The sequence below is a fragment of the Mobula hypostoma genome, chromosome 20, assembly GCF_963921235.1.
Source record: "Mobula hypostoma chromosome 20, sMobHyp1.1, whole genome shotgun sequence".
Taxonomy (NCBI): Eukaryota; Metazoa; Chordata; class Chondrichthyes; order Myliobatiformes; family Myliobatidae; genus Mobula; species Mobula hypostoma.
Window position 1 is genome coordinate 53,068,099 of NC_086116.1, and position 113,236 is coordinate 53,181,334.

Below are 113,236 nucleotides of genomic sequence, written 5' to 3' on the forward strand. Positions count from 1 at the left end.
TTTAAAAAAAAACTTGTCTGCTTTGTGAACCCACTTTAGCTTATCAGAAAACTGGGAAATATGGTAATTGATCCCAATGGACAAAGGATTGGTAACAGAAAACCAATTTAAAAAACAAATGATATTCCCACACTTCCTCCAGATAATCAGATCTCATTCCCTGTCAGAATATTAAACCTAACTCAGAGAAATGTTCTCAGGGAAACATACGGAAGAAATATGGCAAATGTTTAGGGGATATTTGTGTGGGATTCTGCGTAGATACATTCCAATGAGACGGAAAGGATGGTAGGGTACAGGAATCATGGTGTACAAAGGCTGTTGTAAATCTAGTCAAGAAGAAAAGAAGAGCTTACGAAAGGTTCAAAAAACTAGGTAATGATAGAGATCTAGAAGATTATGAGGCTAACAGGAAGGAGCTTAAGAATGAAATTAAGATAGACAGAAGGGGCCATGAGAAGGCCTTGGCAGACAGGATTAAGGGAAACCCCAAGGCATCCTACAAGTACATGAAGAGCAAGAGGATAGGACGTGAGAGAACAGGACCAATCAAGTGTGACAGTGGAAAAGTGTGTATGGAACCGGAGAAGATAACAGAGGTACTTAATGAGAACTATGCTTCAGTATTCACTACAGAAAAGGATCCTGGCGATTGTAGTGCTGACTTGCAGCAGACTGAAAAGCTTGAGCATGTAGATATTAAGGAAGAGGATGTGCTGGAGCTTTTGGAAAGCATCAAGTTGGATAAGTCACCATGACTGGATGGGATGTACCCCAGGCTACCGTGGGAAGCGAGAGAGGAGATTGCTGAGCCTCTGGTGATGATCTTTGCATCACCAATGGGGACAGGAGAAGTTCCGGAGGATTGGAGGGTTGTGGATGTTGTTCCCTTATTCAAGAAAGGGAGTAGGGATAGCCCAGGAAATTATGGACCAGTGAGTCTTACTTCAGCGATTGGTAAGTTGATGGAGAAGATCCTGAGAGGCAGGATTTATGAACATTTGGAGAGGTATAATATGATTAGGAATAGTTAGCATGGTTTTGTCAAAGGCAGGTCGTGCCTTACGAGCCTGATTGAATTTTTTGAGAATGTGGCTGAACACATTGATGAAGGTAAAGCCGTAGATGTAGTGTATATGGATTTTAGCAAGGCATTTGGTAAGGTACCCCACGTAAGGCTTACTGAGAAAGTAAGGAGGCATGGGATCCAAGGGGAAATTGCTTTATGGATCCAGAACTGGCTTGCCTCTTGGAGCAACGGAGGATGAGAGGTGACCTGATAGAGGTGTACAAGATAATTGAAAGCATTGATCGTGTGGATAGTCGGAGGCTTTTTCCCAGGGCTGAAATGGCTAGCATGAGAGGGCATAGTTTTAAGGTGCTTGGAACAGGAACAGAGGAGATGACAGGGGTAAGTTTTTTTTATGCAGATTGTGGTGAGTGCGTGGAATGGGCTGCCAGCAGCAGCAGTGGTGGAGGCGGAAACAATAGGGTCTTTTAAGAGACTCCTGGATGGATACATGGAGCTTAGAAAAATAGAGGGCTATGGGTAAGACTAGGTAGTTCAAAGGTAAGGGCATGTTTGGCATAGGTTTGTGGGCCGAAGGGCCTGTATTGTTCCGTAGGTTTTCTATGTTTCTAAATAGTATGCACAAAATCCCAAGGAAGCAAATACTGAATCGGTGATCAATTGCCAAAATTACTGAAAGTAATGGCACTAAATAGCAATTTCCTGGGATGTTGATGCTTTCATTTTAATACATCAGTGGGAAATGTTTCTTAGCCTAAAAAAACACATGGCACCCTGAGATTTCTGGAAGGTAAGAGATGGAAAGTAGGTGTTTATAGGCATTTGTCAAGAAATCTCAATCATCTTTACATGAAGATAGAGTCAAAGCACTGAACATTTTCACTGGATCAATAAGCCACCAAACATCTGTGAAGGTTAGGCCAATCTGACCGAAGCTTTTGAAATGAAATATTTAAATGACTTGGCATTTGACATGAGTAGAGACATTTTGTAAAAAATAGCACCTATACAATTAAAGGCAGATCACTGACGAGAAGAAAAAGTTAGCCGGGTTTGAGGAGGCTGTCAGAAGGTAGGATTGGAATCAAAGCAGCAAAATACGACTGTGTCACAGATACCTCATGACAGTAAAAAAAAAGAAATTGAGATACTGAGCAAGGCACCAACCTGAAAGTTTAACTATTTCCATCTTCACAGATGTTGTCTGATGAGTATCTGAAGCATTTTCTGTTTCTTCTCAAATTTCAAGCATCTGCAGAATTTTGATATTGGATGGCTTCTGAGTAGCAGCGTAGTTATTCACTGTATTTAGAAATGATTTAGCCACTGCATGGAAAGTCATCTATATATTTACCGATCGTTTTCAACATTTTCCTTTCTAGCAAGTATTGTGATCTACATCTCTAAGTTCCAACATTGTCCCCGTCTCTTTACTACAATCATTTCTCCTATATTTATATACTAGGCAGTTCATCTATGATTAATAAGCATTCTTAAATGGCATTCAAATCAATTACATTGAGTGGCATCAAGGTGGCTAAAGAGGAATTCAGGAGAGGGCTGGAGAACAGGCTTGGGCAGGATAGCACACAGGAGGTGTGGAGAGGGATCACAGGTTTCAGCCAGCCAAGCTGTAGAAACTCGGAATACAGCCATGAATGGGCTAATGAATCAAACCAATTCTTCGATAGGTTTGACAATTGCACTCCTGTTCACAACCCCCCACCCCGCCATCTCAGCAGTCCAGGTGCTGAGGCACCAATGCCTCCCCTCTCCCTCCTCTCCCCATCAACCCCCCCCCCCGCCTGTTCAACACAGGCTCCCACTGGCTACGTCCCCTCCTTACCCTGCACCTACCATCCATATACCAACCGCTTTCATCCCAATTTTCACCTCCCCCAGGCCCCACATTCCACCAACTCCCCAGTCATCATGGACTCATCTTCACTACTGTGCAGGTTGAGAAGGGCCCGGGGGAAACTCAGACATGGCAAAGCATTGGGACCGGAGGATGTGAAGTCCAAGGTCCTGAAGGGGTGTCCTGAGCAGTTGTGTGGAGTTCTCCAGTGCATTTTCAATCTGAGTCTCAGCCTGGAAAGGGTCCCGACTGTGGAAAACATCATGTATAGTCCCAGTTACCCAAAAAAGGGCCAAGCAAAAGTCTTAAATGACTACCGTCCAATGGACCTGACCTCTCACAACCTGAAAACTCTAGAGCAGCGGACCGGTACCGGGCTGCGAGGAAACGATATGAGTTAGCTGCACCTTTCCTCATTCCCTGTCACGCCCGCTGTTGAACTTGAACATAGGGTTGCCAGCCGTCCCGTATTTGCCGGGACATCCCGTATATTGGGCTGAATTGGTTTGTCCCATACGAGACCGCCCTTGTCCCGTATTTCCCCCACCAAGGCAGAGCGTTCCTATGAAACCTTTCGTGCCGAAATGGCGTGAAGCAAAGAAGCAATTACCATTAAGTTATATGGGAAAAATTTTTGAGTGTTCCCAGACCCAAAAAATAACCTAACAAATCATGCCAAATAACACATAAAACAGAAAATAAATAACACTAACATATAGTAAAAGCAGGAATGATATGATAAATACACAGCCTATATAAAGTAGAAATAATGTACGTACAGTATAGTCGGGAAGATGAAGGCAAAACCGATTTGTTGGGGGAGGGTCAGCACGTACGCGCATGCGCACAGGTGCCCACGCAAGGCCTCATGGTCATGGTAGTCTTTCCAGGGGTAAAGTGTCCCGGGATTTGACTGCTGTTTTTGTCCCTTATTTGGGAGTGAGAAAGTTGGCAACACTGACTGTAAAAGACATATTGAGGTGAGTTTAACCCTACTTGAACACCTCCCCCCACCGGTCCACAAGAATATTGTCAATATTAAACCGGTCCGCGGTGCAAAACAGGTTGGGGACCCCTGCTCTAGAGAGACTGCTCCTAGCTCAACTCCGACCTCCGGTCAGATCAGCCCTCGATCCCCTGCAATTTGCCTACCAGAGCACACTGGAGTCGATGGTGCTGTCACCTATCTGCTGAATAGAGCCTACTCCCATTTGGATAAGCAGGGCACCACTATGAGGATCATGTTTGCTGATTTCTCAAGTACGTTCAATACCATACAGCCATCTTTGCTGGAGGAAAAGCTTCATTCAATGCAGGTTGGCACTTCCATTGTACCTTGGATAATGGAATACCTGACCTGCAGACCACAGTTTGTGTGGTTTCAGAGCCGAGAGGCAGACATCAAAATAAGCAGCATTGGGGCCCCACGGGGGACTGCATTGGCCCCCTTCCTGTCTACCCTATATAGCTTGGACTTTAGATACAACACTAAGCCATGTCATCTGCAGAAATTCTCTGTTGCCTCAGCAATAGTTGGGTATATAAAGGGAAGACGAAAGGACGAATACAGGGCCATAGTGGAGAACTTTGTCAAATGGTGCAAGCTGAATCATCTGCAGCTCAACATCAGTGAGACAAAGGAGATGGTGATGGACTTCAAGAAGACTAAGCCTGCACTGCTCCCTGTTATGTGACGGGGTCCTGAATTACTCCTATGAACTGTGCTTTTGAAAGAGAGAGAGAGGTATTTGACACCAACATCTTGTTTTGAAAAGAGAGAGAGAAAGAAAGAGAGGGAGAGAGAGAGAGACGAAGACTAACTTTTGGACTGTCACTTTAAGGCATGAGAAGGAACTGAGACTAACTTTTCTGCTGAGTTGGAGAGAGAGAGCACCAAGCAGCTCATAAGTCACTATGGTGACTGAGGGCGGTGTTATTTGATGGACAATCGAGGTTATGGTTTCTCTGGAGGGTGTTTATACTTCCCAAGGACATTTATTACACAGACAAAGGAAGGAGGAGTTATTTGAGAGACAGTTGGTACTCAGTACGGTGAGATAAATAGGAGGTCAGATGACAGACCTGTGACACATGTTTTTGGACACTGCATGAGCTTTGTTGTGCCCACAGAAAAAGTGGCTCTTGGAGGATCGATCAGTGGCTCTTGCAGTGAGAAAAGGGATTGACCCGTGGAAAGTTGTCCATGTGCCAACCCTTGCCTGGGTTGATAGCTCCACCACAGAAAAACGGTCCCCTTTGTTGAAGTCACATTCGGTGACTTTTTAAAGGATTTCGGAGGACAACGAGAAGATCGGTGTCTGCTCACCTGAAGACTCAAATCTCTCCCTCTCTCCATCACTACTCAACTCAATACCACGAACTAAACTGAACTTTACTCATTGTCGTAAGACTATCTATTTACCCCTAGACTTGAAGAAGCTTGGTTTTCATATATACTTCCACACTTACTGATATTCTTACTTATCTATAACCATTGCTAACCTGTTTTATATATCTGGTTTTATATTACTGTATTGCGTAATTACTAATAAACATTATTAGTTAATAGCAATGTCAGACTCCAAAGTGTTTTCCATCTCTGCTGGTTCGTTAACCCATCATGGGGTACTTGACAGTTACTATCGATGGTGAGGACGTGGATGTGGTGAGGACCTACAAGTACATGGGGGTGCACCTGGATGACAGACTTAAGGAGCACCAACACAGAGGCTGTGTGCAAGAAGGGCCAGTGTCGTCTCAACTTCCTGAGGAGACTGAGATCCTTTGGAGTACACAGACTGTCCTTCACATATTCTACCAGTCTGTTGTCACCAGTACAATATTCTATGTGGTGGTGTGCTGGGGCAATGGCATCAACAAGTGTGATGCCAACAGGCTCAATAAACTGATTAGAAAAGCTGGCTCTATTATAGCTGTCAAATTGGACATACTGGAGGCTGTGGTAGAACAAAGGACCCTACGGAAAATCCTGGCAATTCTAGACAATGTTTCTCACCCACTGCATGCCACCCTTGCTGAACAGAGGAGCATTTTAGTAATAGACTGGGATAACTGTGCTGGGTGTCCAAAGAGCTCTATATAAGGTCACTCTTACCCTCAGCTATTAAGCTCTATAATGAGTCAACCTGTAGGGAAGTGAAGACCTCCTACCCTGCCCCCCCCGCCATTAGACTGTTTGAGGTAACTTATTTTTTTTATTCTTTCTTACTTCTCTTCTAATATTCGCATATCTGTGCACCTGTAATGCTACTGTGACACTGTAATTTCCTTTGGGATCAATAAAGTATCTATCTATTTATTACAACAGTGATGTGCAGAAGAGCATCTCTGAATACCCAATACATCGGACCCTGAAATTGATGGGCTACGGCAGCAGAAGACCATGAACCTACACTCAGTGGCCATTTTATTAAGTATAGGAGGTACCTAATAAAGTAGCGACTGAGTGTATGTCAACTGGACAATCTTTCTATCTAGCCTATCATGGACATTCCTCTAGTCCTCTCTGCTGCTCCCTTTCTTGGCAACTTAAAACTTGCTTGTTTTCTCGTCAAGTTTGATGAAGTGTTATTGGTATGAAGTATAAAACCCCAATTCTCTCTTCACAGATGCTGCCTGGCCTGCTAAATGCATACAGTGTTTTCTTATTTCTTCTTCCACTATTAGCGTTTTTTTGGGTTGATTTGCAAACCATATTTCCTTGTTTACCAATCACAACGATAGGTGATGTAATACACTATGGGTGGAAACATTAAATTACTAAGAATAAAAAAATGAAGAAAGCAAAATTGTATTTTTGATTTTAAAAGGATAAAATAATAGTTTCTGAATGGTCTTAAAGCTAGAAACAGTGGAGGTACAAAGAGGATTTAGGGTCCATAAAAATATATATAAATATCATTGACAGGCATAAGAGGTATCAAGGCTACCAGAATACTGGCCTGAATATTAGGAGAAGCAGAATACAAGGGTGAAGGAATTATTGCTACCAATAGAAACGGATTTCCTGGAATTCAACAAGCTAAGGTGTATTTGGATGCAGGACTTTATGGGTAATTAATGAGAAGTTAAGTAAAGAAAATAGTATGACGTAAAACTTAAGAATTGGTTTTTCAGAAGTAAAGTTTGAAAATGCTTCTGTACTCAAAGTGTAGTAGGAGTTTGTACTTGTCATTTATAAAATTACTGCTCAATTTAAGATAACAGACTGATATTTTTATTAACAAAAGTAACATGAAGAAAAGTTATACACAGTTAGATCAGAGATGAGTTATGATCTCAGGGTACAGCAGAACAGATTTTGTTTTCACTTCCATGTTTCTGGTGTAAAATTCTCTTTTGTATTGTGATGGTTGTATTTGAACTTGTCCACCACCCCATCCACCGCTGACATTAACATCCCACCACAACTCAGCCAGAATCATTCCAACATGTTCAACTTTGCCAGCTCCATCCCGGAACACAGTGCTCTGGTCCCCTTGACCAAGCGTGTAGTAATGGATCCCCATCCGCAGTTCATTGAAGGAACAAGACAGAAACACAGCACTGGGTCCAGCAAGTCCCTGCTGATGTTATTGGTGAAATGCATCATTAAGCAGATCCTGTTTTTTGTGACTGTCACTGCACTCTGCAGATTGTGGCAGAGATAGTATTTGTAACAGCCCATCTGTGTAAATAGCCTGCCTTTAATGTACATGTTTGAGCAGTAGTGTGAATGAATTTCCTGGTAGAATTATGCAGCCTGTCTTTGCTTGTCTCATGGAAAACTTTTGCTCTGTGTATTTGAAAGGGGTGAGATTATTGATTTATAAAGTAACACTCTGTAAATATGACCTTGTGCAATTGCAGGAATTTTTCAAAGTACACATATACCATGTACAACTCTGAGATTTGTTTTCTTGCATGCATACACTTTAAATCCAAGAAACGCAATAGCGTCAATGAAAGATCACATCCAACAGAAGAGACGAACAATCAATATGCAAAAGATAACAAACTGCAAATACAAAAGAGAAAAAAAGTCAGTAAGTATCAAAAGCATGATATTTCAAGTTCACACCCATTCAAGAGCTGTTGATTCCATGACTCTAAGTGCAGCCATTGAGAGCTGCAGGACTCCGAGCCATTTGATTTGCATTGACTTTAGTTTTACATGGGAATCTTAATGCCACACTCAACAATGGCTAGAAGTTAAATTAGGAACTGGACTTTGAATGTCATAATCTCTGGAGGGATTAACAAATCAAGAGGATGATCACATGGATCAAAGACCACAGACAGCTAAACCCAAACTGAAAAATCCAAAATTGAGAGTTGGCTAGAAATAATGGATCAGGAGGAAAAAAATAAACATTTGAAATTTTGCTTCTTGTAGTAAATGGAAATAGCTGGAAATTAGTAGGCTTTAAGTAAGTACTGAGGCAAGGTTCAGCCTGTATAGGGTGAAATGTGGTTGCAAATAAAGGTCAGAATACTGGAGACAGGAATATATGCAAAAGAAATAGATAATCAGCCAATGAAGGTGGAGGTAATTACAATACCTACTCTTGAGAACAATGAGAACAGTTGATATATATTAAGATGTTGAAACCAATATTAAGACTGCAAGGCTAAACCATGGAAGATGGTTGGTACAGTTGCTTAAGATTGTGTTGAACTTTAATGGAGCAATGTTGGGAGCAGAGAATATTGTGGTCAGAATAGGAATAGATTGATTAATTAGATTAGATTAGATTATAAGGTCACGCAGTCCTCTTTTATTGTTATTGAGTAATGCATGCATTAAGAAATGATACAATATTCCTCCGGTGTGATATCACAGAAACACAGGACAGACCAAGACTGAAAAACTAACAAAAACCACATAATTATAGCATATAGTAACAACAGTGCAAACAATACCATAACTTGATGAAGAACAGGCCATGACTTAGTAAAAAAGTTCAAAGTCTCTCGAAAGTCCCACATCTCACGCAGATGGGAGAAGGAAGAAAACTCTCCCTGCCATGCCCGACCACAGTCCAACTATAAGTCGTCCGAAAACTTCGAGCTCCAATCAGCCCTCCGACACCCAGTACCGAGCACCATCTTTGCCGAACGCTTCGACCTCAGCCTCAGTCGTCAGCAGCAGGCAAAGCCGGGGATTTTGGGACCTTCCCTCCGGAGATTCTCGATCGCACAGTAGCAGCGGCAGCGAACCGGGCATTTCAGAAATTTCTCCAGATATTCCTCTGCTTCTCACATCTGTCTCCATCAAATCAGAATTGTGCATAGCATCCTACTTACAAATACGATATCATTTCACTGGAGAGCTGCGCACACTGCATCGCGCCGCCATCTTCTCCTCCCGCCAAATAAAAGTGACATATAACCAGAGTGCTGGATGAAGGCATCACTAATCCGCATTTGCTTTCCCCATACTGGAGATCAGATTCTGATGAAAAACATATTGTATTTAATATTGAAAGAGACATGTGGATTAGTTTCAACAAGGAGGAGAGTTTTGGGTCATCATTGGCAAAAGGAAGAAAATGTAGGATTGGTATGTCTCCCACCCCTCTTTGGGATGGTGCTGCAGCATAGGTTACTGCTACTGTCAGGTAGGACATCCAGGAGCCTTAGATCCCACACCACCAAGTTCAGCATTAATTATTACCCTTCAGCCATCAACCTCCTGGACCAGCGTGGATAAGTTCACTCCCCTATCACTGAACTGATGCCACAACCTATATTTTCGCTTTCAAGGGCCCTACAGCTCATGTTCTCCATATTATTTGTTTATATTATTAGCACAATTTGTCTTCTATCGCACATTGGTTCCTTGTCAGACTTTGTTAATGATTAGTTTTTAAATAAATTCAATTGCTTTTCTTTATTTTCTTGTAAAATAACAACAGACGATGCAATCCGATCGACAGATGACGCAATAGCCACTGCTCTACATACCGTCCTTACGCATCTGGAGAAGAAGGATGCTTATGTGAGAATGCTGTTCTTGGACTACAGTTCAGCATTCAACACCATGATTCCATCCAGGCTCGACAGGAAGCTCAGAGACCTTGGCCTTGACCCTGCCTTGTGCAGCTGGATCCTGGACTTCCTGTCAAATCATCGGCAGGTGGTAAGAGTGGGCTCCCTCACCTCCACCCCTCTGACTCTCAACACAGGAGTCCCTCAGGGCTGTGTCCTAAGCCCCCTCCTTTACTCCCTGTAAACCGATGACTATGTTGCCACCCTCACCTCTAATCTGCTAATTAAATTTGCCAACAAGTTAATGGACCATAACGCTGTCTCATGGCAATAACTCGGGGAACGATCAATGTGGAATACTTTTGCAGATTTTAGTCAGGAAATTTCTGTCATGCCTGTGCAAGTAAATTTCAGAAAATGGATATGATCACTTTGCTCTTTTGCTAGTTGTTCACCTTCAACCTACAGGTTCAATATTATAAATGCTGACTGTTGCTAACACTTCAGAAACAAATAATTCTTATTTATTTTATAAAAAAGCATAAGAGCAATTCTGCTAAGCAACAGTAAAACTCTGATAATTTACTGTCAGGTTATTCAGTAATTTGTTTAGGACCTAGCATATTCCCACCAGCGCCTTTATTTCCTGAGAAAACTAAAGAAATTTGGCCTGTCCCTTAAAACCCTTACAAATTTTTATAGATGCACCATAGAAAGCATTCTTCCAGGGTGCATCACAACCTGGTATGGAAGTTGTCCTGTCCAAGACTGAAAGAAGCTGCAGAAGATCGTGAACACAGTGCAGCACATCACACAAACCAATCTTCCGTCCGTGGACTCACTTTACACCGCACGCTGTCAGAGCAGTGCTGCCAGGATAATCAAGGACACGACCCACCCAGCCAACACACTTTTCATCCCTCTTCCCACCGGGAGAAGGTTTAGGAGCTTGAAGATTCATACGGCCTGATTTGGGAACAGCTTCTTTCCAACTGTGATAAGACTGCTGAACGGATCCTGACCTGGATACGGGCCGTACCCTCCAAATATCTGGACCTGCCTCTCGGTTTTTTTGCACTACCTTACTTTCCATTTTTCTATTTTCTATTTATGATTTATAATTTAAATTTTTAATATTTACTAATTTTTACTATTTCTAATATTTTTAATATTTAATATTTGTAATCCAGGGAGTGTGAAGCGCAGAATCAAATATCACTGTGATGATTGTACGTTCCAGTATCAATTGTTTGGCAACAATAAAGTATACAGCATTCAATCATATTATGATCACTGCCTCTTAAGGGTTTTTACCTTAAGCTCTTTCATAATATCTGGACTATTATACAACACCCAATCTAAGATAGCTTTTCCCCGACTAGGCTCAAGCACAAGCTGCTCTAAAAAGCCATCTCGAAGGCATTCAACAAATTCCCTCTCTTGCAATCTGACACCAACCTGATTTCCCCAATCCTCTTGCATTTTGAAGTCCCCCATTACAATCGTGGTGCGGGACATCCTTCTCAAAGTTCACAGAATATTAAGGTAATGTTTGATAGGGAGAAGCTGAAAGCTTTGGGGAATGCGGGCACCGAGTATGCCAACCTGGCAAATCTAGTAATGGGTAAAACTACATTGGTGGCACAGCTGCATGGTCTAACAATTCGAGCTGGGCCTTTCAAGAGAGACGTTGGGAGGTACCGGGGGAGATATCTTCCGCGTATGTTCCCGTTATGGATAGCAAGATTGATTGTGAACTTCAAGCTGACTAGATGTGGTTGTACCTCGGGAATTGCGTCTTGTCCAGCTGCCCTTCGAAATACAGTCTTGTTTTGGACTGTGATCCACACCTTTTCCAAATTCCAATTCCGATCAAGGATCCCGCCCAGTTTCCTGATTCTCATTCGGGTTGAATCAGTTGAACTCTCAGCCGCGATATATATATAAAATCCTGGACTCGCCTGCTGTCTTGTCTTGTCCCCACTACACCAACCGTCGCCGCTGGGCTATGATCATGCCGTGCGTGAGCTCTGGTAAACTTCAGGGAACTGTTGCCTGCAAGAGGTTCTCGCCCCTTCCTGTTTAAAGTCAAATCGCGATTTCTAAGCCCAGCCTCTGTGAGAACAGGTAGCGAGCTTGCCTACGGACTTACAGCCTGTCTCAACCCCGTATCACCGGTAAGAAAGTTTCCTGAAGTTCTCTAAGTGTACAGCATCGTCCTAATCTGGGAATACTTTCTCGCCCTGAGTCTCGTGGTAGACAGTAGAGAAACATCGGGCACTGCTAGCAATGCTTACACCCTCAGCGTCCGGGAGAAATTAACCTCCTCTTCGCCTCTGCTCGCCTCAAAGGCGACGGAGAACCTTTGGCTAGATTTGTGACTGTCCCAGTAGTATTTGTATTAAACTACCGAAATTAGTGAAGTGAGAAAGGAGATGTGAGTGAGAAATGTGTCGGAATCTGATTGAGGTGTTCCAGGAAGTAGGAGAGAGGTTGATTGTTCGGGGGTTCATGTTCAGAATACTGCGGCTGTTACTGAAGGAATTGGGAGGGGCTACGTATTTACAGAATAGCCTACCCCGGAGTGAACAATCTAGGCTGGACTGGAATCCGTGTGACGTGCAGAAACAAAAGTGCAAAGTTCTCAGAATATTAAGGTAATGTTTGATAGTGAGAAGTGCTGAAAGCTTTGGGAACATACTAGAGGCACAGCTGCATGGTCTAACAATTCGAGCTAGGCCTTTCAAGACAGAGGTTGGGAGGCATTGGGGGAAATATCTTCTGCGTATGTTCCCGTTATAGATAGCGAGAGTGATTGTGAACTTCAAGCTGACCAGAAGTGGTTGTATCTCGGGGAGGGTGGGTGATCTAGATACAGTCATCTGCGAAATATCGGCTGTTTGTTTATTGCCATAGATGCTGCCTGGCCTGCTGAGTTCCTCTAGCATTTTGTGTGTATTTGTCTGGATGTCCAGCATCTGCAAAATCTCAGACAAGAGCAAATCTGCGGATGCTGGAAATCCAAGCAACACACACAAAATGCTGGAGGAACTCAACAGGCCAGGCAGCATCTATGGAAAAGAGTACAATCTACGTTTTGGGCCAAAACCCTTTAGCAGAACTGGAGAACAAAAATGAGGGGTTGGAGTTAGAAGGTGGAGGGAGAGGAGGATTGAAGAGCTGGACGGCAGTGGAGATCAGAGGGAAGGAGTAGTGAGAGAGGGTTTCACTGAGCTTCTGTCGAAAGGAAGATTTAACTTCTTCAGGTTAGGCATCCCTGGACCAGACTTGGCAGTGCAGTAATCGAATAACAAACAACAGAAAGTCTGCAGATACTGGAAATCCAAGCAACACGCACAAAATGCTGGAGGAACTCAGCAGGCCGGGCAGTGTCTATGGAAAAGAGTATAGTCAATGTTTTGAGTAGTGAGAGAGGGTTTCACTGAACTCCCGTCAAAGAGAGAATTCCAGAACGATTCGGATCAAGGGGATTTGGATTTTGTATATGAATTAGTAGATATTTAACAGTGATTTACTGTCAGTAATCTCCCTTATGAATTTGGAAACCTAGAAATAAAATCACAGGGAACTGATCAAGAGCTACATAATGTTTATGTGTAGAATATTGATTACATAGACAGCTAAACACAAGGTGCAAAATCTGGAATTGAGAGAAGGCTAGAAATAATGGACCAGGAGAAAAAAAAAACAGAATAAACATTTCAAATGGAAAAGAGTACAGTCGACATTTTGGGCTGAGACGCTGCTGAAGGGTCTCGGCTGGAAATGTCAATACTACTCTTCTCCATAGATGTTGCCTGGCCTGCTGAGTTCCTCCAGCATTTTGTATGTGTCGCTTGCATTTCCAGCATCTGCAAATTTTCTCTTGTTTGTGATTGGATAAACATTTCAAATTTTGCTTCTTGAATTAAATGGAAATAGCTGGAAATTAGTAGGCTTTAAGCAAGTACTGAGGTGAGGTTCAGCCTGTATAGGGTGATGTGTGGTTGCAGTTAATGGTCAGGTTACTGGAGACAAGAATTTATGCAAAAGATATAGATAAGCAGCCAAAGGAGGTAGGGTGGGTGGTCCTTGCAAGATCATTACAATAGCTGCTCTCTAGAACAATAAGAACAGTTGCTACGCTATATATGAAGTTGTTGAAAGCAATATTAAGATTGCAAGACTAAACCATGCCAAATTGGAAGATGGTACTGTTCCTTGAGATTGTGTTGAGCTTCAATAGAGCAATGTTGGGAACAGAGAATATTGAGGTCAGAACGGGAATAAATTGATCAATTAGAGTAACAGATAGTTAGAGTGCTGGATGAAGACCTCACTAATCTGCATTTGGCTTCCCCATTCTAGAGATCAGACCCTGATTGTTTTTAAATTGAAAAAGACATATGGAGAGTTTTGGGTCATCAGTGGCAAAAGGAAGAAAATGTAGGATCGGTATGTTTCCTGCCATTCTTTGGGATGGTTCTGTGGCAAAAGTTACTGCTACCATCAGGCAGGAGATACGGGAGCCTTAGATCCCACACCACCAGGTTCAGAAATAGTTGTTACTCTTCAGTCATCAGACTCCTGGACCAGCGTGGATAGTTTCATGCACCTCAACACTAAACTGATGCCACAACCTACGGATTTGCTTTCAAGGGGGTTGGTGATGGGGGGGGGGGTGGGTGGCAGATTGGTGGCTGAGGGTGGGGATTGGTGAGTGAATTGTAAATGAGGGTGGTGGATTGGTATGTGAGGGTGGGGATGGGTTGTTCTGCTAGGCTGTGGATTGGTGGCGAGGATGAGGGGATTGGTGTGTGAGGGTGGAGGATTGGTAGGTGAGTGTGGGGGTTGGAGGTGGAGAATAGAATTGAAGAAATGGGCAGAAATCAAACAGGTGAAAGTGGGAAATCACAAAGGAGGGTGAGTTCTAAAGAGCTAAATAGTGAGGGCGAGGCTGGCAGGGAAAGAGGACACAAGGTGGGCACAGTCACCTCTGCTTTAGATAGCTGGACACTGAATTCCTTCTCTATAGGGATAAGCAGTCACCAACAGAGCCCAACGCTTCACACTAACACTACTGTGAGGGGTGGCCCCCTGCAGAGGAAACATTGACCTGTCAGTTTCCTCAGGAAAATGCACCAATTCAGACACTGTAGTGCTGAAAAAATGTGATAGAAGGTATTGGCTGTGCTGAAACAAAGAATACTCCATGTTGCTCAAAATGTTGGTGAAATTCAAACTAGTTGCAGTTTCCATAGCAACATCTTTCACTGGAGGAAGTGAGTGAAGTCAAAGGAGAAGTTACTTAATATCAGAACAAGTTCAATCAGATGGGGAGGGTAGGTCCAAACGGAGCCTCTTTTAAAGGGAGAAATGGAGTGTGTGAGGGTGGTACTGATGAACAGCCTAGTAAGTCTGGATATCCACGATGTAAAATATACCAGGACTGAGATATAGGCTGGAATCTAACTGAGGTGTTTGGTGGAAGTTTGCATAACATAATAGATGTCAGGAATAAATTACAGGCTGGAATCTCATTGAGGCATTGGGAGGTTTAAATATAGAATACTAGATTCTTGGGAGGCTAAAATTCAGTGGAGGATTGGTGGGTTTACAAATTCCCAGGATTGCAAGATGGGTTGGAATCTAACTGAGGAGTTTAAGTGGTTGGTAGATAAATTAATAGATAATCATGGCTGACATTATGGGAAGGATACAAAATCGTCACACTGTTTGTGTTGCCAGCATTAAGGATTAACATTAGATTATGAAGACACGTAGTCCTCTTTTATTGTCATTTAGTAATGCATGCATTAAGAAATGATACAATATTTCCTCCGGTGTGATATCACTAAAACACAGGACAGACCAAGACTTAAAAAACTAACAAAACCACATAATTATAACATACAGTTACAACAGTGCAACAATACCATAACTTGATGAAGAAGTCCATGAGCACAGTAAAAGTTCAAAGTCTCTCAAATGTCCCACATCTCACGCAGACAGGAGAAGGAAGAAAAACTCTCCCTGTCATGCTGACCACGGTCTGACTCTGAGTCATCCGAAAACTTCGAGCTCTGATCAGCTCTCCAACACCGAGTACTGAGCGCCATCTCTATCCGAATGATTCGACCTCCATCTTGGTTGCCAACGGCAGGCAAAGCCGGGGATTTTGAGGTCTACCCTCGGAAAGATTCCCGACCACGCAGTAACGACGGCAGCGAACGAGTGTTTCAGAAATTTTTCCAGATGTTCCACTATGCTTTCATGTCTGTCTCCATCGAATCAGAATTGTCCACAGCCCCTATTTAACGGATACGATATCATTTTTCACCGGAGGGCTGTGCACGTGTGGCACGCTGCTATCGCTTCCTCCCACAGAAGAGTGCTATGAAGAGTGGCTTAATCTGTTAACACTTTTATCTACAGTGGAATGAACTGATAAAGGATATGAACTGGTCATTTGGAGAAGATCTGCCAGATTGTTTTTGACTTAAACATATTGATCCTGGACTGCCATTTTATCTTAAGATTCTGACCACAACAGAATTCTTCTGGCACTATCTCCAGCAACCAAAGTACGTTTGTTTTTAACAAATTTTCTGCTTACCAGAGCACCCGTAGTGATCCATTCCACTCAGTCTGAAACAGGGCTGAACCAGTTGTCAACTAGGGAAGACAAGATTGGTTCAATCCTGGCCACACTGAGAGCCAGAGTTGATTGTTTTAGACAGGAAAAAAATGTCGCTATTAGCCATATGCTTATTGGTAACTTTCCTTTGAGTGGCCTTCAAAACATCAACATTATACCAAACTACTATCATTAAAGTTAAAGACCATTTGTGGAATCACCTTGAAGCGTAGGAGGATAAGAGGAGATTTAAGACAATAAGACCATAAGATATAGGAGCAGAAGTAGGCCATTTGGCCTATCGAGTCTGCTTCACCATTCAATCATAGGCTGATCCAATTCTTCCGGTCATCCCCACTCCCCTGCCTTCTCCCCATACCATTTGATGCCCTGGCTAATTAAGAACCTATCTATCCTTACCTTAAATACACCCAATGACTTGGCCTCCAAGCCGTTTGTGGCAACACATTCCACAGATTTACCACCCCGTGACTAAAGTAATTTCTCTACATCTCTGTTCTAAATGGACGTCCTTCAATCTTGAAGTCATGCCCTTTTGTCCTAGACTCCCCTACACTGGAAATAACTTTGCCATATCTAATCTGTTTAGGCCTTTTAGCATTCAGAATGTTCCTATGAGATTCCCCCTTCATTCTCCTGAACTCCAGGGAATACAGCCCAAGGGCTGCCAGATGTTCCTCACACGGTAACCCTTTCATTCCCGGAAACATTCTCGTGAATCTTCTCTGAACCCTCTCCAATGTCACTATATCCTTTCTAAAATAAGGAGCCCAAAACTGCACACAATACTCCAAGTGCATTTTTATAAAATGCAAGCAGGCTTTTTTCCACTAAAGTTGGGTGAAACAAGAACTAGAGGTCATAGATTAAGACCATAAGGGTGAAAGGTGAAATATTTAAGGGAACATGAGGGAGGAACTTCCTCACTTAGAAAATGGTGAGAGTGTGGAATGGGCTGCCAATGGAAGTGGTAGATGCAGATTCTGTTGCAACCTTCAAGAGAAATTTGGATAACTACATGGATGGGACAACTGTGGAGGGCTATGTTTCAGATGCAGGCCAATGGGACTAGGCAGAATAATAGTTCAGCATGAAGTAAGTGGGCCAAAGAACTGGTTTCTGTGCTGCAGTGCTCTACGACTCTATCTTGAGCATGTTAATTCTGGTGCTCAGAGAGAAAGGCTAGATCACTTTCTCAAAGGCAAAAAGAAATGGGCATTAAGTGCCAACTTTATCAGCAAAAACCCACATCTGGAAGACAGTATTAATGTTTGGTTTGCAAAATTATTTTGTTACTGAACTGACTGTTTCTCTGCAAGAACCAGCTCATAAAACATGCAGTGTAAAGACTCCATTTTCTGAGTAACAAAAATATCACAGTTGGAATGAAAAATGTACAAGAGTAGTGGCTTAATACTAACAGGACTATTTGTCAGTGAAACTATGAGATATGGAAGTAAGAGGCCCCCTGGTGCCCCCACCCCAAACCCCAACTTTGCTAGCTTAGCAGACCGAGGTAGTCAGGGGAACCTGAATCTTATTCTTTGCTTTGAATGGTTTTCAGTTTTAAAAGTTGATCACTTTCTGTTGCAAGAGAAGCTCGGGGCTGTGTCAGGCTTACTGATTCTGGAAGGGTCAGAATTTCACAATCAACCAGCAACAAACACTTCTGCAATTTGTTGTGCTTTGCATGATAGTTAAGCTGAAAAGAAATTTGAGTGGGCCGGGAGCTGGTGCTGAGAGCAATGGAAATCCATCAAATAAATCGCACGTTTTCTTGAATCAAGAAATACCGGCCCACGCCGCAGAACTGGAGAGAGGAGCCTGTGGCTGAGATAGAGCAGGAAGTGGGAGTGGGCTCAGCCTGGAACAGCTGTGTCTTGTGTGAGGAGGGAGCTCTGAGGCTGCCATGCAGTGCGTTGCAGCAGTGATTGAGGATTAACAGATTTCCATGGAGGGTTGAGAGCTACATGGGCAAAATGGCTTCCTTTGCTGGAGACCCTCAGGAAAAGTGAGGAGGAGTTCGATTTGCAGTGGCAAAACTTGATTCCAGTATGATCACGCAGCATTTCTGTTGGGAGCAGGGATTACCATCTTGCTTAAACAAAAGGGGGAAGGCTGGGAGAAATAGTGACCATCTGAGTATCAAACTAGAGGAAGGTAGGGAGGCTTTGGGCTGAGGCTGGAGGTCAAAAGGAACAACCCACCAGCAAGATAGGGCTGTTCATAGTAACCATCCAGAGTTGTGGCTTACTCAAGATCGCAATCGATCACTGTACTGTAATTGCAAGTTTCAATATTGTTTAATGTCGTTTCCAGTACACAAGTATAATGGCGAAATAAAATGATTGTTACTCCAGATCTGAACCAACACAAGTAAAAACAAAATAATAATAAATATGTAAGATAGCTTATATGTATAGTTTGGTTGAATGTCCATAATATGATGCGAGGTACGTGGAATAACCATTACCATTAGGAGTGAGAAGAGTCAAAGCACCAGCCAAATAAAACTGATAGGAATGAAAACCAAATACTGGCAAGCAACTTTTTGTGGAAATTGAAGCCATGACCCGCACCACCAAAAGGTGATAGCAAATGTTATGAATAGACTTTAATTGTGGTATGAGAAAAGTGGGTGTGGAGAGTCCATTGTAGGATACAGTGTAAGTGGGAAAATGTGAGGGGATTACATGCATAGGGCTCATTAAACGTTGGCGTGTCTAAAGAATATAGGAAAACTAGGTGTTCTAAATTGATGATTTGTTGGTTCAAGCATCTTTTTGTCTCACAGAGATGTGGAAAGCAGCAGTGGGCCATAATGTTAAAGTGGATCAGGAGAAGGATGGAGATGATTGGGAAACAGATCCTGACTTTGTCGTAAGTAATCATTTTTTTTTGCCTGTTCAGATTGGCCAAGAATTTACTCTGAAGAAATCTAATTACAAGCAAAAGAAAATCTGCAGATGCTGGAAATCTGAGCAACACACACAAAATGCTGGAGGAACCCAGCAGACCAGGCAGCTTCTATGGAAAAAAGTACAGACAACGTTTTGAGCCGAAACCCTTCGGCAGGACAAAGAGTTTCGGCCCGAAACATCAACTGTACTATTTTCCATAGATGCTGCCTGGCCTGCTGAGTTCCTCCAACAGTTTGTGTTTGTTTCTCTGAAGAAAGATTCACACACTGGAGGGCACTGAGTGACCGTGCCCTGTACTCTGCATGTCTCTCAACTTCAAGATTAAACATCAAACCCTTACTTCCCATTCTAGTTAGAAAATCTAGACTGAAGTGACCCAGACAATTTTCATTTTGTACTTGAATGATGTTTATCAAGAATATTTAATCCCATTCTGTATTTTTATAAGCCAACTGTATCAATTTCTTTACAGTGAATCTTATTCAATTTGTTCAGTTGTTTTATGCAAACAGAAACTGAGACCTTAGAGACTAGAGGGAACCTGAATTGAATGTGAGTTCGATTTTTACAGCCAGGGTGATGCCTGTGGTCTTTCCACATTGCTATCTCTGCTGGGACTACACTGATGTAAACCAGAACAAGATTGGGATTGGACATTGCAATATGTGAAAGATGATATCTCTGTGGAGTTGGCCTTGGCTAACTCCAGGCCAAGGCACTGAATGGTGGTAAAGATCTATACACACTTAATCTGTCTGCACACAATTTCCAGCATTTAATACAAGCTCACCTGTTAGGCTAATTAATTACAGTCAGATAGGAAACATAATTGCCATTTCTATTGATCCTGATTTTTTTGACCTTTTATGTACATTTTAAACAAAAACAAGTGCAATATTTCTAATCTGTTACTGTTGCACTGGCATCTGAAGTCAAATTACATTACAACTTGGTTCTTTAATAAATTTAGTTGAATATTTGTATTAAATGCAGATTCTAAAAAAGAAGTTTTAAAGTATGTGGCTCAAACATCAGTGAACCCGTCAGACGCAGCGATGCTGAATTTAAAATATGAAGTGTAGGACTGAGCAACAGGAAGTGGTCAACTCATACTTCCCTTTCTACCCAGTGAAGCTGAGATACATTAGTACTGTAACCATCCTCCACTTGAACAAATGGAGGCTGGGATCAGTGACGGCACCTTATAACCCAGGCTTAAACCAGTACCCTCCCTGTGTCCCATCCCTTCCCTCTTGACCTTTTCCTCTCTCTCCCATCTCTCTTTTTTCCCCAGCTTCTATCCACCTGCCTTTTGTTTCCCTTTCCCTCTTCCCACTTCATCCTTCTTCCCTGTCTGTCTCCAACTCACTCCACCCTCTCACACCAGCCATTTCCTTTTAGTCCCCTCAATCATTATACCAATTTTATTTTCCCCTTTGATCTTGCCTGATTTCCTACATCGCCTGAATTTCACTCAGATCCTCGCTCTCCTTCAACCCCTCAATATCCTTCATCCGCTTGATCTGCCCGTGTGCCTTGATCTCTCACTTTTCCTCGATCTCACACTGCCTGTAGATTTCATTCTGCCCCTCAGTCTTGTTGCCCTTTCACTCCACTCCTGTTTCACCCTTGCCCCCCTTTTCTGACTCAGTCCTTTCTTATCATCTGAATGCTGGCCCTCATGTTCTGGGTACAGAAGATAACAGAAAAGTATCATAGAAACATAGAAAATAGGTGCAGGAGTAGGCCATTCGGCCCTTCGAGCCTGCACCGCCATTTATTATGATCATGGCTGATCATCCAACTCACAACCCAGCCCCAGCCTTCCCTCCATACCCCGTGATCCCCGTAGCCACAAGGGCCATATCTAACTCTCTCTTAAATATAGCCAATGAACTGGCCTCAACTGTTTCCTGTGGCAGAGAATTCCACAGATTCACCACTCTCTGTGTGAAGAAGTTTTTCCTAATCTCGGTCCTAAAAGGCTTCCCCTTTATCCTCAAACTGTGACCCCTTGTTCTGGACTTCCCCAACATCGGGAACAATCTTCCTGCATCTAGCCTGTCCAATCCCTTTAGGATTTTATACGTTTCAATCAGATCCCCCCTCAATCTTCTAAATTCCAACGAGTACAAGCCCAGTTCATCCAGTCTTTCTTCATATGAAAGTCCTGCCATCCCAGGAATCAATCTGGTGAACCTTCTTTGTACTCCCTCTGTGGCAAGAATGCCATTCCTCAGATTAGGGGACCAAAACTGCGCACAATACTCCAGGTGTGGTCTCACCAAGGCCTTGTACAACTGCAGTAGTACCCCCCTGCTCCTGTACTCGAATCCTCTCGCTATAAATGCCAGCATACCATTCGCCTTTTTCACCGCCTGCTGTACCTGCATGCCCACTTTCAATGACTGGTGTATAATGACACCCAGGTCTCGTTGCACCTCCCCTTTTCCTAATTGGCCACCATTCAGATAATAATCTGTTTTCCTATTTTTGCCACCAAAGTGGATAACTTCACATTTATCCACATTAAATTGCATCTGCCATGAATTTGCCCACTCACCCAACCTATCCAAGTCACTCTGCATCCTCTTAGCATCCTCCTCACAGCTAACACTGCCACCCAGCTTCGTGTCATCCGCAAACTTGGAGATGCTGCATTTAATTCCCATATCCAAGTCATTAATATATATTGTAAACAACTGGGATCCCAGCACTGAGCCTTGCGGTACCCCACTAGTCACTGCCTGCCATTCTGAAAAGGTCCCGTTTATTTCCACTCTTTGCTTCCTGTCTGCTAACCAATTCTCCATCCACATCAATACCTTACCCCCAATACCGTGTGCTTTAAGTTTGCACACTAATCTCCTGTGTGGGACCTTGTCAAAAGCCTTTTGAAAATCCAAATATACCACATCCACTGGTTCTCCCCTATCCACTCTACTAGTTACATCCTCAAAAAATTCTATGAGATTCGTCAGACATGATTTTCCTTTCACAAATCCATGCTGACTTTGTCCGATGATTTCACCGCTTTCCAAATGTGCTGTTATCACATCTTTGATAACTGACTCCAGCAGTTTCCCCACCACCGACGTTAGGCTAACCGGTCTATAATTCCCCAGTTTCTCTCTCCCTCCTTTTTTAAAAAGTGGGGTTACATTAGCCACCCTCCAATCCTCAGGAACTAGTCCAGAATCTAACGAGTTTTGAAAAATTATCACTAATGCATTCACTATTTCTTGGGCTACTTCCTTAAGCACTCTAGGATGCAGACCACCTGGCCCTGGGGATTTATCTGCCTTCAATCCCTTCAATTTACCTAACACCACTTCCCTACTAACATGTATTTCGCTCAGTTCCTCCATCTCACTGGACCCTCTGTCTCCTACTATTTCTGGAAGATTATTTATGTCCTCCTTAGTGAAGACAAAACCAAAGTAATTATTCAATTGGTCTGCCATGTCCTTGCTCCCCATAATCAATTCACCTGTTTCTGTCTGTAGGGGACCTACATTTGTCTTTACCAGTCTTTTCCTTTTTACATATCTATAAAAGCGTTTACAGTCAGTTTTTATGTTCCCTGCCAGTTTTCTCTCATAATTTTTTTTCCCCTTCCTAATTAACCCCTTTGTCCTCCTCTGCTGAACTCTGAATTTCTCCCAGTCTTCAGGTGAGCCACTTTCTCTGGCTAATTTGTATGCTTCTTCTTTGGAATTGATACTATCCCTAATTTCTCTTGTCAGCCACAGGTGCACTACCTTCCTTGATTTATTCTTTTGCCAAACTGGGATGAACAATTGTAGTTCATCCATGCAACCTTTAAATGCTTGCCATTGCATATCCACCGTCAATCCTTTAAGTGTCATTTGCCAGTCTATCTTAGCTAATTCACGTCTCATACCTTCAAAGTTACCCTTCTTTAAGTTCAGAACCTTTGTTTCTGAATTAACTATGTCATTCTCCATCTTAATGAAGAATTCCACCATATTATGGTCACTCTTACCCAAGGGGCCTCTCACGACAAGATTGCTAATTAACCCTTCCTCATTGCTCAAAACCCAGTCCAGAATAGCCTGCTCTCTAGTTGGTTCCTCGACATGTTGGTTCAAAAAACCATCCCGCATACATTCCAAGAAATCCTCTTCCTCAGCACCTTTACCAATTTGGTTCACCCAATCTACATGTAGATTGAAGTCACCCATTATAACTGCTGTTCCTTTATTGCACACATTTCTAATGTCCTGTTTAATACCATCTCCGACCTCACTACTACTGTTAGGTGGCCTGTACACAACTCCCACCAGCGTCTTCTGCCCCTTAGTGTTACGCAGCTCTACCCATATCGATCCCACATCTTCCCGGCTTATGTCCTTCCTTTCTATTGCGTTAATCTCTTCTTTAACCAGCAACGCCACCCCACCTCCCCTTCCTTCATGTCTATCCCTCCTGAATATTGAATATCCCTGAATGTTGAGCTCCCATCCTTGGTCACCCTGGAGCCATGTCTCTGTGATCCCAACTGTATCACAATCATTAATAACAATCTGCACTTTCAATTCATCCACCTTATTACGAATGCTCCTTGCATTGACACACAAAGCCTTCAGGCGCTCTTTTACAACTCTCTTAGCCCTTATACAATTATGTTGAAAAGTGGCCCTTTTTAATGCTTACCCTGGATTTGTCGGCCTGCCATTTTTACTTTTCTCCTTAGTACTTTTTGCTTCTACCCTCACTTTACACCCCTCTGTCTCTCTGCACTGGTTCCCATCCCCCTGTTGTGAACTAACCTCCTCTCACCTAGCCTCTTTAATTTGATTCCCACCCCCCAACCATTCTAGTTTAAAGTCACCTCAGTAGCCCTCACTAATCTCCCTGCCAGGATATTGGTCCCCCTAGGATTCAAGTGTAACCTGTCCTTTTTGTACAGGTCATGCCTGCGCCAAAAGAGGTCCCAATGATCCAAAAACTTGAATCCCTGCCCCCTGCTCCAATCCCCCAGCCACGTATTTATTCTCCACCTCATCGCATTCCTACTCTCACTGTCGCTTGAGATTTGCCATACACTGGGCAATCTTAGGTACCTGGCATACTCGCTGAAGGGTCTCAATTGAAAAGGATTATTTCCCCCTACAGATGCTGCCTGACCTATTCCGGCCCTCCAGCAGTTTGTTTTTTGTTACATACTTGGCCTCTTCTTTGCAACTGGAAACCAAAATAACATAATGAATTTAGTCTGGAAAGTGATGGGAGCACTCAGCAGATCAAGCAGTATCTTTGGAAGGAAGAGTAGAGTGAGGTCAGAACAGATGAAGGGTTTTCAACCTGAAGCATTAACTTTGTTACTCTTCCCGCAAGTGTTGCCTGTCCTGCTGAATATTTCTGGCATTCAATTTTTACTTCTTTGCTATTTTCTCTCAAGGTTTAGAAACCTAACTCTGTCCATGTACACCTTGAACACAAGCAATCTATCCTCTTAAACATGTGACACACTTTTTTTGGGATTGGAATAGGACGGGGTAAGTTTTTTATGCAGAGAGTAGTGAGTGGATGGAATAGGCTGCCGGCAACGGTGGTGGAGTTGGATATGATAGGCTCTTTTAAGAGACTCCTGGATAGGTACATGGAGCTTAGAAAAATAGAAGGCTATAGGTAACCCTTGGTAATTTCTAAGGTAAGGACATGTTCGGCACAGCATTGTGGGCCAAAGGGCCTGAATTGTGCTGTAGGTTTTCTGTGTTTCTCTGTTTCTCTGCAACAAAGAAAAATGAATCTCAAGGTAGTATGTGATAACATATATATATTCACACACATTGATAATAAATTGACTTTGAACTAGTACGTTTGTGGGTGACACAAAAATTTGCAATGCTCTGGATTGTAAGGAAAGTTGTCTAAGTTTACAGCAAGATAGATCAGTTGGAAAGTTGAGTGACAAGTATGAGGTGATGTATCTTGGAAGTCACTTAGGAGTAGTATCTGGTTGATCACAAAGGGGTGTCAATGAACAGTGGGGTCTAATGGACTCAGTCCATAGTTCCATGAAACCAGCAAAATAAGTGGATAGGGTGTTGAAGAAGGCATATGGCATGCTTGCCTTCGTAGGTCAGGGCATTGAACATAAGAGCTGGAACATTATGTTGCATGTTTACAGAATGCTGATTTGGCAAAACCTGAAGCATTATGTGCAGTTCCCCCAGGCCATCAGACTCCTCAATACCCAGAGCCTGGACTGACACCAACCTACTGCCCGCTACCGTGCCTATTGTCTTGTTTATTATTTATTGTAATGCCTGCACTGTTTTGTGCCCTTTATGCAGTCCTGGGTAGGTTTGTAGTTGTTTTGTGTTGTTTTACGTAGTTCAGTGTAGTTTTTGTATTGTTTCATGTAACACCATGGTCCTGAAAAATGTTGTCTCGTTTTTACTGTGTACTGTACCAGCAGTTATGGTCGAAGTAACAATAAAAAGTGACTTGACTTGATTTGAGGAAGAAAGTGATTGCACTGAAAAGAGAACAGAGGAGTTTCACCAGACGAGTTCCATCCCTGAAAATGGCCCAAGTGCCACCCCTGCCCATTTATCTCCTCCCTTACCTCCATTCAGGGTCCTAAACAGTCCTTTCAGGTAAGGCAATGCTTCACCGGCAAATCTGCTGGAGTCACCTATTGTGTTCAGTGCTCCCAATACAGCGTGCTCTACATTGGTGAGACCTGTCGTAAATTGGGGGAACGCTTTACTGAGCACCTCCACTCCATCCGTCAAAAGGGGAAATTCCCAGTGGCAAAACATTTAAATTCTGAGTCCCATTCCCATTCTGACAGGTCAGTCCAAAGTTTCCTTGTGCCACGATGAGGGCACCCTCAGGGTGGAGGAGCAGCACTTCATATTCTGTCTGGGTAGCCTCCAACCCAATGGCATGAATACTGATTTCTGCTTCCAATAAAGAAATTTTTTCCTTCCTCCTCCCCTCTTGTTCTATTCCCCACTCCGTCCTCTGACTTCTCTTCACCTGCCTTTCACCTCTCCCTGGATCCCTTCCTCCTTTTCTTCCTCCTGTAGTCCACTTTCCTCTCCTGTCAGATTCCTTCCTTTCCTACCCACCTGGCTCCACCTTCTGGCTATCCTCATTCCCCTCCCCCCCCCACCTTTTTATTCTGGTGTCCTCTGCCTTTCTTTCTAGTCCTGAAGAAGGGTCTCTGCTGGAAACATCGACTCTTTTTTCCCCTCCGTAGATGCTGCCTGACCTGCTGAGTTCCTCCAGCATTTTGTTTCTGTTGGTCTGGATTTCCAGCATCTGAAGAATTTCTCATGTTTAAGTTTCACCAGGATGTTGTTTGAATTGATGGACTTTGGTTATGGGAAGAGATTAGAGATGGTGTTTTGCCAGCAGCAAAGGAGGTTGATCAGTGACCTGATACAAGTACTGTATATATTATATTCTTAGAATAAATGGTGAAAATCTTTTTCCTATAGGAGACGTATCAAAAACTAGAGGACATAAGCTTAAAGTGAGAGGTAGGAGATTTGAGAGGAATCTTAGGGTTAAGTTTTTTTACACAGAGAATAGTTGGGGTCGGAAAAGCACTGCAAGAAGTAGTGCTGGAATCAGATACAATTCCAATATTGTAAAGACATTTAGAGACAAAGGTATTGTACTGGTATGAGTATTGACGCTGACTATAAATCTCATCCGGGCTGTTGATGTGACAAAATTATTCTCCGGACAGTAAAGTCCCACAACTGCAAGGGGTCTGGATGCTGATCTTGATGCTATGTTGGCACCAGCATGTGTGGTGACACTTGCAGTCTGTCTCTAACACATTTAGTTGCCTTGTCCTGCTCAGTACTGACAGCCTCAATGCTAATCAGTACTATGAGTCAGTATACTATGCCCATAATGTTCAGCAGAACAACAAAGCAACAACAATAACAACAACCACACAACAGCAAAACAAGCCCCTTTCCTTCCTCCTGCCTACCTTCCCGCTGACACACATGAACAGTCCTCCAGCCCCGGGACAGGCTGTCCCTGGGCCTCAGCCTCCAGTGAGCTCATAGACTTGCAGATCTTTGGCTTCCACCTTCCCTACTGGACTTATAGACTGAAAGACTCAGGGCTTTGGCCATTGTGCCTTGACTTCTGGACTTCTGATCAATCTTAAGGCTTCAATCTTTGGTAACAATCCTACGACACAATGGGACCTCGAAGTCTGTACTTGTCGTTGACAGGACCCCAAACTCGAGGCCTCAGACTCTAGACTTACTTACCCACGCGCGCACGTGTGTGTGTTGGCGGGGGGGGGGAAGTGGGAGGTGGGTTCACTGGCTTTTGTGCCTCCCGCCTGCACAGACCTCTGATCCTAGATCCTGCCGACCTGGGAGGACTTGCTGATCTGGGGATGGGGTGTGCACCAACCTTCATCCTCACTGATCTTTATTCACGGCTTTTGCTGGCCTGATATCCATCTATGATGTCCTTCATCACATGACAATCTCGCTGGCTTTCGAACACAGAGAACAGAGCAGAGACCCTAACCCCTAACTCCCCCACATTCATGTCCCTAAATCCTATCCTGACCTCTAACGCCCCTCTCTGTTACAAAATCATTCCTACAAATCTAAAAGATATAACTAAGTCAGTTTGATTGACAGCATGATGCTATCCCATTGACAGTGAGGTGGTCCTTCATGTCTTCCCATTAAGCAGTGTGACATTCCCTCAGTACTGCCTCTCTGATCAACACACACAATCTGCTGGAGAAACTCAGCAAGCCAGGCAGCATCTGTGGTAAGGAATAGACAGTTGAAATTTCAGGCCAAGAGCCTTCATGAACACTCCCTCAACAGATGATCCCTAACTTGCTAAGTTCCTCCTGCATTATGGTTTTGCCGGAGATTCTGCAGAACCTTTTGTGTTTTTGATTTGTTTTTCCTCTGATGGTATGTTTCTCCTTTAGTTTTGCCCTTCTGAGAAGGTAGCCCTCCCTCATTTTTGCTTACCTCATAGTGCAGCAGACCCTTTGTACCATCCCTCTGATACTGCAGAACTCCCCTTTGAGCAATCTCACTAATCGTGTGATTTTCTTTCACAGTTGCTCATCTTACAGAATTCCATGTCCTTAATACTCTCCCTCAGTACTGCCCTTCACATGCTGCTCCACTTCCTCTTTGCTTCTGTTCAGAATGTATGTTTTCTTCATACCATCCACTGACAGTGCGACAGTCCTGCCCTTAGTGCAGTACTCTGTCAGTGAAGCCCCTCGTAAGGTGCAGCACTCTCTCAGAAATACCATCCACCAACAGTGCGAAAGTCCTGACCTTTCAATAGTGCAGAACTCTCTCAGTACAGCCTCAACGTATGGTGCAGAACTCTCTCAGTGCAGCACTCTCTCGGTCATTCCCCTCAGCTGATTTGGTATTGTCCCACTGACAGTGCTGTATGCACGCTCTTTACAGTCCCATCTGATAATGCAGTACTGTTCCAATACCTGAACTTTGACAAACATCTACAGACATGTGGTGGAGTATATATTACTGGCAACATCACAGCCTGATATGGAAACACCAATGCCTTTGAAAGGAAAATCCGACAAAGAATAGTGGATACGGCCCAATTCATAATGGGCAAAGCCCTCCCCACCGTTGAGCACATTTACATTGAGTGCTGTTGCAGAAAAGCAGCATCCATCAACCAGTAGGAAGAAGGTACAGGAGCCTCAGAACTACACCACCAAGTTGAGGAACCGTTATTACCCTTTAGCTATCAGACTCTTGAACCAGTGGGGATAACTCATCCCACATCCTATGGACTCACTTTCAAGAAATGTTCATCTCATACTTTTGATATTTATTGCTTATTTATTAATTATTATTATTTCATTTTGGATTTTGGATTTGTACAGTTTGTTGTCTTTTAAACACTGGCTGAATGCCCAAATTGGTGTGGTCTGTCATTAATTCTATTATGGTTATTATTCTTGGGGTCCGAGTCCATAGGACATTCAAGGCTGCTGCGCAGGTTGACTCTGTGGTTAAGAAAGCATGTGATGCATTGGCCTTCATCAATCATGGGACTGAGTTTAGGAACTGAGAGGTAACGTTACAGCTATATAGGACCCTGGTCAGATCACACTTGGAGCACTGTGCTCAGTTCTGGTCGCCTCACTATGGGAAGGATGTGGAAATCATAGAAAGGGTGCAGAGGAGATTTACAAGAATGTTGTCTGGGTTGGGGAGCATGCCTTATGAGAATAGGTTGGGTGAACCTGGCCTTTTTATTCTTGGAGCAACAGAGGATGAGAGGTGACCTGATAGAGGTGTACAAGATATTGTGAGGCATTAATCATGTGGATAGTCAGAGGCTTTTTCCCAGGGCTGAAATGGCTAGCACAAGAGGGTACAGTTTTAAGGTGCTTGGAGGTAGGTACAGAGGAGATATCAGGGGTAAGTTTTTTACGCAGAGAGTTGTGAGTGTGTGGAATGGGCTGCCGGCGACGGTGGTGGAGGCAGGTACAATAGGGTCTTTTAAGAGACTCCTGGACAGGTATATGGAGCTCAGAAAAATAGAGGACAATGGGTAACACTAGGTAATTTCTCAGGTAAGGACATGTTTGGCACAGCTTTGTAGGCCGAAGGGCCTGCATTGTGCTGTAGGTTTTCTATGTTTCTATTCTATAAAGGATTTATTGAGTATGTCTACAAGAAAATGAATCTCAGGGCTGTATATGGTAACGTATATGTACTTTGATAATAAATGTACTTTGAACTTTGAACTAGGTTCTATCCCACTTAGTGTGTGGAAGTCCATCAGTACTGCTCCTCCAATGAATGTATTCCAGTGAATTCCAGGGAGGAATCGTATCTTGAAGCACAGGTTTGCTTCATTCTCAGATGTATTCAGAATCAGAACCAGAATCAGGTTTATTATCACCGGCATGTGACGTGAAATTTGTTAACTTAGCAGCAGCAGTTCAATGCAATACATAATATAGAAGAGAAAAATAATAACAATAAATAAAATAATAATAATTAATAAACAGTAAATCAATTACAGTATATGTATATTGAATAGATTTTAAAAAACGTGCAAAAAATGGAAATACTGTATATTAAAAAAAGTGAGGTAGTATCCAAGGGTTCAATGTCCATTTAGGAATCAGATGGCAGAGGGGAAGAAGCTGTTCCTGATCACTGAGTGTGTGCCTTCAGGCTTTTGTACCTCCTACCTGGTGGTAACAGTGAGAAAAGGGCATGCCCTGGGTACTGGAGGTCCTTAATAATGGACACTGCCTTTCTGAGACACCGCTTCCTAAAGATGTCCTGGGTACTTTGTAAGCTAGTACCCAAGATGGAGCTGACTAGATTTACAACCCTCTGCGGCTTCTTTTGGTCCTGTGCAGTAGCCCCTCCATACCAGACAGTGATACAGCCTGTCAGAATGCTCTCCACAGTACATCTATAGAAGTTTTTGAGTGTATTTGTTGACATACCAAATCACTTCAAACTCCGAATGAAGTATAGACACTGCATTGCCTTCTTTATAACTACATCGACATGTTGGGACCAGACAAGATCCTCAGAGATCTTGACACCCAGGAACATAAAACTACTTAACCTCTCCACTTCTGATCCCTCTGTGAGGATTGGTACGTGTTCCTTCGTCTTACCCTTCCTGAAGTCCACAATCAGTTCTTTCGTCTTACTGATGTTGAGTGCCAGGTTGTTGCTGTGGCACCATTCCACTAGTTGGCATATCTCACTCCTGTACGCCCTCTCGTCACCACCTGAGATTCTGCCAACAATGGTTGTATCATCAGCAAATTTATAAATGGTATACTGATTGCTATTTGTATTCTCTGCTATTTCAGAATGATATTTCAGAACAGGAGCAACGATGGGGAGCAAAGTCTGTTGATGGGTCTGGTCGGCCCCAGCACATCAAGTAGGTACTGGGTGAAACTCGGACACTGACCTACATGGTTTCTGGGAAGTGTTGTAGCAGGGCAGCAGATGAGATTATATTAGGTATGGTGGTGGTAACAGGGATTATCCCCCTTGCCTCTTTAACTAAGTATAATACAGGAAAGTTTAGAGAAATGTTGCTCATGAGTAGTGGTTTTCAAGCCAAGTTTATGATAACCAGAGATGCAGGGCCCTACTGAAAGCCTGTCGTGTGGCGCGTGGCCAAGTGGTTAGGGCATTGGGCTCACAATCTGAAGGTCGTGGGTTTGAGTCTTGGCCAAGGCAGTGTGTTGTGTCTTTGAGCGAGGCACGTAACCACACACTGCTCTAGTCCACCCAGCTGAAAATGGGTACCGGCAAATGCTGGCGGTTAACCTCGCGATAGACTGGCGTCCTATCCGGGGGGGAGTCTCGTACTCTCAGTCACTTCATGCCACAGAAACCAGCATAAGCTCTGGCCTGATGGGCCACAAGGCTCGGGACAGGCTTTGACTTTGACCGAAAGCCTGTGGATGCCACAGCACCCACTATGCTGCTAGATGGAGAAATGGACCGCGTTGCCCCACTGATGAAGTGCTGGATTCAGAATGGTGTGTATTTGAAGAGGTTATATTGAAGTGTTTACATCATGTTCCTGTACCCTCAGTGGCCACTTTATCAGAGGCACCTTGTTAATGCAGATATCAGCCAATCATGTGGCAGCAACCCAAATGCATAGAAGCATGCAGACATGGTCAAGAGGTTCCGTTGTTGCTCAGACCAAACATCAGAATGGGGAGGACATGTGATCCAAGTGACTTTGATGGTGGGTCATTGTTGGTGCCAGACGGGGTGGTTTGGGTATCTCTGAAACTGCCGATCTCCTGGGATTTTCATGCACAGCAGTCTTTAGAGTTTACAGAGAATGGTCCAAGAAACGAAAACATCTAGTGAGCCGCAGTTCTGTGGCTGAAAACACCTTGTTAGTGAGAGAGCTCAGAGGAGAATGGCCTGGCACGCATTATAAACGATGTGCAGAAGAGCATCTCTGAACATACAATACATTGAATCTTGAAGTGGACGGCCTGTAGCAGCAGAAGACCATGAACTGACACTCAGTGACCACTTTATTAGGTACCGAGTGTATAATACATGGAGGAGGAGGTTGCTATGAACAAACTGCATTGATGAAGGATTATGATATGACCTTGGATGTCTTGTAATTTATGAAATTCTGGGTGATCTCCAGGTTTTGCTTTCCCCTGTTTTCTCATACATTCTGTCGCATGCTGGTAGTCCTCTCATGCCAATGAATGATGGCTAGCGTAGTGACTTCAGGGAATATAGCAGCCACCTCACATTGAATATATGGGAAGTAGGAGAGGGAGAGATCTGTCAGGTTGTATAAAGCTTACATTCTCTGAAAACAAATTGAACCATTTGAATCTTGTCTTGGGTATGAAAAATATATGCACTGTTTTCTCTTAAGAAAAAGATCTTGACATTTTATTTCTAAGTTTCTGTTATACATAAAAACTGTATAACTGTTAAACTATTGAAATGTAATTAAATATATTTTAAATACTACTTCATTATCAGACATGACATTAGACTTGTGATATAAGACCGTAAGACACAAGAGCAGAATGAGACCATTTGGCCATTCGCATCTGCTCTGCCATTCCATTGTAGCTGATCCTTTTTCTCTTTCCCCAATCTTCTCCCCATAATCTTTGATGCCATGTCCAATCAAGAACCTATCAAGCTCTGCCTTAAATACATCCAAAGACCAGGCCTCCAGAGCCGTCTGTGGTAATTAATTCCACAAATTCACCACCCTCTGGCTAAAGAAATATCTCCCCATCTCTGTTTTTAATGGACGCCACTCTATCCTGAGGCTGTGCCCACTTATCCTGGACTTCCCCCACCATGAGAAGCATCCTTTCCACATCTACTCTGTCTAAGCCTTTCAAGGTTCGAAAGGTTTCAATGAGATCCTCCCCTCAACCTTCTGAATTCCAGTGAGTACAGGCACAAAGCTTTCAAATGTTCCTCATATGATAACCATTTTATTCCTGGATTCATCTGTTGAACCTCCTCTGAACTCTCTCCAATGCCAGCACATCTTTTCGCAGATAAAGATCCCAAAACTGTTCACAGTACTCAAGGTGAGGCCTCACCAGTGCCTACAAAGCCTCAGCATCACATCCCAGCTCTTATATGCCAGACCCTTGAAATGAATGCTAACTTTGCATTTTCCTTCCTCGCTATTGACTCTACCAGCAAGTTAATCTTAAGGATGTTCCAACATTGTATTTCACTTGCCACTTTCTTGCCCATTCTCCTCATCTGTCTAAGACCGTCTGAAACAGAGAAACATAGAAAACCTACAGCACAATACAGGCCCTTTGGCCCACAATGCTGTGCCAAACATATACTTACTTTAGAAATTACCCAGGGTTACCCATAGCCCTTTATTCTTCTAAGCTCCATGTACCTGTCCAGGAGTCTCTTAAAAGACGCTATCGTATCGGCCTCCACCACCGTCACCGGCAGCCCATTCCATGCACTCACCACTCCCTGCGTAAAAAAACATACCCCTGATATCTCCTCTGTACCTACTTCCAAGCACCTTAAAACTGTGCCCTCTCAAGCTAGCCATTTCAGCCCTGGGAAGAAGCCTCTGACTATCCACACGATCAATGCCTCTCATCATCTTATACCCTCTATCAGGTCACCTCTCATCCTCCGTCACTCCAAGGAAAAAAGGCTGAGTTCACCCAACCTATTCTCATAAGGCATGCTCCCCAATCCAGGCAACATCCTTGTAAGTCTCCTCTGCACCCTTTCTATGGTTTCCACATCCTTCCTATAGTGAGGCAACCAGAGTTGAGTACAGTACTCCAAGTGGGGTCTGACCAGGGTCCTACATAGCTGCAACATTACCTCTCGGCTCCTAAACTCAATCCCACAATTGATGAAGGCCAATGCACTGTATGCTTTCTTAACCACAGAGTCAACCTGCGTAGCAGCCTTGAGTGTCCTTTGGACTCGGACCCCAAGATCCCTCTGATCCTCCACACTGCCAAGAGTCTTACCATGAATACTGTATTCTGCCATCATATTTGACCTACCAAAATAAACCACTTATCTGGGTTGAACTCCATCTGCCACTTCTTAGCCCAGTTTTGCATCCTATCAATGTCCCGCTGTAAACTCTGACAGCACTCCACACTATCCACAACACTTCCAATCTTTGTGTCATCAGTAAATATTCTAACCCATCCCTCCACTTCTTCATCCAGGTCATTTATAAAAATCACGAAGATTAGGGGTCCCAGAATAGATCCCTGAGGCACACCACTGATCACCAACCTCCATGCAGAATATGACCCGTCTACAACCTCTCTTTGCCTTCTGTGGGCAAGCCAGTTCTGGATCCACAAAGCAATGTTCCCTTGGACCCCATGCCTCCTTACTTTCTCAATAAGCCTTGCATGGGGTACCTTGTCAAATGCCTTGCTGAAATCTATATACACTACATCTAGTGCTCTACCATCATTAATGTGTTGAGTCACATCCTCAAAAAATTCAATCAGTCTCGTAATGCATTACCTGCCTTTCACAAAGCCGTGCTGCCTATTCCTAATCATAAAAATATGGCTATTTCCCTAGCCATATTATTTGCCTAGGGAAATCTCACATGCAGTTGTGGTTGTTGTGTACATCCCTCCCTCTGCCAACCCGACGTCGGCATGTAACATCATTTACACCGTTGGGCACAGGAGTACATTCAGCCAGAGACTCATTCCACTGGGATGCAGCACTGAGCATGGGAAGTCATTCCTGCCTGTGGCCATCAAACTCTGCAGCTCCTCCTTGGAGGGTCAGACACCCTGGGCCAAGGGGCTAGTCCTGGACTTATTTCCATCTGGCATGGTTTACATATTATTATTTGATTGTTTGTGGTTTTGTATTGCTATGTTTGTACTCTGTTCTTGGTTGGTGCAACTGTAATGAAACCTAATTTCCCTCGGGATCAATAAAGTATGTCTATCTATCTATCTATCTATTATACCTCTCCAAATGTTCATAAATCCTGCCTCACAGGATCTTCTCCATTAACCTACCAACCACTGAAGTAAGACTCACTGGTCTATAATTTCCTGGGCTATCTCTACTCCCTTTCTTGAATAAGGGAACAACATTCACAACCCTCCAATCCTCCGGAACCTCACCGTCAGAGGCTCAGCAATCTCTTCCCTTGCCTCCCACAGTAGCCTGGAACATCTCGTCCAGTCCCGGTGACTTACTGTATCCAACTTGATGCTTTCCAAAAGCTCCTGCACATCCTCTTTCTGAATATCTACATGCTCAAGCTTTTCAGTCCATTGTAAGGCATCCCTACAATCACCAAGGTCCTTTTCCATAGTGAATACTGAATCAAAGTACTCATTACGTACCTCTGTTCTCTCCTCCGGTTCCGTACACACTTTTCCACTGTCACACTTGATTGGTCCTATTCTCTCACGTCCTGTCCTCCTACTCTTCACATACTCGTAGAATGCCTTGGGGTTTTCCTTAATCCTGTCCGCCAAGGCCTTCTTATGGCCCCTTCTGGCTCTCCTAATTTCTTTCTTGAGCTTCTTCCTGCTAGCTTTATTATCTTCTAGCTCTCCATAACCTAGCTTTTTGATCCTTTCATAAGCTTTTCTTTTCTTCTTGACTAGATTTACAACAGCCTTTGTACACCATGGTTCCTGTACCCTACCATCCTTTCTCTGTCTCATTGGAACGTACCTATGCGGGACTCCACACAAATATCACCTGAACATTTGCCACATTTCTTCCGTGCATTTCCCTGAGAACATCTGTTTCCAACTTATGCTTCCAAGTTCCTGCCTGATAGCCTCATATTTTCCCTTACTCCAATTAAATGCTTTTCTAACTTGTCTGTTCCTATCCCTCTCCAATGTTATGGTAAAGGAGATAGAATTGTGATCACTATCTCCAAAATGCTCTCTCACTGACAGACCTGACACCCGACCAGGTTCATTTCCCAATAGCAGATTAAGTACAGCCTCTCCTCTTGTAGGCTTATCTATATATAGTGTCTGGAAACCTTCCTGAACACACCTAACAAACACCACCCCATCTATCCCCTCGCTCTAGGTACATGCCAATCAGTATTTGGGAAATTAAAATCTCCCACCACGACAACCCTGCTATTATTACACCTTTCCAGAATCTCTCTCCTTATCTGCTCCTCGATGTCCCTGTTACTATTGGGTGGTCTATAAAAAACATCCAGTAGAGTTATTGACCCCTTCCTGTTCCTAACTTCCACCCGCAGAGGCTCTGTAGACAATTCCTCCATGTCTTCCTCCTTTTCTACGGCCGTGACACTATCTCTGATCAACAGTGCCCCCACCTCTTTTGCCTCCCTCTCTGTCCTTTCTGAAACATCTGAAGCCTGGCACTTGAAGTTACCATTCCTGCCCCTAAGCCATCCAAGTCTCTGTAATGGCTACCACATCATAGCTCCAAGTACTGATCCATACTCTAAGCTTATCTGGTTTGTTCATAATACTCCTTGCATTAAAATAGACACATCTCAAACCATTGGTCTGAGTGCATCCCTTCTCGATCACCTGCCTATCTTCTCTCCTGCACTGTCTCCAAGCTTTCTCTATTTGTGAGCCAACCGCCTCTTCCTCCATCACTTCAGTTTGGTTCCAACCACCCCCCCCGCAGCAATCCTAGTTTAAACTCTCCCCAACAGCCTTAACAAACCTCCCCTCCAGGATATTGGTCCCCCTGGGATTCAAGTGCAGCCCGTCCCTTTTTGTACAGGTCACTCCTGCCCCAAAAGAGGTCCCAATGATCCAGAAATCTGAATCTCTGCCCCCGGCTCCAATCTTTCAGCCGCGCATTTATCTTCCACCACACTCTATTCCTGTACTCACTGTCGCGTGGCACAGGCAGTAATCCTGAGATGACTACCTTTGAGGTCCTGCTTCTCAACTTCCTTCCTAACTCCCTGTAGTCTGCTTTCAGGACCTCCTCCCTTTTCTTGCCTGTGTCATTGGTATCAATATGTACCACTACCTCTGGCTTTTCTTCTTCCCACTTCAGGATATCTGACGCGATCTGAAACATCCCGGACCCTGGCACCTGGGAGGCAAACTACCATCCGCACTTCTTTCCTGTGTCCACAGAGATGCCTTTTTGACCCCCTAACTATAGAGTCCCCTATTACTGCTGCCATCCTCTTCCTTTCCCTACCCTTCTGAGCCACAGGGCCAGACTCTGTGCCAGAGGCACGGCCACTGTTGCTTCCCCCAGTTAGGCCACCCCCCCCCCCCATAGTACTCAAGCAGGAATACTTATTGTCAAGGGATACAGCCACAGGGTTACTCTGTGGCATCTGAGTCCTGCCCTTCCCTTTCCTGACTGTTACTCACTTATCTGTGTCCCGAGACCCTGGTGTGACTACTTGTCTATAGCTCCTCTCTGTCACCTCCTCACTCTCCCTGACCAGACGAAGGTCATCGAGCTGCATCTCCAGTTCCCTAATGCAGTCCCTAAGGAGCTACAGCTCAATGCACCTGGCTGGGAGTCTCCCGGACCTCCCACGTCTGACACAGAGCACAGAACACCGGCCTCACACACATTCTTCCTGTCTGGATTCTACACAGGTAACCTACCTTGCCTCAACCCATTAATGCCAAAGCCCTGTTGAGCCAAAGCCTTCCTACTCTGTCTCCCTCTACTCCGTTGCCCGCTCCTCCGATGCCTGCTCTATAAGGCTGTCTCGTTAGAAACTCTTCTCGCTGTTCTCACTGGCTGACGTCCACGCGCTTGCACAGTCATGCCCCGATCAAACCGCTGAAGAAATAACCGTCTCCCTTTAAACTCTTCTCACTATTCTCACTGGCTGACGTCCACGTGCTTGCACAGTCGTGCCCCGATCAAACTGCTGTCTCCCTTTAATTCATCTTGCTTTTAAACATCATTGGATGCTTCCAATGATAGGAGAGTCGAAGACTGGAGGACACAGCCACAGAATAGAGGGGCGTCCTTATAGAATGGAGATGAAGAGGAATTTCTTTATCCAGAGAGTGGTGAATCTGAGGAATTCTTTGCCATGGACAGCTGTGGAGGTTGTCTTTATGTATATTTGAAGCAGAGCTTGATAGATACCTGATTGGTCAGGGCATGAAGGGATATAGGGAGAAGGCAGGATATCGGGGCTGAGAGGGAAAATGGATCAGCCATGATGAAATGTCAGAGCAGACTCGAAGGGCCCAATGGTCTAATTTTGCTTCTGTATCTTATGGTCTTATTATCTGGTGAAGAATATCCATACTTGTGTTCCCACAGAGAAGTTGAATAATGAGTTCTGAAATTTAAACCAATGTTAATGAAGGATCAGTGTTGTATTTCTCAATAAACTTAGTGGATGCCAACCAAGGAATTTACAGGTGGTGGACTTACCGGATGCCTGTCGCACTTGTCCTTCTCAATAGTAGAGCTTACAGGTTTGCAACATGCTGTCAAAGTGGGTATGGCAAGTTACTAAAGTCGTAATGTGTCATGTTAGAGTGTGTGAATGCTTAGAGTGGTCGATTTGAAAGCCAGTAAAGTGCATTATCTTGATCTGGATGGCACTGAACTACTAGAGTGACCACGATTCATTCAAGGAAGTACTCAGAGATCTGCGGAGTGATAGGTGGTGAGATTGATGGTGTCAGTAAGTTGTTATCCTCATGTTAGCCCAGACAACATCGTTTTAGACATGGTGCAAGTATGGACAGAAGAGATTAATTCCACAGATGTGATAAGAGTGTCTGCCCTGACAACGAGGTCACAGTTGTCAGTGTACAATGTTATGAAGTCATGGTAAAATTTAAGTTAATGGTGAACAACAGAGAATTCCTTGTTACTTGAAGTCACATGTAGCGACATGGCTATGGTTGCTGGAGATTGATCAGCCCAGTCCCAAGGCATCACTGCACGATTGTCTAGCAACAACCATTCTCTACTGCACCATCAATATCCATTCTTCCAACTCAAAGCTGGGCTTTTGATTGTTCACTGATGATCACACAATTTTCAATCACATTATTAATTGATCAGGTGACAGAAGAATCTGTACAGATCACGAACAACATTCTAGCACAATAGCACATCATATTTATGCCAAAGATATGTAAAACACTGACCATCATAAATAAGAGAGACTCAAACCTTGACATTTGACATTTCATCACTGCTGAATCCCCACCATCAACATACAGGAATTAACACTAACTACAGATCTAATTAGATCAGCCACAGGTAGCAAATTAAATAGCATGCTGAGAAATCAGAGCTACAGCACATACAACATTGTGGGAGATGCAAAAACGAACATACAATAACAGGAGGATCACAACTAAAGACGGAGCTTATGGCAAGGTCTGCACACCATCACAGACTTCAAAGCTAAATGCAGTGGTGTTTCCAACATTGCTGTCACTTTCTCAGATGAGCTAAATCTTTTTTACTCTCGGTTCGATGTCACCAACACTGAGCCCCCAAGGAGAGCCATGGAAACGACCTGCAGCTTGGTCATCCCTGAGGCTGAAGTAGGCAGGTGTTTCCAACAAGTGGACAGCCGCAAGGCTGCGGGTCCGAACGGCGTCCCAGGGCGGGTACTCAGGATGTGCACAGCACAACTGGCAGGTGTGTTTACAGATATTTTTAATCTCTCCCTCTCCCAGTGTGTAGAGTGCCCTCCTGCTTCAAAACACCCACAATTATTTCTGTACCTTAAAAGTCCAAGGTAACATGTCTGAACGACTGGCATCCTGTCGCACTCTCCTTGATAATAAGCAAATGCTTTAAGAGTCTGGTCAAGGGCTACATCTGCAGCTTGCTACCTCCCACATTGGACCCCTACAATTCTCCTACTGAGACAACCGATCGACAGATGACGCAATAGCCACAGCTCTACACTATGTACTTACACATCTGGAGAAGTATGCTTATGTGAGAATGCTGTTCTTGGACTACAGTTCACCATTCAACACCATAATTCCCTCCAGGCTCAACCAGAAGCTTAGAGACCTGAGCCATCACCCTGCCTTGTGTAGCTGGATTCTGGACTTCCTGTCAGATTGCCAGCATGTGGTAAGAGTGGGCTCCCTCACCTCTGCCCCCTCTGACCATCAACACATGTGGCCCTTCAGGGCTGTTTCCTAAGCCCCCTTCTTTACTCTCTGTTATACCCATGACTGTGTCGCCACCCACAGCTCCAAACTGATCATAAATCTGCTGACGATACTACATTAATTGGCCGAATCTCAAATAATAATGAGGCAGCCTGAGAAGAAGTCATCTCTCTGACACAGTGGTGAAACAACCTCTCCCTCAATGTCACAAAAACAAAGGAGCTGCTTGTGGACTACAGGAGGAATGGAGACAGGCTAACCCCTATTGACATCAGTGGATCTGAGGTTGAGAGGGTGAACAGTTTTAAGTTCCTCAGCATACACATCACCGAGGACCTCACATGGTCTGTACATACAGTTTGTGTGTGAAAAAAGCACAACAGCGCCTTTTTCACCTCAGGCGGTTGAAGGAGTTAGGTATGGACTAAATCCGAAGAATTTTTGATGGGGGCACAACTGAGAGTAACTGTACTTCTATCAGTCACAGGACTCTGCAGAGAGTGGTGCGGACAGCCCAGTGCATTTGTAGATGTGAACTTCCCACTATTCAGGTCATTTACAAAGACAAGTGTGTAAAAAAGGCCCGGAGGATCATTGAGGACCTGAGTCACCCCAACTGTTTCTACCATCCGGGAAATGGTACCGCAGCATAAAAGCCAGGACCAACAGGCTCCGGGACAGCTTCTTCCACCAGGCCATCAGACTGATTAATTCATGCTGATACAATTGTATTTCTATGTTATATTGACTGTCCTGTTGTACATACTATTTATTAAAAACTACTATAAATTGCACATTGCACATTCAGGCGGAGATGTAAGGTAATGATTTTTACTCATGTATATGAAGGATGTAGGTAATAAAGTCAATTCAATTCTATTCAATTCAATCGAGGGAAAAAAGTACAGTTGGCGCTTCGGGCTGAAGCCCTTTGGCAGGACTAAGGAGGATATTGGGAAATGTGAAGAAATATAAGAATCTTGGCATGTACAGCTACAGATCCTTAAAAACAGCAGGTCTTATAGAGTGATGGTTAAAAAGGCATGCATGCCATTTTGCTTTACTACCAAAGGCCTTCAAAATTGAAAGCAGGAATGTTCGACTAAAATGAAATAGAATGTTTACCAAGGTCATAGGTTGAAAGCAATCACATTACAGGAAATGTGTGCTCAAACTGGAGAGTGTACAGAAGAGATGTGCAGAGAGTGTAAATATTAGTTATGAGGAAGGATTAAATAAGCTGTGGTTGTTTATTTTGAATATAGGAGGCAGAAGAAAGTCATAGCTGAGGTATATAAAATTATTAGGTGCCTAGATAGTGTAAATAAAAAAAAAACATATAAGCCATTAGCTGAAGGATCCAGAACTAGGGGGCACACACTTAAAGTAATGGGATTCCATGGTAGCATAGCAATTCTATTGCAGCTCTGGGCATCAGAGTTCGGAGTTCAATTCCAGAGTCATGTGTGAGGAGTTTGTACAATTTGCTCATGACTGCATGGATTTCCTCTGGGTGCTCTGGTTTCCTCCCACAGTCCGAAGACCTACTGGTTGGTAGATTAGTTGGTCATTATAAATTGTCCTGTGATTAGGCTCGGGATAAATAGCTGGTTGCTAGGTGGTGTGGTTCACTGGGTCAGAAGGCCCTTTCCATGCTATATCTATCTATCTATCTATCTATCAATAAACATGATAAGGAATACCCAGGAAGTGTATTCTTTCCCCCAGAGGGTGGTAGGGATCTGGAACCCTCAGCCTCAACATATCGTGGAGACGTAAATCCTCAGTAAACTTAAAAATGTGAAACTGCAGCACCACATAATCTAGATCCTGGAAAGAACACCAGGGAATCAAACTCCAGGTCCACCAGCTCCCCAAGTTCTTGGACCCCAAAAAACAAAGTACAACAGAACATTGTGTTCCAGAGACCCCCACTCTATAGCAACCCTAGAAATGCAGGAACTACAGTTCCTCAAATGATTTAGACAACCTCTTAAATTAACAGATTGTGGTCAATATTCTTGCATTTATGTATTAACTTTCACATCCTCAGAAGCCCCAAACAAATTCATGACCCTTTGCAGTGCAGACCAATAGAGCAGTCAGTTTCCACTTTGGGTTCCACAAACTACAATGCAACAAATGACTAGTGGAATTGATTAAGGGAGGAATATTGGTCAGGACAGTTAAAGTACACAGCCAAATTGCTCCATAACATCTCCCTTATTATGTGAACAGAAAGATAATACATCAGTTTTCTACATCAGCCAATTACTCTTGGTCATTCTTCCCAATTCCTGGTGTCTTAGTTTCCAAAGCTTGCCTGCCTGGGTTCACAGGTATAGTGTGTATCTGACTCTAAGATGGAGGCCAAGGCCACACGTGAACAATCGGCATTTCCGTCAGTCCTAGGAAATGAGGCACATTTTGATTTTGTTGTAATTTGGGACAAAAAGAAACTGCAGTTTCTTTTCAATATCTAATTTCCTATTCATAAAGATACCTCAATATAACATTTCAGATGTCAACGGAAAGACCAGAAGTTTCTTTTCTGCACGAAGGTGCAGCACGCTTTCTACACAGGTCCTAATTTGGCAATATACAAGAGCTGCTCACGACATCCTTAGCTGACATCACCATGGAGATGACTTTTTCCCCACCCCCAACAAGGAAACCACATAGCTGAACTAAAAAAGGAAACTTGCAACCTGCAAAGCGGTGACAATGCACAAGCTGCAGAATGTGGCCAGCAAATCAGAGGATGTCACAACCCACCTGCCTTATCTGGAGTCTCACTCTATGGAATGGTACATCCAGAAGTTTCTAAAATGTAATCCCACATAAGATAGTATTTATTGGGCGTACCTTCCATCCACACTCAAGGAGCTCAATAATTTCCAGCAGACAGTTGGTTTAATCGATGTCCCCATCCTTGGACTCAATGATCATTCACCACCATGCAGTGACTACAGTGGCTGCTAGCTCTAGTGAAAGTGCAGCAACCTGTCAAAGTCCCTTCCATATCTGTCAACATTTACATTTGGTTGACCCTGAGACCCTGCAGAGCACAAGCATTGGCTAGAACAGCAACCTCCATATATGTACCACCTCCAGCAATTCGAATAAAAGCATAATGCCAGGAGTCAGGGGGTGGAAAGAACAAGATGCTTTGATAAAGAGCTAGCAGGGACATATTGGGCAAAGTGAGCTCATTCTGTATTGTAACATCTCTATGCTGAACTAACTCCACAAGCTGTATACTCACTCTCTAGGACTCTGCCTTTGTTAGGTATGCTTTTTCATTGATTATACTGTGTGTCCTTATTTTCCTTTTACATGGAAACAGAGAAACATGGAAAACCTACATCACAATATACAGGCCCTTTGGCCCACAATGCTGTACTAAACAGGTACCTACTTTAGAAATTACCTAGGGTTACATAGAGCCCTCTATTTTTCTAAGCTCCATGTACCTATCCAGGAGTCTCTTAAAAGACCCTATCATATCCACCTCCACCACTGTCGCCGGCAGCCCATTCCACTCACTCACCACTGTCTGCGTTAAAAACCTTACCCCTGACGTCTCCTCTGTACCTACTTCTAAGCCCCTTATAACTGCGCCCTCTTGTGTTAGCTATACTATCCACACGATCAATGCCTCTCATCATCTTATACACCTCTATCAGGTCACCTCTCATCCTCCGTCGCTCCGAGGAGGAAAGGTCAAGTTCACTCAACCTATTCTCATAAGGCATGCTCCCCAATCCAGACAATATCCTTGTAAGTCTCCCCTGCACCCTTTTCATAATTTCCACATCCTTCCTGTAGTAAGCTGACTAGAACTGAGCACAGTACTCCAAGTGGGGTCTGACCAGGGTCCTATCTAGCTGTAACATTACCTCTCAGCTCTTGAACTCAATCCCACGATTGATGAAGGCCAATACCCCGTATGCCTTCCTAACCACAGAGTCAACCCAGAGCAGCAGCTTTGAGTGTCCTGTGGACTCAGACCCCAAGATCCCTCTGATCCTCCACACTGCCAAGAGTCTTACCATTAATGCTGTATTCTGCCATCATATTTGACCTACCAAAATGAACCACCTCACACTTGTCTGGATTGAACTCCAACCACCCCTTTCTCCGTCTCTTCAGTTCGGTTCCCACCCTCCAGCAATTCTAGTTTAAACTCTCCCCAACAGCCTTAGCAAACCTCCCTGCCACAGCAACAAACCTGTTGTGGCCTGCAAGAAAATAATTCTCAGGTTTTATATAGTACACATGCTTTGATAATAAATTTACTTTGACATTTGCTAATTCTAGACATGCTCATTTAGTTCAAAATCTTTTCAGCCAAGGAACAGAAATTTGGTCCTAAATGCAAGAATGCAGGCTGCAAGTCCAGACATTGCCTTCCATTGAAAATTTTAGTTTTCCATTTTAAATATTTTTTAAAGAAACATACGGCTGAGAAGCTGGACTTCAGGTTCTTGGATCATTGGGATCTCTTCTGGGGGAGGTCTGACCTATACAAAAGTAACGGGTCACACCTGAACCCAAGAGGGAACCAATATTCTTGTGGAGCTGTTCGAGAGAATTTAAACTAATTTGGTAGGGGTGTGGGAACTAGAGTGAAGGGATTCTGCATAGGATGGATAGTAAAAATTCAAAGATAGCAAGCAGTCAGACTGTCGTGAAGAGCAGGCAGATGATAGGGCAAAGTTGCAACCAACAACGTGAGTATCAGTGCATTAGGGATGCAGAATCAGAAAGGGTAGCAAATACAGTACTCAAAGTGTTATATCTCAATGCACAGAGTCTATGAAATAACATGGATGATCTGTTGCACTACTACAGATTGCCAGGTATGATGTTGTGGCCGTCATTGAATGGTGACTGAAGGATGGTTGTAGTTGGGGGGTGAATGTCCAAGTTTATACGTTGTATCGGAGGGATCGGAAGGTCGGCAGAGGGGGTAGCATGGCTCTGCTGGTAACGAATGACATCAAATCAGTAGAAAGATGTGAAGTGGATCGGAAGATGTTGAATCCTTGTGGGTTGAGTGTAAAAGGATCTTTATGCAATTTATATACAGGTGTCCCAACGGTAGCTGGGATGTGGACCACAGGTTACAAAGGGAAATAGAAAAGGCGTATCAAAAGGACAATGTAATGATGGTAACACACACAAAATGCTGGAGGAACTCAGCAGGCCAGGCAGCATCTTTGGAAAAGAGTAGTTGACGTTTTGGGTCGAAACCCTTCAGCAGGACTATACTCTTTTCCACAGATGCTGCCTGGCCTGCTGAGTTCCAACAGAATTTTGTGTATGTTGCTTAGATTTCTGGCATCTGCAGATTTTCTGTTTGTTGAATGTTACGATAGTTCTGGAGATTTCAACATGCTGCTCGGTTAGGAAAATCAGGTTGGTAATGGATCACAAGAGAATGTGCAAAAAACAGAAATACTGTATATTAAAAAAAGTGGGGTAGTGTCCAAAGCTTCAATGTCCATTTAGGAATCGGATGGCAGAGGGGAAGAAGCTGTTCCTGAATCACTGAATGTGTGCCTTCAGGCTTCTGTACCTCCTTCCTGATGGTAACAGTGAGAAAAGGGCATGCCCTGGGTGCTGGAGGTCCTTAATGATGGACGCTGCCTTTCTGAGCAGTAGAGATTGTGGAAGTATTAATAATGATCTTTCAAAATTCATTGATCTCAGGCATGGTGCCAGTGGACTGGAAAATTGCAAATGTCTCTCTGCTCTTTAAGAAAGGAGAAAGACAGCAGAAAGGAAATTATAGACCTGTTAGTCTGACCTCAGTGGTTAGGAAGATGTTAGAGTCAACTGTTAAAGGTGAGGTTATGGAGTACTTGATGACACAGGACAAGATAAGACAAAGTAAACATGGTTTCCTTAAGGAAGAATCTTGCCTGACAAACCCTTTGGAATTCTTTGAGAAGATTACGAGTAGAATTGATAAAGGAGATGCGGTGGATGTTGTATATTTGGACTTTCAGAAGGCCTTTGACAAGATGCCACACATGAGGCTGCTTACCAAGTTAAGAGCTCATGGTATTACAGGCAAGTTACTAACATGGTTAGAGTATCGGCTGATTGGAAGGAGGTAATGAGTGGGAATAAAAGGATCTTCTGGTTGGCTGCCATTGACTGGTGGTGTTCCGCAAGGATCAGTGTTGGGATCGCTTCTTTTTATGCTGTATGTCAATGATTTAGATGATGGAGTAGATGATTTTGATGCCAAGTTTGCAGATGATATGAAGATTGGTGACAGGCAGGTACTGCTGAGGAAATAGGTCGGCTGCTGTGCAGGTTGACTCTGTGGTTAAGAAGGCGTACGGCGCATTGGCCTTCACCAACCCTGGGACTGAGTTTAAGAGCCAAGAGGTAATATTACAGCTATATAGGACCCTGGTCAGACCCCACTTGGAGTACTGTGCTCAGTTTTGGTCGCCTCACTACAGGAAGGATGTGGAAACTATAGAGGAGATTTATAAGAATGTTGCCTGGATTGGGGAGCATGCCATACGAGAATAGGTTGAGTAAACTCGGCCTTTTTTCCTTGGAGCGACGGAGGATGAGAGGTGACCTGATAGAGGTGTATAAGATGATGAGGCACATTGATCATGTGGATAGTCAGAGGCTTTCTCCCAGGGCTGGAATGGCTAACACAAGAAGGTAGTTTTAAGGTGCTTGGAAGTAGGTACAGAGGAGATATCAGGGGTAAGTTTTTTTATGCAGAGAGTGGTGAGTGCGTGGAATGGGCTGCTGGCAATGGTGGTGGAGGCAGATACAATAGATTCTCCTGGATAGGTACATGGGGCTTAGAAGAATAGAGGGCTATTGGTAACCCTAGGTAATTTCTAAAGTAAATACATATTCGGCACAGCATTGTGGGCCGAAGGGCCTGTATTGTGCTGTAGTTTTTCTATGTTTCTATTCGGTAGGTTTCAATGAGATCCCCTCACATTCTTCTAAATTCCAGTCAGTACAGGCCCAAAACTACCAAACACTCCTCATATGTTATCCCCTTTGTTCCTGGAATCATCCTCGTAAACCTCCTCTGGCCTCTCCAATGACAACACATCCTTTTTGAGATATGGGGCACAAAACTGTTTACAATATTGTCTTAAAGCCTCAGCATTATCACCTTGCTTTTATATTCTGTTTCCCTTAAAATAAATGCCAACATTGAATTTGCCTTCGTTACCACAGACTCGACGTACAGGGAGTCTTGCACGAGGACTCCTAAGTCCCTCTGCACCTCTGATGTTTGAATTTTCTCCCCATTTAGATAATAGTCTGCACTATTGTTCCCTTTACCAAAATGCATTATCATATATTTCCCAACATTGTATTCCATCTGCCATTTTGTTGCTCATTCTTCCAAACTGTCTAAGTCCTGCTGCAAGCACATTGCCTCCTTGGCAATACCTACCCCTCCACCTTTCTTTGTGTCATCCACAAACTTTGCCGCAAACCCATCAATTTCGCTCTCTAAATCATTAACAAAAAATGTGAAAAGTAGCGGTCCCAATACTGACCCCTGAGGAGCACCACTAGTCACCGGCAGCCAAACAGAAAAGGCCCCTTTTATTCCCACTCGCTGCCTCCTGCCTGTCAGCCATTCCTCTATTCATGCCAGTGTATTTCCCGTAATACGATAGGGTTTTATCTTGTTAAGCAGCCTTATGTGAGGCATCTTATCAAATGCCTTCTGAAAATCTAGGTAAATGACATCTACTACCTCTCCTTTACCCACGCTGCTTGTTACTTCCTTGAACGATTCGAACAGATTTGCCAGGCAAGATTTCCCTTGACAGAAATCACACTGACCTTGACGTTTTATCATTAGTCTCCAAGCACCCTGAAACCTCATCCTTGATAATGGACTCTTTCCCAACCACTGAGGTTAGGCGAACTGGCCTATAATTTCCTCTCTATTGTCTTCCTCCCTTCTTAAAGAGTGGAGTGAATGTGCAATTTCCCAGTCCTCCAGGGCCATGCTAGAATCAAGTGATTCTTGAAAGATCATGACCAGTACATCCATGATCTCTTCAGCAAACTCTTTCAGGACTCTAAGATGCAGTCCATCTGGCCCAGGTGACTTAGCACTTTAAGACCCTACACATTCGGACCTCTAGCATACAGCTAGTGTCTTCCACAGCAAAGACTGAAGCAAAGTACTTATTAAGTTAATCTGCCATTTCTTTGTCCCCCAATACTACCTCACAGACATCATTTTCCAGTGCCCCAATATCAACTCTCGCCTGCTTTTTATTCTTGATATAACTGAAGTAACATTTAGTATCGCAAACACGAGGAATTGTGCAGAACCTGGAAATTCAAGCAACACACATCAAAGTTGCTAGTGAACGCAGCAGGCCAGGCAGCATCTCTAGGAAGAGGTGCAGTCGACATTTCGGGCCGAGACCCTTCGTTGGGACAGAAAGGGTCTCGGCCTGAAACATCGACTGTACCTTTTCCTAGAGATGTTGCCTGGCCTGCTGTGTTCACCAGCAACTTTGATGTGTGTTGCTAACATTTAGTATCCTGCTTTATATTATTGACTGGTTTGCCTTCATGTTTCATCTTTTCCCTTCTTGTAGCTTTTTAGTTGCCTTTTGTTGGATTTTAAAAGCTTCCCAATCATCCAACTTCCTACAACACACATAAAAGTTGCTGGTGAACGCAGCAGGCCAGGCAGCATCTCTAGGAAGAGGTGCAGTCGACGTTTCAGGCCAAGACCCTTCGTCAGGACTAACTGAAGGAAGAGTGAGTAAGGGATTTGAAAAGGATTTGACGAAGGGTCTCGGCCTGAAACGTCGACTGCACCTCTTCCTAGAGATGCTGCCTGGCCTGCTGTGTTCACCAGCAACTTTTATGTGTGCTGCTAACATTTAGTATCCTGCTTTATATTATTGACTGGTTTGCCTTCATGTTTCATCTTTTCCCTTCTTGTAGCTTTTTAGTTGCCTTTTGTTGGATTTTAAAAGCTTCCCAATCATCCAACTTCCTACAACACACATAAAAGTTGCTGGTGAACGCAGCAGGCCAGGCAGCATCTCTAGGAAGAGGTACAGTCGACATTTCGGGCCGAGACCCTTCGTTGGGACATAAAGGGTCTCGGCCTGAAACATCGACTGTACCTCTTCCTAGAGATGTTGCCTGGCCTGCTGTGTTCACCAGCAACTTTTATGTGTGTTGCTTGAATTTCCAGCATCTGCGGAATTCCTGTTGTGTGCATCCAACTTCCTACTCACTTTTGCTATGTTATATGCCCTTTCCTTGGCTCTCACGCAGCCCTTAACTGCCCTTTTCAGCCACGGTTGCCTAGCCCGGCCATTTGAAAACAACTTCTTCTGTGGGATATACCTATCCTGTGCCTTGTGAACTATTCCCAGAAATTTCATCCACCTCTGCTCTGCCGTCATCTCTGCCAGTATCCCCCTCCAATCCACCTGGGCAAGCTCCTCTCTCATGCCTCTGTAATTCCCTCTATTCCATTGCGATACTAATACAGGTGAGTTGTGCTTCTCCCCTCAAACTGCAGTATGAATTCCATCATATCATGATCACTGCCTCCTAAGAGTTCCTTTACATTAAGCTGACTAATAAAATCTGGGTTATTACACAACACCCAATCTAAGACGGCCTTTCCCCGACTAGGCTCAAGCACAAGCTGCTCTGAAAAGCCATCTCATAGGCATTCAACAAATTCCCTCCCTTGCAATCTGACACCAACCTGATTTTCCCAATCCCCTTGCATATTGCTCCCCCATTACAATTGTGTTATTACCCTTATGACACGCCTTTTCCTACTCCCTTTGTACTCTCTCTTTTTTTTAAATTTTATTTTTATTTGGATAAGGAATTCACAAATATCATGTACTTTTTTCACACATATAACCTTTTCCATTTTTTTATATGTATAAAACTATAATTATTTATACATTCTTAAGTACACATTGAGATGATATAAAAGGAAATTAGACACTTAAATAGATAATTATGTACTGTGGTAATTCTAATCTATTAGGCTAAGTAATGTTGTATGTAAGCCTATGTAACAATCATTGTAGGTGTTTATATCCTAATTTGTTCATGCTTGCTCCTGCCCGCAGACATAATTATCCAATCCCTATGTACTTATTTACTTAATTTTTTCATTTTTTATCCCTTTCCCAAATCTTTCCCTTTACTTGTGTTAATTCTCTATTTTCCAAAAGAAAACAACAAGAAAGACATTTAGACTAGGGGTGCTTACATTAGCAATATTACTGTGTTGATGAGAAGAGCAGTATAAATCATTAGCAGAGTCATCTAAAGTCTGCTTGCATTGGGGTTATATATTCAATCCATTTATTCCAGATTTGATAAAATTTTTCTTTTTGAATTCTCAGGGAGTAAGTCAACTTTTCCATTTTAAATATTTCCAAGATAATTTCATGCCAATCTTCTAATGTAGGTGGTATTGGATTTAGCCACTTTCTAGTGATTGATTTCTTGCTTGCCGCTAAGAGGGCCTGCAGCAACTTTATATCTTCCTTCTGTTCAAGAAACAATACATGCCCCAAATAGAGCGTCTCAAAGTTCAGAGATATCTGGGACCTAAGTACCTTAACTAATGTTCTATGAATACCTTCCCAATATAGACTTAATTTAGGGCAATCCCAGAAAATATGAAAATGATTTGCCTCCTTGGAGCTGCACCTTCTCCAACACGTCACATTTGTCTCTTTATATTTTTCCTGATATGGGGTCTTGTAGTATCTTATAATGTTTTTCCAACAATGTTCTCTCCAAGTCAAAGAATTAGTTGAGGACCATTGAAAGCTGCAGATTTTCCCCCAAGCCTCCTCTGAAAGTACCAACCCCGCTTCTTTCTCCCACTTCTCTTTAATATACAGTGTATTTACATTTTTAGCATGGGAGAGTGCATTATATAATCGAGAAACTGATTTACTAGGTATTGAACTGCAAGCCGAATTCAGAATCTTGAAAAATTCTAATTCTACTGTTGATAGGTCTATATATCTACAACTCTGGTTAACATAGTTTCGTACTTGAAGGTACCTAAAAAAGTCATAGTGTTCTAGGCCATGTTTGTCCTGCAGGATTTGGAAACTTTGTAATACTCTTTTATCTATAAATGAGAGGTAGGTTGTAAGACCTTTCTTTATCCATAGCTCAAATCTTTTATCTCCTCTGTTGGGAAGGAATTCAGTATCATATGCACACCATCTAAAGAGTTTTAACATGTTATTAATTCCACATGAATTAACCACCTTCTGCCATACTTTTAATGTAAGATTTATCCAACTGTTTTTAAATTTTTCCAACTGGGCCATCAATCCTTTGTCAGCTATTGAGGCCTGTAGAGGAAAACGGTCAACTAATCCAAATTCTATTTCCTTCTATCTAGCCTTATATTCCCTATTACACCAATAGAACAGAGGGGTTATCTGTGAGGCATAAAAATAATTTCTCAGGCAAGGAAGAACCATACCTCCTCCTTCCTTCCCTAACTGTAAGGTGTTATATCAAATTCTAGGTTTCTTTCCTTGCCAAATGAAGCGGGAAATCCATTTGTCCCATTCCCTGAATTGACTATCATCCACCTCCACTGGTAAAGTACGGAAAAGATACAATAACCGAGGAAGAATATTCATTTTTATAGTATTTATCCTTGAATTTAAACTTAAAAAGGGGATAAGATTCTATCTATGCATATCTGCTTTTATCTCTGAGATTAATGGCCCATAATTTACCTGTGACTGTGTTGAAAGATCCTTCAGCAGGGTTATTCCTAAATATTTTAATGATTTAGCTTCCCACTTAAGATTGTACGTATCCTGCGATTTTTTTGGATGGTGTATAATTTAGGGACATAACCTGCGTTTTCTTTACATTTATTTTATAACCTGATATTTTCCCAAAGTCATCCAACAGTGTAAACAATCCTATAAATGATTTTTCTGGTTCACTCAGATAGACCAAAACATCATCTGCGAATAACGCCACTTTCTGTTCAATCCCTGCCACCTTGATACCTTTTACGATTTCGCTCTGTCTTATTAGTTGGGCAAGTGGTTCAATATATAGCGCAAAAAGGAGAGGAGAAATTGGGCATCCCTGTCTAGTGCCTCTCTCTAAGATGAAGGAGTCAGAGAGGTCCCCATTTATCTTAATTCGGGCTGTAGGGCTATCATATAGAGTCTGAATTACTTTAATAAACTTTTCTTGAAAGCCGAATCTTCCTAACACTCTGTATAGGAATGCCCAACTAAATGAATCAAAAGCTTTCTCAGCGTCTAATCCCACTACCATTGTCTCTGTCCCGTTCTTATTAACCTGTTCTAATATGTGCAGAGTTCTCCTTATGTTGTCCTGTGTTTGTCTTTGTTGAATAAATCCAGTCTGGTCTAAGTGGATTAGGCCAGGTAAAAGCTTTTCCAATCTGCGCACTAATATAGATGTAAATAGTTTGTAATCTAAATTAAGAACACTAATTGGCCGATAATTGCCACATTCCAGTTTATCTTTACCCTCTTTAGGAATAACTGAAATGATCGCTTCTCTCCAGGAAGGTGGAGTTTCTCCTCTCTGCAAGATCCAATTAAAGGTGTTAAGTAGTAATGGGGCTAACTGTGTCTTCAGGGACTTGTACCACTCTGAGGTAAACCCATCAGAACCCGGGGACTTTCCAGCCTTTAACCTAGAGATGGCCACGTTCAGTTCTTTGACAGTTACTGGTTCTAATAAACTTTCATTTTGTAAATCTGTAAGTTTAGGTAGATCTAAAAAATTCAATACACTGTCTATATAGGGCTCATTGGGGGCCCGGGGTTGGGAGTACAGCTCTCGATAATATGTTTCAAAACTCTCTTGAATTTTCCCTATTGTACCCTCCACAAGCTTTGTCTTTGGATTCTTTATTTTATGAATTGTATTGTCTGCTTGTTGTTTTCGTAATTTATATGCTAATAATCTAGCTGATTTACCTCCTACTTCATAATTCTTTTGTCTCAGGTAAAGAAAATTTCTTTGAGTTTCCAACGTATAAATATCGTCAATTTCACTTTGCAATTTCCTAATTTCCTGTTCCCTTTGTACTCTCAACGCCACATCTTGGCTACTATTTGGAGGTCTAGATATGATTCCCATAAGGGTTTTTTTACCCCTGCAGTGTCTTAACTCCACCCGCAAAAATACGACATTCTCTGACCCTATGTCATCCCTTTCTAAATACTGTATGTAATTCCATCTCTTACGAATAGAGTCACCCCACCGCCCATGCCTTCCTGCCTGTCCTTTCGATACAAAGTATATCCTTTGATGTTAAACTTCCAACTATGATCTTCTTTCAGCCATGACTCAGTGATGCTCACATCGTCATACTGACTAATCTGTAATTGCACCACGAGTTTGTCCACAATATTTCGAATGCTACACAGATCTAAATCCAGCACCTTCAATCCCTGCAGCACCTTCTTCACCCTTAAGAATTTTGCCTCTGTGGTACAACTTATCTCTGCTGTGTCTGCAGTTGCACCCAATCATTGCCTTGTCCTTCCTTACGTCATCTTCTGGTCAACCTGCTGGCTCATCCTCAGCTCTGTCATACTGTTTCCCATTCCCTTGCCATATTAGTCTATACCACTCCCAACAACTCTAGCAAAACTGCCTGCAAGGATATTGCTCCCCCTTGGATTCAAATGCAACCCACCCCTTTTGCGCAGGTCACGTCTACCCCAGAAGAGGTCCCAATGATCCAGAAATCTAAATCCCTACCCCCCGCACCAATGCTTCAGCCACACATTTATCTGCCACCTCAATCTATTCCTATCCTCACTGTCACATGGCACAGGCACCAATCCCGAGATTACTACCCTTGAGGTCCTGCTTCTCAGCTTCCTTCCTAACTCCCTGCATTCTGTTTTCAGGAATTCCTCCCCTCTTCTACCTATGTCGTTGGTACCAATATGTACCACCACTTCTGGCTGCTTCACCCTCTCTTTTCACAACATTGTGGGTGCGTTCAGAAACATTACAGACCCTGGCATTGTGTGGCAAACTACCATTTGTGTTTCTTTATCATGTCCACATAATTGCTTAACTTCCTGTTAAGTGAAGAAAACGAACAGAGTAGGATGATAGGAAAGGGTAATGGACAGATTACACTGGTTTTGCTTTGTTTGGATTAGGCAGACCTGGACAAATTTCGGCGTCCTTGGTGGATACCAGTGTTGTAACTGTGCTGGGAGGGGAGCTTAGTTTTGGAGTACCCCGCCAGAACTGGGTGTCATTGAGTCCCAAACCAATGTTGTGAGTTACATCCTGATTTAGTGTGAGTACCTGGTTCCTTGGATGCTTAATTTCTGTGGCAGCAGCTTCAGGAGGTGCCTAGTTTTGGGGATGGCTCATCTATAGAGCACTCATTTAATGATCAGTATGTAAGGCAATATTAAGCACCCGTGACTGACTGATAAGTTTGGCCTTGTTCATGGAGTGAGTTCACGATCAGTCCTATGTCTGTCAGTGTTAGAACAGGAATAAGGAAAAGATATCAGTAACCTGCTTTCTACAATATTCCATGCCAGTTTTGTTCTGAACAGAGGCAGATGAAGAATGATTTGACATAGATTAACGCACTTGAATGTCTTTCTCTTCCCCCACCCCCCCCCCGTACCTCCTACCCGCCATTAACCATTTCTCATCAAGAAGGGTCTGGATTGGGTTTATACTTCTTAACCACTGGTGGCGAGGGGTAGGGAAACAGTTCCTCTTCCTCAGCAATGCTCCAAGGTGTCATTTGCAGAATCCAGGTGTTTGGAACTCTCTGCCTAAACAAGTAGAACTTTCAAAAGCTGGGGCATGGCTGACATTTCCTTTGAATAGAGGGAATGAGGTTCTTCTCACTGAATGAAAGGGTTGCGATGCTACAGCTGGGCGCCTTTAAGCCTGATTGATGATATCTCTTGCCAGAACTTCACTACCACCTCAGTCTTGAAATAACGAGAATATATGTTTCTCACAGTGTGCACGAGCTGAGGGAGAATGTCTCAAAGGATCACGAGACCTTGAAGAAGAAGGAAATGGAGGAAGGATCAAAAGCATCATATGGTTATGGTGGAAAGTTTGGAGTCCAGAGGGATCGGATGGACAAGGTGATTATTTATTTCAGATTTCTACATTCTGAATTTTGGTTGTAACCATATGATATGGAAACATGACGATCTATTCAAAATGAGAAATGGAGCAAGCTACATTTGGGAGAAGGTGTGTGTTAAAACAAACAAATCAACCTAGAACAAGATCGGATTGTGGGAGAAGAGGAGCAGGGTTCACTGGAGCACCAGTGGGAACACTCTAGAGCTGCAATACACTAGGTTAGGTGCTAGAATAAGAACAAAAGCTTGCTGGATAGGTACAGGAAGCCATCCAGACCAGGATTGCCTGGAACAAGGGAGCGCCCGGACAAACTGTGCAAGTGTCAAAACAGGAGATACTTCTTCACCTCCGGCAATGGAACCTGGGATGAAGGGGAATGAACTGCAGCGGATGAGCAAAGCTTGCGGTGGGGGGGGGAGCACGGAATGCCAGGTCGGCTGGGAGTGGGAGTTGATGCTGAAAATACAGTACAGCAGGGAGTGAGTGTTAAGAGGATAAGTAGGGATTGTAGGTGAATAGCAAGAGAGGATTATGAGTGGGGAGTGTGTGTCAGCAGATAGTGGGGGCTGGCAGTGAGCAGAGAGCGGGGGGTGGTTGTGACTGTGAATAGAGAGTATATGTGTGGGGAGCTGTTGACTGTGAGCAGTGAGTGAGGGAAAGGGGTGTGTTGGATGTGTACAAAGCTCAGGGACTAATGGTGGATGGGGATTTACATAGAAAGCCCACAGCACAATACAGGCCCTTCGGCCCACAAAGCTGTGCCAAACATGTCCTTAGCTGAGAAATTACCTAGGGTTACCCATAGCCCTCTATTTTTCTAAGATCCATGTACCTGTCCAGGAGTCACTTAAAAGACCCTTTCGTATCTGCCTTCACCACCATCACCGGCAGCCCATTCCACACACTCACCACCCTCTGCGTAAAAAAACTTACCCCTGACATTTCCTCTGTACCCACTTCTAAGCGCCTTAAAACTGTGCCCTTTCGTGATAGCCATTTCAGCCCTGGGAAAAAGCCTCTGACTATCCACACAATCAATGCCTCTCATCATCGTATACACCTCTGTCAGGTTTGTATCTTCAGAAACTGGCTGGTGAGCCAGGAGTAGGAGAGAGGCTCCTCTTGTTGTTCCCAAAGCAAACAATGCAACAGTTACCTCAAGCAGATCTTTCCCGCCCACTGGTTCTCTGGGGTCTGTGGATTGCAACCACTGGGGGCTGCTAAAGTTGGTAAGAGTGCAGTTCTAACCCCTGGTACACCTCCTCTTCCAGTCTGCATTAGGAAATGAGTATGTTGCTGAAGTGGCAAAGCATTCATCACAGACCGATGCAGCCAAAGGATTTGGTGGGAAGTATGGCGTACAGAAAGATCGAACAGACAAGGTAAGCAATTAAAACGGCAATGTCATTATATTTGATCATTGGAGGGTTTGGGTCCACCATGACTGTGTGAACAATGGACATTGGCTGAGCTCGAGAGGTCTAACTTCTGGGGTGTGGGCTTTGATCCAGTCTGAGGGACTGAGAGACACTCTGCAGCCTGACTGCTGTTGAAATAAAACAGTGTCAGTCTGGGTTCTCCCACTCCAGTATCAATGGAGTTCAACTCCTCATATTCACCTTACAGGCTAATGGGGATGAGAAATAGAAGGCTTAACATGTCTGCAATTGGGGTTAATGCTATATTTTGAAGGAATTCTCATTCCATTCTGTTGTGTGTTTAATATTTCAGTAATATTTGAATAATATAGTACGCATTTTGATTCATTAAGCATTCTTTGTAGTTTACATAATCATATGTATGAAGTACTTGAATGGCTTACATCATTACGCCATCAAGTCATAAGTGTGCGCCTTGCTAAAAGTAAAAATCAAGAGTTCACGCTATTCCCGGCTCTGCATTTTCTTTTAATTAATTTTATGTTTTGTGGTTACAAACGTAAGAGTGGCAACAAATAAGTGCTAAAATGAAGTCAGGATGATTACCTCCTTGCTGAAGCGCAGTGAGACATTTGAGTTTTTAAAAAGCGCAGCAAGAAGTGGTTGAAACATCGAACATAGAAAACTTACAGCACAATACAGGCCCTTCAGCCACAATGCTGTGCCAAACATGTACTTACTTAGAAATTACCTAGGGTTACCCATAGCACTCTATTTTGCTAAGCTCCATGTACCCACGCATAAGACCCTATCGTATCCGCCTCCACCACCGTTGCTGGCAGTCTATTCCACGCACTCACCACTCTCCATGTAAAAAACTTAACCCTGACATCTCCTCTGTACCTGCTTCCAAGCACCTTAACACTGTGCCTTCTCATTCCCAGTCCCGGGAAAAAGCCTCTGACTATCCACACGATCAATGTCTCTCATCATCTTATAAGTGCCTCCAATTATCTTATAAGTTGAGTAGAAAAAATACAGTGCAGAGTGTGGTTCTTTGGGAAAAGACAGATGATCGAGTAAAAAAGATGCTGAAACTGAATAAATTCACGGGTTCATAAACAGTGAGTACCGGATGATAAGAATAAATTTTTAAAAAGCAGAAATGGTTGACCACATTGGAAAGATAGACACATTTGATTTATACAATAGATAACTAGATATTGTATATGGAGTGAATGGAGCAATATTTTGAAGCAATGAAATAGCCAATAAAAAGCAAGTGCCAGTTTTGCTGAGTGTAACTGGTGGAACAGCCTTTAGTTTGCTTAGAAGTTTGACTGCTCCAATCAAACCAGCCAAAATAAGCTTTGCTGACATTGTCAAAGTAATCCAGGAACATTTAGAACTGAAACCATTGTTGATTGCAGAACAATTTAGGTTTCATATGTGGAATCAAAAGGAAGGGGGTTCATTTCAGCTTACATGGCTGAATCAAAGAGATTTTCTGAGCATTGTCAGTTCAGTGATAGGCTTAATGATGCACTGAAAGATTATCTAGTTTGTGGAATGCTTTTCTGAAAGCATTTAAAAACTGCTAACTGATGTGCAAATCACGTTTAAAGGAACAGTTGAAATCACTGTATCAATGGAAATAGACACAATTGAGTAGCAGCTAGGAATGAAAATGATTGTGAACAAAATATAACATCTGATATAAACCTGCCTGGCCAAAAAACTTGTGTTATTGTTGTGGCAGGGGCTCACATACACCAGAACAATATAGGTTTAAAGGTGAAACTTGCAGAAAATGCAACAAGTAGTTCACATACAAAGTATATTGGGCAGACAAAACTATATGGATTGCACAGGGAAGAGAAAAAGATAAAAAGCCAAGTTGCAGTTTCAAAAAGAGCACCGATCTAACACAGCCCTGAGATTTACAATGTGAAAATTAACAATAGACAAGCAATATGGCTTACAGAGAAATGAACAGCAAATTAATTAAAATTGAATTGGACACTGGCTCATCCACCAAAATGTGTTTGAGAGGCACTTCAAAGATACTAAACTGAAGCGTGCAGATGTCCAACTAAGAACTTATACTGGAGAAAAGATAATGTGTGGAAATGACATTCATAACAGTAAAATACAACAACCAACAAGGCACATTGGGCTTGTATGTGCTAAAAACAGGAGTGCCAGCATTGTGGGGTCATGAGTGGCTGAGACAACTAAACCTTGATTGGAGCTCTATCCACCATTTCCATGCCACATCCCCTGCAACAGAGTTAACTGAAAGTGAATGAAGAAAGGTACTGACTGGCATTGGAAAACTCAAACATATCAGGGGTAAAATAGTGTTAAATGAAAATACCAAACGCAAGTTTCACAAAGCTCGTTTGGTTCCTTGTATCATCCATGATAAAATAACAAGTGAGCTAGATCGCATGGAGGCTGAAGGAATTCATCCTAAGGTTGAGTGGAGCCCATGGGCAACGCCAGTGGTCGCTGTAGCCAAGAAGAATGTTCTGTCAGATTCTTTCTTTATTAATCTCTTTATTCATTTAAAAAAAACATAGATACAATCAAATGCAATCAAGAGGAGAATTAGTTCAAATATATATATCTGTAACCAAAATTAAAATAGACACTGTCAAAATCATAGATATTGTTAAAATATATAATAAAAAAAATAAAATAACAGTTCTCCTCTTACCAGTTAAAAGGAGAAAGGAAAAAAAATGGGTTTTAAATAGAGAGAACCCCCCCCCCACTACACTATATAAAAAAAACAAAACAAACAAAACAAAAAAAAGGGGACTGGGCAGTCCATTTTGAGGATACAACCAAAAAAAGAGGAGAGAAAAACTTCCTGATCAAATCTAAACCCTCGGAAAAAAACTTGAAATAGTAATAAATCAAATTAAATGAAAATATTAGATAAACGGTCGCCATATTTGTTCAAATTTAAAGGATGTATCAAATGTCCGGCTTCTTATTTTCTCTAAACTTAAACAGGACATGATGGAGGAGAGCCAATAAAAGACCGTAGGTGGATTAGAATCTTTCCACTTCAATAAAATGGCTGTCCTAGCCAGTAAGGTCGAAAAGGCTATCATACGTTGAGTGGAAACAGGAATATTTCCTGCTTCTGATGGGATAATCCCAAAAGTTGCCGTAAGCAAGTGAGGTTTTATATCCAGATCCAAAACTCTTGATAGTGTTTGAAAAACATCTCTCCAAAAGTTATCTAGCTTTATACAAGACAAATATGTATGAGTTAAAGTGGCCAACTCAGTATTACATCTGTCACAAATAGGATTAATATTGGGGAAAATATGCGCTAGTTTATCCTTTGACATATGGGCCCAGTGCACAACCTTGAACTGTATCAAGGAATGACAGGCACAAATAGATGAGTTGTTAACCAAATAAAAAATTTTACTCCGTTGATTATCTGAAAATGACTCTTGAAGTTCCAATTCCCAAGCACGTTTAATTTTATCGTTAGATATCATTCGTAAACTCAGTAATTGTTGATAGATTATAGCTATCAATCCTTTTTGAAATGGTTTAAACTGAAAGAGAACATAAGCAGAAGGGTAATTTGGTAACAAACCACGTAAAAAATTCCTAATTTGTAAATATCTAAAAAAGTGTACATTAGATAAATCATATTTATCCACTAACTGAGAAAAAGACATTAAACAGTTTCCTAAAAACAAATCTGAAAAAGTTGTTATTCCCTTGGTTTTCCAAATTAAAAAGGCCTTACCCAAAATTGATGGTTTAAAAAAAAATTAAGATAAATATTACTAGAAAGAATAAAATTATTAAACTCAAAAAATCTACGAAACTGGAACCAAATTCTTAATGTATGTTTAATAATGGGATTAAATTCTTGTCTGCTAATCTTAGAAAACAAAAAGGGAAGAGGAACTCCCAGTAAAGAGGCCAAAGAGAAACCTTTCACCGCGTTTACCTCTAGATCAATTATGAAGGACATTCATGTATATCTGAATAGTGAATCCAAAAAGTAATATATCGAATATTGATTGCCCAATAGTACATTCTAAAATTAGGCAAAGCCATACCACCATCCTTTTTTAATTTCTGCAATAAGGGTTTACGCAATCTAGGATTTTTATTGTTCCAAATATAAAATGAAATTATAGAATCTATTCTGTCAAAGAACTTTTTAGGAACAAAAGAGGGAACTGCCTGAGATATATATAAAAATTTCGATAAAACTATCATTTTAATAGCATTGTTCTGTCAGATTCTGTGGTGATTTTAAGGTCACCATCAACCCAGCACTGAAAGTAAATCAATACCCTCTGCCCTGCATGGAGAATGTCTGTGCAAACCTTTCTGGAGGAAAAAACTTCAGCAAGGTGAACTTAGCTGAGGCCATCCTACAGCTGGAAATGGAAGAGTCCAAAATGCTTCTCACCATAAAAACTCACAAAGAGCTTTATCATCAAATAGGATGCTTTTTGGAGCAGGATCTGTACCTGCCCTCTGGCAGAAAGCTATGGACCAGGTGCTGTATGACTGCCCAGGCACTCAATGTTACCTTGATGACATCATTGTTACTGGTAAGGATGATGAAGAACGTCTCCAAAATCTAAAAACATTTGAAGATTATGAGCTCAGAGCATGACACAAGAAGTGCGAATTCAAGCATCACTTACTGTGGTCACACTATTGACACATAAGGATTACACAAGTTTGCTGAGAACCTCAAGCAGTGGTGGATGCTCCAAGGTCAAAGGATCTGTCACGTTTGCTTGTTTAGGATCTGTTAACTAATACAACAGGCTCCTGCTAAACCTGTCTACTGTGTTCCATCTCTTGAACTTATCGCTCAAGATCAGGAAGAAATGGCATTGGACAAAGCAGTGTGATGTGGCCTTTCAAAAGGCAATGTAAATGGTGACGTCAGACACTGTACTCACACATTATGATCCACGTCATCTGGTGAAGCTTGCCTTTGATGCCTTGCTTTCTGGTATACAGTAGTTGCAGTCATGTCACATGTTATCAGTGATGGAAGTGAATGCCTTTTCGCCTTTGCATCATGTTTCCTTACTGCTGCAGAGAAGAATTATGCACAGAATGACAGAGGCCCTGAGTCTGGTTTGATGTGTAAAATGTTTCAACCAGTACTTGTATGGCAGAGAGTTTATCCTCATTACTGATCATCAACCACAAGTGTCCATTTTCAATCCACAGAAGGGTATTCTACCTCTGATTCTTGGAGGACACAATTACAAGATCAAATTCAGGAGGGCAACTAATCATGAAAATGTTGATGAATTGTTTCATTTACCCTTGGAAAAGGAAATACCTAAAACATTTACAAAAAAAGGGCACTCCTTTTGAGATATTCTCCCTCATGCAAATTGAAAGTCTCCTTATTTCAGTGGAGATAATCCAAAGGAAAACCAGAAAAGACCCCACACTGTCTCAGGTCTATATGGCCACCCAAAATGGCTTGAGTATGCACCAGAAACTCCAGTTCCCCCATTTTTACCAACACCAGCATGAACTTGCCCTTATCGGGGGTTTCTTTATGTGGGGATTGAGAGTTATTCTACCATCCAAGCAGAGAGCTAAAGTGTTTGAAGAGCTGCATGCTGGTCATCTGGGCATGCAGGCTTAGTTAAAATGAAAGTGTTGGCTCGAAGTTTGTAAGGATAGAAGTTTGTAAGTTTGCCTGGGATAGAACTGCAGATAGAGCTCTCTCTCTCTCTCTCTCTCTCTAAAATAATAATAATAATAATAAATAAGTAAATCAATTACAGTATATGTATATTGAATTAAAAAAAAACATAGAAAACCTACAGCACAATACAGACCCTTCAGCCCACAATGCTGTGCCGAATATGTACTTACTTTAGAAATTACCCAGGGTTACCCATAGCCCTATATTTTTCTAAGCTCCATGTACGTATCCAGGAGTCTTTTAAAAGACCCTATCATATCTGCCTCCACCACTGTCGCCGGCAGCCCATTCCATGCACTCACCACTCTCTACGTAAAGAAATTACCCCTAACATCTCCTCTGTACCTACTTCCAAGCACCTTAAAACTGTGTCCTCTTGTGCTAGCCATTTCAGCCCTGGGAAAAAGCCTCTGACTATCCACATGATCAATGTCTCTCATCATCTTATACACCTCTGTCAGGTCACCTCTCATCCTCCGTCGCTCCAAGGAGAAAAAGCCGAGTTCACTCAACCTATTCTCATAGGGCATGCTCCCCAAACCAAACAACATCCTTGTAAATCTCTTCTGCACCCTTTCTATAGTTTTCACATCCTTCCTGTAGTGAGGTGACCAGAACCGTACTCCAAGTGGGGTCTGACCAGGGTCCTATATAGCTGTAACATTACCTCCCAGCTCTTGAACTCAGTCCCACAGTTGATGAAGGCCAATACACTGTATGCCTTCTTAAGCACACAGTCAACCTGCATAGCAGCTTTGAGTGTCCTATGGACTCAGACCCCAAGATCCCTCGGATCCTCCACACTGCCAAGAATCTGACCATTAATACTATATTCTGCCATCATATTTGACCTACCAAAGTGAACTTCCGGTTAGGAAGTCGAGGATTCCATTGCAGAGGGAGGTACAGAGGCCCAGGTTCTGTAACTTCTCAATCAGGATTATGGGAATGATGGTGTTAAATGCTGAGCTATAGTCAATGAACAGCATCCTGACATAGGTGTTTGTGTTGTCCAGATGGTCTAAAACCATGTGAAGAGCCATTGAGATTGCATCTGCTGTTGACTTATTGCAGCAATAGGCAAATTGCAATGGGTCAGTTTAGTCATGACCAACCTTTCAAAGCTTTTCATCACTGTAGATGTGAGTGCTACCAGGCGATAGTCATTGATGCAGCTCACATTATTCTTCTTAGGCACTGGTATAACTGTTGCCTTTTTAAAGCAAGTTGGTACTTCCACCTGTAGCAGTGAGAGGTTGAAACTGTCCTTAAATACTCCCGCCAGTCGGTTGGCACAGGTTTTCAGAGCCTTACCAGCTACTCCATCGGGACCTTCCGCCTTGCGAGGGTTCACCCTCTTTAAGAACAGCCTAGCATCGCATCGGTTGATTATATCAAAACTCCGTTCCTGCTACATTGAACACTCACCAATATGCTCACCAAAAGAACTGCACCTGGTCCTGACATTCCGAGAAAACAATGATATTTGTGTCAGAATACACTTTCTGGATTTCAGCATTCAACACTCTTGTCCCACAGACGCTGGTGAGCAAACTTCTACTCCTCTGTCTAAATGCACTGGTGTGCAACTGGGGGTTGGACTTCCTAGTGAACAGACTTCAGAGAATCAGGATGCTCAGCTGTGCCTCCCTCCTTATCATCTTTAACATGTATGCCCCAGGGATTATGCTGAGCCATTGCTGTACACTCTGTTCACACATGACTGCACGGTCAAACATCTGAGTAATCACATTGTCAAGTTCATCAACAGTGTTGGGGCTCATCACCAACAAATCTGAGACGGCCTTCAGAGAGGAGGTGGAAGAGCATGAGGCCTGGTGCCAGGCAAAGAACCGCTTCCTCATGTCAACAAGGCAAAGGAGATGATTATCAACTTCAGGAAAAATTCACACCACTCTTATCACACCCCCATCTTTACATCAGCGTCACAGCAGTGGGAACTACAAGCTGTTTCTTACTCCTGGAAGTGTGCATCTTACATAACCTTTCATGGTCCCAAAACACATCCTACAGAGTCAGGAAAGCTCACCAACACCTCTACTTTCGGAGGAGGTTGAAGAGAGCTGGACTACACACATTCATTCTCAAACCATTCTGCTGATGTACAGTAGAGAGCATCCTAGCAAGCTGTATCACTGCTTGGTATGGAAACTGCACTTCTACAACGGGTAATCAAAACTAACACATCACCAGCACCAGCCTTCCTGCTATCGAGGACATACAGTATGAACAGAAAGGTGGTGGAAAAGTACCAGTAACTTTATGAAAGATCCCACCCACCCTGCTCATGGATTGATTATTCCACTTCCATCAGGGAAGAGGCTATGTAACATCCACGAGGACAACCGGACTCAAAAACAGTTATTTTCCCCAAGCAGTAAGGCTGATTAACCCCTCCACCCACTAACCCACCCCTCCAAGCCTCCCCCCCACCACCACTTTATCATTTCCTGTCAAGTCAGCTCTGTGCCTAGCGTCACTTTATGGACATAGAGTACGATCTACGTATATACAGTAAGCTATCTTATGTAGTTACAGTATATTTATTGTGTTTTATTATGATTATTATTGTGTTCTTTATCTTTTGTTTTTTTTTTGTGCTGTATCAGATCCAGAGTAACAATAATTTTGTTTTCCTCTACACTTGAAGCTTGAATTTTGTAACTTTTTTGGAACATTATAGAGGGAGATTTACTTTTTTGCAGGTATTTCCTATCATTTCACTTGTGCTAACCCAAGCCTGGGGGTGTTTGACAGGACAGTCAGAAAGGATGGTTTACTGTGTATCTAACCATTGCTAAGCCTACTCTGGACACGTTTGATAAGGCATGTTGGGAGACCTTTATTCTGTAGCAATGTGACTTTAATTTTGTATATGAAAATTAAATTATGCACAAGGCAACACAGGATTGAAGTTTACAGATATTTACAGTGCAGTGCAACACAGTTCACTGGGGCTGGATTCCTTTTTTTAATACATTTATTAAATCAAACCAAAGCACAGAATTCCAAATGTAATATAAATATATGTCATCAAAAGGTACAAAGACATTGCTTCCTATCAGTAGGTCGTTCCTGCATTTGTGAATGGATTAGTCAGTGTAACCAGTCCCCCGTTATACTCCTCATTTATTGGTTAGGATGGAGTGGTTTGATTGTTCAGGAACATTTAATGGTACATTATTGGAAGACTCTCGATATAATCCATGCTGTACCTGTCCTGGTTGTGTTTAGTAGAACAGCCTCAGCCTGTACAGAGTAGAAACATAAATACCAATTTGTGTTAATACGCAAACACAAGGAAATCTGCAGATGCTGGAAATTCAAGCAACACACATCAAAGTTGCTGGTGAACGCAGCAGGCCAGGCAGCATCTCTAGGAAGAGGTACAGTCGATGTTTCAGGCCGAGACCCTGCGCCAGGACTAACTGAAAGAAGAGCTAGTAAGAGATTTGAAAGTGGGAGGGGGAGGGGGAGATCCAAAATGATAGGAGAAGACAGGACGGGGAGGGATGAAGCCATGAGCTGGACAGGTGATTGGCAAAAGGGATATGAGAGGATCATGGGACAGGAGGCCCAGGGAGAAAGACAAGGGGGTGGGGGGAAACCCAGAGGACGAACATTGACTTCTCTAACTTCCGCTAATGCCCACCTTCCCCTCGTACCCCATCAGTTATTTATTTATATACACACATTCTTTCTCTCTCTCTCCTTTTTCTCCCTCTGTCCCTCTCACTATACCTCTTGCCCATCCTCTGGGTTTTCCCCCCCTCCCCCTTTTCTTTCTCCCTGGGCTTCCTGTCCCATGATCCTCTCATATCCCTTTTGCCATTCACCTGTCCAGCTCTTGGCTCCATCCCTCCCCCTCCTGTCTTCTCCTATCATTTCACATCTCCCCCTCCCCCTCCAACTTTCAAATCCCTTACTAACTCTTCCTTCAGTTAGTCCTGACGAAGGGTCTCGGCCTGAAACGTCGACTGCACCTCTTCCTAGAGATGCTGCCTGGCCTGCTGTGTTCACCAGCAATTTTGATGTGTGTAATTTGTATTAATATTCTGGATTGAATGTTGTAACAATGTAAGATCATTAGGCAGTGATGTTATGGACAGAATGTGAGCAGTTTGAGATGAAAGATAGGAAAAGAAGGTGGAGGAAGCAATTGGTTCAATAGTCCATTCTATGGTTCAATGTTTGGTCCTCTAGGTTGACTTGTTACAGATAATTTCCATGTTAGCTCAGTCTTCTCACTCTCTCTTTCAGTCAGCCGTGGGATATGAGTACAAAGGAGAAGTGGACAAGCATGCTTCACAAAAAGGTAAACCACCGTCTTTCTTCCTTTTAAAGAGGGAAAATCAAATTCAAATACCGGATCGGATACATGTCGGCATTCTTAATATGGTGTGTTATTCCCTGTATTTATCCAGGGATATGATACTGTCTGTTTACTTGGTGGGATATGATATTCTTTCTACTTATCCAGGTGTATGATATTCTCTATATTCACCCAGGTGTATGTGTTATTTCTTCATTTTCCCAGGGTTGTATATTATTATATGTTTGTTTACCCAGAGCTGTGACTCTCACTGTATTTATTGAATGCTGTGATACTCTGCATATTCAAGGTAATTTAGGATTAACAGAGCAGAAAGCTCAAGAAGGGATCGCAAAGTATGGCCAAGTGAATAGGAATTGATATGGGAGGTGAGGGGAGTAATGAATCAAAAGTATTATATATGAATGCACGGAGTATAAGAAATAAAGTGGATGAGCTTGAGGCTCAGTTGGAAAATGGCAAGTACGATGATGTGGGAATAACAGAGACATGGCTTCAAGTGCACAGGGCCTGGGAAATGAATATTCAAGGGTATACGTCCTATCGAAAGGACAGACTGATGGGCAGAGGGGGTGGGGTGGCTCTGTTGGTGAGGAATGATATTCAGTCCCTTGCGAGGGGGGGCATAGAATCAGGAGACGTAGAGTCAGTATGGATAGAACTGAGAAATTCTAAGGGTAGAAAGACCCTAATGGGAGTTATCTGCAGGCCCCCAAACAGTAGTCTGGATGTAGGGTGCAAGTTGAATCAAGAGTTAAAATTGGCATGTCGCAAAGGTAATGCTACAGTTGTTATGGGGGATTTCAACATACAGGTAGACTGGAGGAATCAGGTTGGTACTGGACCCCAAGAAAGGGAGTTTGTGGAGTCCCTCCGAGATGGATTCTTAGAACGGCTTGTACTGGATCCTACCAGAGAGAACGCAATTCTAGATTTAGTGTTGTGCAATGAACCGGATTTGATCAGGGACCTCGAGGTAAAGGAGCCATTAGGAGGTAGTGACCATAATATGATAAGTTTTAATCTACAATTTGAGAGGGGGAAGGGAAACTCGGAAGTGTCAGTATTACAGTTGAACAAAGGGAACTATGGTGCTATGAGGGAGGAGCTGGCCAAAGTTCAATGGAACAATACCCTAGCAGGGATGACAGTGGAACAGCAATGTCAAGTGTTTCCTTGAATAATGCGGAAGGTGCAGGATCAGGTCATTCCAAAGAGGAAGAAAGGTCCTAAGGGGAGTAAGGGGAGGCCGTGGCTGACAAGGGAAGTAATAGACAGTATAAAAATAAAAGAGAAGAAGTATAACATAGTAAAGACGAGTGGGAAACCGGAGGATTGGGAAACTTTTAAAGAGCAACAGAAGGTAACTAAAAAGGCAATACGCGGAGAGAAAATGAGGTACGAAGGTAAACTAGCCAAGAATATAAAGGAGGATAGTAAAAGCTTCTTTAGGTATGTGAAAAGGCAAAAAATAGTTTCGACCAAAATTGGGCCCTTGAAGACAGAAGCGGGTGAATTTATTATGGGGAAAAAGGAAATGGCAGACGAGTTGAACAGGTACTTTGTATCTGTCTTCACTAGGGAAGACACAAACAATCTCCCAGATGTAATAGTGGCCAAAGGACCTAGGGTAAAGGATGAATTGAAGAAAATTTATATTAGGCAGGAAATGGTGTTGGATAGGCTGTTGGGTATGAAGGCTGATAAGTCCCCGGGACCTGATGGTCTGCATCCCAGGGTACTTAAGGAGGTGGCTTTAGAAATCATGGACGCATTGGTAATCATTTTCCAATGTTCTATAGATTCAGGATCAGTTCCTGTGGATTGGAGGGTGGCTAACGTTGTCCCTCTCTTCAAGAAGGGAGGAAGAGAGAAAACAGGGAATTATAGACTGGTTAGCCTGACGTCGTTGGTGGGAAAGATGCTGGAGTCAATTATAAAAGATGAAATTACGACACATCTGGATAGCAGTAACAGGATTGGTCCGAGTCAGCATGGATTTACGAAGGGGAAATCGTGCTTGACTAATCTTCTGGACTTTTTTTGAGGATGTAACTATGAAAATGGACAAGGGAAAGCCAGTGGATGTAGTGTACCTGGACTTTCAGAAAGCCTTTGATAAAGTTCCACATAGGAGATTAGTGGGCAAAATTAGGGCACATGGTATTGGGCGCAGAGTACTGACATGGATTGAAGATTGGCTGGCTGACAGAAAACAAAGAGTAGTGATTAACGGGTCCCTTTCGGAACGGCAGGCAGTGACCAGTGGGGTACCACAGGGTTCAGTGCTGGGACCACAGTTGTTTACAATATGTATTAATGATTTAGATGAGGGAATTAAAAGTAACATTAGCAAATTTGCTGATGACACAAAGCTGGGTGGCAGTGTGAAATGTGAGGAGGATATTATGAGAATGCAGGGTAACTTGGACAGGCTGGGTGAGTGGGCAGATGCATGGCAGATGCAGTTTAATGTGGATAAATGTGAAGTTATCCACTTTGGTGGTAAGAACAGGAAGGCAGATTATTATCTAAATGGAGTCAAGTTAGGAAAAGGGGAAGCACAATGAGATCTAGGTGTTCTTGTACATCAGTCACTGAAAGCAAGCATGCAAGTACAGCAGGCAGTGAAGAAAGCTAATGGCATGCTGGCCTTCATAACAAGGGGAATTGAGTATAAGAGCAAAGAGGTCCTTCTGCAGATGTACAGGGCCCTGGTGAGACCACACCTGGAGTACTATGTGCAGTTTTGGTCTCCAAATTTGAGGAAGGACATTCTTGCTATTGAGGGAGTGCAGCGTAGGTTCACAAGGTTAATTCCCGGGATGGCGGGACTGTCATATGTCGAAAGATTGGAGCGACTGGGCTTGTATACTCTGGAATTTAGAAGGCTGAGAGGGGATCTTATTGAAACATATACGATTATTAGGGGATTGGACACGCTGGAGGCAGGAAGCATGCTCCCACTGATGGGTGAGTCCAGAACCAGAGGCCACAGTTTAAGAACAAGGGGTAGGCCATTTAGAACGGAGTTGAGGAAAAACTTTTTCACCCAGAGAGTGGTGGATATATGGAATGCTCTGCCCCAGAAGGCTGTGGAGACCAAGTCTCTGGATGCTTTCAAGAAAGAGATGGATAGAGCTCTTAAAGATAGCGGAATCAAAGGTTATGGGGATAAGGCAGGAACTGGATACTGATTGTGGATGATCAGCCATGATCACAGTGAATGGCGGTGCTGGCTCGAAGGGCCGAATGGCCTACTCCTGCACCTATTGTCTATTGTCTCACCCTGAAATGTTGACTGTACTCTTTTCCATAGATTCTGCCGAGCCTGTGGAGTTCCTCCAGCATTTTGTGTATGTTGCTTGGGCCATATTCACTACTTTTTGTAGTATTTTCCATTCAAGGGCATTGGTGTTTACATACCAGGCTGTGATGCAGCCAATCAATATACTCTCCAGAACACATCTGTCGAAGTTTGTCAACGTTTTAGATGCCCATGCCAAATCTTCGCAAACTCCTAAGGAACTAGAGCCATTATTGTGCTTTCTTCATAAATACACTTGTGTGCTGGACCCAGGGCAGAGCTTCTGAAATGATAACCCTGAGAAATTGCTGATCCTCTCCGCCTGTGATGAGGACTGGTTCATGGAGCTCCAATTTCTTCCTCTCAAAGTCAATAATCGTCTTGCTGACATTGAGCGAGATGTTCCTGTTGTGGAACCACTCAGCCAGATTTTCAATCTCCTTCTATGTTGTTTTGTTACCACCTTTGATCAATATTGCGGTTTATCATTTGTATTTACTAGGGGATGCAATACGATCTTTATTTGCCAGGTGGTGTGGTATTCCCTATACTTACCCAAACTTGATATATTATAACTTTCTTCTCTCTTAGATTATGCCAAAGGATTTGGTGGCAAATATGGAGTGGAAAGGGAGAAGGTGGATAAATCTGCTGTGGGATACGACTACAAGGGAGCAACGGAGAAACACGACTCCCAGAAAGGCATGTCCATCAGGCGGATATCCTTCCCGCTCACACACAATGCTCTCTCTTAAGAATATATGAGATTATTTCATAGGAAGATTTGTGGGTTCATCATTTGCTGAAGACTTTTCATGGCTGATCCACATTTGAGGTTAAAGGTGGGGGATTTAAAGGTGAAGTGAGAGGCACTTTTTTTTTTACCCAGAGTGGTAGGTGCCTGGAATAGATGACCAAGGATAGTGGTGAAATCAGGCAATTTCGTGGATTTTAAGAGGAAGAGATTTACAAATGACTACGAGGGTATGCAGGGATATGAATGATACGTGGGAGGAGTACATTTAATATAAATTAACATGAAGACTGGCATAATATCATGGACTGAATGGCCTGTCCATGCGGATTTGTTCTATGTTATGTAAAGGTGAAGTGAGGGTCTTTTTAATGATTTTTGTACCAGTCCATTAACTTTCATGTACATCTTTACTCTTTCTGGTCCTTCATGGTTTTCAGTCCCTCAGCATTTAGAAAACAGATTAATCAATTTTTAATTTATGGCCTCACATTTCCTAATTTAAGCTACATTTGCCACAGCTTTGCCCACTCACTCCAGAGATCAATTCCCTTTTTCAACTTTCTCCTCCCACCTACTCTATTTACCTGCCACTGAATACAGTATCATCAAGAAACTTGGGTATATTGTTCTCTATTGCCTTATCAGTCTTTTATAAATTTAATTAAAAGTTATGCAAGTAATGAATACACCAGGATATACCATGACTCACATCTATTTGATATGAGTACATTATTGTTAGCCAATTCTTTCCTATCCCCCTAAACAAATTCCTTATCCTAGCTAATAGGATTCCTTTCAGTTCCATTATTGCCAGAAGTCTCTTACTTGGAACTTTGTTGATTATATCCTTGTAGTCTATGTGAATAGCATCCATTTTCTTCAAAATAACATACAGATACTGGAAATCTTAAATAAAAATAGAAATGTTGGGAACCGCACAGTTGATCAGCCAGTATCTGTGGAAAACATTTTAGATTAGATTAGATTATGAGGACTCGCAGTCCTCTTTTATTGTCATTTAGTAATGCATGCATTAAGAAATGATACAATGTTTTTCCAGAATGATATCACAGAAACACATGATAAACCGGCTGAAAAACTGACAAAAACCACATAATTATAACATATAGTTACAACAGTGCAAAGCAATACCGTAATTTGATAAGAACAAACCATGGGCACGGTAAGAAATCTCAAAGTCTCTCGAAAGTCCCATCATCTCACGCAGACAGTGAGCCTCCAGCGCTGCAAACTTGCCGATGCAGCATCCTGGAAGCATCCGACCACAGTCCAACTCCGAGTCTGTCCGAAAACTCTGAGCCTCCGACCAGTTCTCCAACACCGAGCACCGAGCGCTTTGACCCCGGTCCCAGCAACAGGCAGTAGGCAAAGCTGAGGATTTGGGGTCTTCCCCTCCGGAGATTCTCGGTCGCACAGTAGCAGCGGCAGCGAAACGGGCATTTCAGAAGTTTCTTCAGGTGTTCCTCCGTGCTTATCACGACTGTCTCCATCAAATCAGGACTGTGCACGGCCCCCTAGTTAACACATACGATATCTTTCGGAACAGCCGCGCGCGCTGCATCGTGCTGCCATCTTCTCCTCCCTCCTTTCTTTCACAAAGCTACTCCTCTTTCAGCACTTTGGATAGTTCCTCTAAGAGATTTAACAAAGTTTACTCTTTCCAAGACCATATAATTACTCTAGATCAATACTAATATGTTCCAGTGCTTACTTTATCCTTAATAAGTATGTTGTGGCTTCCTCCCAAATGACGTCACTTGCAATAGGCATTTATTCCTTCGTTTTTCTTTCTTACCATTAATTATGTAATTATATATTTGGATTGATATTGGCAACTTTTTACTCCAAAGGTTTATGGATCAAGAGAGTCTTTGAAAGTTATGACTAATGCAGCAACAGTACTTAGTTCAATGTACAATGTTACCCTTTGTGAGAAATTTGTAGTGACGATAAATTTGCTTTGAGGGGTGGGGATTTAGGGCATATTTTTATAATTCTTTGATAGTTCAGTGCCGAGTGTGAGATACTTAGCTTTGTAAACAGTGACATTGATATAACAATTAGAAAGTAAGACTAAACCCCTTATTAATCTCCAATCAGGTCTGCGCTGGAGTGTTATGAATAATTTAAGAAGGATAACAATATCTAGAAATTAATACAAAAAGAGATTATCAGAATGATACCAAGAATGACAGATCTTCTGGGGAAGCTGGAATAGGTTAGAGGAACCTTAGAAAAGATACTCTAAATTATGGGGTAAACACGAGGAATTCTGCAGATGCTGGAAATTCAAGCAACACACGTCAAATTTGCTGGTGAACGCAGCAGGCCAGGCAGCATCTCTACGAAGAGGTACAGTCAACGGTTTCGGGCGGAGACCCTTCGGCAGGCTGACGAAGGGTCTCGGCCCGAAACGTCGACTGTATCTCTTCCTAGAGATGCTGCCTGGCCTGCTGCGTTCACCAGCAAATTTGATGTGTGTTGCCTAAATTATGGGGTAACTGTTACTTCTGGAATATGGAAGTTTAGGCACAAAAGGGACAAACATGAAAACATCAGCAAAATAAGTAGAGGAGGAATGATGAGGAATGTCTTCATACCAAATGTTTTTTTTAGATTTAAGTGAGCTACCAGAAAGCTGTAGAATCTGTTCCCAACAGTAAAATATCAAGAGACTTAGACAGGAATAACTAACAAGGTAATAGAGAAAAATCTGGGATGTGAATACAACTCTTAGAGTTCCAGTGGCTTACTGTGTAAGATACTCTCAGTGTTCCCCTTGGCACAGCTTTCTCTTATTCATCTGGAAAAGCTGGTAGCTGGGGTCTGGGGTTAAACTGGGGGGATGGGGAGGGCAGGAGGGAAGGGATTTTCTCTAGATGCTCTGATGATCTTTGGTGGGAGTACAGAAATATCATAAACACCTTAGAAAATAGGCTGAAATAAAGCTGTATGTACAGTATTTATCTGGAGGGTATTTGGGGTGAGACTCACTCAGATTCTCCAGGACCTTGTCCTTTCTTTATTCATCTGGGGATTGTTTTTTTTTATTTATCAGGGTTGGGGAAGGAGCTGTAAAACTCAGTATCTACTCACTATACTTTCTATTTACCAGGAGATGTAACATTGCTGGTATTTACCCAGGGTGGAAATCATGTGAAAATCTTTTTCTCCCTTAGATTATGCCAAAGGATTTGGTGGCAAATATGGAGTAGAAAAGGAGAGGGTGGATAAATCTGCTGTGGGATACGACTACAAAGGTCTGACTGAGAAACACGAGTCACAGAAAGGTATGTTCATTAAACGCACTCTCTGCCCATGTGACGAGGCAGTCAATTTCACACAAGGTAATGCTTTGCAAACTTACTCCCTCTCCACCTCTCATACAGTACGGCATCTTGTATCTCCACCTCTCTTCCCCTCCATCCCATTCACTCAGGATAGTAATTTGCAATCCCACTCCTCATCCCAATCTCAAATATCATGGTATCTTATTATCCTACCCATATCTCAACCACATACCACTTCACCCATAAAGGATGATGTCTTGTAATCCTCCTGTCTCCATCCCACTGAGGAAGAATGGCATCTTGCAATCCTAATTCCCCACCCAACCTGTCCTTCATACACTTTTACTGGATAGTGTTTCATCACCTTGCTTTTCTGATCTTCATACACTAGACAGTTCCTTACAATCCCTCGATCCCTAACCACATAAAGATATTCTTTTCTTTATGCCCATTACCCTTTGGACATTTCACACCTACATCTCCCCTGAAGATGTTATGGATACCTGCAAAAAAAAAAACATGGCCAGAACTGCAGGGAAGAAGGTGAAATTTCTGGGTGTTCACGCTCTTGACTCAATTACATCTGTGGTCCTCTGCAGTAAAATCATGGGATCAATGCAATTGCTTTGCAGATTATGCAAAAGGATTTGGAGGAAAATTTGGAGTCCAGAAGGGTCATCAGGATCAGGCTGCCCATGGATGGGACCACAAGGAGGAAGTGAAACTGCACGAGTCCCAGACAGGTGAGGGCCAAGTGAATGAAATGCAGACTCACTGACCACTTTCAGAATAGACATTAGTAGAAAGTGAGGAGAAGTTGGTGTTACAGGAAAGATTTTCATCTAGGCAGGAACGTCCCCACTATCCCCTCACTCTCAACTATCCACAGACATGAGCCATTTCTCCATGATTGAGTTGTTCGCTTACTGTAGATGCATTTTTCTTGACCTCCCCAGTCCACCCAGAGGAACAGGCATCCCTAAATCAGAGCTAAAGGAAACTGAGAGGGTATCTCTCCTAAAAGATCTTCAGTTTGAGTGGTTTTTATCTTTTCCACAGCTATTATATCCAACATTAGCCAGCATTAAAACTCTCTTTCAAGACTCCATTAGGTTTTCTGTTTTCTGTTCAGTATTTATCAATTGCTGTGCCTTTTAAAATCTTGTTTATATCTTCTCTTGTGTTCGACACAGTTGGAAAACAGGCCCTTTGGATCACCATGTCTGTGCTGCACACACCTCCACATGAATATCACTTACCTACATCGTTCTATGCTTCACACTGTTGTGTCCGCACCATCCTCACATTGTCCATTGCATGTCCAATCACATGCTCGCACTGTGGCTACTTCCTTTGGCACTCTTTCTTGGTTTCTTGCTCCTTCGCTCTGTCCTTCTTTTCACTCGACATGGTCCACTAGGTCATCATCCTTTCAGTTCTACGCCCTCTGCCTTCTCATTCTCATGCTGCTTATGTTCCACACTGCCTTCCTCATTTGGTTCTTCATTTACCCACCTTCTTCCTTTAAGATCTGTTATGTTTTATAACTCCAAAACATAGTGAGGTGCTCTCTTATGACATCTGTCATTCGGCTACTTTCACATATGAATTATTTAAACAAGCAAAGAGCGCTTAATCAAGCAACATATTTACAATATTACACAAACGTTACTGAAATATTTAGTGTACAACAGGATCCACAGTCAATTCCTAACAGGTCCACCTGTGCCCCGTCCTGCCTTATCCCCTTCAGGTCTGCTTGAGACTCATGCAGCGAGGTCCGGTCCCAGTTTGTCAGAACCTCCCAAGATCATCCGCTGGAGGTCACTCTTATTCTGCTCGGCCTTCAAAGTCAGCTGGTTCATGCTCCCTGCTCCTTTCCCCCTGGAGCACGGACACATTGCCTTGCTCCTCCTCACATTATCCAGCCCAGTCCCAGTCACCAGTTCTCCCTGCACCTTTTTTGGTTTGTCTTTGTCCCTCTTTCCGCTAGGTTATTTTCCTTTCATGTCTACATCCACCCTATCTTTTCCTTGTCAGTTCTGCTCATGCACCAGCATGCCGTCACTTGTTCAGGTCTACACCCACTCTGTCTTTTCCTTATCTTTCTGCTTGTGCACCATCCTGTTCAGGTTTATGTCCAAACTCTTTCAAGCTCCCTTTTGCTCCACCTTAACTCCTCCCTTTCATGCCCGCACTCACCCTGCCTTCTCACTTTAAGTTTCGCCTGAGCTCCCGTCCTCCCTGGGGCGCTGTTTCATCACCCTGCTCCTCTTCACAAAATCTGGCACATTCTCGGTCACCCAACCTCTCAGCCACTGGCCGCTGTGGCACTTTGCTTGGTTTATTGCCAATTGTGCTTCTCTATTCACTCTATACAGTTCACATGGCCATGATCCTTTTAAATCCACGGCCACACTGCCTTCTCCTTTTCAGTGCGCTCTCTGTAGTTCCAGGAATAAGCACGTTATCTTCACTGTAGCCAGACCTGGCATTATATAGGTTTAACATAATACCTAACTTCAAAATTCTACCCTTCCAGAAACAAATCACTATTTTATCAATATTTCTAATTGTTATGCTAACATGATCCCATGTTTAATTATTTATTTGATCTTTTATATCCCTTTTTGGTTGGCGAGGTGAAGATACATCTCTACCAAAGGAGGTGTAAGGCGCTCCTTCCCTCTGCTAGCCTGAACGTCTCCCTTGGGCAAGGTGTAGCACCTGCTTAGCTCCCTGATCAGGGTCATGTGAAGCCATGGAAGCAGGTGGTGGATGGTTGTATAAGCAGCCTATGCATATCCCAAGAACTGGCTATGTGACTACTGATGCCAGGCAGACAATCTCTGAGGAATATTGATAATGGCTGGGGTCACTCATCTTGTAAAGACACTGCCCAGAAGAAGGCAATGGCAACCACTTCTGTAGATAAATTTGCCTAGAACAATCATGGTCATAGGAAGACCAGGATCATCATATAATACAACACGGCACCAAATGAATGAACAAACGCTATCCCTTTACTATCAGCCTATTGTTTTATTTCCTAAGGAGTTTATGATATCTGTATTTGTCCTATGAAATAGTATCACAACCTTCTCCCCCTCTCCACTTCCTATTCCTCACCAATCCTCCCGTACATCCCCTGATGCCAACTGATAGGCGTTTTTCCAGGATCAGTCCTCCCAGCAAATATCAGCTTGTGCTCCACCCTAACTTCTCCCTTCCATCCCTGCACTCACATGCCTTCTCCCTTTAAGTTCCGCCTGAGTTCCCCCCACCCCCAGTGTACTGTTTCATCACCTTGCACCTCCTCACACAACTGGCCCACTCCCAGTCACCCATTCTCCAAAAATCGTATGTGACATCTGCATCAAAAATTCCCATATCGTTCATATCAGAACATTACATCAAAAGTTCCCATATCGTTCATATCAGAACATTACATCAAAAGTTCCCATATCGTTCATATCAGAACATTACATCAAAAGTTCCCATATCGTTCATATCAGAGCATATTATCAAAAGTTCCCATATGGTTCATATCAGAGCATTACGTCAAAAGTTCCCGTATCGTTCATATCAGAGCATTACGTCAAAAGTTCCCGTATCGTTCATATCAGAACATTACATCAAAAGTTCCCATATCGTTCATATCAGAGCATTATATCAAAAGTTCCCATATGGTTCATATCAGAGCATTACGTCAAAAGTTCCCGTATCGTTCATATCAGAGCATTACATCAAAAGTTCCCATATGGTTCATATCAGAGCATTACATCAAAAGTTCCCGTATGGTTCATATCAGAGCATTACATCAAAAGTTCCCGTATGGTTCATATCAGAGCATTACATCAAAAGTTCCCGTGTGGTTCATATCAGAGCATTACGTCAAAAGTTCCCATATGGTTCATATCAGAGCATTACGTCAAAAGTTCCCATATGGTTCATATCAGAGCATTACGTCAAAAGTTCCTATATCGTTCATATCAGAGCATTACGTCAAAAGTTCCTATATCGTTCATATCAGAGCATTACGTCAAAAGTTCCTATATCGTTCATATCAGAACATTACAGTGATGACTGTGGTTTCCTATTTTCACTTTAGTATGGTGGCCCACTGGTCTTCTGACATTACCTACTTCATTGTGAATAGATTCAAAGAGCTGTCAGTGGATTGTATGGTGAGATTGAATGGAATATGATTGAGCATGACTGTCTTTACAGAGAGAGTTGCTAATCATGATACGCTGCAGAATGAACACACAGTAGCTCGTCAGAATGTAATATACCTTTTTGTTGAACAAGCCTGAGGGGCTGAATGGCCTACTCAGCTTTACATTTCCCTGTACTTACTTTCTGTTGCCTGATGAAGTCACTTTGGTTAAATGATCTGGTTTTTTGTCAGAAGATTTTGCTCGTGGTGACTAGCATGTACCAGAGAGAAACTGAACCCAGTTTAGATACATTTCATCATGACTGTCAAGAAACTCACTACTGCTTGCATAAGATATTCGAGGATTAATAATGATAGTAGAACTGTACCTAGGGGAGGAAAATGGAAGTGTTTGCAAAAATTCAACCCGGTGCCATTTAAGTGATGACGCCATTCTGCTAACTGATCTATTTTTTTCTTGTTCCTGATCACTGGTATGTACATGGCAATGTAACACTATTCTTCATCTGCCTTCTATCCACCTTCCTTTTACAGATTATGCCAAGGGCTTTGGAGGACGTTATGGGGTGCAGCAGGACCGGATGGATAAGGTAAGTCTTTAAACTCTATGACGGGTTTCAACTCTGTAGCAAAGTAGAGAACAGTGGCAGATTTGTACAATGCTTCCCCTCCTTCCCAGCACTGTGAATGTTATCCTCACATCCCAGTATGCTTAATTAATGCTTAATAAAACAATTGTGAAGCAACAAGTTTTGTGGTTGTGTGGTATCTTGTCAAAGGCCTTCTGAAAGTCCAAATATACAACATCCACTGCATCCCCTTTATCTATCCTATGTGTAATTTCCTCAAAGAATTCCAACACATTTGTTTGGCAAGATTTTTCCTTCAAAAAAACCATGCTGACTTTGTCCTATCTTGTCCTGTGTCACCAAGTACTCCATAACCTCATTTTTAACAATTGAACCCAACACCTTCCCAACCACTGAGGTCAAGCTAACTGGTCTATAATTTCCTTTCTGCTGCCTTCTTCCTTTCTGCTGCCTTCCTCCTTTCTTAAAGAGTGGAGTAGCATTTGCAATTTTCCAGTCCTCTGGAACTGTGCCAGAGTCCAATGATTCTTGAAGGATCATTACAAATGCCTCCACAGTCTCTACCACTACCTCTTTCAGAACCCTAGGGTGCAGTTCATCAGGACCGGGTGACTTATGCACCTTTAGGTCTTTCAGTTTTTTGACCACCTTCTCCCTTGTGATAGCAACTGCATTCACTTCTCCCTCACACCCTTCAATGCCTGGGACATTGCTAGTGTCTTTCACAGTGAAGACTGATGCAAAATTCTCATTTAGTTCATCTGCCGTCTCCTTGTCCCCTGTTATTACTTCTCCCACCTCATTTTCTAGTGGCCTTATATACATTCTCAGCACTCTTTTATTTTTTATATACATTGATATTGTTGCTAGCTTGCTTTAATACTTCATTTTTTCCCTCCTAATGATTCTTTTAGTTGTTTTCTGTAGGTTTTTAAAAACTCCCCAATCCTTGATCTTCCTGCTAATTTTTGCTTTGATGTATGCCCTTTCTTTTACATTAGCTTCGACTTCCCTTGTCAGCTACAGTTGTTCTATTTTGCTATTTGAGTATTCCTTCTATTTTGGAATACATCTATCCTGCACCTTCCTCATTTTTCACAGAAACACACACCATTGTTGCTCTGCTGATATCCCTGCCAGCACCTGCTTCCAATTTACTTTGGCCAACTCCTCTCTCAAACCACTGCAATTTCCTTTACTCCACTGAAACACTGCTACATCAGACTTTACTTTCTCCCTATCAAATTTCAAGTAGAACTCAATCATATTGTGATCATTGCCTAAGGGTTCTGTTATGTTAAACTCCCCGATTGCCTTTGGTTCATTACACAACACCCAATCCACTACAGCATGATCCCTTAGTATGCTCAATGACCAACTGCTCTAAAAGGCCATCTTGTTGGCATTCAACAAATTCACTCTTTTGAGATCCATTACTATCCTGATTTTCCCAATCGACCGGCATGTTAAAATCTGCCCTGACTACCATAACATCGCCCTTTTGACTCACCTTTTCTATTTCCTGTTGTAATCTGTAGTTCACATCCCAGCTACTGTTTGGAGGCCTGTATCTAACTGCCATCTAGGTCCTTTTACTCTTACAGTTTTTTAACTCAACCCAGAAAGGTTCAACATCTTCTGACCCTAGGTCACATCCTTCTAAAGATTTGATGCCATTCTTTACCAGCAGAGTCTTGCCACCCCCTCTGCCTACCTTCCTATCCCTCCGATACAAAGGTTCAAAGGTACATTTAAAGTCAGAGAAATGTATACAATATTCAACCTGAAATGCTTTTTCTTTGCACCCATCCATGAAAACAGAGGAGTGCCCCAAAGAGTGAACGACAGTTAAATGTTAGAACCCCAAAGTCCCCCCCAGCTCCCCTCCCTCCCGCACGTAAGTGGCAGCGAGCAACAATCCCCCCTTCCCCCATCAGCAAAAAAAAAGCATTGGCACCCGCCACCAAGCACTGCAAAGACACAGACTTGCAGTTACCCCAAAGACTTCGCATTTCACCCGGTATTCGACATACCACAGGCTCTCTCTCTCTCCCTAATAAGGGAGAAAAAGGTGTCTCCGTTTTCCCAGCGAGAGGGGAGACATAACAAATAACTCGCTGGTTTACGATGTTTAAAGTCCGTTACGTCATATTTTTCAGCTCTGTACCTGAAGATCGCAAAGATCCTGGGTCTCCAGGCACACAGCAGATATCCTGACCCCCCCCATGATACATGGGTCTCCTGTCATGATACCGACCCTTAATCTGCCCGTCTCCAGAGTCCCGAGATCCTAGGCTTCCGAATTCGAGCCGGACTCTTAGGCCGAGCCGTTGGTGTGCTGAAAAACGGCCAGATTTGGAACCCCGAGAGCGGGACCCATTCCCACTAAGACCTGTAGTCAGTGTGTAAGTCCAGGTCAGGGTCTTCAAAAGAACCACGAAAGGGAAAAATAGAGATACTAAAGATGAAAATGGAGCTGTTTCCGAAAATGCAAGCAAAGGAGTCTCCGTTAGGTGCCATTAACCCTCCTAAGCTCCGCCTTCTTGGACATTCAACTCCCAACTACAACCATCCTTCAGTCAAAATTTATTGATGGCCACAACATCACAACCGACAATCTGTAAAAGTACAACTAGATCATCCACCGTCTTTCTTGTACTCCACACACTGAGATATAACACTTTGAGTACCATTTTTGCAGTACTTTTTGATTCTGCATCTGTAACGCACTGAATTTCACCCTGCTGGCTGCAATTTTGTCCTATCATCTGCCTGCCCTTCTTGACAGTCTGACTACATGCAGTCTTTGCTTTTTACTATCTATCTTATCCTGAGTCCCTTCACTCCAATTCCCACCCCCTGCCAAATTAGTTTAAACCCTCCTCAACATCTCTAACAAACCTGCCTGTGAGAATATTGATCCCCCTTGGGTTCAGGTGCAACCTGTCCCTTTGGTACAGGTCAAACCTTCCCCAGGAGAGATCCCACTGATTCAAGAACCAGAAGTCTTGTCCTCAGCACCAGCTTCTCAGCCACACATTTATCTGCTGAATCACCCTGTTTCTACCCTCACTGGCACGTGGCACAGGCAGCAATCCAGAAATTACTACCCAGGTGGTCCTACTTATCAGTTTTCTGCCTAGCTCTCTATATTCTCTCTTCAGGACTTCTTTTCCTTCCTCTGTACTGGTACCAATATGTACCAAGACACCTGGCTGCACTCCCTCCCCCTCCAAAATGCTATGAACACACGCAATGCAAGACATCCCTGACCCAGGCACCTGGGAGGCAACATACCATTCGGGTGCCCCCTTCACATTCACATTCCTGTCTGTTCCTCTGACTATTGAGCCTCCTATCACTACTGTTCCTCTCTTCTCCCTCTTTTCCTTCTGCACAATGGACCCATGCTCAGTGCCAGTAACCTGGTCTCTGTGGCATTCTCCTGGGAGGTCATCCCACACAACAGTATCCAAAATGGTATACTTATTATTGAGGGGAATGGCCATGGGGTGTTTTGCATGAACTGCTTTTTCAGCTTCCCGTTCCTTCTGACAGTCACCCAGCTACCCACCTCCCACAACTTAGGGGTGACTACTTCCCTGTAACTCTGATCGATGATCTCCTCACTCCCGTAGAAGATCATACGCAGCTGCTCCAGATCCCTAACACAGTCTAAAAAGGGAAATGCTGCATACAGTTTGTTTGTTTTCTATTTCCACAAACTAAGGAGGTGGGGAGATCAAAGTGAGTTGTCCAAAATAAAATGTAAAGAAATCAGTTCAAAAGATCCAGAAAAAATAACTTCCTCAGGCAAAGAAGTATAAAAACCTGGGGCACAGCTTCAAGATTAGATCTTAGATTTCATGAGAAAAATCAATAATAACTACACAGAAAGTATTGGGATTCAAACCTGTCACCTACAGACCTTTACAGTGACATGGAAATGGAATTGAGGTAGTAATCTATCACGATGTCCTTAAATGGTGAACTGGCTCAAGCAATTGATTGGCCTGCCCTTTTCAGCCTTCCCATGGGTCCCCATGGAGTTAATTTATCCTGGGGGTATGGGGAGGGGAGACAGGGGAGAGGAGGGGCACCTTAGAATTGGCATTCTGATGGACAAGGGCTTTTTATGTCAGGGAGAGATTGAGTATTGTTCAACCTAATAATCTGACCAACCGATTGCTGCAGACTGAAACTCTTAAGGGTGGAGTGGAGCATGAACTTTGACCTTCAGAGTTCACTGAAAAGTCACTCTACCATTCATTGCTATTGCAGAAGATTTCAACACTCATTATCCCTCAGATGACTAAGCAGATTGCAGGGACAGGCTTTCAGACAGATCGTTGGAGGCCAAGTCATTGGATATATTTAAAGCAGAAGTTGACAAGTTCTTGATTAGTCAGGGTGTCAAAGGTTACAGGGAGAAGGCAGGAGAATGGGATTGAGAGGGATAATAAATCAGCAATGATGAAATGGTGGAGTAGAATGGCCTAATTCTGCTCCTATGCCTTCTGGTTTTATGGTTTTCCTCTCTGTATATGGCAATCCATTTCTTCCATAGATGAAGCTGTTCAGATGGGGGATAACCCCTCTTTGCCTGGCAGTCATGTTATGGTGGCTGGGGTTGAGAGTTGTCTATATCCCCAGGCACCATAACTTTTTGCAGCTTGGGCTTGCCTGCATGGTCTTTCCCCGCACCAAATCAAAGGATGATTATTTTATCAATTCACATTGTAGAGTGCAGCTACCTTCACGGAAATGGAGAGTCCAACGACGTCCTACCAAAAGACAGTGCCAGTGGAAGCCGGTGAGTGGCTTTGTGAAGTGGGCCTCAATGAAAGGCTGCAGTCCAGAATCAAACTTCAAAAATTGCAAGTCAATTCAAGCACCTTGGGTATATGCATGGCTCAGTTTCCTCCTACTTTTGCAATAACAACAGCAGCAAAACAGGAAACAGTGGACAATTATGATAAACTAAGAGTAAAACTGTTCTTAGTTAGCTGCAGAACACTAGCCTGCAGGTCATCGGTCACAGCCCAACCCTGAGGTCACATTTCTCATCCCCATCCAGGAATCATTGATTACAAGCCCACTCTAGAGTCACCATTCCCAATCCCACCCCACGGTTACTGTTCCCACACTGGTATCACTAGTCACACTCCCACCCATGGATCTCCAGTCACATCTCATCCTTGAGGACCATCTTCTTAATTCCAACTGTGGGGTGGTTGAACATTGTCATACCCTTATCCCATCAGTCACAACACTGTCCAGAAGTCTAGAGTATTTGTAACAGCCCTGATGATGATAGGTGAACAAGATTTATAGCCCTGCCCTTGCAGCAGAAGATCAATATTCATTGGATGAAGCTGTGGTGAATGGCTTTAATCTTCACTTTGCTCCATGCCCTCTAAGATTTGTAAAGTTATAATACATGATGGGTATTATAGTTAGACAGTTTGCTCATCTCATGCCTCAATACCTCATTATCATAGTCTGATCAGAGTTTCTTGAGCCAAAGTTTTTGGAGATCTTCATTGGCTTCTTTCTTCCTTCCACTATATCCATTTATTAATTTCCCTCAATTTAAAAAAAACCTTTACTTTGCCTAACTTTACATTTCACTAAATTTTTCTCTGCATTTTCTTGTTTTCCTCTACCCATTTTTCTCAATCTTTTTTTTCCTTCCGTCTCTTCCCTCTCGAATTCTATTCCGTATTCACTCAACCTTTGTTTCCCTCTTTTTTAACCCCTCTCTCTTTTCTCCTTCTTTTCCCCATTGTTGTCTTGCTTCCTCTCTCTTTACCTCTCTCCCTCGATCGTTGTTTTCCAAAATCTGTCCAACTGATCCTATCTCATTTTTCCCTCTCCTCTCTCGTTTGCTGTATTCATTTCCCCCTTTCCCTCATGCTGTCTCATTCCTGCTGCACTCCTTACAATCTTCTTTTCTCTCTTTTCTACTAACATCTTCCTCACTCATTGCCTTGCTACCTCTCTCCATTCTCTCTGCTTCACTCTTTCCCTCTGTATCACTCCTGTTCCCTCCGCTCTGTCTCACTCCTTCTCTCTTTTCGCAGCCAGCAGCAGTGCACGGAGCTTGAAGTCAAGGTTTGAAAATATGGCTAAAGCCAGTGATGAGGACAACAAAAAGAGAGCAGAGGAGGAGCGTGTTCGGAGACAGGCGCGAGAGAGAATGGAACGGGAAGAAGCACGCAGGAAGCAGCAGGTGAGCTGGCGATGGGGAAGTGGATGTTGTAAAGTTGTTGTTAGTTATGTGAGAACTAGCTGAACCACTCAGGCTAATTTACTGTCAACAGGATCACTTTGTGCTGGTGTTGCACCTTGCAAAAAAACAATTCTGATGACAGGTTATTTCACAGAAAAAATATAGGGCAGCACAGCGATGTAACCAGTTGAGCTGCTTCTCGTAAGGCCAGAAGCTGGGGTTTATTGTCTATGAAGGTTTTCAGTCATCCAGGTCACTGTATATCAAGCAGAGGTAAATCAAGGCAACTGGACTTGCTGTGTTGTCTAGAAGACATTTCACAACTCATCTGAGAGGCTTCTTCAGTTCTGATCCATGGTCTTCTGGCTTATAAACTCTGTGAGTTGTTTAAAGGTATCGCAATCACATGAGGGTTGTTAAGAGTCATAGATGTAATGAGAGGGTCATCAGCCTTATCTTTACATGAATGGAGGTGGAAACAGAGCAATATTGTATATGCTATCCAATGCAATGAGAACTGCACAGATCTGTATATCGGCGAGCCAAAACAACCACGTCACAAACGGATGGCCCAACATAAGAGGGCTAACACCTCAGGTCAAGACCCAGCTGTATATCTACACCCAAAGGAAAAGGGACACTCCTTTGATGATGACAATGTGCACATTTTGGACAGGGAGGACAGGTGGTTTGAAAGAGGGGTTAAAGAAGCCATCTTTGTCAAACTGTAAAACCCATCCCTGAACAGAGGGGGTGGGGTATGACATCACCTATCAGCTACTTACCATGCAGTCCTAACCTGACTTCTCCACAACGGTTCACACCTCCATTCATGCGAAGATAAGGCAAATGACCCTCTCATTACCTCTACGATTCTTAACAGTCCTCATATGATTGCAATAGCTTTAAACAACTCACAGGGTTTTATCAGCCGGAAAACTACCCACCATGGATCAGGACTGAAGAAGCATCTTGGATGAGTGGTGGAACATCTTCTAGACAACACAGCAAGTCCAGTTGCCTTGATTTACTACAGTTTGATATACCTGGGATTAATCCTGACCTTGGGAGCTATCAGTGTAGAGTTACACATTTTCCCCGTGACTACATAGGTGTTCCAGTTTCCTTCTACACCAAACAATGTGAAAATCGCTAGATTCATTGGCCACTGTAAGCTGGTTAATGATGGAATCTAGGGGTTTTAATGAGAATGTTAGGACAATAAAGCAAGAAACACAAGCAATTCTGCAAATGCTGGAAATCCAGAGTAACACATACAAAATGCTGGAGGAACTCAGCAGGTCAGGAAGTACCTATGGAGAGGAATAGAGTCAATATTTCGGACCGAGACCCTTCATCAGGACCGGAATGGAAGGGGAAATAAGCCAGAATTAATAAAAAAATGAGATGAAAAAAATCAGTGTAAATGGGTGGTTGATGGTTGGAGTGAACTCAGTCAGTTGAAGAGTTTGTTTTCATGCTGAATCTCCCTCTGATTCGAACTAATACTATCTCTTTTTCGACATACAGTATACTATCTGACCTGCTGGATATTTCAGGGTCTTTTTCAGCACCCACAGTACAATAAAACTCTTCACTGCCCAATATTATTTCTACAACAATCCTAACACAATATGAATTCACCTTTTTAGATGAAACAGAGCATTATAATAGCAACGAGGATTAAAACCCGATTTGCAATACTGTTTACACGGAGTTTGCAGATTGTTTTTTGTAACTGTATGGATTTGGTCCAATGAACAAATAAGAAAGGAGGAGCAGGACTAGTGGTGATCTGCTCTAGTCCTCAACTCCTCGTTTGTACCAGATCTGTCAATTCCCCATTCTTCCAAATGTTTATCGACCTCTTCCCTGAACAGCTCCTATGATCTAGTCTGTACAACTCTCTGGACACAAGAATTCCAGAGATTCTCTTGACAGAAGACATGTCTATGCAACACAGTTTTAAATGATCACATCCACCCCTCCCCACCTCCCAATCATCTTGTAATTCCAGTATATCTCATTTCCCAAAGATGAGCGGATTGGTAGGATACTTACTTGTGGTGTGTGGATGTGGATAATTACCTGTGGAATGTGGATGAATTTGGGGGAACTGATGAGATGGAGAATAAAATGGGATTACTCCTGGATTTGGGTAAATGGATGCCTGATGTTTGCTGCAAACATGGTGGCTGAAGTGTCTGTTTCCATGACATATGACTCTTTGACTCTGCTTGCAATATCCGCCTATACGTGTTCGTTCTTGTATTGATATTTCAGTATGTGGGCACGTGGCCAAGTGGTTAAGACATTCAACTAGCGACCTGAAGGTTGTGAGTTCAAGCCCCAGCCGAGGCAGCGTGTTGTGTCCTGAGCAAGGCACTTAAGCACACAGTGCTCTGCGATAACACTGGTGCCAAGCTGTATGAGTCCTAATGCCCTTCCCCTGGACAACATCGGTGTCGTGGAGAGGGGAGACTTGCAGCATGGGCAACTGCTGGTCTTCCATACAACCTTGCCCAGGCCTGCGCCCTGGAGAGTGAAGACTTCCCAGGTGCAGATCCATGGTCTCGCAAGACTAACGGATGCCTTAATTAATTTCAGTACAATTTTTTGCCAGAGCCACACCTGCAACCATGAGACGCTGTTTGTTTGATAGTTAAATGCAGCATGCCCTCAGTAGTGCCCATGCAACTATGTAAACATTTCCTTGACACCACCTCTCCAACCATGTAACACTCACTCAACAATGACTCCTGTATTGTATGGCAGTGCACTGAAATGTGAATGAATTACAGGGTCATATTTCTGGAATGCATCTGAATACATGAACTTTCAATGATGACCTGAACACTTTGGTTCTCCTCATCATTAACTCCAAGATAGGTTATAACTAGCTCTGTGATTCTCCAGTATTGAGAACCTTGAACCAGTAGTCAGTTAATGATTCGGTCAGTTTATTCAATGACAACCTAAGCAGAATAAGTTCAGAGGAGGACAATCTGGTAGAAATGCTACAGGTACAGGTCAGGCTGGAGTGCAGAGAGTTGATGTGGTCACCATGTTACCAGTAGGAATTAATAACATGAGAGAGTATACGCTGAGGAAATTATTTAGGCTATTGCCTGGGCTGAAGATTGAATTAGAGAGATTCTATGGACGATGTTGCATTTTTTGGAACAAACAAAACTGAAGGGAAATTTGGTTAATGTGTATAAAATTAAATGACTGAACAGCAAAGGTAATTTCCACTGACAAAGAGGACAAGAACCGGTAGGCATAGGTTTGAGATCATTGCTGCAAGGTTTTTGAGGCCATTTAAGGGCTTTGTTTCACCCAAACTGTGGAGGGGGCCAGAGAACATTGCCTGAAAGCATATGGAGCAGAAACCCTCAACCATTAAAAAATGTATCTGGATGAGCTCAGAAAAACTGAGACCCATCAAGGCCATGGTTACAGAGCTGATAAGTGGGATTAGGTTCTCTTGTATCAGCATGTACACAATTAACTTGATGTCACCCTCATTGCTGAAATTTTCTATGGTTCTGTATGCTGATTCACAATTCATTCCTTAGCTGTGCCATGTTGGCCATTCACAGACATACGAGGACTACAGAAGACTTTTATGCTGTCAATTATAGGGATGGGGAGAGCCATTCACATGGGCTTCTACTGTCTTCCTGTGTGCAGTCTTGAGGGGCATCTGCAAAAGAACAGCCTGCTAATATTCCCATGTCAGGGTTCCTGTTGCTGTGAAGAGGTAATGTAAGATGCTCAGGTTATTAAAGCACATACATAGTCCATTAAGACCTTGATACACTATGAATTGTGGAGATAGTTGGAGAGTATGAGGAAGAATACATTAAGGAATTACAACTAATGAATTGACATCAAGTGTTAAGGAAATAGGAAGAGGAAGAAATACAAAGGATGGAGCTATGAGCTCAGAACAAATTAAGGAATATACACCAGCATAGTATGACTAAACTAATGAGGGTTAACTAACAAAGAGAACCTTGACGTAAGATTTCAGCATTTAATATTGAAACTGATTACTTCCCCAGTGCAGTCAGATTAATGTTGACCTGTGTTTTTTGACCTTCACCTACAGGAACGGATGGAGCAAGAGATTCCAGAACCTGAGAATGCTGAACAGATCCCACCGACTCCTCAGAGGCGGGGTCCGAAACCAGTGGAAAAGCCCGAGCCTGAGCCCGAGCCCGAGCCAGAGCCTGAGCCCGAGCCTGAGCTCGAGCCACAGCCCGAGCCACAGGAAGACCAAGTCTATGATAATCCTGATTCTTATGAGGTAATGAACTCTATGTGTCAGCTAAAATGAAGTACTGAGCAATGCATTGGAGAGCTTCAGGTGTCTTCTTCAAATAAAGCTTCTTCAGGAGAATGCTTGTTTGTGCACATTCTACACAAAACTTACTATCACTGAAGAAATTAAATTCTAAGCTGCACTAACTGGAGCTAACTTGCATTAATTAACTGGTGGGAACTTGTCCCTTTAGAACAGAGATGAGGAATAATTTCTTTAGCCAGAGGATGGTGAATCTGTGGAATCCATTGGTATATTTAAAGTGGAGATTAATAGGTTCTTAATTAGTAAGGGAGTCAAAGGTTATGGGGAGAAGGCAGGAGAATACAGTTGAGAGGGATAATAAGTTATAATAAATAATACGTTTATGGGTGGCACAGTAGTGTAGTGTTAGCACAACGCTTTACAGTACAGCCCTCCTGGGTTCAATTCCCATCACTGCCTGTAAGGACCGCGTTGGTTTCCTCCCACATTCTAAAGTACCGGTTGGTAGGTTAATTGGTCATTGTAAATTGTCCTGTGATTAAGCTAGGCTTAAATCAGGGGATTGCTGGGTGAGCTTGTCTGGAAGCGGTGGAAGGGCCTATTCTATGCTGTATCTTAATAAAATTTAAAAAAAATAAAATAAATCTTCCATGATGAAATGGTGGAGCAGATTCGATTGGCCAAATGGCCTAATTTTGCTCCTAGGTCTTATGGTCCTGTGTCTAAATAATCATATATAACCATATAACAATTACAGCACGGAAACAGGCCATCTCGGCCCTTCTAGTCCGTGCCGAACTCTTATTCTCACCTAGTCCCACCGACCTGCACTCAGCCCATAACCCTCCATTCCTTTCCTGTCGATATACCTATCCAATTTTTCTTTAAATGATAATATCGAACCTGCTTCTACCACTTCTACTGGAAGCTTGTTCCACACAGCCACCACTCTCTGAGTAAAGAAGTTCCCCCTCATTTTAGCCCTAAACTTTTGCCCTTTAACTCTCAACTCATGTCCTCTTGTTTGAATCTCCCCTACTCTCAATGGAAAAAGCCCATCCACATCAACTCTATCTATCCCCCTCATAATTTTAAATACCTCTATCAAGTGCCCCTCAACCTTCTACGCTCCAAACAATAAAGACCTAACTTGTTCAACCTTTCTCTGTAACTCAGGTGCTGAAACCCAGGTAACATTCTAGTAAATCTTCCCTGTACTCTCTCCATTTTGTTGACATCTTTCCTATAATTCGGTGAACAGAACTGTACACAATACTCCAAATTTGGCCTTACCAATGCCTTATACAATTTCAGCATTACATCCCAACTCCTATACTCAATGCTCTGATTTATAAAGGCCAGCATACCAAAAGCTTTCTTCACCACCCTATCCACATGAGATTCCACCTTCAGGGAACTATGCACCATTATTCCTAGATCCCTCTGTTCTACTGCATTCTTCAATGCCCTACCATTTACCATGTATGTCCTATTTTGATTAGTCCAACCAAGATGTAGCACCTCACACTTATCAGCATTAAACTCCATCTGCCATCTTTCAGCCCATTCTTCTAACTGGCCTAAATCTCTCTGCAAGCTTTGAAAACCTACTTCATTATCCACAACGCCACCTATCTGCATATTTACTAATCCGGACCTCTTCAGAAGCTGGTGGAATTATCAGCTCTAACTATGAAAATCGAGCATTATACCCACTCTGTTGTAGTACTGATGCATTTCAGCTCTGGCGTTCTTCAGGCCAGATGTTAAACTAAGACTCCATCAGCTCTGCTAGATGGACAAATAGAGAAGAGGAATTTTATTGTGACATTTACAAAAGTAGTACATTCTATTTGCACTTAATAGTCAATTAGGTATCTTTGAGGTGTATTCATCATGTTTCTAGTTAAGGCCTTGATATTGATATTGGTTTATTATTGACATATTTTCCAAGATACCGTGAAAAACTAGTCTTGCATACTGTTTATATAGATCAAATTAATACATGGTGCATTGAGCTAGAATAAGGTAAAACAATAACAATGCAGAATAATGTGTAAAAACATTTATTAAAGAGAAAATATATTTTGATCAATATTTTAGTGATTTGTTTCAGGGATAAATATTGATCAAATTGGTCGCCGAGGCTCTGGCAGAGTATGGCACATCATGATGATGACCCGAGTATTACACCATCTTGGAATCCCTGCCCAAAATGGTGAAGTGATAATTTCTTCTGTGTGCAGCTTAGTATCGATTAACTATTTTCCCTTGGTGGGAGCAGGGCTTATCATAGCTCAATGTCCAAATTCGGAATAAATTTATTACCAAAGTACACATGCGTTACCATATACTACGTTGAGATTCATTTTCTTGCAGTCATTTACAGGAATGAAAAGGAATACCACAGAATTTACAAAACAAAACATAAACTGACAAACAACCAATATGCCAAAGAAGACAAATTGTTAGATTAAAAAATAATACTGAGAATATGTTTTGTAAAGAGTCCTTGGAAGTTAGTATGATCAGTTTAGAATAGCAGTGATTGACGTTACCCATGCCAATTCAGGACCCTGATGGTTATTGGGTAATGAAGGTATAAATGGTCCTGAACCAGGTGGTGTGGGACCTAAGGCTTCTGTAGTTCCTGCTTGATTTGTAGTAGAGAGAAATGGACCTGACCAGGAGGTGGGGGGTGGGGGGTGGTTCTTCATGATGCTTTCTTGTGGCAGCGTTCCATATAAAAGTACTCAGTGATGGAAGGTTTTGGCTCTGATAAACAGAGCTGCATCCACCACTTTCTGTAGCCTTTCCATTCCTGGGCAGTGGCGTTTCCATACCAGGCCATGGATACAATCCGTTAGGTTTGTCTATAGAGGTCTGTCAAAGTTCTTAGCTCATACTGATAGAACTCACAAAATGTGTTATTCAGCAGAGGTCAGCCTGTGGGTTATTGCCCACTGGAGAGCCACTTGTAGCCCTTACCACCAGTATCTCTGACTGCAATGTTTAAACATTGAGACCAACTGACTGCATTGTTTAAACCTGCCTGCCCTCTGCTTTTTTTTTGTTACAGGAATCAGCAATGGATGACTATGAAAATATTCCTGAATTTGCTGGCCAGGCAGTTCCCAACAAGGATTTGGAAGATCAAGGAGACTATGAACAGTTGTCACCAGTCTCTGAAATGAAAACAGAAACACCCAGTTCTGGTGAAATGATCCCTACAGCATTTTAAATGGGCCTATTTATTTTGAGTGATAATGTGCTACTTAGTTGGTTTTAAAAATGATGTTGCTGATGGACACTGGGGACGCTGGAGACCATTCAATTCTATAGATTATAATAACTGGTTCAGGTGAGAGATGGGAATGACTCGGGATATTTTTGGAAGGCAGCGGGTTTCAAGTAATGGTGGTTCAGTTGCGAAGATGTGAGTAAATATCTGGTGATTTGCTTGTGTTTCGGAGGGCTTTGCTACAACATTTCAGTCAGCTGGTTAAACAGCTAGGTAAGATGGTTGGACCACAGTAGGAGATTAAATAAGTGAGAAATAGAATGAATGACGTTGGGGAAAAAGTTGGAGGTGGAGATTTGGGGAGATTATTGAGGGGAAGATGGGTTGAGGGCTATCAGAGAGAAGGTGAGGATGGGAACATGGACAGAAGATGTAGTTGTGAATTTGGGGAGCAGGTATACATAGAAATCCAGGGCAAAGTTGATGTGGGGAAAAGGTAGAAAGGAATGTAGTTTGGTAAGAAGGCAGATAGAAGGGGTCAAAACGGACAAAAAGAGTTCTTGCTACTCAGTCTTTTCCTAAAAATCCTTGCTTTATGATTTGTCCATAGGTGCCGAGAATGTTTACGACATTGCCGATTCTGGTGTGACTGCAGTAGCTTTGTATGATTATCAAGGAGGTAGGTCAAGAATGAAAATTAAATGGAGTTGTTAGACAGCAAATTTGAACATTTTGCTTCTCTCAGGAATAATTCCCTGACAAAGAGTGAGAGTGGTAATCTGTTCCCTTTGGACTGATAATTACCACTTGACAGCTGGCTGCTTATAGGAGAACGTTGAATCAGCTTCCTTCAACCGATTCCACCACGTTATTATCTCACACTACTCCACGGCCTGCCTTTTCTCCACATTGCTGAATTCAAGAATCTAGCACTTAAATCAAGCGCATTTCATTTGATCCCCAAATCCAAAGCTTTGTGGGGCAAACATTCGAGATTCCCATTTTTATGTAGAAATCAGTTTTCTGACTTCATTTTTAAAAAGTTAAAGCCAAATGACTAATTATGCTTATCATTGTAGGAAGGGCTGCTACCACTCCACAACTATGTGGGTGAAACGATAAGATTCATGGGATCTGAGTGTCCTGATACATGATCTGTAAAAGGCTACAATCCAGTTACTGCAAGTAATTAGGAAAGCTAATAAATTGCTATTGTTTACTGCTGGAGGATTAAATGCAAAAGTAGGAAGGTACTGCTTCAGCTAGATAAGACACTGATAAGACTACCTCTGGAATACTTTGCGAGGTGTTGTTCTTAATTAAGAAAGGAAGCATTTTAGATTTAGATTTACTAAATAAATGGCATGACTGAGCTGTGTTTTTAACTGGGGTTGTATCCAATGAAGTTTAAAAGAGTGAGAGGAGATTTAGTTGAAATACTTAAGATCCTGAGGAATCTTGACGATATCGATTTGGGGAGGATGTTTCCTCTGTGGGAATATCTAAAACTAAGGGTCATTGTTTAAAAAAACAAGTGGTCATTCGGTTAAGACAGAAATGAGACTTTTTTTTCTCTCAGACTTTAATGAGTCTGGAACTCCTTCTCAAAAAACAGTGGAGACAGTCTTTGAATAATTTTAAGGCAGAGGTTGGATGGATTATTCATCAACAATGGAGTGGAAACAGGGGTTCCCAACCTGGGGTTCGCGGACCCCTTGCTTAATGGAATTGGTCCATGGCATAAAAAAGGTTGGGAACCTCTGGAGTGAAAGGTTATCGTATAAAGACAGCACATCCAGCCTGTGCTGCCATTTTATATCATTACTGAACTGATGACAACCTGACCTTGTTATTCCCGTGTGAAAGATAGTATGGGTTTAATTGGCTAAATTTGAACTACCTGCATTCCAATTTATCATTCCGAACCCCTCAAATTCTACTAATTTTCAGTCTTATAAATTAAGAGTATAGAAAACAAGATTTTGCAACCCACCTTCCTTTTCAAGAAGACTCAGTCATCCCCAACAGCTACTGTTCAACTAAAAATTTGTTCCTCTTATTCGTAATGCAATCCTTTTGCACGACCAATATTTCATTACTCTTCTGATTAGATTTAGTGATTTGAATGCATGAATACCTATATCCCTCTGTTTCTTCTCACTTTCTAGCTTTTAGTACATGAGAAAATATTTCAGTTTCAACATTTTTTTAAAAATTCTGAGTATAGCCTCACAATCTGAATTAAATTTACCTTGGTGTTTCTTGTCAGTTAATATGCCTGTGGTTCCTTGTGATTTAAATATATAACTAACTATCTTATCAATGTCCATGATAAATATGGTGAAAGACTGAGTCCATGATACAGAATCAGAATCAGGTTTAATATCACTGGCGTATCTTGTGAAATTTGTTGTTTTGAAATACATAATAATAAAAACTATAAATTACAATAAGAAATATACATAAAAAGAAATTTACGTTACATAAGTAGTGCAAAAAGAGAAGGGAAAAAAAAGAAAAAAGTTAGTGAGGTAGTATCCATTCATAACTCTGAGAGCAGAGGGGAAGAAGTTACTTCTGAAATGTTGAACGTGAGAAAAGAGCACGTCCTGGGTGAAGTGCGTCCTTAATAATGGATGTCGCCTTTTTGACCATTAAGCACAAATAGGATGTGTTGCTATTGTAAATGCCACCATATAAATTCTGAGTCTTGATGAAGAGTCTGAGCCTGAAACGTCAACTGTACTCTTTTCCATAGATGCTGCCTAGACTGCTGAGTTATGTGTGTTGCTTGGATTTCCAGAGTGGGAATAATGCTTGACTTTCATCCATCTCTGCTCATCACTTGACTGAACACTGCTGACTGCAGAATTTCATTCCTTCACAGTTGTTCATCCACAACATAGTTCCTATGTCTCCATTACACTTCTAGTCAATGTTCTTCCTGTTAAGCAGTTCCACAAAATCAAGGATGACTAACTTCCATTCAATTTTGTGGGTTCCAAGGACAATGTGGAAATTGAGGACAACAAGGACAGATGGAACGGGAGATGTCTGATGGGGCAGGCAGATAGTTTATCAGGTGATATGTTCCTCTGGCCACTCTTGTAGGGTTTCTCTGCTCCCTTTGAATATCCTTGAGGTTTTCAATACCATTCTTTGTCACTTAGAGTAGTCAAGGACCTCAGGTTCCCAGGAGTCAATACAGAACTTGTACTTCTTCAAAGCAGGTTTGAACAGAATCTTTGAATCTTTCTCTCTATCTACCTATTAATCTCGTTTCTGTCTGTTTCTGGAGCCTGGTGTCAGGCATGTAAATGACATTGCCTGTCCAACAGGGCTAATTGAAAATTAGCTATTGCAATTACCTGTTGATATACATCTAGTCCTATTGCAGCACTCCACCTTAGACCTTGCTTTTGGGGACCCCTTCAAAAGCGGACCTCTTCAGAAGCTGGTAGAATTATCAGCTCTAACCATGAAAATTGAGCATTATACCCACTCTGTTGCAGTACTGATGCATTTCAGCTCTGGCGTTCTTCAGGCCAGATGTTAACCTAAGACTCCATCAGCTCTGCTAGATGGACAAATAGAGAAGAGGAATTTTATTGTGACATTTACAAAAACAGTACATTCAATTTGCATTTACTTATCCCTGAAACAAATCACTAAAAGATCTAAAGCATGAACATGTTACTGTCTGTAGGATCTTACCGTGTGTGGTTCCCTACATTACAAGAGAGACTACATTTTAAAAGTGCTACATTGGTTTGGAGGTTCTTTTGTGATGTGATGTGGTATCATATTTAAGTATAAACTTTTAAAATAATTAAGAAGAAAATTGTTACCCAAAGCAGAAACAGTTGGTACTGAGAGCCCTGCTAATCACCCCAACCAATCCAACCCCCCAAAAAAGAATCTAGCTATTTGCAACTTTCTTATTGATCACTTTCTCTTTTTTAATGTTCCAGAAGGTGACGATGAAATCTCCTTTGATCCTGATGACATCATCACAAACATTGAGATGATTGATGAGGGCTGGTGGCAGGGTCAATGCCGTGGGAAAGTTGGCCTCTTTCCAGCCAATTATGTGCAACTGTCAAAGTGAACATTGACCAGCTCGATAGGATGCAAAATGTCAATGATCTCTTTGCCTCCACAGATGTTACTTGACCAAAGTTCCTCTAGCAGTTTCTTGTGTCTCCAACAGGAATTTAGATTACTCATTTTCTATTAATGTCAAACCATTGGTGTCTGAAGCAATTTGTTTTCATAACTATTTAGTGTTTGCCAAGCATACTTCCTTTCCTCCTACTGAAATCTGTATATTTTCATTGCCTTAACTGAAGCAGTTGCCATACTAACAAGGCAATTATTTCATTGGGAGTGTCTATTCAGCCGAATAGCCTATACTAGTACTGACCCATTAACCAGTCCTTCATAGTCTAATACCATTTCCTCAGATTTTTATTTAATTTTCTCCTTCACAAACCATGGAACAATGGACTCCTATATGGTTCAATCACCAGAATCTCAAGTTGGTGGGTACTGAAATGCATTTAACTAGGCATCTTGTGTCCTTTACTATGAGAACTGCTCCCTCCCATGGTTATCTTTCTCAATAGAAGACCATAAGACATACGAACAGAATTAGGCCACTCAGCCCCATAGACCTACCTTCTCGCGATATCCTTTGATGCCCTAACTGATCAGGAAATGATCAACTTGCGCCTTAAATACATGCATGGACTTGGCCACCACTGCAGTCAGTGGCAAAGCATTCCACAGATATATTACTCTTTGGCTAAAAGAATTCCTCCTTATCTCTGTTCTAAAGGGCCACCCCTCAATTTTGAAGCTGTGCCCTCTAGTTCTGGATTCCCCCACCATAGGAAACATCCACTCCACATCCACCCTATCCAGTCCTTTCAACATTCGGTATGTTTCAATGAGATCCCATCCACCCCCACCCCCCGCAGTCTTCTAAAGTCTAGTGAGTACAGGCCCAAAGATGCCAAATGCTCCTCTTATGTTAACACCTTTATTCCCGGAATCATCCTTGTGAATCTCCTCTGGATTCCTTCCAATGATAACACGTTCTTTCTTAGATATGGGACCCAAAACTGTTGATAATACTCTAAGTGTGGCCTGACTAGTTTCTTATAAAGGCTCGCATTACCTCCTTGCTTTTACATTCTATTTCCATTGAAATAAATGCCAACTTTGCATTTGCCACCTTTACTACAGACTCAACCTGTGAATTAGCCTTCTGGAAGTCTTGCACAAGGACTCCTAAGTCCTCCTGCACCACTGATGTTTGAACCTTCTCCCCATTTAGGAAATAGTCATACATTTCCCAACTCTGTATTCCATCTGCCACTTTTCTGTCCATTCTTCCAACTTGTCTAAACCCTGCTGCAATCGCATTGCTTCCTCAGCACAACCTACCCTCCACCTATCTTCGTATCATCCACAAACTTTGCCACAAAGCCATCAATTCCATTATCTAAATCATTGACAAATAATGTGAAAAGCATCGTTCTTCATACTGACCCCTGAGGAACACCGCTAGTCACTGGCAGCAAACCAGAAAAGACCCCATTTTATTCCCACTCGCTGCCTCCTGCCTGTCAGCCAATCCAGTATCTTTTCTATAATGCCATGGGATTTTATCTTGTTAAGCAACCTCATGTGTGGCACCTTATCAAACGCCTTCTGAAAATCCAACTAAATGATATCCACTGCCTCTCCTTTGTCCACCCTGTTTGTTACTTCCTCGAAGAACTCCAACAGATTTGTCAGGCAACATTTCCCTTTACAGAAACCTTGCCAAACCATGAGGAAAAATGTTCCTCATTCAAGTGCCTGGAGGATATACCTAATGATAAATTTATGTTGCATCTGTCCCCACCTTTGTGAACCCATCATCTCTGAAGCAAGATGGCATCAACTGTCACATTGAACCTGGGCATTTCTCAGCATGAATTGGAATTGGATTGTGACAGTGAGCCTCAGATCTTCAACCAGGGACCAATCATGACAATAACAACTGCACTCATGGATAGTCCTCATCTAGTGTTACTGAATTATTATATCTAACCTAACGCACGAGGAACATTTGCACTTTGCTGTCACCATCAACTTTGTTAGCTAAACTTAGCTGTCAGCTTCAAAGTATGTATTATTCCAATTAAAAAAATGTCAATGTTTTCAAGTTTTGTTTCATTCCTTGTTTTTTTTTCATGCCAGACTGTACGCTATTGATTCAAATAGGTCCAAATCCTTTCCATTTTATGATCTTATAGAGCCCCTGCACATTCCACTGTATCATGGACTCTACTCACCCAACAGTTATTCATAAAATAGCAGTAACACCAAAAAAACACGGTGCTCCATGGAAATATCAACAAAAATATTTGATACTAAACCACATAAACAGGTATGAAGGCAGCAGCACATTCGAAGGGATTTCAAACAGGGGTTTTGGACAAGATTTCCTGAGTTTAGACTTCCATGGGGTAATTAAATTGAGAGCACTTAAGAATTCAGGATTGAAGGAGTTAGCTAACTTGGGGAGGGAGGGGTGGATTCCTGGAGACCATTTAAAAAGGTGAGAATTCAAACCAATTGCTATCTTCTTGCACAGCCAATCCAGACTACCTTTCAACTTCTACTCATCTATATAACAAGGGAAAACAGCGATCATTTACATTTTGATAGGAGGAATATAAAACCTGAATTTTGTTTTAAATAATCAGAATCAGGTTAATTTCACTGACATATGAAATAAAAGTAGTTGTTTTGCAGCAGCAGTACAGTGCAATAATAATAATAAAGGCATCCGTTAGTCTTGCGAGACCATGGATCTGCGCCTGGAAAGTCTTCACTCTCCAGGGCGCAGGTCTGGGCAAGGTTGAATGGAAGACCAGCAGTTGCCCATGCTGCAAGTCTCCCCTCTCCACGACACCGACATTGTCCAAGGGCAGGGCATTAGGACCCATACAGCTTGGCACCAGTGTCGTTGCAGAGCAATGTGTGATTAAGTGCCTTTCTCAAGGACACAACACGCTGCCCCGGTTGGGGCTCAAACTCACGACCTTCAGGTTGCTAGTCCAATGCCTTAACCACTTGGCCACCATAAGTTACAAAATAAATAGTGCAAAGCGGAATAATAAGGTAGTATTCATGGGGGGTTCATGTGCCGTTCTGAATGTCAAGAGAGTGTTGAGTGTGGGCCTTCAGATTCCCTGTACCTCCTCCCCATTGCTAGTTCTGCAAACAGGAAGTGTCCTGGATAGTGATGATGCTGCCTTTTTGAGGCACCACCTTTTGACAAAGTGCTCAATGGCAGAGAGGATTGTGACCATGATGGAAGTGGCTGAACAAAGAAGACAGCGGTAAGAGGCTAAGGATTTCCAGCGAGAAGACATTTTATTTCTCGGAGTAGGAGAGAGGCCAGACTGCACAGGCGCGTGACGTCAGCCAGTTGAGCGCGAACAGTTTAAAAAGAAAACCGCCATATCCAGCGGGCAGCGTCGGAGCGGGCTGCGGAGTGAGAGGGTGCAGAGTGAAAGGGCTTTGGCTCAACGGGCTTCGGCGGAGACGAGAAGAGGCTTCCTGCGACCGTTGAGTCTCATAGTAATGGAGTAAGTTACAGTTTTTTGGTATTTGGTACAAACAGTAGCATTAGAGTTATGCATCTAGGATTAGTGTTGTGCTTGGAGTGCCAGATGTGGGGATCCTGGGAGACTCCCAGCCTCCCCAAGGATTACATCTGCACCAGGTGCACTGTGATGAGGCTTCTGAAGGACCATGTTAAGGTGCTGGAGGTGGAAATAGATGACCTTCGACTAATTAGGGAAAGTGAGGAGGTGATAGATACTACCTATAGAGAGGTAGTGGATAGCACCCCTGTGACAGTCCCCCTCAGAAATCAATATATCATTTTGGATTCTGTTGAAGAGGCAGACCTGGCAGAGGAGGACCACAGTGAACGAGACTCTAGCATTCTGCCTAGTGCCAAAATCAAGAGAGCAAGAAGAAATGCAGTAGTTATAGGAGACTCCATCGTAAGGGGGACGGACAAGAGATTCTGTGAGCTGGACAAGGATACTCGGATGGTGTGTTGCCTCCCTGGTGCCAAGGTACGGGATGTCTCAGATCAAGTCCAGAGTATTCTGAGGAGAGAGGGCAAGCAGCCGGAAGTCTTGGTACATGTTGGTACCAATGACATGGACAGAAAAAGAGAGGAGGTCCTGAAGAAAGATTACTGGGAGCTAGGAAGAAAATTGAAAAGCCGGACCTCCAGAGTAATAATATCAGGATTGCCGCCTGAGCTGCACGCTAATGATGATAAGAATAGCAAAACTAAGCGGATGAATGTGTGGCTAAGTAACTGGTGCAGGGGGCAGGGTTTCAAATTTCTTGAATCATTGGGATCTATTTTGGGGAAGGTATAACTTGTACAAAAAAGATGGATTACACCTGAACTCAAAAGGTACTAATATCCTAGCGGGATTGTTTAATATAGCTGTTAGGGAGGGTTTAAACTAAGTTGGCAAGGGGAAGGAAACCAAGGTGTTAGGATCAAGGAAGAGGAAAATAGAAATAAGTCAAAAATACTGTGCAGCAAAGACAGGCCGGTGAATATACAGGATAATTTGCTGTAAAATAGATATATAGCACAAGTGGCAACAGGTACCGATCTAAATGTACTGTACTTAAATGCACGCAGCATTAGAAATAAAGTGGATGACCTTGCTGCACAGCTGCAGGTTAAAAGGTATGAGATTGTGGCCATCACCGAGTCATGGCTAAATGATGGATGTGATTGGGAGCTGAATATCCCAGGATACACAGTGTACAGGAAGGATAGGAAGGTAGGTAAAGGGGGTGGCGTGGCCCTGATGGTAAGCAACGATATCAAATCAATAGAAAGAAGGGACATAGGATCAGAAGAGGTATAATCCTTATGGGTAGAATTAAGAAATGGCAAGGTTAAAAAGACACTAATAGCAGTTATATACAGGCCTCCAAACAGCAGTCGGGATGTGGACTACAAGTTGCAGCTGGAAACAGAAAAAGCGTGTCAGAAGGACAATGTCAAGATAATTATGGGAGATTTTAATATGAAAGTGGATTGGGAAAGTCAGGAAGGTAATGGATCTCAAGAGAGGGAGTTTGTAGAATGCCTACAGGATGGCTTTTTGGAGCAGCTTGTCCAGAATCCCACCAGGGGACCGGCTGTTTTGGACTGGGTGCTGTGTAACGAACCTGAGGTGATTAGGGAGCTGGAGGTAATGGAACCCCTTGGAAGTAGTGATCATAATATGATTGAGTTCGGTTTCAAATTTGAAAAGGAGAAGCTGGTATCAGGTGTATCGATATTTCAGTGGAACAGGGGAAATTACAGTGGTATGAGAGAGGAACTGGCCCAAGTCAATTGGAAAAGTAAACTAAATGGAGGGACGGCAGAGCAGAATTGGATGAAATTCCTACAAGAAATAAGGAAAATGCAGGAAAAATACATTCCAAGAAAAAAGAAAATCATGAATGGAAAAATGGCACAAATGTGGCTAACGAGAGAGGTTAAGGCAAAAATAAAAGCAAAAGAAACGGCGTACAAGGAAGCAAAAATTAGTGGGAAAAATGAGGACTGGAAGACCTTTAAAAACTTACAGAAAGAATCTAAGAAAGTCATTAGGAAAGAAAAGATGAATTATGAAAGGAAGTTGGCGATTAACATAAAAAAGGATACCAAGAGTTTTTTTAAATATATGAAGAGTAAAAGAGTGACAAGGGTAGATATGGGACCGATTGAAAATGATGCTGGAGTAATTATAATGGATAACAAAGAGATGGTGGAGGAACTGAATGAGTATTTTGCATCAATCTTCACAGTGGAAGACATGAGCAATATACCTGATAGCCAGAGGTATCAGGGAATAGAATTAGGTACAGTCAAGATAACTAGAGAGAAAGTGCTTGGGAAGCTACGTGGACTAAGAATAGGTAAGTCTCCCGGCCTGGATGAGGTGCACCCAAGGGTTCTGAAGGAGGTGGCTTTGGAGATTGTGGAAGCATTGGAAATGATCTTCCAGGAATCAATAGACTCTGGCATGGTTCCGGAGGACTGGAAGGTCGCAAATGTAGTTCCACTATTTAAGAAAGGAAGGAGACAGCAAAAAGAAAATTACAGACCTATTAGTCTGACATCGGTGGTTGGAAAGATACTGGAGTCAATCCTCAAGGACGAGGTTATGAAATACCTCGAGGTGCATGACAAGATAGGCCGAAGCCAGCATGGTTTCATGAAGGGAAGATCCTGCCTCACCAACTTACTGGAATTTTTTGAGGTAATCTCGAATAAGATTGACAAGGGAGAGGCTGTGGATGTGTGTATTTGGATTTTCAAAAGGCCTTTGATAAGGTGCCGCATATGAGGCTGCTTAATAAGATGAGAGCCCATGGAATTATAGGAAAGATATTGAAATGGGTGGAGCATTGGCTGATAGGCAGAAAGCAAAGGGTGGGAATAAAGGGATCCTATTCTGATTGGTTGCTGGTTACTAGTGGTGTTCCGCAGGGGTCGGTGTTGGGGCCGCTTCTTTTTACGATGTATATCGATGATTTGGATTATGGATTAAATGGTTTTGTGGCCAAGTTTGCGGATGACACCAAGATAGGTGGAGGAGCAGGAAATGTTGAAGAAACGGAAAGGTTGCAGAGAGACTTAGTCAGTTTAGGAGAGTGGGCAAAGAAATGGCAGATGAGATACAATGTTGACAAATGTACGGTTGTACATTTCGAAAGGAGAAATAATTGGGCAGATTATTATTTAGATGGGGAGAAAATTCAAAAATCGGAAGTGCAAAGGGACTTGGGGGTCCTCGTGCAGGGTACCCTAAAGGTTAACCACCAAGTTGGATTGGCGGTAAGGAAAGCGAATGCTATGTTGGCATTCATTTCAAGAGGAATAGTGTATAAGAGTAAGGAGGTGTTGATGAGGCTCTATGGGGCATTAGTGAGACCTCATTTGGAATACTGTGTGCAGTTTTGGGCCCCCTATCTTAGAAAGGATATACTGATGTTGGAGAGAGTTCAGAGAAGATTTACGAGGATGATTCCCGGAATGCAGGGGCTAACATATGAGGAGCGTCTGTCGGCTCTTGGATTATATTCATTATAGAAGAATGAGAGGGGATCTCATAGAAACGTTTCAAATGTTGAAAGGGTTGGACAGAGTAGATGTGGAAAGGTTGTTTCCCTTGGTGGGTGAGTCCAGGACAAGAGGCCATAGTCTTAGAATTAGAGGGTACCCAGTTAAAACAGAGATGAGGAGAAATTTTTTAGCCAGAGGGTCGTGGATTTGTGGAATTCGTTGCCACATATGGCTGTAGAGGCCCGATCATTGAGGGTGTTTAAGGAGGAGATTGATAGGTATCTAATTAGTCAGGGTATCAAGGGATATGGGGAAAAAGCCAGAAATTGGAACTAGATGGGTGAATAGTTTAGCTCATGGGGGAGCTGCGGAGCAGACTCGATGGGCTGAATGGCCTACTTCTGCTCCTTTGTCTTGTCTTGTGAAATGAGACAAGTGTTCCAGGGATATGTGCGTGGTGTTCTGCATAGGAACGTTCTAATGAGACAGGGAAAGGATGGTAGGGTACAGGAACCGTGGTGTACAAAGGCTGTTGAAAATCTAGTGAAGAAGTAAAGAAAAGCTTACAAAATGTTCAAAAAACTAGGTTACAATAGAGATCTATAAGATTATAAGGCTGGCAGGAAGGAGCTTAAGAATGAAATCAGGAGAGCCGGAAAGGGTAATGAGAAGGCCTTGGCAGACAGGATTAAGGAAAACCCCAAGGCATTCTACAGGTATGTGAAGAGCAAAAGGATAATATGTGAGAGAACAGGACCAATCAAGTGTGACAGTGGAAAAGTGTGTATGGAACCAGAAGAGATAGCAGAGATACTTACTGAAAACTTTGCTGCAGTATTCACTATGGAAAAGGATCTTGGCAATTATAGGGATGACTTACAGTGGACTGAAAAGCTTGAGCATATAGACATTAAGAAAGAGGATGTGCTGGAGCTTTAGGAAAGCATCAAGCTGAATAAGTCTCCAGGACCGGATGGGATGTACCCCAGGCTATTGTGGTAGGCAAGGGAGGAGATGGCTGAGCCTCTGGCAATTATCTTTGCATCATCAATGGAGATGGGGGGTTCTGGAGGATTGGGGGTTTGCAGATGTTATTCCCTTATTCAAGAAAGGGGTAGAGATAGCCCAGGAAATTATAGACCAGTGAGTCTTACTTCAGTGGTTGGTAAGTTGATGGAAAAGATCCTGAGAGGCAGGGTTTATGAACATTTGGAGAGGTATAATATGGTTAGGAATAGTCAGCATGGCTTTGTCAAGGGCAGGTCATGCCTTACAAGCCTGGTTGAATTTTTCTTTCTTTTTAAATCTTTTTATTAAGTAAGTATACAAAAAAGGTAAGCCATATAAACATTAATACAATGTTAAAGTATAATAAAATTCCAAAAGATAACAATACCAAAAAGAAAATACTACAAACAATGTAATTTAAGCATAAGAAACCAAGATAACATAATAGTATACTAAATTTTATATATATCAATGGAAAAAAAAGAAAAAAAACCCCCCCAAAAAAAAACCCACCGTGCAGCTAACTAAAAGCAAAGCAAAGCAATGGGCTAACTTGAAACCAAACAGAGTTAAACTTAAAATCACGTCCTCAATCCCGACCTCCATTATAACAGTGAAAAAAAAACAAGAAGGGTAAATATTACATTAAATGAAAATATCGAATAAAAGGTCCCCAAATCTGTTCAAATTTAAATGAAGAATCATAAAGGTTACTTCTAATTTTCTCCAAATTCAAACATAAAATCGTCTGAGAAAACCAAAAAAAGGTAGTTGGAGCATTAAGCTCTTTCCAATGTTGTAAAATACATCTTTTCGCCATTAAAGTAAGAAATGCAATCATTCTACGGGCTGAAGGGGAAAGATTACTAGAAATTTTAGGTAGTCCAAAGATAGCAGTAATAGGGTGAGGAGAGATATCTATATTTAATACCTTAGAAATAATATTGAAAATATCTCTCCAAAAAGTTTCCAAAGTAGGGCAAGACCAAAACATATGAGTTAAAGAGGCTATCTGCCCCGAACATCTATCACAGAAAGGATTAATATGCGAATAAAAACGCGCTAACTTATCTTTGGACATATGTGCTCTATGAACCACTTTAAATTGAATTAGGGAATGTTTAGCACAAATAGAGGAAGTATTAACTAATTGTAAAATCTGCCCCCAATCATCCACAGAAATGGTAAGCCCCAATTCCTGTTCCCAATCTACCCTAATCTTATCAAATGGAGCTTTCCTAAGTTTCATAATAATATTATAAATCATAGCCGATGCACCTTTCTGACATGGATTAAGGTTAATTATCGAATCTAAAATATATATAGGAGGAAGCATTGGAAAGGAAGAAAGTATAGTACTTAAGAAATTTCTAACTTGTAAATATCTAAAAAAATGTATTCTTGATAAGTTATATTTATTAGATAATTGTTCAAAAGACATAAGGGAACCATCTAAAAATAAATCCAAAAACTGTAAAATACCCTTAGTCTTCCAAGTTTGAAAAGCGCGATCCGTAAAAGAGGGAGGAAAAAATATGTTACCTAAAATAGGAATCGCTAACCCGAATTGATTAAGATCAAAAAATTTTCTGAATTGAAACCAAATGCGCAAAGCATATTTAACTATCGGGTTAGAGACCTGCTTAAGGCGTTTCGAATCAAAAGGAAGAGAGGAACCTAAAATAGAACCAAGTGTATAACCCTGAACAGATTGTAATTCCAATGCTACCCATTTAGGAATAGATAGTATGTCCCGGTCAAGTAACCAAAATTTCATATGTCGAATATTAATAGCCCAATAATAAAATCTAAAGTTAGGTAATGCTAAACCTCCATCTCTCTTAGCTTTCTGTAAATGTATTTTACCCAGTCTCGGATTCTTATTCTGCCAAATAAATGAAGAAATTTTAGAGTCATCTTTATCAAAAAAAGATTTAGGAACGAAAATTGGTAATGCCTGAAACACATATAAAAATTTTGGCAAAAAAAACATCTTAACTGCATTAATACGACCAATCAAAGTTAAATATAAGGGAAACCATTTAGATGAAAGTTGAGTAATATGGTCTATTAATGGTAAAAAGTTAGTCTTAAATAAATCTTTATGTTTACAAGTAATTTTAATCCCAAGATATGAAAAGTAATTATTAATCAATTTAAATGGAAATTTATAATATAAGGGAAGATGTTTATTAATCGGAAAAAGTTCACTCTTACTAAGATTTAATTTATAACCTGAGAAAAGACCAAATTGTGCTAATAACTCTAAAACAGCAGGAATGGATCTCTCAGGATTAGAAATATATAAAAGTAAATCATCAGCATAGAGTGATAATTTATGGGACTTTAATCCCCGAGTTATCCCAGTAATATTTGAAGATTCTCGAATAGCAATTGCAAGAGGTTCTAATGCAATATCAAATAATAGGGGACTAAGAGGACAGCCTTGTCGAGTACCACGAAAGAGAGGAAAAAAAGGTGAGTTTAAAGAGTTAGTACGAACCGAGGCTACAGGGGAGTGATATAACAGTTTAATCCAGGATATAAATTTCAAGCTAAAATTAAACATTTCAAGCACCTTAAATAAATAAGGCCATTCTACTCAATCAAAAGCTTTCTCGGCATCTAAAGAAATAACACACTCAGGAACATTTTGTGAGGGAGTATAAACGATATTTAACAATGTACGAATATTATAAAAAGAGTAACGACCTTTAATAAAACCCGTTTGGTCTTCCGAAATAATAGAAGGAAGTACTTTTTCTAGTCTATTTGCTAATAACTTAGAAAAAACTTTAGAATCAACATTTAATAAAGATATTGGTCTATAAGATGCACATTGAGCAGGGTCTTTATCCTTCTTTAGTATTAAAGAAATTGATGCTCTATTAAAAGATTCCGGAAGTTTACCAAGTTTCAAAGAAGCCTCAAAAACCTTATAGAGCCAAGGAATCAATAAAGAAGCAAAACATTTATAAAATTCAACGGTAAACCCATCAGGGCCAGGAGCTTTCCCCAGATTCATAGAAAAAATAACATTCTTAATCTCATCCATTGTAATGGAAGTATCTAATAAAGAAGACATATCCTGTGAAATCTGAGGGAAGTCTAACTTATCTAAAAAATCATTCATATATTTAGAATCTCGAGGAGACTCTGATTGATATAAAGAAGAATAAAAATCACAAAAGGTTTGATTAATCCCCACATGATCCAATATCAATCGATCATTTTGGTTATAAATCTGATTGATTTGAGATTTAACATAATTAGATTTCAATTGATTAGCCAGCAGCTTGCCAATTTTATCACTGTGAACATAAAAATCACTTCTTGTTTTCTTTAATTGGTTTACAATCGAGGACGAGAGTAGTAAACTGTGTTCCATTTGAAGTTCAGTTCTTTGTTTGTATAGCTCCTCAGAAGGAGCCATAACATATTTCTTATCAATTTCTTTAATCTTGTCCACAATTGCCATCTCCTCCTGCTTCTGTTTCTTCCTCAAAGCAACGGAATACGAAATAATCTGACCCCGAATATAGGCTTTAAAAGTGTCCCAAAGAGTGTTAACCGAAATATCTTCTGTATGGTTAATTGTAAAAAAAAGCTCAATCTGTTCATTCATAAAATTAACAAAGTCCGAGTCCTGAAGCAACAGCGAATTAAAACGCCATTGTCTATTGTTTGGTATATTGGCCATAATTTTAATAGAAAGCTTAAGTGGAGCATGATCCGAAATGGTTATAGAATCATAATCACATTTAATCACTGAAGGAATGAGACGAGAATCAATGAAAAAATAATCAATTCTTGAATAGGAATGATGAACATGTGAAAAGAAGGAAAAATCTTTTTCCTGAGGATGCAGAAAACGCCAAATGTCCGTCGACCCAGAATCAGAAAGGAAAAAATTAATCAAATTTGCAGATTTATTAGGTAAAGTCCGTAAAGGAGCCGAACGGTCCAAAGCTGGAGATAAACAGGTATTAAGATCTCCGCCCCAAATCAATGAAAACTCGTTCAAATTCGGAAGCTGATCAAACAATGATTTATAAAATTCCGGACAATCCATATTAGGAGCATAAACATTAACCAAAACTACTTTTTTATTAAATAGTAAACCACTAACCAATAAAAATCTACCATTCGGATCAGAGATAATATCCTGTTGTATAAAAGTAACTGAGGAATCTATAAAAATAGAGACGCCTCGAATCTTAGCATTGGAGTTCGAATGAAATTGTTGTCCCTTCCAGAATTTGAAAAAACGTAGTCTGTCCCCCCTCCGTACATGGGTCTCTTGTAAAAATAAAATTTGTGCTTTAAGTCTCCGGAACACTTTAAAAACTTTTTTCCTTTTAATAGGATGATTAAGACCATTAGTATTCCAGGAGACAAAATTAATAATAGACTCCATAAATCCTAAAGTCAACCCACAACAAGGAGGATTGACAATAGGCGCGACCCACAAACCCGGAGAGGAAACAGAACATACAAAAGATACCGGGGAAAAGGACGCAACCAGTACTTCAATAATGTATATAGCCCAAAGAGAAACAAACTAAAACGTGAAGCCCCTCCCACCACCCGCCACCCCAAGACCCCAAGGCAAAATCTAAAGCAGACCCGCCAGAAAGAAGCAAGCGCTAAAACTACCCCCATGACTTCCGGTATACGCTCCCTAAAAAAAAGGTATAAATATAAAAAGGATCAGCTAATTGTAAAACAGTAAAAAAATAAGTAAAAAAAAGTTAGCTCAATTAAAATACACACAGAACAGAACAAAAGCCGGAAAATATATATTAAAAAAAACCCACAATAAACCTCAAACTCATGAATAGAAACAGCAACAAAAAAAATAGGATTATTAACATAAAGTGATTATAAAAAGCAAAACAGAATAAAATTTAAAAAAACTACAAAATTTAAGGCCGCACAGGAAATACGTAAGATGACAAAAGGGAAGTAACCACCCAGAATCCCCTGGGAAAAGAAAGAAATGACGCAGTTAAAAAGAAAGTTTAGCAGCCATATTAAGAAATCAAAAGTAAACTTTTCTGCCCAAATAGGGCACAGAAAAGTTAAAACCAACCAATTCACAGCCTCCGATCAACGGAGATAATTTAAAAAAAGGCAATTAAGATGTTGAAGATGAAAGTTGATCCAGATAACTCTGGGCATCCGATGGAGAATCAAAAAAACGAAGGGCTCCATCTAACATGCGAATCCTTAGACGTGCAGGGTACAGCAGCGCTGGTCTTAAATCCATCTTATAGAATTCCGACATCACGGATCTGTAACGGACCCGTTGGTCCCAGATTGGTTTACTGAAATCTTCCACGAATCGGAACTTAAGATCCGAAAAATCAATGAAACCTTTAGATCGAGCGAATCGAAACAGTTTCTCCTTGTCTTGAAAATAATGAAAACGTAAAATAACATGCCTAGGTCTATCTGACCTAGACGAGTATGATGGGATTCTGTGAACACGATCCAGTAGCGGTGGTTGGTCAGGAAATACAGTAGGGAATGCATCTTTTAAAAGTTGAGAGAAATATTTCATGGGGTTATTGGCTTCAACAGCTTCCCTCATGCCAATCATTCGTAAATTCTGCCGTCGCATTCTAGATTCCAAGTCAGAGTTTTTAAAAGTCAAAAAGTCAAGTTTCTTCTTCATTACATTAATTGTTTCTTCGATTTTCCCCATCTTAAGCTCACTTTGTTGCGCGAATTTTTGAAGATCAGATATAGCCGACTGATGTTCCGCAATACATGTTTGCATCTTATCAATTAAATCGGCAATTTTCTGGAAATTAGTTGAGATTTCTGTATGAATCAGGTCTTTAACAGAGCCTGCAATTTCCGTACGAATCATCTCCCTAACAGAGGTTGAAATTTCCCTCTGAATTAACTCCGATATCGCTTTCAAAGTCACCGGTGATTCAGTCGGGTGGAGATCCGTAGCTTTCGGTTTAACTGGAGGTTTACCATCCTTGCCGTTTTTCCCGTTCTTAGACATAGCAGATCTAAGTATCATCCAATTGTCAGAGAATTCAGTTTAATTCAAAGTATTGTAAAAATTGATGCCTTAATGGTTAATTAAAGTATAGCTGACCATAGAGAAAAAAAACTCAGAGGTAATGGAGCGAGTCAAGAACGCGACTTCACTCCATGAGCGCTACCGGAAGTCTCGGTTGAATTTTTGAGGATGTGACTAAACACATTGATGAAGGTGGAGCCGAAGATGTAGAGTATATGGATTTCAGCAAGGCATTTGATAAGGTACCACATGCAAGGCTTATTGAGAAAGTAAGGAGACATGGGATCCTATGGGACCTTGCTTTGTGGATCGAGAATTAGCTTACTCGCAGAAGGCGAAGAGTGGTTGTAGATGGGTCATATTCTGCATGGAGGTCAAACACCAGTGGTGTGCCTCAGGGATCTGTTCTGGGACCCCTTCTCTTTGTGATTTTATGAATGACCTGGATGAGGAAGTGGAGGGATGGGTTAGTAAATTTGCTGATGACACAAAGGTTGGGGGTGTTATGAATAGTGTGGAGGGCTGTCAGATGTTACAGCAGGACATCAATAGGATGCAAAACTGGGCTGAGAAGTGGCAGATGGAGTTCAACACAGATAAGTGTGAGGTGGTTCATTTTGGTAGGTCAAATATGATAGCAGAATATAGTTTTACTGGTAAGGCTCTTGGCAGTGTGGAGGATCAGAGAGATTTTGGGTTCCGAGTCCATAGGATGCTCAAAACTGCTGCGGAGGTTGACTGTGTGGTTAGGAATGCATACAGTGCATTGGCCTTCATCAGCTGTGGGATTGAGTTTAAGAGCTGAGAGGTAAAGTTGCAGCTATATAGGACCCTGGTCAGACCCCACTTGGAGTATTCTGCTCAGTTCCGGTTGCCTCACTACAGGAAGGATGTGTAAACTATCATCGTCATGGCTATCCCTCGAGGTCGAGGATGATGGTCTACATTCTAAAAAAGTGGCCCACAGAGTGAAGACACCTTTGCATGTATTTATTTAATGTGTACCTGATGTTGCACTCCAATAAGCACACGATACTTCACAAATCAACTGACTGATTCCAATGGCATGGAAACCACGACAATTGGAGCTGATGGATTTGTTGCAGCCTTCATCCGCCGTCACAGCCGTTGACTTTTAGGTAACTTCATCCGCCTGTTCCACCGTTGAGGTGTTGGTTGGATTGTTCTTTGTCAGGGACCTCACCCTCTACCCTACCAGGAGCATAGCTCCAGACGGCATCGCTCTCGGGATCTCAGAGAAGTGTGGAAACTATAGAAAGGGTGCAAAGGAGTTTTACAAGGATGTTGCTTGGATTGGGGAGCATGCCTTGTGAGAATAGGTTGAGAGAACTCGGCGTTTTCTCCTTGGAGCGGCAGAGGATGAGATGTGACCCAATAGAGGTGTATTAGATGATGAGAGGCACTGACGGGACAGGTTGCACCTGAACTGAAAGGGGACTAGCATCCTTGTGGGAAGGTTTGCTAGTGCTGCTCCGGGGGGTTTAAACTAGATTTGCAGGGAGAGGGGAACCAGAGTGTTAGAGCAGATAGTGAGGTGGAGGAGGATAAAGGTCAAGCGAGAACTGCAAGTACAGTGCATGGAGTAAAGCCAGATCTAACATATAAAGAGGCTCTGATGAAAGAGAAACAGAATTAACGGTGTAAAAGTAGTAAGGTAGAAGGGCTAAAGTGCGTGTTCTTCAATGCAAGAAGCATCAGGAACAAAGGTGATGAACTGAGAGCTTAGATACATACATGGAATTGTGATGTAGTGGCCATTATAGAGAATTGGCTGGCACCAGGGCAGGAATGGATTCTCAATATTCC

General features: G+C 42.3%; 1 protein-coding gene across 2 annotated transcripts; it reads left to right on the forward strand.

Annotated features, from left to right (window-relative positions):
- The first annotated feature begins 11,797 nt into the window (after positions 1 to 11,797).
- Positions 11,798 to 99,401, forward strand: LOC134359534 (src substrate cortactin-like). Of its 2 annotated transcripts, none has more exons than XM_063072937.1 (16): positions 11,798 to 12,055; positions 19,331 to 19,416; positions 31,330 to 31,403; positions 55,673 to 55,802; positions 57,078 to 57,188; positions 67,198 to 67,252; positions 71,169 to 71,279; positions 74,535 to 74,645; positions 75,278 to 75,388; positions 79,360 to 79,415; positions 84,159 to 84,228; positions 85,499 to 85,647; positions 89,762 to 89,959; positions 93,039 to 93,174; positions 93,811 to 93,879; positions 97,172 to 99,401. In XM_063072937.1, exons 2-16 carry the CDS (start codon positions 19,333 to 19,335, stop codon positions 97,306 to 97,308), a joined length of 1,602 nt encoding a protein of 533 aa, XP_062929007.1. In that variant the 5' UTR covers positions 11,798 to 12,055; positions 19,331 to 19,332; the 3' UTR covers positions 97,309 to 99,401. The 2 variants fall into 2 exon arrangements, with proteins under 2 accessions (XP_062929007.1, XP_062929008.1); XM_063072938.1 differs by lacking the exon at positions 11,798 to 12,055 and adding an exon at positions 12,423 to 12,535.
- Positions 99,402 to 113,236: the final 13,835 nt, after the last annotated feature.

Bases quoted from the DNA above. Each gene is read 5' to 3' on its own strand.
- LOC134359534 (XM_063072937.1), top strand. From the start codon at position 19,333: ATGTGGAAAGCAGCAGTGGGCCATAATGTTAAAGTGGATCAGGAGAAG. The intron at 19,417-31,329 runs GTAAGTAATCAT...CTGCTATTTCAG, and splicing joins AAACAGATCCTGACTTTGTC to AATGATATTTCAGAACAGGA. The intron at 75,389-79,359 runs GTGAGGGCCAAG...TTCCTTTTACAG, and splicing joins ACTGCACGAGTCCCAGACAG to ATTATGCCAAGGGCTTTGGA.